Source organism: Meles meles, chromosome 3 (assembly GCF_922984935.1).
Source record: "Meles meles chromosome 3, mMelMel3.1 paternal haplotype, whole genome shotgun sequence".
NCBI classification, from domain to species: Eukaryota; Metazoa; Chordata; class Mammalia; order Carnivora; family Mustelidae; genus Meles; species Meles meles.
In genome coordinates this window covers 180,371,574-180,514,656 of record NC_060068.1, presented here as the reverse complement: position 1 = coordinate 180,514,656, position 143,083 = coordinate 180,371,574, and the positions used below count along the sequence as shown (strand labels likewise).

Genomic DNA, 143,083 nt, shown 5'->3' with positions numbered 1-143,083 from the left:
GTAGATGGGATTAAGATCCAAAACAAACTGACTCCAAGACAGGAGATTCTGCTGGGTGAGCCTGACCTTATCAGGTGAGCCAATAAAAGGGACGGAGCTCTTCCTGAAGCAGAGGACATGAAGGAAGCGTGGGGGGATCAACACGAGGGAGATTCCCTGTTGCTGCCTCAGGAGATGAGGGATCCCACGGCCAGGACAGCGCATGGCCCCTAGGACCTGGAGTCCTCAGTCCTACAACCCTGAGGAAATGAATTCTGCCAACAGCCCACATGAGCTGGAAGCTGAATCTCCCCCTGAGTCTCCAGAAAGGAAGGAAGCGCAGCCAACCCTGATTTCACCGCGTGAGCCCCTAAGCAGAGGACCCAGCGTGCTGTGCTGGATTTCTGACCCGGAGGACTGCAAGCTAACACGTGGGTATTGCTCTATGCCGTTCAGTTCTGTCCCTTTACACAGCAAAGGAAAACGAACAAAATCTGCTGTGCAGTCAACAGATGCCGGTTCTTGTGTGGGCGCCGCTGTCCCACGGCCACGGGACATCAGCCTTCTGGGCAAAGAGGGACGATAAATCGTATCCTGCACTCCTCACTGGGGAGTGGGGAGGGCTGCCAAGAACACGTACGGAGCTCACTCGGGAAAACGGAAACCGCCACCAAAGATAGAGTGGATCGTGTTCTTTTGCCCACGATTACCATTAATTATAGCTGTTTTCTTTTGCTCTGCTGGTGACATTTTGTCTTTTTCAGCTTTGCTTGAAAAATAATAGTATCTGTGAAATGGTGCTCGCCAGGCTGCCGAGTACAGCCAGCCTAGTGTTGACTGAGATCTCGGAGAAAGATGCCAAGGTCTAATAACCGTCACAGTCCTGGAGAGTCCAAGGATATGAACAGATTAAAGGTCCTGAGAAGTCCTGCTGCAGAGAGCCTTGCTCCACATGGTGTAACAGAGCATTTTCTAACTCTCCTTTTCTCCAAGAACTTTTCTCCAGCCACTCTGATAAATGTCATGGACCTGGAGGAGCCCTGTTTGAGAAAGCTGCTTCAGAGGTTAATAAAAACGAACAAGCAAGCAAATGCATAGAGGACTGCTGACTCCTCCTTGCAAACCCCCTGATCATGCCGTGTCACGAGCACAGAAGCGTCTGAGTGCTCTCATACCCAGATGCCGTCCCTCAGCCGATTTCTGCACATCCCGCTACGATCCTGGGCCGAAACCTTCCCAGACACACAGGCATGGGAAAAGCATGCCTGGTAAGAACATTAAGACAAATGACACGGCCTTTCCCTCCACACCGGGAAATTCCATGCCCTCCCAGGGTTCACGGAGAAGTGAAAATACCGCTTTAATAGGAGAATGGTTGGTTGGATAGGAGAATGCAGAACCCCGTCCATAATAAAAAAACAGAACACCTTTTTACGTATCTAAATTCTATACAAAGAGTCCCTCTACCATTTGCAAATAAAACTGGGGCATTTGGAATGAGACCTGCTCTGGCAGAAGAAGTGTGTGATGTATCAGTCCTGAGTTACATGCTGCGGCCCGGGGCCAAGACGGCAGGCGGGTCGAGAGAGTAGAACAAGCCGTCCAGGAACAGATCTTCGCACAGGGACTTTGCATCTGAACGATCGGACTTGAAAACATGAATAATTCAACAGAGCCAGGAAAACTGGCTCACTCTTGGGGGGAAAAATCGTCGTATCTAACTCTCATCATTTAGAAAGGGGCTTCGTGCGGAACACAAACCTAAGTATAAAATAATAATTTCTAAATATATCAGAGGGAAGTACAGGTGAAGACTTAATTCCGGGGCTAAGAAAGGGCTTCTCCACCTAAAATCTCCGGCGGGAACCCATGAAGGCAGATCCGGGGGAGCTGCACTCTGTATCAATTTCTCTATTCAAGGGAAATTTGGAAAAAAAGAGTTCTACTATTTCTAAGAGACAAAGGATGCATAGATAATCAGGTTGCGAGTATAGGAGGAAAAGTGGGACTCTCTACAAGGAAAGTTGACAAAGGACACGCAGGCAGAATGCATCAGAGAGGAAGTGTCCCATGATGTGTGAGGAATTCTGGAGCTCACAGCAGTGAGGGAGAGGGAGTGAGTACGGGAGGTGCCTGTCCCGTGGTGATGGGCACCGAGGGAAAGGAATGTCCCTCTCCCCTGCTGGTGGCTGGGGCGGGGAGCCTTGCAATCAGAGGAAGAGGAACACTTGCACAATGTCAGGAAGGTGATGCTAAGAGAGAAAAAGATCAAAACGCAGAAATAGGCAAGAGGATGCCTCTGTCTTTGCAAGGACACACGGGGTGTGTGTAAAGCTCCCAGGAGCCGTCTGAGTCATCGGGAGTAGCCATGTTTGCTTTGACTTGTCCTTTGCACTGATTAGCGTGTTTCAGGCCCCTTGAGAGTCTGCGCTGACACAAGGAGGTCTGAGCGCCATGCAGACGACCCGTGTTCTGGAGCCTCGCAGAGAACACTGTCCATAGTTAGACCTTCCGTGTGCCTGTGATTGAACAACTCCCTGCAGACTTTTCACCACGCTTTTGGGCACCTTCTCTGTGCTTCCTCCCAAACCAGCCTCCTCAGCCACGGGGTGTCTCACTGAACAAGACAAAGAATTCTTTGATGTAGGCTCCCTAGATATGTGACCGACACGGTGCTTTTAACTTTTTGAAAATGACACTTGGATCAAAATTTGGAAAAAAATGGGCCAGAGTTCCCCATGATTGCTTCTTCTCTACAATGGTAATTCAGCCCCTAGGGTGGTTCCCTCCGGTGTGCTTGAATGGAAGCAGAAAGAGGGCTGTAAAGAGATTCGGCAGCTTTGTGCAATGATCGTCAAAGCAAAAAACAAAATAAAACAACTTATGCTCTTTCTAAAAAATAAACAAAATCTTAAAGAAAAAAAAAATTTAGGGGCGCCTGGGTGGCTCAGTGGTTTAAGCCACTGCCTTCGGCTCAGATCATGATCTCAGGGTCCTGGGATCGAGTCCCGCATCGGGCTCTCTGCTCGGCAGGGAGCCTGCTTCCCTCTCACTCTCTCTGCTTGCCTCTCTGTCTACTTGTGATCTCTCTCTGTCAAATAAATAAATAAAATCTTAAAAAAAAAAAAAGAAAAGAAAAAAAAATTTAAATGGGGGTTCCTGGGTGGCTCATCAGTTAAGGGTCTGACTCTTGCTTTCAGCTCAGGTCATGGTCCCAGGGTCATGGGATTGAGCCTCGCATTGGGCTCCATGCTCAGCACTGTCTGCTTCTCCCTCTTTCTCTGCTCCTCCTTCTCCCCTAAAAAATAAATAAAATCTTCATTTTTAAAATTCTTTATAATTTTCTATTATGTTAGTCACCATATAGTACACCATTAGGTTTTGATGTCGTGTTCCATGATTCATTGTTTGTGTATAACACCCAGTGGTCTGTGTAATACGTGCCCTCCTTAATACCCATCACTGGGCTCAAAAAAATTAAAACAAGCAAAAAACCATAGACATCTGTGGTTCTCAAACTTGGGTGATTCTGCTCGTGGGGGACATTCAGCCACGGATAGAGATAGCTGTGATGGTCCCACTGGAAAGGGTTGCTCCCAGCGTCCAGGGGACAGAGGTCAAGGATGCTTCCTGATGCTGGGCATGGGACCACCCACCACACATGGTGATCCAGGCCCGAGAGCCCCGAGTGCACTCTGTCCAAAGTCCTCAGCTGTAGGGACGAGGTCGAGTGGATGAAGTGGGATGTTTTGCAACCATCAGGAAAAACTTTTCATGCTTAGAGCTCTGCATTAAGTGAAAAAATGATTCTAAAATTATATTTGTGACAGTCACATGGCTAAAAAATATAAATATATTAATAGAATATACGCATATTTAAAGAATATTATTTCACATTTTTATAGAATGTATTTTTTAGACCTCTATAGAAAGTATGAAAGAAATATATATATATAATATACACACATATAATAGTATTTATTCTTCTATACATTTTCCATTTTCTCTCTCTCTCTCTCTCTCTACTTGAGCTTTCTTCTAAGGTGTGTTGATGCCTGGGGTCCCGCCATCAAGAGGTCTTATCTCTAAGGGAAGACACCGTTAAATCTGTAATAATGCGTGTGTGGGTGATGGCCCACCATCTCTTATCAGCTGGGCGCCCTCCCTATGTAACACCTGATTGGATCAGCTGGCCTGCCCATCACTCAGCACTGCCCTGAGGGGCAGACAGGTGTGGCCATGAGCTAGGACGGGCCCTCTGCGTGGCTCCCAAAAAGGGTCCAGCTCTGAGCAGCACGGGAAGAGATGAGGCTGTTCTGCTGCCTTCTGGAGGCCAGCCCTGTGTGTGCACTCACTGCATCGGCCCGACAGCAGAAGGCATGAAGAGGTGGGAGACACAGGACCGTCTCTCCCAGATCTGGCCTCCAGCCCTGGCTCTGCCTCTGATCCAGGCTCCTCATTTGCAGAACGAGTGCCTCGACCCGGCTGGCTCCAGGGTGTTCTCAGTGCTCTGATGCTGAGTTCTTCATCTTGTGTCCGTCCTCCGGTTTCGCAATGAGCGAATGGTTTACGTCCTCACTGCTGACAGGCCTGTTGAAATCATCCCCTCGGCTTGACAGCTTTCTCCTGTTACTTTCGAATGATTGCAGACACCAAGGCGGAGAACTGAGGTAAACCTCTGTCCAAGTGCTGGGCCCCAAAGGTCCCAAAGAAATGTCTTCCTACAAAGAATTCTCAAGGTCTGGGATGTGAGCGTAGCAATCCAGAGGGCCCGCCAGCCGTCCGGCTCCCTGGGGAAGCAGGCAGTGGAGGAGGCTGGATCTCGCGCATTTTCCAGTTTGGGGTTGGTTCTGATCGATCATTCGGTAACCTAATTTTCCTTTTATTCCTTCAGGCCCAATAAATCTTTTCCCACTCTGCAGCACTTAAAATTTTTGCCTCATCGGCTAGTGAGTGTGAACGTCTACCCCGGATTGCTGCGGGACTGAAAACGTGCGGAGTTCGCGAGGTGCGTTGCAACCAGCGGCCGGTCACTCTTCATTTCCATCGGTTGCGCTACGAGGAGGCGTGATGGAGGGAGAAAGGACCATCTCTGCCTGTAAACACCCTCCCGCCCAGGAGCATCGCCTGCTTCACGTTCTCGTGGAAGGATTGAGACCAGGCGTTCTTAGCTGGGCACCACGGATGTGTGAGGTGGGACAATGCTGTGTGTTGTGCATTTTCCTCGGCATCCCCAGGCTCCAACTCCTCGATGCCAGGAACCCTCCCACCACCCAAACAGTGTGATAATCGGAAATTCAAAAATGTCATCGCCCGGGGCTCTACTGACCCAGTTGGCCAAAGTCCTCCACTAGCAGGTGGAGAAGGAGCTCCAGAAGCTTCTCTGCCCAGTGAAGATGGACGTGTCCTCTCTGTGCCCTGCAGGGGTTGGCTCCCGACTGTATTTGTGAAGAGTCCTTAGTCACACTGAGCGGTAAGTCATGACCGAAGGAAGCCATGACACTCACGTGTCATAAGGGACTCTCGCTTCATGGTAGAAATAGTAATAACTAGGAATGATTTTATTTCCTCCTTTGGATTTATTCATGTCATCTACATTTTCTGTATTCATTCCTTTTGTAATTTTTTAGTGCTTAAGAAACAGAAAGGTTCACATAGCTATTTAATACACTCTTAGGTGATGTGGTAGACATCCATGAGGGGACCCTCCCCAGTGACTGATGTCTTGTATAGTCCCCACCCCTTGAAAATGAGTGCGGTTTGTGAGTTACTTTGGATGAAGGAACATGGCAGAGGTGATCAGCGGTCACAGCCGTGGTTATAGGTTGTATAAGACTTTGAGGAAGAGAGACCCTCCTTTGCTGCCTTTGAGGAAGTGAGCTGCCATTTTGCGAGGACACCTGTGAGAAGGCCATGTGACTGAGAGTCCTCCAAGAGCTGAGAGTGGTCTCCAAGTGACAGCCAGCCACAAGATGGGGACTTCTGTTCTGTAAGCCCAGCCAACCACCTGAGACAGCTTGGAAGCTGATCTTTCCCCACTTGGGCCTCTGATGAGACCCTGCCCCTGCCAAGGCCTGCCTACAGTCTGAAGAGACCCAAACCAGAGAACCCAGCTGGGCCTCGCCCAGATATCTGACCAGCACAGAGTAGGAGATGATGAACGCGTGTTGTTTTAAGTCGCTAAATCTGTGGCTATTTATTATGCAGCAATAGATTAAAAAAGTGTGGGACGCTTCCTTTTCCTTTGAAAACACATGAGCCAAAAAACACCCATAAGTATTCCAGCTGTCTCTAGATAGAGGGAATAGTGAGCCCTTAATTACCCCGTTCCGATGGATCAAACCTACGAATACATTGGAAGAGAAGCGCGGCCTCCGGGTGCCGGCAGACTCCTGGCACCCTCAGTGACGCTCGCGCCCCGCTGAGGTTAAACAGTGTCTCAGAGCACTAGCGTCACAGAAGGCCACTCTGTGGGCACGGTTGTGCAGAACAAGATGAAGACCCCTGTGAAATCAGTCTGGACACAGGCAAAGAGCCCTGTCAAACCACATACACGACTAAATGCCCCTCTGCCCTGGCGAATGGGAGTGGCTGTGGCTTTTAAATCAGAGAACATTAGCCTCTCTGCTCTTCCCACCTTCTAGCGGAGAGTTATTGTGACATGCAGTCCCAGAAGCATGGGAGCTGATTCCTCGAAATCCCTCTCTGTCCTGCCTCCCTCCCAATAGTATGTGTGTGTGCATGTGTGTGTGTGTGCATGTGTGTGTGCGTGTGTGTGTGTGTGCATGTATGTGTGTAGACACCCAACCCTCTATCGATTTATCCATCTATCACTCTGTCTGTCTATCCCTCTCTCCATCATCTCCTCTTGGTTCTGTTTTTCTGGAGGCCCCTATATTACTCAGACTTCCAGGACCACAGGTGGGACAGCTGAATTACTTCTCCATCACCATCAGCTGAGGGTCCACACCTGGCCCCCTCCCTTGCTCGCTTCTTCGGGAGCCTTCCACTCGGTGCCAACCCAGACCATCTCTTCTATCACTGGGCTACACGTCCAGGGAAAATCAGTTGTGGAATACCAAGACAAACTGAAGGACATCGTTCTGTGGCCACTACCACTCTGTAACTAACTCGGAAGCTGAATAAAAACCACGCCAGAGCCTCGCAGTGTTTGGAATCGTCTGTGCCTTTGCTTTCTTTCACGAACCGAGCATCTTAAGGGCTGGACATCTGGAACGACAGAGAAAGTAGAACACCATTCAGTGATCCACGGTCAGCGAATAATTACAGCGGCTCTGCTGGCCGTTGTGTCCCAGAGCTGGAACGCACAGACGTCTTGCCTGCAGGCAGCTTTGCGGATGTAACAGGACACGTGGTTTTAGATAGAGATACACCAGAGGCGGTATTGACTGTCTGACACTGACCTAGGTCCTTTATAGGAACTGACTCCGTGAACCCTGTACAAGCCCCCGGAGACAGGTTCTAGCTCTAACGCCCTTTAAATGTGAGAAAACTGAGTGTGTTCATTCGTTTCCTGCCACTGCTGTGATGAATAACCACAACTCAGTGGCTCAAAACAGCACAAATTTATCCCCTTACAGCCTGGAGGGCACAAGCCCACAAGCAGGCTAACAGCGAGGGGGCAGCGGGATGGGCTCCTTTGGGACGCGCTAGAAACTTTCTTTTCCTGCCTTTTTCAGCCTCAGACCACCTGCACTCCCCACTCCCGGCCCCTCCCGCTGTCTTCACAGCACCTGACTCTGTTCTCAGCCCTTCACACTGCAGCTCCTCTTTGCCGGGACGACCCGGTAGTGTTAGATTTGTCTACAAGGGGGTTGGAAAAAATTACACATTTATGAAGTTTCTAATGTTTGGTTCGAGGCCAGTCCTCCAAATGGAAGTGGGTTCAGATAACGACCGGTTAAGATCCATGACACAATCTTGTTGGCCCTTGAACAACATGGGTTTGACCCATATAAGTTCACTTATACGTGGATTTTTTTCAATAAATATGATAGGGGCACCTGGGTGGCTCAGTCGGTTAAGCATCTGACTTTAGCTCAGGTCATGATCCAGGGGTCCTGGGATCGAGCTCGTCCTTGGGCTTCCTCCTCGGCGGGAGCCTGCTTCTCCCTCTCCCTCTGCCCCTCTTCTTACTTGTGCTCTCTCTCTCTCCCAAAAATAAAATCTTTAAAAATAAATAAGTACAATAGAGTGTTTTAAATGTATTTTCTCTTCCTTAACCTTTTTTTCTCTGGCTAACTTTATTGTAATAACACAGCACAGAATACCTGGAACACACAAAATACGTGTCAGTTCACCCCTTTATGTTACCGGCAAGGCTTCCAGTCAACAGCGGGCTACGAGTAGCAAGGCTTTGCAGGAGTCCGAGTTATACAGGGGATTTCCGCCTGTGCGGGGCGTCGGCAGCCTGACCCCTGTGCTGTCCAAGTGTTGCCTGCAATTTAGGAGAAACAGACTGAGAGAACCTTGAGAGCATATCGCCATGCACTGTTGTTCGTTGTAAGTTGAGGGGCCTGGCACCCGTTTAAATTAATATTGGGGAAGTCCCTGAAATTAGCAATAAACTTATTTGCAAGTTTTATCTTCCTGGGCAAGAGCTATCTGGAGTAGTGTGGTCAGATCGATTAAGACAGTGGGGTAGTTAATAGACGTTAGTGTTGACGGCCAGTGACGTGGTATGTATAGATGCTTTTGTTCTCAATACTCAGCCCACCAAAACCTCCTGAATCAAATTAAGCAGAGCACGCCTCTGGAGGCCCGTACTGCACAGAAAACCCTGAAGTTACCTGCGCACACTGAGCAAGTCCAATGGTGAGGATGGGAAGGAATCACCCGGGTAGTCACAAGGAAGGCAGCTGTCCGAGCAGAACATTTTCTCTGCATGGCTTCCGAAGCCCACACCCTGAATAACTTGCAAGGGTGAGTTCAGATGACAGAAAGTGTGGAGCTGAGACAGAAGGGGGACGAATTCTGTAAGGGGCAAGGGCATCTGCAGCAGCCTGGCCACAGACCTGTGCCGCCTGCCACCTAACCATGGAGGATGCTTTCTGCACCGGGGAGAAGGGGTGCCAGGGTCAAGTGTCGGGGAGAGTTCGAATGTCGACAAAGCGCGAGCCCTTCTCATCATGTAGAAGAACACAGGGAGCGTTTCTGCAGGCGTGTAGACCTGTTTGCAGGGAGATGGCAGCCCGGAGCAAAGGGGTGGAGAGAGATTTTCCGAGTACCAACTTACCACGAACATGATGTGTCCTCATAGCTCAGCATCTGCCACTTCCTAAGTTCCTCCTTGCTGACCAGGCACGTTACACATGCAACTGAGTCGCACAAAGACGTGTGCTGCTGCCCCATCTTACAGCGGTGCGAAGAAACCCTCCCCGAGGCTGTCTGGCGAGGCCACACGGTGAGCTGAACCTGAAACTCTTAGCTCCTGCACGATGCCGTACTGTCCCCTGGCATTTCCAGAAAGCCACGGTGACGCTTGCTGCCATACTCTCTGTACCGATAATATCCATGTTGGCATGAATCATCCTTCCCACTCCACGTGCGTGTTTCTTTCTGTCCCGTAGAAAAGAGGAGTCTCTTCCAAAGACCCCCTCTTCCTTAGGAGTCCGGGTTGTCATTCAAAACCCTTCTCCCCTACTCCCCAAAGACTGCAGTGTCTTAGGTGCCCGGATTCTGTTTCTGGGACTCAGGGAGCCCTGTGGCCCATCCTTTTGGATCCCGTCCTCTCCGCTGCAGCACAACCTCCTTCCCAGCTTCGTGCCACCATTCAATGCCCCTCCTGAGCTAACATCTCTTCCAAAGCCATCCCTCCGCCAGGAATGCCCTAGACCTCGTGGCTCTGTTCTTGACAAGATCCTTTCTTAGGGTCCCCCTCAAAATCCTGGGCTCGTCTCCTCCGGGAGGCATTCCTGGACATCCAGGAAGATTCCTCTCGGACCGTGCGGAACCTCTCTGTTTCTCTAGTGTTATGCTTGGGCTGAGCATCTCAGCTCGAGAGTCCCTAGCAGGCCAGGAGCACAGCGCCAGCACCTCCACAGCTGAGGTGTGCCCCACCTGAGCACACGCGCAGTCTGCACGGCTCAGGAGCAAACGCAGGGCAGACAGAGGTTCTAGCGTGAGCTCTGGGTGGTGCAGGAGCCGTTTACAGGAGGAAAGCGTGCGTCCTGCTCCGCTAACACATGGAGGCATCATAACCCCTGTGCAAAGTAGGAATTCCCCTTCCAGAAGAAGAGGAAAGACTCTCAGATAAGTGAATTAAAAACATAAACTCTGGCAGAAACAAGGATTTTTTGGTCTTCTTTGATAAATTAGTACCACTTGGGTTCAAAGACAATAGATCATGTTTGTCAAGTCTAAGATTTATTAAATTCCTTTTGCTTTCCCCAAATTTTAGATCTGTGACTTAAACATACTTCATAAAGCAAATTACGCTGTCCTCTCCATGTGGCTATTTATCAATGGGAAACAAGGTACTTCATAAACAACTCTGCGCTTTACAGGATTCCTGTTAAGTGAGTCAGTATACAGCCCCCGCTTGGGGGGCAGAAAATCTGAAACACGAGCAAAAAACACACACACACACACACACACACACACACACAAGAAACTTCCAAGTTAATGGTAGAAACAAGCTATTTACCACCAGCACCTAGATTTGGTCACACGAGATGTACTTTCTGTCTGTCCTTCTCAAGTGCCCACACCCCTTGCGTGGTGACAGGTTAAAGCCTGCTTATGAGCTGATCTGCCCTAAGCATTGTGGAGGACAGTGACACTACAGGGTTCCAAGGACCTGTGCCCTCCTCACTGACGCGTGCAGGGCTGCCCAAGAGGACCTCTCGACGTAAGGCAGTGCAGTATTTAGCACAGGGCTCAGACAGATGGGGTAGAGTGCTGTTCTGGGCTAGATGAGTTAGGGAGGCAGCCCCCCACCCCCATCCCACGGGACTGGGGCAGGAAGTCGAAGGCAGCAGCACTTGGATGAAGTTATGGGTGGGAGGGAGAGGTTTGGAACGAAAGGTGAGATCATCCAAGGCGTGACTGGGAGTCTGAGGGTTGATTTAATGTTCTAATTGATAACTAAGCTTCAAAGAACTTCCAGAAGGCCGGGGGAGGGCGAGAACGGGTGATGTTAACCTCCTTCTATGGCAGCAAGGCGTTCTCTTGTGGGTTACTTTAGTGACGCTTTTTAGGACAAGAGAGTAACTTTCTTTAAAAGAAAGAAAGAGAGAGAGAGAAAGAGAGAAAGAAACTCTTTGAGAGAACTAGCATGTAAAGTAGCAAGAGGGGCATGGAAGGAGTCGATGTGGCGCTGAGAGTCAGCAGACACACGGGCGCACACTTGGCTGTGATGAGAGGCAAGGCAGGGAAGCAGATGCGGGAACAAGGGAGCAGGCGAGTTACAGGCTGATGGCAAGAAATCATGAAGGTGAGCAGGGAACCGGCTTGGGCATGGGGCTCAGGAATACCCTACGCTCCTGCCTCCAGAGCCCCATCACATCAACAAGCAAGCAGCAGGAATCCTCAGCTATTTTGAACAGATTTAGTGCAGAAAACTGTGTGCTTCCATTAGGGTCAGAAGGAGTCGTCTGTACCCCAGGCTGCAAAGGAAGGCGAGGCAGGGTGAGGCCACTCCCAGAAGCTTCAGGAACATGCAGCCCTAGCTGCACCCAGACACCAGAAAGCTGTCCTGGCCGTGCAGCCGCTGAGGCCCAACACAAGGGGCTGCAGAAACCCAGCATCTCGGTCCTGCATGTGTCAGCCGTGATGGCCAAGGCGGCCTTGAGCTGGGTGCCCGTCCCCGGCCTGACAGCGTGCCTGTGACGGTGGCTCTTTCTTGGAAGCTAACGCACATGCAGAATGCAGCTAGAATGGGAGGACAGAAATTCAGTGTCAACAATGGACCTCCAGGTAGGCACTTCAGAAAGAGTCATGAATGGACCTTGGCTGCCCGTCTGCCAAAGCGCCCCGAATCAGAATCTGGACACACCAGCCAATGATCCTGCCCAACGTAACGGATTTGTCCTTCGTACAAATGAGAAGTGATTCTGTCTTCTCTGCACGATGGAAGAACGAAGCAGGCCTGTGCTTAAATGTCTTATTTTTTCCCATCATCAACCATAAAATGCCCCACTGGATAGAAAGTCTCTTCTCTAACAGAAATTCCAAATATAACAACAAATTCAGCAGGATACATCCAAGAGATATTTGGGGGTCATACTTCCCTATCCTTTTTTCAGTGAAGAACGTTATGCTGAGCCCTGTTTTTTTTTTGTTTTTTTTTTTTCATTCTAGTATAAGTTGAATGATGGACTTCGATTCTTGGAGCACCCGCCACAGATCTGGAATGTACTGTTCAAGCATAACACTGTTTTTCTTTATGGCAGGGTTTGAAGATGAGCCCAAAGGAAAAATTCTGGTCAAAAGATGCTTGGTATCATTTTGTGTAGAAATTCAAACAATTGCTAGACCCTTATTCTAAATGAAAGACACCCCTCCTCCACCTCTTGGCAATAATTTTCTGCCTGGATAAATTACAGAATGTACTATATTCTCATGATCTTAGAATAAAATCTTTCCAACTCACAATCTGAACCATCAATTTCAGAAATAAGGAAGTTCTGAGAATCGTGACTCCTTAAGACCAGTAGGAAATGCAAATCACTGCTTTTCAAAAACTTCATGACACTGCGGTCCAGGTGATTTTATTGTAGGCTTTTTCCCAGAAGAAAGGTCCACGGCCTCTTTAAAGTTACATATTTGCATGAATGGACACATCCTTGACTTTCTACCCAGTGCTGATTCTCCCTTCCCTAGTGGGGAGATGAAAGCCAGTATCCCACTCTATTTCCATATGACAGCCAAAACAAAAGGTTTTAATGCAAATCAGATCATTCCTTTCCATTTCTTAGAACTCCTTAATGGCTGCTTTGCGCACTTAAAATCTAAAACATTTCTACTCTGGCTTAGGAGACCCTGTGCCACGGGTCTGTGCCAGCTCAGCCCCTGGAGTAACTCGCTCGACTCCACACCCAGAGCTGATTTCTGATGCTTTGATGGGCTAAATTCACTCCTGACTTGGAGACTTTCTATTGTTATCCCCACTGCCTGCAACTTTTTGATCTTTTTTTTTTTAATAGACTTTATTTATTTTTTTTGTTTATTTACAGCATAACAGTGTTCATTGTTTTGGCATCACACCCAGTGCTCCATGCAGTACGTGCCCTCCCTATTACCCACCACCTGGTTCCTCAACCTCCCACCCCCCCCCACCCCCCTGCCGCCCCTTCATAACCCTCTGGTTGTTTTTCAGAGTCCATAGTCTCTCATGGTTCATCTCCCATTCAGGTTTTCCTCAACTCCCTCTCCTCTCCATCTCCCCATAATAGACTTTATTTTTTAGAGCAGTTTTACGTTCATAGCAAAATAGAGTAGAAGGTCCTGAGTCCCCACACGGCCCTGCCCCCGCACGGTGTGTAGCCTCTGTTGCTGTCAGCACTGGGCGGACAAACTATGGTGCGGACAAACCTATGCTGACACGTCGTCATCACTCAAGTCCATGGTTTGCCTTAGGGGTCACTCCTGGTGCTGGACAGTCCATGGATTTGAGCAAACGTACACTGACGTGTCTGTGTGATTATGGTACCATACAGAACAGTTTCACTGCCCTGAACGACCTCTCTGCACCACCCATTCATCCCTCCTCCCTCCCACAACCCCTGACAACCCAACTGTCTTACTGTCTTCATGGTTTCGCCTTTTCCAGAATGACACAGAGTTGGAATCCTACGACATGGAGCCTTGTCAGACTGGCTTCTGTCCATTAAGAATATGCATTTCAGGCTCCTTGGTGTCTTTTCATGGCTTCATAACTCATTTTGTTTTAGGCCTGAATCATATCCCACTGTCTGGATGGACCCCGAGTTATCTGTTACCTACTGAAGGACATCTTGCTTGCCTCCAAGTTTGGGGCATTTCTTTTTTAAAGATTTTGTTTGTGACAGAGAGAGACACAGCGAGAGAGGGAACACAAGCACGAGGGAGCTAGAGAGGGAAAAGCAGACCCCACTGAGCAGGGAGCCCAATATGGGGCTCGATCCAAGGACCCTGGGATCATGAGCTGAGCTGAAGGCAGATGGTTAATGACAAACACCCATGTTTTGGCCATTTTTAATAAAGCTGCTATAGACGTATGTGCAGGCCTTCGTGTGGCGAAAAGTTTTCAACTCATTCGGTTAAATACCAAAGTGTGTGACTGCTGGAGCTCTTGGTTCTGAATCTCACTAGCTTTCCACTTTTATTCAGATGGCCATCCATTTATTTATCTTCTCAGTGGTCCTTTCAGCGACTATTTGTCCACGACCCGGCACATGTGAGGCAGGATCTAGGAACTGGGGTGGGGTGGGGGAGGGAACTAGCTAAGGTTGGGCATCTCTTCCACAGAAGTGTGGGTTTCAGTGGAGGAAATCCCTCTGCGAATGGGTTATGGCAGATGCTACTGAGAGCTCAGCAGACAAAGGGCCAGGGAAAGGGACAGAGACTGCCCAAGCTCACTGCTTTGGGTAGATCTGTGGTCACGTGACCTTGCAACAGAGACAAGAACGGGGTAAGGACAAAGTCCAGCAGATTTTGGGCATTCTGTGAGAAGGAAGAGCAATACAAAGAGGCAGGGGGTGTCTGGTGACCCTCTCCAGCCCAGAGACCACCGGCCATGATGGGGTTACACGGGGAAGTGGGGTGGGAAGGAAGACAGGTCTTCCAGGAGGGCTGAGACTTTCCCCTCTCTTGGTCCACAGAGGATCCTACTCTGGTTTACGTCTGGAAGCGTCATCTGCATTAGTATGTGGGACAGACGTGGTGCAGAGGGTGGAGCTCTGGGGACCCCAGGTGCTTTGATGGCCCAGCTGGTGGGGAGCTGGACGAGGGGCGAGGAAGTCTCCCCAGCTCTGGACTCTGCACGTGCAGAATGTGCTGCCCTGCAATGCAGCGAGCAAGGGAATGTTCAGGATTCCTGCCACACATTGTGGGCGAGAGCGCACGGGCCCCTGAACACCTGCCTCTAGCGCCTAGGCCAGAGGCCCAGGCTGAAACTGGTCACTGAGTCCCATGGCTGGAGGAAACCGCCCAGGGTTGGGTAGGAGAGGGTAGAGGGAGTCAAGGGCTGAGCTCCGGAGCACTCCCTCATCAGGGCTGGAGATGCAGAAGGGCCAGAGGGATCATCGAGAGAGCTGGGAGGAAGCAGCCTGTGTCCGGGGGGTGGTGGTGGGGGGCGTCCAGCCAGAGGGTCGGAGGCCCTGAGCTCATGGGGTCAGGAGGAAGAGTGACAGGGCCGTGACAAAGGCTCCCGAGTCAGGCCGGACAGCAGCTCGAGGCCAAATGTGTGCCCACAGCTTGGGCACAGCCCACAGATTGGGACAGCCCAATTTGTCCCTTGGGGCCAGGGACAACTCTCCCAGGGCCTTCTGGGTCCCTGGAAAGGGTCTGTGTTTTACTCCGAGGAGGAGGTCCGACATTAGAAATGACACAAGACGAGTTCCATGGGCTTACCCTGTGCCCAAGCTCACAGACACGTCGCATTACATCCTCTTCCTCTCTCCTCCTTTTCCAGGCATAAATAAATAAATAAATAAGTCTCTCCCTTGACTCCACATTCCCCCTTCCAGCCACCAGAAAAACTTCAAAGGCAACTGCTAAGGTGGAGAGCAGTGTTTTTCTGCCCCCTGCCACCCGCCCCCCCGCAACAAGGACACGGGCAACATCAAGAGTGTCCATAATCTCGGCGGTCTTGGGCCAGGGCGCCCCTGACCTTGCGTCTAGTGGGAGGTGTGGAAGGACACAGCTGCACGGGGCACAGGACAGCCCCCGGCCCGACCCCTAGTTCCTGAGAGCCCCAGGAGACCCACCAGGAGCAGCCACCAACTCCAGACCCTGCTGGCAGAGCCCAGGGGAACAGCCTACGCCAAGCTCACAAATCCATGAAAGTATTTCCCTGCATGGGACTGAGGACACCAAGGGGCCGGCTTGTGTCAAGCCTCGAAGGGGGTTCCCCAGACCTCAATGTCATAATAAAAAGATGACGGTGAACCGCTGTTTAGTGTTGACTTCCGGGGAGATGTGTTAGTGAAACGGACAAGCAGGCAGCACTTCCGGGGGAGGGGGGTCCTGGCCCCGGATCGTTACCCTGGTCCCGGTGCGGCTGCTTCTCTGCGGCGGCTGTGACTCACATGGAAGAGAACAGGGGAGCCCATCTTAAAGGAGCACCACCGGCCTCAGTGCCCATTAGAGAGCCCTCCTGCAGACCCTACTACAAGGATCGGGGGGTCACATGTAACCTGTGGACAGGTGCCAGCAGACGGCCTGAAGGTCAGGGCAGTTCTTAGCGTGGATCTCTCGTGCCGTCTGCCTTGCTCCCATCACTGGGTACAGGAACCCACTCTCTCGGTCTTGAGGTGGTCATACTGGAAGGTTCTTTATAAGGCATCTGATCTGGAAATGTGCTGCTGGACTCCTAGGAGGAGAGACCCCTCACCTGGCCCCGGCTCCAACTCTGGCAGAAGACGCCGTTTCTTCTGGGAGTGAAATCTCTCCTTGAGAGGGCATATTGGAGGAAGCCCAGTGGCTGATTTGCTCCGGGAAAAGTGGGCATGAGGGGACAGTAGCTGTCTCTTGCTCTGACGGTCCTTCCTGAGTGTTGGTGATGCTCTGAGCTCTCTTCTCAGTGAGGCCCTGACTCCGGGGCTTTTGTGCTCATCTTTGCATCAACCAGTCTTAGCCAGAGTCCCACTGAGTCACAGTAACCAGAACCCCACCCTCAATATCTGACCCTCCTGAATCTAATCCACTGTTCCCCAGAGACATCTGGCCGTCTGGTCGGGCTGGCGCCTCCAGCAAAAATCCTGTGAGGTCAGTTTTGCCCGAAGCCCTAGCCCCCTGATGTTCGCTCTTAGAAATGTTCCATTCTTTCCATCATGAGCACTGGGTGTTATATACAACAGAGGAATCACTGAATTCTACCTCTGAAACTAAGAGCATACTCTATGTCCATTAATTGAATGTAAATAAAATTAAACTTAAAAGAAAAAGCATCATCTGCTTGAGCTTCTCCCTAGGTCACCCAGCAGCTATCCCAGAGCCCCCTGGAATCTTCAACCAGGGCCCAGGAGAGAGGAGTAACATACAGCATGGGCAGGAGGGGGTCCTGTGTAGTCAGAACTATGAAGGGCCTGGACAGTTAGAAAGGAGAAGCACGAGACCTGGAACCAGAGCTTGGTGATGTTGAGAAATCGGTCAATGCCCTTGGACTGGCCAGATGGCGGTGCCTAGAATGGGGAGCAGGGCTGTGGAGATCGGGGCAAAGCTCCCTTACAGTGCACTGATTCTGAAATCCAGTGTGGGTTGGCTGTGACTAGGAGGTGGGATCACGTGGGGGCTGGGAGCAGGTCGGGCTGGGAGGGGGCCACGGCCCAGGTGTGCCATGCTTTCTCACCAGGGAACTCTTGGTCTCACGCTTTGCTGCTGGCATCTTAAAAGCTTTCATAAGTTTTGAACGAAGGGCCTGGCTTTTTCATCTTGCACTGGGCCCCACAGATTGTGTAGTCAGGCTTGGTGCTGGAAGGAGCTAGAAGCTAGCTGGGTCTGCACCATAGGTGCTTTTCAGAAGCAAGCCTGGTGAGGTCGGTCCAGACAGACAGCGTGGCCGGGGACTGGGGGAGGACAAGCTGCATGACGGCAGCGATGTGCACCACGTCCCCTCGCTGAGGCTTCCCGTGCTCCTGCGACAGTCCCTGGCACTCGTTCTCATCCAGCAGCGTCTGCTGCATGATGAATGAGTGCTGGGGAAGACACGAGAAGGTGAATGAAACGTGGCCTCTGTGTCTGATCCTGGTGAGCACACAGGTGAGCAGGGAAGCAGGGCCACGTTACCACGTAATTGCACTACAAAGATCCTGCTGGAAAGACCCTAGTGGATCCCAGGTGGACCTTGGGGTATGCAGGAGGGCACCAGGTGGCAGTGGGGAGAGCCCCGGGGAGCCTGCATGTGGGGGGTGATGGGACACTCTGGCCAAGTCCAGACAAGAGCCAGGCAGGCCAAGACGGGACGCGGAGGCACTGGCGGCTGTGAGACCCCGAAGAGCCCCTGCGTCACCTCCTCCCAGTGACATGGGAGACAAGCCACTTCATGGCTCTGAGTCTCACTCTGTAAACTAACATCCCCACGCAGCGGCTGAGGGAGCGCACTTGTCCTCTCGCGGGTCAGGTGCTTGAGGCACCCACGCTCCTTTTGGTTCCAAGTCTGGGAAACACAAGCTGGGCAGGCGGCCGCTGCCCTTCTCCCATCCCGGGAGGACAGGGGACAAGGCGAGGCTTGCATCAAGTGTGGCCCCTTCACACCGTCACATTTACCTTCTTCCTGGGAGAAGCGGGGAATTGTTATGAAGCAAACGCAAGAGCCGTATGTGAGTGGCACGTGGGGTGAGATCCGGAGCAGGGGAGCAGGCCCGCCCCAGGAGATCTGCAGGACAGTGGGGTGCGTGTACGAAGCCGGGCACGAAGCAGATCCAGGGGAGCCTTGCTGGCCGTGGAGGGAGGTCCCAACCTTGTTTCTACAGCAGTGGAGGCGAAGCAGCGACTCCGGAGCCTGTCCACCTCTCGTCTCTTGGCTGTGTCGTCATGAGCTCCTGGATGCCACTCATGCTGGTGGCAAAGGGCTGAAGCTCGTTGTGAGGGGCTCCCAGGCCATCCAGGAGCTGGTGTTCTTGGAGGGTAGTGGCGGCTGTAGGCACGGGCAGGTGGACGGCTGGAGACACGGTCCCCACAGGGTCTGAGGATGCTCAGCTGTGCAGAGTGGAGAGGGGAAAAGGAGGAGCAGGAATGATATCAAGACAAGACAATAAAATGAGATGTGCGGGGGTGCCCAGATGGCACGGTTGGTTGAGCATCTGACTTCCGCTCAGGTCATCATCTCAGGGTCAAGGGATGGAGCCCCTGCATCAGACTCTGTGCTCAGTGTGAATCTCGCTTAAACTTCTCACTGCCTCTCCCTCTGTCCCTTCCCCCACCCCAAATAAATAGACGTGTCTTTAAAACAATGAGATCTGTAGAACAATACCGGGAGATACCCACAGGAGGTGTGCGGGCACGAGCCTTGAACTGGAGGTTGTACCACCTGGGATGCAGACTGCCACCACGCCGAGCGGGGGCCTAGAGTGGCGAGGTGTGCAGGCCATGGAGCTGGGCCTTGCCAGATGCTCGGTGCCCACGGCGAGGCGCAGCAAGGTGGGCGTGGGAAGGAGGCCACACAGCGCACACACCTGTAACGCACAGCCCTTGTGAAGCTGCTCCACTGATTTTTCAGTCAGCGTCCCTGTGACTGGCTCTCTAGGGCCTCTCTTACTCTAGACCACATCTAGGGCCTGGGGCCTCGCAGATGTCCTCCTGCAACACAAAGTTCAGTACGACTTACTGGCCCCTCATCTCCTGTCTTCACCTTGGAGCTTCTCCCATTTTGGAGGTCTCTGGTCTGGTCTCTGATGCCAGCAGGAGGGGTGGGGAAGAGAGAAGGCATTCAGGCTTTGCTCCAACATCCCCAGGCAGTGTGCAGCCCCTCCAGGGTGGGGCTGGGAGGAGAGGGGACCAGGAGACAAAGACACCCTCTCTCAGGGCTACTTTGCTGTGACTTGAGTTCACGACCTGCTCGGACCAGAGTGTGAGCCTGATGTACTTGCTGTTGGGGTGAGACCCTCCTTGTATTGGTGCAGGGACCTTCTGTGCTAGCTTAAGGCAACCTAGGGAAAAGGATGGGATGAGCAGAACAAGGATACTTGTAGGGCATGCCTGCCGGAGCTCAAATTCAGACATCCCAGCAGCTGTCCAAGCAACACGGACAGGACGTGGCACCTGATGGGAGGAAAATCGGGGCCCCTCCCCCTCCTCCCATCACTGTGAACAAAGAGCACTGCCGGTTAGCAGAATTTGTGGGACCCTAGTAGGCAAGGTGGACGCGAGGCCCTATGGTCCCATATCGCAAGGCAGGATACACAAGGGGAGCTTTGGGGTTGAGAGACAGTAGCTTTATCGCCGACTGTGTCCTGGGGTTCAAGTGTGCTCCCATGGGCAGACACTAAAGAGTGTGAAAGGGCCGCATAAGCTGGGCCCCTGCTGCTGACATTCAACCAGAACAGAGCTGCATGCCTGATGCAAGGAGGGCCTGGGAGTTCTTGAATGCCTTGAGAAACGGAAACAGACTTGGCTGAGCACCTGACACGATCCGCGACTGGTAGCTCACCTAGGAGGTGGCCGGAGCTGGCCCTTTCCAGCTGCACTGCAGGCCACATTCTCCACACCCAGTGCGGCTTTCCGCATTTTTCTTCCAGCTGCATGCTTCCACTCTGCCTTGGCCCTGGGCATCTAGAACACTGGCCGGGCATCTTACCTGCCTCCCGGCTGAGCTCTTGGGTCCCTGGACTGCTTCCACCCAGAGGCCCACAGTACCTAGTGCACAGAAAACCCTTCCTTTTGTCCCATGCCAAAGTGCCTCTTGCTCCCAATGCTCCCTGCCCCACTCCCCACAGCCTCGGGCATCTCCCACCACACTGGCCTTCCCAGTTCCCATGGAGTCAGGCCGGGGCACAGCACAGGTCTAGCTTGCAGTGGTTCACCCCACATTCCCTCTCTTGCCCTCTTCTTGGGGATGGTTGCGCTGCACCCTGACCACCAACCCGAACAGAATCTTCTCCCCCCTGCCCCTCTCTGAGACTGCCAGCAACTTCCCTCCTCCAAATCCCCGGAGCCACAGGAAGCGTCTTAGGAGACAAGCTGGTACAGCTGCCTGGTGCTCACAAGATACCCCACAAAGGGAGTGATCCCGTATTCCCCTGAAGAGAGTTAGACAACTGTGAGTCCTTTAAAACTGTGCTTTTTAGTAACAGTCATGTCGGTTCCGTGCTCTATTGCAAACAATGCTTGTCTTTGGAAATGGATTCTTCTGCTTCCTGAGTGAGCTTAAATTCCAGGAAGGACCCATCTTTCCCCCAGCTCTGTATCACTTCCAGGGTGGAAGCTGGGCTCTAAGCGAGGGTCCAGGGCCTCTGCTGCCCACGAGGAGAGATCACAGCCTAACCCAGGACTGCAAGAAACACTGGAGCAGAGGTAACTTAGGACCACGTGTGGGGGACAGTGAAGGTGCACAGGCACCCTGCAGAGTGCCTCCCCCTGGGATGCTGCAGAAGAGAGCCAAAAGAGAGCAGAAATCTGTTGGAAAGGGCCCTTTGTCTCTAGGACACAGGGAAAGACTGGCATCCTGTGGCCATGTGTTAGCATTACATCTCGGAGCGGAAAATGCATCGAACTTAATCGGATACTGTCACCAAATCATCAACTGTTAGAGCCGCCAAGGACTCCATAAAACACATCTAGGGATTTTTAAAGGAAATAATGTAACACGGCTTATTTTCATTATGGATAAGTGCATCAAATGAAAGTATGCTCTTCATAAAGCAAAATATAGGAACTTCCAGAGAACAAATCGCTTTTCATTTTGAGTTCATATGATGATAATCTATCAGCCACTTCAGTGGAAGCACATGTTAATAAGTAATGAGTGTAACTAGCCTTTTAATTATGTCACATTCTAATTTGGAGGAGTGACGGAGCATCTGGGAGTTCGTGAGGCAAGGACTGTGACTTTTAGAGTCCGATTCTCTGAACAGTGGACTGGACTCCACAGCCACAAGGAAGCCCCCACATCAGAAGCCAGATTCTAGACATCCCTCCAGGGCTGGTGACTCTGACACAAAAACGCAACATTTTTCTTGGAAATTTGATACGAAAAATGATTTAAAAAAAAAAAAAAGAGCAAAACCCCAAAACGAAAACCAAAACCACCCACTATTTTTTTTTTTGTAAGCTAAAGACTCATTTGTTTTCCCAAGTGGATCATGCCATCAGGAGCTTGTTATGAACAATACTTTGCATAGCAGATCTCGTGGATTTGGTCCTGTTCCGGTCACCTTTCACTTACATGACAGCTAATGCTCTGTAAGGGAATACCAGCTCAAATAGGCCACTCACTTGAGAATTTATAGCCAGGTTTGTGGTTCTAAATTCACTGTTCACGGCTCTCTGCAGTGTGGACACTTGCTTGTTTCCATCACAATGACAAACAGGTGTGGCTCCTCATGTGGCAAAGAGGAAAAACCCAATTTTCAGGATTCCTCAATGAGTGGCGTATATCAATTCCCATTATTACCTACGACGTGTTTTTGCATAGCCTGGAAGGTAAGAATGAGTTTTACATTTTTTAAAAGATTCCAAGTCATCTCTACACCTAACCTGGGGCTCGAATTCACAACCCTGAGATCAAGAGTCACGTGCTCCACCGACAGAGTCAGGCAGGAGCCCACGTTTTATGTTTTTAGGTGGTTCTTTGCCAACCAAAAACTAATGACAAATATGAAGGGCGATCTGTAGTGCCCCCAAAGCCTAAAATGGTTACCATGTGGCCCTTTACAGAGAATTTACTGACGCTGCATTACACAAACAAGACTTTTGTTTCTTTCTCTAAATGCCTTAAGGACGGTTTGAGATAGGCAGAAGGAGAAACAAACGCACTTTCATTTCTGAACGAGTGCTCTTTCTTTTTTACCCTCAATTAGTTGCAGCAAATTTGGTCCGCTCTGACATTTACTAAACACCTATTGTGTACAGCACTTCACAAGGTTTAAAAGAAAAACGGAGAGGTCTTCGGAGACATGAAAGTCACTGTGATCCTATTCAAAATGTTTTGTTAGCCCAAAAAAAAAAAAAAAAAAAAAAGTGCAGAAAAGAAGGCAGGTGTCACTCCGGTTGGTGGAAGTAAAACATGGGAGCTGGAAGGATTACCTGGATTACGGGGCTGATTCTAGCTGGTGGGGCTGGGAGGAAAACGTTTCCGGCAAAAGGGAAGAAACAGGCAAAGACAAAGGCAGGAAGGCGTCAGGGAGAGTTCTCAGTGCCGGCGACAGGAGGTGCGCTGTGGGTGCGGGCGGACCGCCCAGAGGAAGGAAAGGCTGAAGGCTAAGCTGGTGTTCCCACTAAAGTAATCTGGAAACAAAACAAACCACAATGCTCACTTGGGAAACCTTAAATTAAAGGGAAAACCTATCTGTCTGGGATCCGAAGCCAGAAATGGAAAATCCTCAGGGCGCATACATGGTCTCCTCTCCCCTTTCTCTAATGGGCCCACGGCGGGGTTGGGGTGGGGGTCGGTCTCCCAAGGCATGTCTGCTTCGCGCTGGGCTGCTGCGCACTCCTTCCCCTTTAGGCCTGGCTTCTCTCTGCTCTTGGGTAAACAGACCCATCAAAGCAGCTCCTCTCGCAGGCGCCATCTGAGGCGTCAGGGACAAGAAGTGCAGCTGTCCGGTCTAGGATACCGGGCTCTTCACGCACAGCACGTGCCAGCCGCAGGTTCTGGGCAACAGGGCGGGGGTGGCTTGGGGCAGGAACCAGACGGCTTTCGTGGAAGGGCGGTTCCAGCTGCAAGTCCGTGCGGAGCGCTTTGGCAGGGGCTGGCGCGGTCCGCACGTCCACTCCACAACCGAGCGCTAAGAATTCGGACTCCATCGCCAGACGCCGGGAAGGCTCGGCACGTTTCTGCGCAAGGCAGCGACCCTGGAGAAGGGCATCCTGGTGGCGGGGGAGAAGGTGAAAGACCTCGTTCAAGATGAGGGTCGGAGCCCGACTGTACCCAGGAACCGCGGGGAGAGGGTTTTTAACTTTTTCCCTCTGAAGAGGCATGAACCCGGGATCTGGCGGTGGCTGGCCGCGGGCTGACCGGGCTTCGGGCCGCGCGCGGGCCTCCAAGCCGACGAACGGACGGCAGGGGGAGCGGGCAGGAAGGACGGCCCCGCAGAAGGACGGACCGCCTTCGCGAAGGCCGCGGCGAGGCGCTCAAGCGCACCCGGCACGGCCTCAGGATCGCTCGGGGGCGTCCGCCGCGCGGGCCGTCGGGAACCATAGTCCTCCAGCGCCTCGGGGTACCCGGCCGGACTCGCACAGAGCGGTTCCCTCCGGTTACAAATCCCACACCTGCCCGTCCGGGTGCGGGTCCTTCCAGTCTAGCAGGCGCCTGAGTGACGTCATCACGGGGGTCACCGCCCCCTCGCTGAAGGCTTTAGGTGTCTATGGAAAGTCTGTCCCACCTCAAGCCGGCAATAAGCGATTAACCCCCTACAGGGCACAAGGAGCGCCCCTCCGGTGCCTCTCATCGACCTGACTCTTCCTTCGTGGGCGCATCTCCCGTCGCCTCGGCCCGGTTCCCCTTCCCATTTTGCTCAGGCGGCACTGTGGTCAGCCCCATGCCGCGGCGAGGGGCGGGGCGACCTAGGGCGGGGCGGGGTCCTGGCTGAGCCGTGTCGCGTTCGGGGGCCGCGCCGGGTCGCGTTTCTCTCTAGTGCCCGAGGCGGCTCCGTTCGGGAGAGCCTTTCGCCAGCTCCACGGGGACCTCTGTGCACGGATGGACCCGCCCGGACCCGGCGGGAAGCGGCCTGGCAGGCGGCGGCCCCGGCGGCGTCAGCAGAGGGAGGACAGGGCCGAGGCCGCGGGTCCCTGAGGCGCGCGGGCCCACAGGGCCCGGCGTTGGCACCATGATGCCGGGCGAGACTCACTCGGCGGCGCCCGGGACGGCGGCGGACCTCTCGCGGTGTCAGGGCTGCGCCTCCCTGCAGCAGGTGCGGCGCCTTCCCGGGCCCAGGGCACGGAGGAGCTCAGCCGGCCGACGAGGGCGAGGGCGCGGGGCTGGGGGTCTGGGGGTCTGGCCGCGCAGGCTGCGCCCCCGCGCGCTGCTCCCGCTCCGCGGCGGAAGCTCCCCCTCCTCCCCTCCCCGCTCCCGTTTCTACTGCAGTTTGGGGAAACCGCCTCTCTTGCTTTGTTGAGGCTTGCAGCCCAGGACCCGTTTGCCGGGATGCGGGTGGGGGGGGGGGCGGAGTGAGCGAGTTCGGGAGGGCCCCTTCCTTCACTTACCCGGTCTCAGGGCTCCCCGGGGCTGACTTGGAGCTTGACGAGTGATGGGCGAAATGCAGAGGGAAGCTCCCTCTCGGAGGGATGAGATTTTCGATTGCTCTGGTTCACCCTGAGATATTTTTTGCCTGGAGACGCGACGTGCGGGTTGGCTGGGAGGGTCATCCGTCAGTTAAAGGGTTGCAGTACTGGAAGTTCCTAACAGCAGAAGGGCCTGTTCTCCACAGTGACAGAAGAGGAGTTACTAGTGTCTGACTCCAAGGCCTGTGAGGTAGTGGGAATTGTCCCAAGTACTCATTTCCGAGCAGATCCTCTTCGTTGTCCGATATCCAGAGTTTCTTAGCGTCTAGGGTCAGTGCCTTTAATGGCAAAGTAGGACACGCCCTCCCTCCTAGATTGAATTAAATTATCACCCTTTCTTCCTAGTGTTCTAGGCACCAGGGTCACAGTGGTGAACAAAATAGATGATCTGCTCTTAAAAGTAAGACACGTGTCCACGTCCGACTGTAGAGTATTTTAAATATTCCGAAAATAAAGGAGGAGTGGGAATGGTGGTCTTGTCTCTTGGCTGGGTTGGTGGGCAGGATGTTTTTGGGGAGGTGAGATGGGGAGATCTGGATGTTGAGCAGAAGAGATGTGGGAGGAACTTTCTCCATGGAGGGACTAACAGGCGGGAAGGATGTGAGGTGAGAAGGAGCAGGGTGCCTTTAAGAAGCGGACCAGCGTCTGGTTGACATGAGCTCGGTTCAGAGGGGAGAGTGGCTGTGGTGAGGAGACCAGAAAGGAATGTAGGCTACAGGCTATCAAGATAAGCTGCCCTTTTTTTTTTTTTTTTAAAGTGCATTATCTGTGTGCTGATCCCAGATGTTTTAAGTATACAGAACAGGGGACAGGAAGGGATCATGCACTGGCATTCTGGATGGAAGGGAAACAGTTAAATCTTTGTTTGAGTTGAGCAGCACTGTGTAGGCGTATATACCTGCATTTTTTCCCTCCTTAAAACCCCAGGAGCATGAGTGAAGTTCTCTTGCATCTTTAATAAATTGTATTTATTCTTTGTGCCAGTTTCATCCTGAAAGTATTTATAGGTCACATGCTGTGTTTTAGGCAATGTGATTGTAGCAGCAGGAAAAAAGGCAAACATTCTTGATCTCTTGGAGCTTCCATTCTAGGAGGTGGGAGGAGATAGATTAAGCAAGTTACATGAGAAGGTAATATGGTAGAGAAAAATTAAGCAAAGAGAGTGGAAAGGACAAATGGGCCAGGAAGGGGTACTGGCTGGTGGAATTTATGTGGGAAGTCCTTGGAAAGCCTTTCTGAGAAGGTTATATTTGAGCCAAGGTGGAGAGAGAAGCACCTCTGGACGTACTTGAGGAGAGCGCCCCATACAGTGGGAAGATCAGGTGTGGAGGCCTGCTGCGGGCGTGCTTGGTGTGCTTGGGAAGAGGAGGCGGCCACTCTAGCTGGGGTGGAGTGAATGTAGAGGTCTTGTCTGTTCTGGGCTGCTGTTACAAAAGGGCATAGACTGGTGGCTTCTTAGCAAGAGGAATTTATTCCTTAGAGTTCTGTTCACTGGGAAGTCCTAGATCAATGAGGCATGGGCAGATTGTGTGTCTGAGATGGCCTGATTCCGCTGTTTTCTTGCCCTGTCACCTGGTGGGTCATCTAATGGGAAAGCCGAGCTTTGTGAGGTCTTCTTTAAAGGGCACTAATTCCATTCATGGGGGCTCTGCTCTTATAACCTGATCACTTCCCAAAGGTGTCCCAACATACGAATTTGGGGAGGGGGGGGCACAAAAACAGGTATAGCAGTCAGGAAGTCCATCAGTAAAAGAAGGTTGGGTTTGTGTGGGCCCTTAGACACCATTGCAAGGATTTGTGCTTTTACTCTGAAAGGATAGTGAGTTGTTGGAGGCGCCTCTGCAGGAGAACAGCTGGCTTGAGTTACGCTTTTCAGTTGTGGATCTGGTCTCTCCAAAAGCCTGATTTGCCCATGGCAGCTCTCATCTTAGCTAAAGGTGGCACCTGGCCGGAAACTTTAGGCGTCTTCCTTGGTTCCTGTCTTTCTTTCACATCCTGACCACCTTCATGACTCACCCCCTCCTCACTGGTCGCTGCTGCTTCCAGTCCTGGAACCCAGTGTGCTCTCTGGCATAGAGGTTCTGGCTCCAGTCTCCTGAGGACACTTCCTCTTCCCCACTCGCCGCATTCCTCCTCGTGTTCTCAGAGCAGCAGTCTTTCAGTCCAGGGTCTGCACACCTGTTCCTCCAGGGGCCAGATCCTCAAGATGTAGGGCTTGTGGTCTGTTGATAGGTCCTCCACCCATTGTTCATAGGTCCTCCACCTGCTTGGACAGGGTGCAAGCAGAGCAGGCAGCAGTAGAGGGGTGGGCCTAGCTGGGCTCCAGGGGAACTGGATTTACAAAAGCAGGCCCTGCCTTTTCAGATCTCTTTCCTAGGTCAGAATACTTGCATTTGGGTTTTTGCCTGGAACATCTTTTTAGGGGAAGAGGATGATTCGTTACGTGTAGAGTCTCAAATGAAAAATTTTCAAAGGCAGGCTGAAAAAATAGGTTCGCGGCAGATCATTGAAGATCTTGAATGCTAACCACCTTTAAGTTTTATACTTATTTTTCCAGGGTTATGGAGTAGAGAAGGATTTTGCACATTACCACGGAGGAGCTGTGTTTTTGGGGAAAATAGCAGGCGGTGGTGTACAGGTTGGGTGGGAGGAGGTGCAGCTGGCTGCGGAACGGTATTTTCCAATGCGCACTGCTCATAACAGTCGCCTGGGTGTGAAGCTTCCCAGGAGTGGGAATAGGAAGCGAAAGGGTCTCAGTGTGGGACACTACCAAGGGGGGATGGATTTCAGATCTGGGGACGAAAAGATCCAGAGATTAAAACCAGAGTGACGGAGAGCTGTTAGAGGGAAGAGAAGTGGAAACCAAGACAGAAGAGGTGTTGGAAATGTGGGATTGAAGTTCTGGAATGAGGTCAGAGTTGGAATTTTCAGCTGCTTTCACATTTGCCGTTTGTGGGACACGGGCCCCCAGAGCATCTGATGGCCTGCTGAGAAGATCGAGCAGAGGCCTGGCTGGGTTGGCGCGGAGTTCCTTTGAGAATTTTTTAGGGGGAGAGATGGTGATAGGAGAACGGGTGAGCGTGTTCTGTCCTTTAGAGAGACTTTGAGAACCTTTGTGGCACATCATGAGACGAGGTGCCGTCCTCAGGAGTCGTTGAGGGGAAAGCTGGCTACTGACGGGAGATGGGCGTGAAGTGGTGAGAGAAGGAAGTAGGGAAACACGCACTTAGGAGATGAGGGTGGGAAAGTTTGAGAACGGAGCAGGTGTCAGTCAGGATACATCACCTTAGGAGAGGCTGCCAGGATCCCTCCTTGAGAGACACTTGCGTCAGAGAGCCTGGCGGGTGCCCTGCACGGAGAAGGTGGCTGGCTGGGTGGTTTCACAGGGGCACTTTGCACCTGACCGGAAATGGGCAGGCAGGCTGCAGGTGTCTCCCCGCTGGAGGTGGTCGTGGCCACACCGTGCTCGTTCTGAACCGCAGCGGGAAGCTGTCTCGTGGTGGGGCCGTCTTGTCTTCTTGCTGGAACTCTTTCTCCCTGTCGTCTTTGCAGCGGTGTTGACAAGTGGGTGCCATGTCTGTGACCTGGCGCGCCATTCGCAGGTTTGTGGGTTAACCGCCTGTTTGGCATCCTTTGTTTTGTAGTCCCTCGGTTCACCTCCTGTCTGTGGCCCCTGAGTGATGGTGATGGTTGGTCACGGAGCTCCAGTCCAGGGTCCCTACGGGTTGCTGGACGTGAGTAGTCACATCGGAGCAGCGTGGGTCCTTCCTGTGGGGGCCGTGTGCACTTACACACTTCTAAAGCTGAGTTTTAGAACTCAGAACTTGTGCCGCACAAGTTCCTCTGTTCTGGTGGAGGAGAGCCCCCTCTTCACGAGCATCGTTCACTGCAGAGCAAAACAGTTCAACGCTTGGGAATCCTGGTGAGAGAGCGCATGGTTATACTTTGGAGCTCATGCCACTACAGTAGATTCAGAATAGATGGTGTTCGGCTGCCCTTGGTGCAGATTTGAGCCTGTTATTTATATGAACTTGTGTTGGACGCCCAGTGATAATTGCCAGTGGTTTGAACTTCATCGTCTGGAACCTAAGTCATGATTTCTCTGAGATGCACTGATTTGTAAATGATTATATGACAAAGAAGGCTCACAGAATTGTAATTCATTCCGTGAGTAAACATTTCTTGGGCATCACTGGGTCTAGGATGCCATGCCTTGTTTTGGAATACGGTCATGAACAGAAGAGGCTTGGGGCTGCAGTTCTAGTCGGGGTGACGGATGGTGAGAAAGCGACCACAGAAGGAGTATATAAAATAAGTACCATGCTGGGGGGCATACAGGGGAGCCTGGGAGCACCTAGGAGGGGCAGGGGAAGGCTTCCTGGAGGAGGTGAATCTGAATTGAGGTCTGTGTAAAGGATGGTTCTTAGTTGAGTAAGAGAAAGAGATGGAAGGAACATGTTGTGGACAGAGGGCGCCTTGTGCAGAGACCGGGGTGGGAGAAGGTAGTTCGTGATGGAGGAGGCATGATGTGTGCGGTCAGGGCAGCCGAAGACTATGCATGTAAGACTGGGGCCTGCCTTCCCAGGAGGCAGAGCCTCTCACCTCATTTGGTGGAGAAGTTCCCTGAATGGAGTTGGGGGTGGGGGGGGGCTCACAACGTCCTGCCTTGTTCCAGTCCACTCTGTGCAGAGGATGTCCCATGGGGGTCCTTGAGCACCGCTTGGGAGATAGATACACTCAGCTGTGATGCAGGTCGGTGTAGACTTTACCTAAGAGCAGTGAATAACAAGTTAACAGGTAGGAGGAGGAAATGTCGCGTATCAGAGAGGATTCAAGCTGCACAGTGAGCCGGATCACCCCCAGCAGAGCACTTAATGGGATTGGTATGATTTTTAAAAATAATTTCTTTTGAAATAACTGAGAACTTACAAGGAAGTCACCAGAATAGTACCAAACACTCTGGTATTCTCTTCACCCCATTCACCAGGTGTTCAGATGTTTCCTCCTTGGCTGCGTCATCATTGATAGGCACACACACGCTTTCTTTGCCCCGCACGCCGCAGGGTGTGTTTCCCCACAATCTGAACGCTTTCCAACGGAATGAGCCTTCAGTCCTCCAGTCTGGACATGAACGTCAGGTGCTGCCGCTCCATCCCCTCCCCCTGGCCCTCCGGGTATTGCTTGTGGGCCCAGGAACCCCGCCTGCCTTGCTGGTTCTAGGTCTGGTTGGGGACATGTGTCGTAGAGCGCTGTCGTGTCTGTTCAGCCTCCTCCAGCTGAGACTTTCTCTGCCTTTCATGTGCCTGAAAGCTTAAAGAGCACATTCTCGTATTCTCCTTGGGAGGGTCTGGAGACTCTGTGGGAGGTCACACTGCAGGTATTCCCAAACCCACGCCCAGTTTCAGTGTCCTCCTGCTCACCAAGTGGCTTAATATAGTGAGAATGTACAAAGCTCCACTTGCCAGGAGAAAAGGCCATGGGGTGGGCCCTGCGGAAGCCCAGGGAAGGTGACTGGCCTCACTGAAGTTCTCCAGGAGTGCGCTGGGACATGGCACAGTGTCTCTTGGGCACGAGTTCCATATGCCTACCTAGAACTTACCCAAATTCCAGGCTCCCAGAAGGAAAGCAGGTTTCAGCATAAAGCACATCATGTAGTTAAGCCCAGGGAACCACTCTTAGCATTGGAAGAATGGTGGGAAACCTCTAGAAATCCAAGTTCTCAGACACCACCAGGGGCCCACCTTCCTAGCAGGCCTTTCCAGGGACAGTATCTCAGACCTGCTGGGTTAACTCTGCACGTACACCTTAGTGGTTGAGCGAGTGCTCTGGCCACCGGGTTAGTAGAGGCCAGAGATGTTACTGCACGGGGCACAGGACAGCCACCACAAATAAGAATCTTCTAGCCTATAATGTGAGTGTTGAGGTTGACTTTGGCAATGTGCTTGTCCTGTTATCACCTGTGTTTATCTGCTCCGTATCTGCACACTACTGACTCCTTTAGTATTGCCTTTTTCCCAGCCGTGCTGGCATCCCCGCTCCCCACCTCCGCCCCAGGAATCCTGGCTTGCCCCTTGACCAAGGTTATTCTGCTGCCCCCTCCTCGCCCTGTGTGCTCAGCCACTGTGTTGACTCCACTTCTCTGAGAAGGGAGGGAAGAGAAACATAGCCTGGATTTCTTTTCCCCAAGTGCTAAATGTTCACAGTGACATTCCAGAGGATGTTGTGTGGATAAAATTAAAAGAGTGTGCTTAAGAAAAGGAGCAAATGGGGAATGAAAAGTAATAGAACGTGCCGCTCTGGGAATTGTATTAGCTGTATAAAGGGCAGCTTGAGGGACCAAGCCAGAAGCCAGAGAAAGAAGAAAGATAGATGGTGGTTAGGGGAGAGGACTGGGAGGAAGCCTGAGCATTGGAGTAGGAGTTCCAGAAGAGCAAGACCACCGGGAGAGAAACAGCAGTCAGGGGAAGCACATCACTTTGAGCTCTCCCGGAGGGGTGCACCCTGCACCTCGCTGCCTCCCAGAGACTGGACGACGGTGGGGTGCAGGGTGTCCCCATAAATGCACACAGGCTGCTGAGACCCAGCCTCCTGCACGCCCACACTTCCGAGATACGTTAGAAATGGTTGCAACCATCGTAAAAAGCATTTGGACCAGAATGGAGAAAAACAAGAGCCTGTGTTGTTAGGGTGCCATGGTATCTGCCCGAATTTGAGCTCTGAGGAAAAAGTCAGGACCTGGAATTCTGTAGGAAGCTGAGACTTCGTCTGTGCTCCGTCTCCGGTTTTTCCTGTGTCATGTTTTGTGGTCTTAAATTCTTCTCTTTATCGAATATACATGAACACCGTTCAGAGAGGTAGCTAGATGTGCAAGACGTGTGAAGCCAGCCGTCAGTTCCCTGCTGACCTCTCCCCTTCCGCTTTGAACTGTACTGTGTGTTTTGTGATGAACTCTAGTATCGTGAAATAATAGCCTTCTATTGCTACTTCTTGTTTTTTAGTGTAGGGCATATTCAATTTCTGCCTTTGGAAGGTGCAGACTGAACTCCCCTTCCACTCTGTACCCCACCTGCCTGAGCATCCCTCCTGGAACCCCCCCACCCCCGTCGTCTTAGCCTGCATAGGGTTTTGCTTAAGTCATTACTCAGAGTGGATGTTATTATCACTACGTGTTATTCAGAGCTATACTCTGGAGTAAATTATGATTATTTTTCCTTTCCCGTGTGTTTTCTTGTTTCCCCTGATGAATGATGATATCCTCGATTCAATTTGCTCATCTCAAAAATGTTAAGGACATTTACCATATGCCAGGAACCGGGTTAAACCCTTTCTGTGGCTTATCCTGTCTACTCCCTAGAGCTGGCCCACTCTGCCCCTCCCAGCGTTTCAGTCCTCTTCTCTGTAGAATTGGAAAGGGTACTGAGGCAGGGGGAGGCTAAACAAACTTGCCCAAGGTTCACTCAGCCAGAAAGAGGTGGGACAGGAATTTGCATCCAGCTGCGTGTGACTCTAGAGTCCGGTTTCTGCACTGTTTCTTGCATAGTACTCACCATTACAGAACGGCATCTGGAGGCAAGGTGGAGAAGACGAGGCCAACTAACAGCTGGAAGAAGGATGGAAGCGGGGGCGGGGGGATCACTTGTACTTAAAAAATCGTAATTTAATTGCATGGCGAGTTTTACTTGGAATTCTCTGCCAGTTAGGTAGAAACATACTCTTTTTTTTTTTTTTTTCAGCATAACAGTGTTCATTGTTTATGCACCACACCCAGTGCTCCATGCAGTACGTGCCCTCCCTATTACCCACCACCTGGTTCCTCAACCTGCCACCCCCCACCCCTTTAAAACCCTCTGGTTGTTTTTCAGAGTCCATAGTCTCTCATGGTTCATCTCCCCTTCCAGTTTCCCTCAACTCCCTTCTACTCTCCATCTCCCCATGTCCACCGTGTTCTTTGTTATGCTCCACAAATAAGTGAAACCATATGATACTTGACTCTCTCTGCTTGACTTAGTTCGCTCAGCATAATCTCTTCCAGTCCCGTCCATGTTGCTACAAAAGTTGGGTGTTCATCCTTTCTGATGGAGGCATAATACTCCATTGTGTATATGGACCACATCTTCCTTATCCAGTCGTCCGTTGAAGGGTATCTTGGTTCTTTCCACAGTTTGGCGACCATGGCCATTGCTGCTATAAGCATTAGGGTACAGATGGCCCTTCTTTTCACTACATCTGTATCTTTGGGGTAAATACCCAGCAGTGTGATTGCAGGGTCATAGAGAAGCTCTATTCTTAATTTCTTGAGGAATCTCCACACTGTTCTCCAAAGTGGTTGCACCAACTTGCATTCCCACCAACAGTGTAAGAGGGTTCCCCTTTCTCCACATCCTCTCCAACACATGTTGTTTCCTGTCTTGCTAATTTTGGCCATTCTAACTGGTGTCAGGTGGTATCTCAATGTGGTTTTGATTTGAATCTCCCTGATGGCTAGTGATGATGAACATTTTTTCATGTGTCTGATAGCCATTTGTATGTCTTCATTGGAGAAGTGTCTGTTCATATCTTCTGCCCATTTTTTGATAGGATTATCTGTTTTGTGTGTGTTGAGTTTGAGGTGTTCTTTGTAGATCCTTGATATCAACCTTTAGTCTGTACTGTCATTTGCAAATATCTTCTCCCATTCTGTGGGTTGCCTTTTTGTTTTGTTGACTGTTTCCTTTGCTGTGCAGAAGCTTTTGATCTTGATGAAGTCCCAAAAGTTCATTTTTGTTTTTGTTTCCTTGGCCTTTGGAGACATATCTTGAAAGAGTTGCTGTGGCTGATATCAAAGAGGTTACTGCCTGTGTTCTCTAGGATTCTGATGGATTCCTGTCTCATGTTGAGGTCTTTTATCCATTTCAAGTTTATCTTTGTGTACGGTGTAAGAGAATGGTCGAGTTTCATTCTACATATCACTGTCCAGTTTTCCCAGCACCATTTATTGAAGAGACTGTCTTTTTTCCATTGTATATTTTTTCCTGTTTTGTCGAAGATTATTTCACCATAGAGTTGAGGGTCCATATCTGGGCTCTCCACTCTGTTCCACTGGTCAATGTGTCTGTTTTTATGCCAGTACCACGCTGTCTTGGTGATCACAGCTTTGTAGTAAAGCTTGAAATCGGGTAACATGATGCTGCCAGTTTTGAGAAACGTCCTCTTAATGCTTTCACGCCACCAGATATTCTAGCGCTTTCTTAACGGAAAAAATTCCCTCCTGAGCCTTTGTATCTGCTGTATTCTGGGGAGCAGCTCCCTTCTGGGATTCCCCTTACCTCTGTTTTGGTTGCTGCGTCATCTTGTCTGGGTTTACTTCCATGCTTTTGGTGGATCGTGTTTACATCCTTTAGTACCTCCCTAAGTAAGGATGTCTGGGAAGTAAATTTATAGGAATTCTGCAGATTTAAAAATGTCTGTTTCACCATCCCAATCGATTGGTAGCTTGTACAGGTTTTATCTTGGAATTCACTTTCTTCAAAATCTTGAAGACTTGTTTTCTAGGTCCTAGGTAGCTGTTGAAGGCCTAAGCCACTCTGATTCCAGATTCTTTGTATATGAGGGTTTGGTTTTATTTTTCTCTTGGGATTTCTGTAGGGTCTTTGCTTGTCTCTGATGCTTTGAAATTTGGTACTGGTGTTCCATGGTTTGGATGCTATTTCTGTTTATGTGCTGGGACCTTTCAGTTTGGAAACTTCTGGCTTCAGTCTGAGATTTCAAGAATATCACAATTTCTTTGACTGTCTTTTCTCTTACTTTCTGTTTGGAACTCATTGTTGGGCATGTGAGGACCTCACACCGATACACCAGTTTTCATTTGTCCTTGTTCTTTCTCACGTCTGTGTATTGCATTATTTGGAGGAACTTTATTTTTTATCATCAAATCTTCTGAGGCTTTTATTTTGCTTCCTTGTCTTTAATTTAGTTCGGTAGTTTTAGATATAATTCACATAAAATTCATCCTTTTTATGTGTACAATTCCGTGGGTTTTAGTGCAGTCACAGTTATGCAACTCTGTCACCGTTTTGTAATTGTAAGTCACGTTCTTCTCCATCCCCCTCACTGCGCCCCTGCCAGGAGCCCTCTTAGGCATTAGCAGTCATTCCCTGTCTCCCTTACTCCCAGTCCCTGGCAACCACTAATCTCCTTGTCTTTGGATGTGCCTGGTGTGGACAATTCATATGAATGGACTCGTGTGGCCTTTTGTGACCAGCCCCTTGCACGTAGCACAGCGTTTTCAAGGTTTATCCCTGTGGTCGCAGGGGTCAGTCATTAGTTTTCATTGCCGAGTAATCACGTGGTATGGCTGTGTGATATCTCATTTATTCATCATTTGATGCACCTTTAGCATATTTCTGCTTTTTGGCCAGTGTGGATAATGCTCTGAGTCACAGAGTTCACGTTGGGCATGGATGTGTGTTTTCGGTTCTCCTGGGCATGGTCCTTGGAGTGGAATTGCTGGATGACATGGTGAACTGTGTCAGACATTTGAAGAAATTGCCAGACTGCTGTGCTGCAGCCACTCTGTGTCAGCCTCGGGCACAGAATCCAAGGCCCGTTTCTCTGCGTCCTCACTGACGCTTGTCATCTGCCATTTTGGTTTTAGCCATCCTCGGGGGTGTGGCTATTTTTAATTTTTAAGAGCTTTTAAAAAAAATTTCTAGGAACTATGTATATCCCTTTCAAAAATATTGTTGCTTTGTGAATATAACATTTATCTCTAACCGTATTACTTTTTGAAGTTTTCTTCTCAGTTTTTGTTTACTCCAAGTTGCTTTGTCTTATTCGGGTCTCACTTTGGTGTTACAGGTTTTTCTCTGATACGTGGAAATCCATGATTGTTCCTGTTAAAACTGTTGGCTAATATGTTCACTGGAAATGCTGAGTGTGTGGGGCTTCTGGACTCTGAACTTTGTTGCAGAAGGTCTGGTGGGCCATTTATTGGAAGGATATCCCGTCAGTGCTGGTTAGATGTCCTCAGAGAAAGCACTTTCTTCTCGTGTCTAGAGGGCAAAGGGTTGGCTGCCACTATCTGGGAGCGTAATGGGGACAAGCAGGTGGTCAGGGTCAGGTTAGTGTGCACAGGGCTGCCTCGTCCCTTTGTTTTTGGCACAGTGGTCACAGTATCCCAGGCAGAGAATTCTTTAAACAGCAGACCTTTTGCTGGATGGTGGGGTGGCAGAGAGATGGGAATTTGCGGATTTAACGCTTCTAAGGAAGCTTGCCGCTAGTCCTGTTCATGCTGCCCCCTCCCTCCTGTCTCAGAGCACCCCAGCGTCACAGACTCTCCCCTCTTCCGACCTCTCCCACTTTCTTGAGCCTGTTAAGTCAGTATTCTTGAATCTGCTTTCCAGTTTCCATTTGTCTGTTATTCGGCTTTTATCTTTGTGGGTTTTGCCTTTGGGGAAAAAGTTTCTTGGCTTCAGTTTTAGCTGCCTTTTAGGGAGGGAGTCAGAGTGCCCAGAAATCTGTTATTACTATATAATGAAAGGATGTTTTTGAATGTGGAAAGCAAGATATACATTAAATACAAATATGGAATGGTGCACTCATTGTTCTTTTGACTTACGATGTTTAGAGTTTACTGTATAGAATATTAGAATGGTTAAAGATATGAAAACACAAAATAAGAGCACATAAGTAGTAGAATAACAGAGAAGAATCCTTTTATTTTAGCATCTTGGGTGCAATAGAATTTTCTAAATATATCAGGAAAACAAAACATTTTAAAAAGTGAAAGATTTGGCTCTGAATATATATATATATATATATATATATATATATATATGTATGTATTTAAGATTTTATTTATTTATTTTACAGGCAGAACATAATTAGGCAGAGAGGCAGGCAGAGAGAGAGAGGAAGGGAATATGGCTCCCCGCTGACCAGAGAGCCCGATGCAGGGCTTGATTCCAGGACCCTGGGGTCATGACCGGAGCCAAAGGCAGAGGCTTTAACCCACTGATCCACCCAGGTGCCCCTGAATATATATATTTTTTAAAATGTTATTTATTTATTTGAGAGCGAGCGTGCGGGAGAGAACAGGAGCAGGAGGAGGGGCAGAGGGAGAGGGAGAAGCAGGCTCTCCACGGAGCAGGAAGCCTGATGTGGATTCCACCCCAGGGCTCCGGAATCATGACCTGAGCCAAAGGCAGACTCTTTTTTTTTTTTTTTTTTTTTTAAAGATTTTATTTATTTATTTGACAGAGAGAGATCACAAGTAGGCAGAGAGGCAGGAAGAGAGAGAGGAGGAAGCAGGCTCCCTGTGGAGCAGAGAGCCCGATGCGGGGCTCGATCCCAGGACCCTGGGATCATGACCTGAGCCGAAGGCAGCGGCTTAATCCACTGAGCCACCCAGGCACCCCCAAAGGCAGACTCTTAAGGGACTGAGCCCACCAGGCATCCCTCAGCTCTGAATATTTAGAATTTCTGCATGCCTACCTTTGTGGTTGTATTTTAGTGATCAAGTGACAGACATTATGTGTATATTTGTAACATTTAATGAAATGTTGCTATTCAAATATCGCAGCTCATAGGAAAGTGCAGCCGGACCAGTGAGCAGAGTTAAGGTGCTATTAATAAGAGAGAAACTGAATGGCAAGAGATTTCTCAGTCACACTCCTAAAGAAATATAAGTGGAAAAATATGGCTCTAAGATTTTCATAGCTCATAACTATGCAGGAAGCCTATTTGGACTTGATCCTAAGGAAGTGAGTATCTCACAGGAATGGGCAGGGACAGTGATGGTATGCGGATGGTGGAGACAGAAGAACCCGAGTGGCCTTCAGTGGCGCGTCGGTCGACTGAGCACATGCAGGTGTCCTTTACGTACGCAGGACCACTTCTGAGAGGAGAGCCACAAGGAGGAATAGAGATTTTTAATTGCTGGTGGGAGTAAAAGAAGACAAAGTGTTTGTTTTTAAGATTTTGTTTATAAGAAAGCCTGTGCGCGCTTGCCCCGGGGTAAGGGGCGGGGAATGGAGAAAAAAGAAAGGGACCTGGAGACTCCGTGCTGAGCATCAGTGAGCATCAAGCCCCTGATCAGACCAAGCTGAAACCAGGAGTTGGTCAGACCGAGCTGAAACCAGGAGTTGGTCGGACCAAGCTGAAACCAGGAGTTGGTTGCCCAACGGACTGAGACACCTAAACACCCCAAACTTAGACTTCTTATTTACGTATTTCTGTGTGGACCTTTTTTACTTTAACTACTACGTTACATACCTGACTGCAAAGGAGATGCCCAGACTGCTAGTTAAGGGAAATATTTCTGTAATTCTGAAAACCATTTGGATTATCTAGAAAAAGATGCTTTAGGATAATCAGTAAAAACAAGTTCTTCTGAAGTATTTACTAAAGAAATACGAAGATATTAAGGGAAAAAGGGCCTTGAGAGAAAAAAAATAGGTTTTTAAATCTTAGTAACATTCCTAGCCGTGTTACTGATGATGTTTTCCTGTTGAACTGATAGCAGTAACTTAGAGCCAGATTTGTGCTTGGTCTCTAAAATATATACATCCCTTTAAAATGAATTTTTCATTGAATTTCCTCCCTACTTCAATTTTCTTATTCTTCCCATGGTATTTTTGGTTTTTTTTTTTAATGATTTATATGGCTTTTTGGTGTCTTAAATCCTTTCAGAGACAATGCAGACTGAGTTGTAGACTGATGATTACTGGTAATTGGTGAACTAAAAATAGTAAATACATACCAGATTCCCACTAAGAGCATACAGAGAGAGAGTCTGCACACCCCCTTACTGTCAGAGAGAGCGCTGTTCACCTAAAGCAAGATTCAGAGAGGTACAGCATGGGTTCAAGATCAGAGTAGGTCTGTGTTTCTCTGCAATGGAAATAATCCCTGTACGTATTTGTACGTTTATGTGAGAGTAAATATGTTCACGTTTTACAGTAAGTCACATGGTATGGAAAATATAATCATTCATATCACAGAAATAAGAGCTGACTGTAGTTTTTTTTTTCTTTCAGAATTTAAACGAGTATGTTGAAGCACTAATTACCTTGAAGCAGAAAATCATTAATACAGAGTGAGTATGTTTTCCTGTGTTTTGTTGCACTTTGTGAACCTGACAAACAAGCCAGAGCGGGTGGTGTATTAGGCCTTCAGTCTCTCACCTGAGCCCCTGGGCTGTGGGTCATGGTGGAACCCTGGTAGGCCTTGTCCACAGGCTGAAGCCTGTGTTGTTGATTCAGAGCCGTTTACAGCAGGCCTACAGGTCAGGAAGTGATTTTTCCTAGGGTGGCAATTTTTTTTAAAAATAATATTTATTTATTTATTTGACAGACGAGATCACAAGTAGGCAGAGAGGCAGGCAGAAAAAGAAGGAGGGGAAGCAGGCTCCCTGCTGAGCAGAGAGCCCCATGTGGGGCTCGATCCCAGGACTCTGGGACCATGACCTGAGCGGAAGGCAGAGGCTTTAACCCACTGAGCCACCCACGCGCCCCGGGTGGCAATTTTTTTAAAGCTGTTTTCTATCTTTAAAGCCTTCTTAGCTTTAGGACTGGAGCTCGGATTTCCTCACAGTATTTCATAGCCAAGGTAGGAGATTTATCATTGTTTTTAAAGTTCATATATCATTGCAGTGCTTTAAAAGAATTGAAGGTGGCGTATATGTGTGTACGTGTATACATATTTAATTAATTAAACATGTTTTGTTGCAGGAGGCCTAGGAAGAAAGGTGCCTGGCATATTTTGAAACATGATTTCAACAGTATTTTCTGGATCAGAAAAGTAACATAATTCTTTTCTTTGTTGCAGTAATTTATTAACAGAATATCAGAAGAAATGTGATGATATCCTTTTACTAGCTTTTTCCTTTGAATTTTTATTTACTTATTTGTAGTTTCTTAGAAGAACCGTGGGAATTGTCAGTTGAAGGTAGTGTTTACAGCCTCTAAAGAGGGAACCCTTCTGAGCAGCACAGTGAACAGGAGTCTTTACCTGTGAGCACATGATTGATGATGGTCTCTGTTTTAGAATATTCTGTTTTTGTCACTGATTTTCATTTTCTTCATGTCTCCTAACTTTTCAGTGGGTAGGTCTTTTTCATTTGTACTTGGGGCATGACAGGTTCTTCAGGCTTAGGAATAAAGTTAAGCTGAATAGTGTATTGCGAGAATTTCTCAGGGTTTTTGTAAAGCCTGCAGTGTAGGAATATTCGGAATAGTGGAAAAAAGGGCTTTTGTTAATTAGCTTTATGATTTGTAGAGAATGACTGTAGATAGATGGATAGATAGATTGGTCTCCATAATCACAGTGTGATTTTGTATTTACCAGACAAGTTTGGTGAGGATTTGTTCAGTAACCATTCAGTGCGCCTGTAGTGTAGTTGGCCTCTGGTGAGATATGTTATTGGTAGGGTGAAAATAGTGTGTGTAATTGACTTTTCTGCATTTCTTGGTGAAAACACCGTGAATGAAATCTCCCATGAAAATTAGCATGGATGTGTTTTCAGGGATTCACTGAAGTGCCGCTTCAGCCTAGGTCTTGGGACAGATGCTGCTCTTCAACTTTGGCAGGAACTCCAGGCCTGCTTTGATAGGGTTTCTGGCCTCCCAGAACTTCCACATGTTCACTGATTATGTGTTTGTGTTGGTACTGTCATGTCTGACTTGTCTGATTAGAGTAATAAAATCAAGGCATAAGACTTAGATTTTTTAGTACTGAATTTTTACATTAACAAATGTAGGTCAGTGAAAATTTGTCTTTCATTTGTTTAAATTCTCAGTCTGTTAAACTATAAACGTCTAGTATCACAAGAATAGTGTCTCTGATTATGAAACCTGTACAGAAACAGTTATTATAAATATTTTAATTAGCTAATAAATAGGAGATAGGTAGTCAATTAATTCCAATATCAGGAGAGTGTACTTTCATTATATTCTTTTTAGCATAAACTTTATGAGGTAATTACACATGTAATCTAGCAGGGAAATTGGTTTACTTTTAAAAATGTATAAAATTTTTAAATCGAAATTATTAAAATAGTTTATTAAAAATTGATAAACCTTGGAATTATGTTGGAATACCCATTTGGTGATATGGTAATCTTCTTCATCCTTGGGTACAAGTAAATATTGATTCTTTTTTTTTTTTTTTAAACACATTTGGTGTTTGCCCCAAATACGTATTTTTTGTACCATAGGTGTGCAGTAGTTTGCTCTTCCAACCCAAGGTGCTCATGGTGCCGGTTTAAATGGGTTTTTTATCCTTTTTTTTTAGAGATTTTATTGGAGAGAGAGAGAGCAGAGGGAGAGGGAGACTCTCAAGCAGACTCCCCACTGAGCAACGAGCCCCATGAGGGCTCCATCTCATGACCCTGAGATCATAGCCTGAGCCAAACCAAGAGTCAGATAGATGCTTAAGTGACGAAGCCACCCAGGCGCCCCTTGATTTCTTACCTTTTTGTGTAATTCTGACTGTTCTGTTAAGTTTATTATTTCCTTTTTCGGAAGGAGTGGATACATTTTATTTCATCAGGTATTTTTGAACTTCTCTTTTTTGCAAGGACTGGTAATTCAGGGTGAGTATAATCCCTAATCTGGAGAAGTGTATTTTCTGAGGCGTGTTGTTACAGAGACATGTTGTTACAGACATTGGCCCCCTCGGGGTGTATGCACAAAAACTTGTAGGGGGTGAAATTTAAAAGGATAATTGTTTTCACTGGCAGCATGAGATGGGAAATGAAGTTACCATATTGCATAAATTGTGAAAGTGAGAGATTATCTAGGTTTTATTGTTTCTTTTCTCGTTACTCATTGAGTATAGTGATATCTGGTTCTCCTTAGTACCTGACTCATGTTTGTTGGAATTATGCTCTGGACTATTTGAGAAAATTCAGGTTAGGCTTTTTGGGGATTTTGTTGTTTATAGGATCCAAGGTAGTGTTCATTTGTTGAATATTGCTTTGTGTTTATTCTCCAAACTCAGTGTTAATCATCGATGTAATTGAATGCCTTTTAATTTAGAGAAGTAGATATTTTGACTTTAGGTACATGTTATGGTAAGTAGAGTAATTTAGTAAAAAATTTTTAACACTGTGTTATAAATGGACCTTGGAATATTGTTTTCTAGGAATTGTGAACTTGCCTGATATATACATTGAACAGAGATTTTTACAGGTCATTTAAGTGAGTTTAATCTTCTGACAAGTATCAGATAAAACTAAGAGTTTTCTTTAACAAGTTTTACAGCTGCAGTTTGCAAGAAGGTAAGTACCTGTCTGCATGGTTGTTTGGGGGGTAGACATTTATAAGACTAGATTTATAAATAGTCAAAGCGCTGTATGGGATTAACCCATCATATAGAATGTTCTTAGATGGTCATAATAAAAGATTTTTTTTTTCCTAACTATTAAATTACCCACATGAATTCTTACCAAGGTCTTAACTTACAGCCTGGTATTTAACTTATTATTTTTACTGATGGCATGGCCATTGAAATGAAGCTTATTGTTGTCCACGTGAATTGGATTAATAATGTGGTTATCGTGTATTTTTTAAACAATTTAAAATGGAGTGAAAATTTAGCAGTGTTTCTGAATACATTCATCCCCTAGAAGAAGGCAAAACATTGTTATAAACCAGACCACAAATTGCCTGTCATTTAATTTGGATAAATGGGGATTGAGTTCAAGGTTGGAAAAACCTAATTATTATTAATATTACTTTCTGGCATATTGTTCTTTCATATATTGTCTATCTGACTGAGAATCTACTTCTCAAGTAGTTTATCATATACTTTTATTAGAAGCAGACTGTAACGTCAAAGAATAAAGAGCAGTGTGAAAATCATGTTGGTGTAAAAGAAAGGTATTAAAAAGAGAGATTCTTTTATTCCTTTTTTCTTCCAAGTTAGAAAAAAATAGAATTGCAGGAGTCGATGTATTTAATAAGTCGTTGTCGGTGCTCCTGTATAATAATGCTGACATCCTGTCTGTTTGTAGAGAGAATAGTACCCTGCACCACCAAGTGGAACAGATGCTTCAAAAAATTTCTCCTCTGCAGAAATGTCAGGAAGAGTTGGGGTCTTTGAAAGCAGAGCTGGAAGAGAAGAAGGTACCCAGAGGAATTTTCCTACAAAAGTTTATCTTCCACAAATTAACATCTGTTTATTCACTGTCATTGGTATGAGGGGGTATTTTATGTCTTAACAGAAGAAACAAGGGGTACTCGAGAATCACTGAGTGTATGCCTCTATTTAGAGAACATCGAACTTGTTAATTAATGGCTTGGTCCTCACAGTAATTACTAGCTCTCTGATGCTGTGTTAGTTGCTTATGTGGTCTTTGAGATTCTGCAGAGGAACCTTCAGGCTGGGAATTTTTAGGGCTCTGTGTGTCCTGTGTTGGTTGCCTTTTCACATTGGTCTTGCTGTAAGTGTGAAAGAATCTGCAAAAATTTAAACTCAAAGGTGGAGAGATCGTGTTCTCTGTTTCAAAATCAAGTTGCAGTAAAACAGTTATTTAAAATGCTGTAAGCTTGGGGGCAATACAAAAAAAATGCTATAAACTCGCTTGTTATAAATTTTGGTTTAGTCTTTTCAGGAGTCTTAGGAGAGAATTCATAGCTTTTACAGATAACATAATTCGAAGGCCAGTGAAGTTAGTTGGTTTTCATGAGACATATCCTATGTAAGCTGGAATGATGCCTGCCTCTCAGCCTGTTCAGTGAGCGCTCTTCATGGAGGAGTCTGGCTCTCAGTCATCGACAGGTGCTGTTTGTGTAATGCTGTGCACCGGGCTGAGGTCTTACGTACTTGAGCAGTGATTGGCTTTCCTCCTTCTGTAGAAAGTCTTCATTATATATGTAACTACTTGAAGAAGGTTAAACAGAAACAACCACAGTATTGAATTTTGTCTGCTTCCAATATATGACAATTTTGTCAGCTCTGTCTGAGGGGAAGCATGAACACTGGAGTGAGACCTCAGTGTGAAATGCTAATTGCTCACCCATTCTCTGTGACTTTGGAAAAATAAGTCAGCTTCTGGATCCTCAGACATCTCATCTAGAAAAGGGGGTTATAAAGTCCATGTGGCCTGTGGCCGTTAAAGACCTATCGCATGCACATTGTAGCAGGATACAGGGCTTGGCAACAGATTGTTGCCCGTCCCGTGGTGGCTGTCAGGAGGTGCCTGCTGGGTGTCGGTGGAACATCTTCCCCAGGGATCGTTAAATGTGATGATTTGCTTTATGTTTTTGTGTAGGAGTAATGATAGCTTATATTTGTTGAGCTCTAGAATTTCTTTAGATTTTGTTGAATTTTAACTGGTTGAGGAAAATAGTGGCTATTCAGTCTTAGGAAGATTTGCAGTTTCCTAAAATTAGTACATTTTAACTTGCGTAGCTTTGTTCGAAGAGACTGTTAAGCATCTGATTATCTCTATTAAAATGTTCAAAGAATATGCTTTGGTTTCCTGTCTAATATATGTACTCATTTGGTTAATTTTCTTACTGGTAAAAATGGTAATAATTTCACTTATCAAGGTCAAAGTTCAAAGTAAGTTCTCACCGATGGTCAGTGACTTTCAGATTGACAATAGCTATCTTTTTCTTAGAGTTCTCTCAAGTTGTACCAAGATACTCACCAGGAATACGCACGTGTAAAAGAAGAATGCTTGAAAACTGATGCTCAGTAAGTTTTAAAATGACTGTCGACATTTTTTTTCATGTCTGAAGATGGCTGGTTCGTAGATCGGTGCTCCCTCCTCTCTGTCTTTGGGTTTGGGCTGTTACTGTGAGCTTAAACTAGTAAGGCACTCAGCATTAGTCTAGAGGCCTGTCAAGTGGAAATTTGACCTCCCCTGAAGGATTATAAGGAGGATTGATAAATCTTGATATGTTAAAAAGCTGCACAAAGGAAGAACTCCACAGGAAGTGTTTGTATGTCTGTACACGTGCACGCACACACATCTGTGTGTTTTCCAGCATGATCGTCAGCTCCTTCCTCTGTACCGGGACTTTAACAGGTGTGCTGTGGAATGGGTGTCTTTGTTATCATTAATAAAAAGCTGTTTGAAAGCATCCAAGTGATGATAGTCACATGATTCACAGAGCTTGTGAGCTACACACACAGTAGTCTAATGTAGACGTGATGTCATGGTACCTCAGAGAGTTTCTCTTTGACCCCAAAATCTATCTGAAAACGGTGCAGCTCTCCAGCCTCATCTTGTCGTAAGATGGAATTGTGATCGCTACCACCACGCGTGCTCCCAAGAGTGACAGTGGCCAGGCTGGACTGGTTCTAGGAGGCCAGTGGGATGCATCAGCTTGGCCTGGACATGAGGCCATTGTGGCTCAGGGAGACTCCCAGATGTGGCATGACAGAAAGATACAGATTTCTAGAAATATTATAAACTAAATAGTGTACTCTTCTCTCTTAGTTTACTCTACCTTCAGAACAGTTGCTGACGATTTCAGTGGTTGATGCACAGTGCCCATCATGACCGACATTTCTTTGTTAAATTAATTTTATTAATTTAAAAAAATTTAATTAAAAAAATGTACCACAAATTGCGTGTGTATACTATATATACACCCACATATATATGTTAATATATATGTGTATATATGTAATATATAGATGTTTTCTTTTTTTTTCTAAAATTGCTTTCTCAGGAAGAAGAAACTAGAAGCCAAGGTGAAGAAGCTGGAAGGTAACTGGCACTGTTGTTATCTAGCTGATGGAAGCCACTGGTCTTCGCACAGATCATTGGTGACTGTATAGAGCTGTGGGACTTGATCGGCAGCCGGGTCATCATGTTTTTGAGGGCGCGCCGTGAATGACCAAGCCAAGAGCACCGTTAAGGAGAAGTTCGAATATTCCTTTCAGTTCCTGGATAGGAATATGGGAATGGCGTGTGGAAAATCTTTGAAATGTTGTGCACTCAAAATAATGGCAGTCCATATTTGTATCTTAAAAATCAGCAATCAGTAAAAGGATTTCATTTTGAAAGTTGAATATTGTGGTCAGACAAGAACTTTCTCATTTTTCTCATTTTTTCCTGAAATAAGTGGTTAATAGAAAGAAAAGGTTACTACTTTCGTACCAGGAGATTTGATGTTTTTAGGTAGTGATGACATGCTGCTGGTCCTCTACTCAGAGCATGGTTCATTTCTCATGTAGAGTGTGAAGGAAGAATGTCAGTTTAGCTGGCTTGGGGCATATAGGCAAGAACTTGCTGAAAATACTTCCGGTCTTGAATTTACCTAGATTGAGCCCAGGTTTTTGGGTTTAAACTGTACAGATACTTCGTTAACAATTTTTCCTCTGATTTGGTTTTTGCACAGCCACAATACGGCGGTAAATATGGCATCACTGTGTTCTTTTTGAGTATGGCTTTCTCTTGCTGGTGTGTGGAGATAAGTGTCTATCTAAGGAAGTGTTTTAAAGAGATCTGAGGTACCTTTGTGTTTCAGACTGTGTGCAACTTTCAGGACAGATTTCCTTTGAAGGGAAGTGCAGCCTTTACTTCTCATGTGACAAAAATATTTTTCCCTAGTGAGTGATGTGGCATAATAATCAGGTAAAGAAACAGTCAAGCTCAGTAGAGGAGTCAGGAAAGAATTGTTACTGTGGTGTTTTATGGCATTTTAGTTTTCATGGCAATTGTGTCTGAATGTACTGGGAAAAGTTAATACTGGTTAGATTCTTAATAATGTATTTGGACCATGTGCTTCAGAATCAAAAACCAGACTGAAGAATTTGCTGAAGATCCAGAGAAGAGCTAGAACAATACCTTAAAAGTAGATCTAGAACAAAGGTGTTAGCAGCTAGAACTATCAGCTTGTTGATGGGAACTCCAGGAAGAGGTAACAGCAGAAGAAGCGTGGAGAAGATAGTCCCACTGCCCCAGTACAGAGGATAGTATTGACTGTGTTCTGAGATGAAACCACAGCTCTAAAATCTCTAAACGCGAATCTTGCTTACTGCTGAAGAGCAAGAGGGAACAGCGCCCTCCTAGAAAGGTCATGTGTGTTGGGTTCTTGTCTGACCAGAAGGCTTGGGCTGGCTTGTGCTGGGATTGCAAAGGCGTCTTGGGGCCTCTGCCAAGTCAGTGGTTTTATGGTTAATAGTTTAAACAAACCGTGTTCCTTCATTTATCCCTGACTGAGGAAGTGCTGAAGGGACAGTAACTTTTTACAGAATTTGTTTCAGAGTTTTATGAAATGAGAAAAGCTCTTGGTAGATGATATTTTGAGTATTTTCTTAGTGGTAGCTGTGAAGTCGGTAAATTATTGCTGTGTCTCTTGTTCACTGTGTCTTTAAAGAGGCTGCTGTCAAGCAAACGCAGGACTTCAAGCAACTGAGGAATGAGAAGAAAATACTTGAAAAGGAATTTAAGAAGACACAGGTAATAGATAATAGTGTGCGCCCAGGTGACGTTTGTGGCCTCGGGGCTCCATAGCGTCCTTGTCATGCGGGAGTCAGGTACTGGGGTGGAAGCGAGCCCCCCCTTACATCGGGTATGCGATGCCTGCACTTCCTGCCCCTTTCAAACCCTGTCAGCGCTTTGTTTCCACAGGAACGGCTCGATGAATTTTCTAAACAGAAAAATGAAAAGGGTGAGTGTTCACGTACTGCTTGAAAATTCTGTTTTGATATGCAATATTCTTTATTAACTGTATTTTTCCCCATGATTTTAGAGTTGAGGCATATTGGAACACAAATTTCAAGTGATTCTTACGGAAGCATAGATAAAAGTGAGTATATTACAGATTCCTTATGAATTTCTCTGCCTTACTTCCGGTGGTCTGGGAGGTTGCTTGTTGCTCTTACCTGCAATTGCAGAATTTCTAGGGGTTAGCAGATGTTTGTGTTAGAGAAGTCATAACCCATTTTACATCTTTGTATGATCTGTGTATGTATTATATCACCTTGTTGTCTGGTCGAATAATCTGATGAATTAGAGTCAACAAGCAATAATTTTTGGGAAAGGGAAACCAGTCTGTGGTATAATTTCCATACTTTTCAATAAGTAAGGATAGTTTTTTTATTAGGTTACAGTTTGCCAGTTTAATTTATAAAATTTCTTGGGTGCCAAGTATATAAAAATTGTTAAGGTCAAGCAGGAAAACTGGAATCAAAGCCCTCCAGTGTATTTTTGGAGGGAAAGCCAAGTGTTCTAGGCGAAGTAAGACAGTAGTTGTGGAACGGGGAGTCACAGACGCTTCGGTCTTTGTTTTGTCATGCAGTGTGTTTGCTTGTAGGCGAGAAGATACAACACTGGGTGCTGAGAAGTTGAAGCGTTTGCTTTAATATTTCTCTTTATTAGTTGTGTGGTCCTTGGTCATTTACTTCTCTGCATTTCATTCTCCATTTTTAAAAAGGAGATACGGATTTCTGCTCTACCTGTCTTAACTTTCTTGGTGGAGATGAAATTCAAATGATAAATAAGGAAATAATGATATTTTTATGTGTTACTTTTCCTCTAAGTGGAGATTACTGAAACCACTTCCATTGTTTCTACAAGGATATAGCGTTTCTTTACAAGCCTCCTTTACCCTTTCTCTTCGTCCTGTCCTTTTGTTTTTAAGTCAGAACACAAGATCACCTTTTCTTGGGCTAAAGGCTTTAATAGTTAACACCTTTCAGTTGCCTGGGCCCTGGTTTGCTGTTTCCCACAGTCGCTGCTTCATAGGTCCACGTGCTTCAACCCTCTTTTCCTCGCCCCTCCATGTAGAAGGCTAGTCTTTGAGTTGTAAGTGCTGCCCAGGGAAGTGGAGGGCTCGCCAGGCTCCGTTCTCTCAGCCAGTGGTCAGTTGCTTTTGTCTTCTTCTCTTTTGGGCTGACAGGTTTGTTTTAGGATTTGACTGTTCTCAAGCCTTGCGATTTAAAACTGGACCCTCCCACTGTGTCCTCAGAATTGCGCTCTATCCCTGCATTCTGTTTTCACTGCCCTCATCAAGAGGGTGAGTGTTGTCTGCTGTGCATTTTACTTCTCCCAGGTAAATACACGAAGGCTTTAGGAATCTGTTAATTATTTACCTGTGGACATTGAGGGATTTAATTCCTAATTACTAAGTATATCTTTAATACTTTTCTCTCATATAGTTGACCCTTCACCAACGCTGGGTTGAACTGCATGCATCTCCCCTTCTGTGTGGGTATTTCCCTATAAATACAGTGCAGTACCGTGAATGTATTTTCTGTTTCTTACGGTTTTTTAACAGTTTTCTTTCTTCTAGCTTACTCATTGTAAAAATATAGTATATGATGCATATGGTGTATAAAATACATATTATTGCCTTTTACGTTATCAGGAAAGGTTCTGGTTCACACTGAGCTATTAGCAGTTAGGTTTTAGAGGAGTCAGAGTTACAGATGGATTTTCAATTCTGCAGGGGGTCAGCGCCTCTGACCTCCATGTTCAAGGCTCATCTGTACTTCTGAAAGAAATTCACAAGTGAGAAAGTATATTGGGTTGACTTCACTTCTTGAAAGGCCACCTGAGTGCCACATTGCCTCTCCTTCCTTCTACATCCATTAGAGATGTCAGAAAATAAAACAATACCAGAAAAACAAAAAACAACAACAAAAAACTCCTTTAGAGTGGAGGAAAATATAAAGCAGATGGTATCAGTTGGTGATGAAACCCAAAATTACAGCAAAATTAGCAGGCTTCCAAAAGCAAATTTGGTTGTAGAAGCCTTGCGTTTCTTAAGATCAGAGGTGCAGGGCGTGGGAGATTTGCCACGTAACGGATTCAGGTTGAAAAATACATGTGTAGCCTTCTGGTTTCAGAAACAGTTTCTGGCATTTATCCACACGTTGTGGCTTGAAGTTTAGTTCTGTGAAGTGTCATTTGCGACATCTGAGGCACTCTGAGTGTGTGTGGATATAAGAAAATCAGAAAATTGGGTAATTACACCTGCTTTGAAGGATAGCCACTCCTCTTCGCAGAAAACGAGATACTTACGTTCTCCGTATAAATCCTCATAACGGCTTCACTCTGCATCCCTTCCCTCCGAAGGCAGGGTCCCCTAGGTCCATGAAATGAGCACCTTCATGTATTGCCAGAGGAATGTAGGCTGAAGAAGTGCACGCTGGCTCTCAGAGATGGCCAGCCTCAGCTTTCTTCTAGAACTGAGAAGCAGCAGTCATGGGGAAGAAAGGTACCAAGGAAAAAACCCTGAGGAGATGGTATTAAATCATGAACGGGAGGGAAGAAAATATTAAAAATAGAGTTAGTGTCCCTTAGAGAATCTGTTGTTGCAGTGAAATTGAGCCAGTGGGAAAACAAGATCATACATGTCACAATGGTCACCTATCAGGACTCTCCAAGGGGAAGAGAGGAGGTCAGCAAGAAACGATTGAAGGACACATCGCAGAGCAGGACACACGTGCAGTATTTCTGTTAGAAAAGCCTGTCAGGTGTTGAGCACGACTTTTGTGTATGCTCTTTATTTCTGGCATGTTAGTAGGAAGTATTTTTAAAATCAAATGAAGTGGAAAGATTGAATGTAGGGAGATGGATAGAGAAATTTCGAGCAAATGCTGACTTGAAAGTAGTAACCAGGCAAAAAGTAATTCGAGCCTAGAAATGAGTTTACATGGATTGAAAGGAAATATCCAGGTTAGGTGCAATTCACCAAGGAGATGCTGGTGTCATAGACTAAGAATGTGAGACTCTGTGGTAAGATGCCTGGAAATGCAAGAGGGAATCGTCACCTGTTTCCGTGAGAGGCTTTAGTGTGCTTCTCAGATGCTGTCGTCTGTAAAAGCAGACAGAATGGGTGGAATTGGGTTTGTAATTTCAGGATTGATGATTTATATCTAACTCTTAAAACCACAAACTTGGGATTCTTTAAAATACTTTCAGACATATATGAAATCTGTTTGTTAGCAGAAATTCCAGCCTAATATGAGATACTATTACGATACTGAAATTTAATAAGATATTAATAAAAATCTCTCCCTCCTCCCGAGCCCCCCAAAACCCCACAACTTTGCACGTCTGTCTGGTAAGTGAGCATGCATTCACACAAACCACCTCCTTTTGGGTGGCAGAGAACATAAAAACTGAGATGAACAACCGTAGGGCAGTGGTAAAGTCTCAGATATTGTCAGTGTGGTATTCACTGGAATGAGTGATCTTATGTGATTATTTTAGAAAGTAAGAATGACAGGAAAGTAGGAAAATGTAACAAACTGAGGAAAATGGAAAGAAGGAGAAGTTGTTGATTTGGGCCCATTCGAACAAACAGCTGGATCTTTGCAGGCTGTTGAAACCGACAGTTTTTCGGCAAGTCTGATCAAGAAAAGAAGGAACAGAAACACAAAGGCCTCACGGCTGGGAAAGCTACGAAAAAGCCACAGTGAGAGAATTTCCAAATTCACACATTTATATTCCGATTGAATCTTGTTTGTAAAGTGGACCATTTTCAAGGGAAACATGCTCAGATTGACTTGGGATGGTTGTTGGAAACCTGAACGGAAAAATAATGCAAAAGAAATTTTTAAAAAATAGTTAAAGATCTAATACCATACAAGATCCAAAGGACTTACAAGTGAGTTCTGTAAAGGCTTCAGTGAGTAAAACTAATGTCTTTTTTGTTTTTTTGTGTGTCCGAGAACTTAGAAAAATATAGACTTCTTTCCCTGTCATGTCTTAGACTCAAATAGCCCTGTACCAGAACCAGCTAAGAGTGACCCACACACACACACACACACACACTAAGAGTGACCCGCACACTCACACACACGTGCTGTCAGTTGGGAATGCGGCTGCAAAAATACCAAATGAAATTTTGAGAACTCCATTCTCGGAGTAGTAGAATATACGGACTCATTATGATTTAAGGGTTTATCTCGGGAAGACCACTACCACTGGTTAAGAGAAAAATGATATGATCATCTTAATTCAGCATCCATTTCTCATAAAAAAAGAAATATTTGGTGAGGTAATGGTAGAAAACACATTTAGAAATTGAGAAAGGTGGAAACTGAAGAGCCTGGTCTTCACCGTCAGAAGCAGACACAGGTGCTTCTAGTTACCGCCATTCTTTATTATGCACTGCCCCCCCCCCCCCCCCCCCGAGCTATGCAGCAGAGCCCAGATCCCGCACGGAAGAGCGAGGGCTGTAAGTACCGATATGGACGAGGCAGACTTGTCTGTGGTTTCAAATGATGAGACTGTCTCGGTAGACTCAGTTGGCAAACAAGTACAGGAGTTTGGTGATACAGGCTTTGTGCACATCGAGTGCACTGTCCTCAGCCTATCGGAATCGGGACGGAATGAGAACCACCTGTTAAGGCAAGGAAGAGAAAAATCTAAAAGCAGTGTGCAAGGCCTCTGAGAAGAAGCCCGTAAAGCCATGGAAGAGTGGAAAGCCCAGAACACGGGAGTGAACATTGTTACTGGATCAGAGGCTCACGGCATGAAGACGGGAGGTTTCCCCAGATGTCTTTCTAAAGATCCAGTCTTACTCAAATCCCACTAAGGTTTTAGATGGGAAAGGGCAAGCAGATGGTAAATTTAGGCTTATCGGGGTAGAGTAATAGATGTTTGGAATAATCAGGTTTTTGAAAAGGAAAAACCTGAGTGAGGCTCACGGCCACCCAGATTGTAAAACACAGTTGTGACGGTCTCACTGCGAGCGTGGCATTCGTGTGACGTCAGACAGGTCAGCGGAGCAGACAAGTACAGAGACACGCGTGGACGCCTTAGATTTTGATACGGGCAGGATTGTAGGGGGTTGGTAGAAGGTGTGCGGTTCAACATAATGAGCTTTTCTCTTCACAGCTAAGTAATGAAGCCACAGTGTGGGCTTTTGTGGGAGGGAGTGTTTGTGTTTTCCTGCTTTATTGGGGATGGATAGTTCTGTTTTGTGAGATTAGAGGTAGTGAACGAGTGCTCAGAAGAGGCATAGCTCTGCTTAATAGCTTCCATAGGAATAGAAAAGTAACTTTTTCTCTTTTTTTTTAAGGTTCCTTGTTTGCTGCTTTGGGTATACGTAATAAGCAGGGATCCTGGTCAGGTCATTTAAGCAAAGGGGATTACAGTATTTGGAAGCAGGCTTTTGGGTAGGTTAAATCACAACGTAGATAAGTTACTTGATCACAAAATTTTCAAACTCGAGAATGGGTGTGCCTCATACACAGTGACAGTCAGAAGTTGATTGGGCTTCAGAGAGGTTGGAAATGGGAAACTTCTGAGCTTGCCTTGTTACTGTGTCCTCACCACTTACCCCGGCCCGCTCTTCTGGGGACAGCGCTCTTTGTGGAGTGATGCAGTTTGCCAGCTTAAGTAGGGCTGACCTACTTCAAAATATGTGGGTTCTTGCAGATATTTTGGGTTAAAAGGTTGGTCTTTCATCTTCTCCAGAACTGGATTAAAGATTTCAGTATTTTCAATAAATGCTTCAGGCCAATTTAAGAACTTAAGGGAAACTATAATAGAACTTGAGGAGGCCTGAAATTATCTAATACTTAAACTTTTTCTTAGTTGAATTTTTATTAGTGCGGTTGATCTTTTTATGCATATTTGGCCACAAGCTAGTCATACTTAAATTTTTATGAATATTTTTTGTTCTGGGAGTTTTTTTGGGAATGTATATACATATTAATGTTAAATTCACTGTAAAATCATAGTGTCACTTCTTAGGTACATGAATTTCATTAGGCTTGCTGTATTTAAAATGATCTGAATTCACAGATCATTGAGGATCTAAATCTGTAGAAATGTGTACCTTTCAACCTGAACCAGTGGTTCTTAACTATTAGAGGAATCCTAATCCCTTTGAAAATGTATAAAAATTCCAAGGCTTTCACTTCCCTTTTAAAAGCTTATGTTTCTCTGTGAGTCTGCTTGTTTGTGCGATAATCTCTTCCTTTCCACGTGTTTATACACACACGTTTTTGTCTTCCACTCTGTTAACCCCTTAAGACTATTAATGCTATTAATGAATCTTCTATTATCCACAAAGCCCCCAGGTTAGTTACAGCATGGCCAGTTTTTTTGTCTTTTGATTTTTGTCTTTCAAGATTTTTAAAGTAATCTCTACATCAGCGTGGGGCTTGAACTCACAACCTTAAGATCATGAATTGGACGCTCTACCCAGCATGGTCAGTTCTGATGAGTTTTCTGACACCCTCATGTCACCGAGGGGTGTTTTCTGCTATTGTTTGCAGTAAACGTAGAGCCAACATTTCTTACATCAGACTTTATATCTGTGCTTCTGTCCCTCATCTCTTACCACTTTCTGTAGAAAGTACCAAGAATGTGTATTTGGTCCACTCCTACAAATAGGTCATAAAGACTTTTACCAGCAAGTAGATTTGGTCTTATGAGTCTTGTGCCCTCCCATTCCCCTCACCCTTGGGGAAAAAACCAGCCTGTCTTCATCGTTCAGCTGGAGCGTTGCAGGCCTTCCCATCAGCAGCTTAGCTATTTATGCACAGTGGTTGGATTTGGGGAAGAAGTCTTGGTCACTAGCTGTTTCCCCAGCCCCTAAGAAATCCTGATTTCCCAGGAGTGTGTGTTGGCCTTTCGTAGATTGAGCCAAACGACATGTCTTTAATACTCTACTCTTTCGTGCAGGAAAAGTAAAGCTACTTCTGAAGGAGCTCTGGCTCTGCATAAACACAACACACAGACTACCTGGTGAAGGCAGCCGATGCATCACAGGTGAGAGAGACGCTTCCAGAAGTACATTTCATGCATGGAAGTAGAAATGTTTGCCGTGGGCATTGTATGCCTTCAGCCTTTGCTGCCTCCTGAATCTGACATTCAAAGAATGAGATAAATTGGAACGGGCACTTTCAGTTACAGAGCTCCTTCCCCTTCGGTGTGACTTCTCGTCTCAGTAAGTGCATTTGGCTTGTACTGTTCTAATGGTGGCTTTCATCAGAGGACGTGCGAGGAAGCTGGAAGAACACATAGTGGAGTGCGTGTGGCAGGAACATGCAAGGGCTGGGGAGGCATGGTGCTTTCTGAATCATTTCACAGTGTCCTCTGTCCAGTAGCAGCCTCATTGGATTTCCTTTTGTAATCAGTTCCTTTGGTTGAACTGTCTGTTGTACGTTCGCTGTCTCCTTTACTTTAGAATACTGGTGTTGTCCGATAAGCAGTGGCTTCCTTTCCTGCTGTCATATCAGATTAGTACTCTGCAGCGCTGTCCGCTGATTTTCAGGTTTGGCTTCATCCGTGGGCTATCTTGATCTGCAGGCAAAGCTGTGGAGGCCTTCTGCCACGTTCTCAGTTACACCCTGCTTAGGATTTAAGCTTTAGAAATAGGTATTAGTCATCCCAGAGTGGATGGGGAGAAGTTAGCTGTCATGCATAAGATTAAAGTCCTCCTTACCTAACTTTTTTTCCCCATTATACTGGTTTCTTATGATTCGCTGCTGTGAATTCACAGATTGCTGAGGATCTGAGTCTGTAGAGACGTGTACTCAGTTTTCTCTCTCAGGCTCCAGAAGGCAGAGTTCCCTCAGAACAGTGTTACCAGGCAAGTTGCTGATTCTCATTTGTGCTTGACTCCATGAGATTTTGTGAGATGGAGAGAAGCCTGTTGGATGGAGCGCTGTTCATCAGTTGGCACGTGCTGTGTGGTGGCTCTGGTGGTACGAGCAGGTGGCACCTGGGTCTCCCGAGCCAGCCTCCGAGGCTTACGGTCCAAGTCCTCCTCTGCTCGCGCAGAAGTAGCCCGGGCCTTTTCTCAGTCAGCTTCATCAGCTAATAGCCGTGTTTTATTCTACGCACTTGATTTTATGTTAAGATGTTATTAAAAGGGCTCCCCATTTACTCGTTTGTTTTTTTTTTTTTTAAAGATTTTATTATTTATTTGAAAGACAGAGATCACAAGTAGACAGAGAGGCAGGCAGAGAGAGAGAGGAAAGGAGGCTCCCTGCTGAGCAGAGAGCCCGATGCGGGGCTCGATCCCAGGATCATGACCTGAGCCGAAGGCAGAGGCTTAACCCACTGAGCCACCCAGGTGCCCCTGGTATTTTTTTTTAAAAGCAAACTATTTTGAGGGGTAACTGTATTCCTTAATGTTGACTTTTTAAGTAGAAAGGAAAACATGGTGTCTTTGAATCTTCAATCTTTTTTTTTTTTAAGATTTTAATTTATTTATTTGACAGAGAGCTCACAAGTAGGCAGAGAGAGGGGGAAAGCAGGCTCCCCGCTGAGCAGGGTGCCCTATTCGGGGCTTGATCCCAGGACCCTGAGACCATGACCTGAGCTGAAGGCAGAGGCTTAGCTCACTGAGCCACCCAGGTGCCCTAGAATCTTTTTATTTATTTTTTTGGTGCCCTGGAGTCTTCAATCTTAAAACATACTCTTTTTGTTTTTGTAATTTTTGTTTTTAAATGAGAAGGTTTACAAAAATAGTGCAGGGAATTCTCTTAGACTCCTCATCCACATTCCCCTAAATTTAACCCTTGGTGCAAGACGGTTAGCTAAGTGAAAGCTCACATGGATGTCTCTGGGCACGTGTTGGTCCCCGGAGCCCACCTTGCACCTAGCAGCCTTCTGCCTTTCGGCCCCCAGGTCCAGCGGTTCATCCGTGTCTCTTTGTCTCCTGTCTTCCCCACTTTCAGAGAGGAAGCATCATTTCATAGGAAACCTATCAGTTTTGTCTTGTGTGCTGTTTTCTCATATTAAGTGACGTTTGACTCTTTCCAATAAGAACTCCACAGTGGTGCCCTCGTGCTCTGCTCGGGACATTGTACCGGGGAGGGAATGGCGGGATAGATGACATGGGGTGACAGCGGAAGTGCTTGTTTAAGGTGGTGTCTGCCAGGCTTCTCCGGTGTTAAGGTACTGTGAATTACCTTGAGAGAGACACGTGGATGCTCTGCAGTTAGTCACTTTCTGTCCCACTTTGGCCGGCTGATTCTAGCGTCCACCGATGAAGCCTGCATTCCACGATTACTGCCTAGTATGATACTGATTTTTGTAATTCTCTGTTCCTTCCACATTCATTAATTGGAACAATTTATTCTCTGCTCTCTACTTCATAACTTTTGTTTATTTCATCGTTCATATTGTTCCAGCTTTGGTTATTGGGACTGTTTTCGGGTTGGCTCTGGGCCCTTGAGGCACACCCCAACTTGTTTCGAGAACTTCTTTCTGGCTCTGCAAGATGTTTCAGGCCCTGTTTGTGTTTCCCGCTCCCCAGCCCTATGGTTAGTCACTTCTCCAGGGAGCCTTGAGTCCTTATGTATAGCTTTCGAGTATGACAAATGGTTATCTGGTTATTTCCCAGGACACAAATATCTTCACTGATAATTAGCACCACTGCAGTTCATCAAAATCAAGACCCCCAGACCACTGACTTTTTGCAATAACTTTCCCATTGTACCGTGATGCAACATATGTATGTGACCTAGTTGAGTTTCTTCATTGTACAGATGGGGTTATTGGGTAGGCTCGCTCGTTGGCTGATTTTTTATTGTTTTTCAGACAGAGGAAATCGTGTTCCCTGTCAGTCTTTCTGCACAAAGATGTGTCTCCGAATGCTGCTGGTTGTGTGGAAAGATAGTTACTGAAATGGGGAGTGTGCCAACGAGGCCCATTCCCACCACCGCGATGCCTTTCCACCCGTGCGCCCTGAGGCCCATGGGCCACGGGGCATCACCTCCACCCGCCAGCCTTCTCCTTGTCCTGCTTGTTGTGAGGGAAGTGCACCTACGTGAAATGTGTTTAGGTCTTACAGAATGATTATTCAGTAGAAAGGGATTGGATGTCTTTTAAAAAATGCTTGTTTTTTGGGTTTCTTCAATAACGCAGGCATTTTGAATACTTAGGGTATTTTTTAAGTTTTCTTGAAGTCGCATTTGTTTGATACTTACTTTTTTTCTCCCACAGAGAAACCTGCCAAAGAAAACCCCGGGCCCACAGAGTCCAGGGACGATGCTGTGGCCCCTCCAGCAGGAGGCAGGCCGCTTCAAGCCGCAGCTGTGCAGACGTGCCTGGCCGAACTGTCCATGGAAATCGAGGGCGACTTCTCTGCATGTAGAAGTGTGGGGAGACACGGGCACCGTGGAGCCGCGCACTGCAATGACCACGTTGCTGACGAGGGCCGGCATCCTGAACTTGAGGTGCCAAGGACGGACGAGGACAGTACTGACTTCCCTGATCGTGATCGCTGTTTCGACGAAGACCTCCAGGCTGCAGCTGACTTCTTCAGACGTCCCCCTCCTCTGTTGTCTCCAGTGCCGTCACCCCCTCTGGTGTCCCTCCCACCCCTGAGCACGCCGCGTTCCTCACTGGCGCCTGTGAGTTTGCACTTGACATTTGTGTTCTCATGCGGGCACGTTGCCCACGCTGACACGTTGGCTGTATTCAGGGAGTGCTGCTCAGTGACATTCAAACCAGACTTTCTTGGGGCAGATGTGAGAATTGACTAGGTCATGCCCGTGCTCTTTAGAACAACAGGGAGCACCTGACTTGTTCACTTAAGGTTGCATTCTGTGTGCCTCTCTCGGCAACCTAATTCACATTCCCCTGTGGGAGGACTGTGTTCTAGTTGTTCTTCTCTCTGCTGCCTGGAGCCTAATGCAGCGAGCGCATTAAGGCATGGTCGCAGGCCTGGAGCTTTTCGGAGATGGGGAATCCATGTACGTAGCCCACATACACATTAACCTGTGCTTGCCAGACTCCTGCTTCCATTTGATGACTTCATCACCTTTTCCTGTGTTTGCAGAATGGTTTATTGTAAATTCTTAGGGAGTTAAGTCTTGATGAAGCAGATTTGTATGCCTTTTGGCTTAAGGAGCAGATAAATGCATTGCTTTGAGTCTCTCTTTCTTCAGGAAGCAGTGTACGTCTGTTCTGTCCCAGGGCCGCACTCGGCCTGGGAGCACGGATGTGACTTAGTCCGTGGTTGCCACTTGGCTGGATCTTGCGTGGCAGTTGGGCCACACAAGAGGGGAGGGAGCAGGTGATCGCACGCTGTGGTAGAGACTCCCGGGCTGGGGCACACCAGCTGGAGAGGACCCAGGCCAGAGGCTGTCTCCTGAGGGAGGCCAGGGAGGGCAGGGATGCTCCGGGAAGACAGGACCCAGCTGAGTGTTCAAGAGGGTGGGGTGCTTCAGGCGGAGGGCCTCTTTACACAGGGTCATGGGACTGAAGGTGAGCTTGTGCCAGAGAACGTTCCCGCCTACCAGGTCAGCAGAGGCCTCTGTGTCCTTAGGACTTTCCATTTTATCGTGAGGGCAGTAGGAAGTCCTTGGTGGATCCTGGGAAGTGGATTTAATGATAGACGTTTAGTTGCAAGTTTCCGTTTAGACTCTGTGTGATCGAGTAGGGAGTGGGGATAATCTGGACAGAGGTCCGAGCATAGGGGGATATCCCTGACCGAATCAGCAGCTTCCAGCGGTCTCGACATCTCATCCCCGCAGCAGCACTGGGGTCCAAGAGGTGGGGCTGGTTTGAGAAACGTTAGGTGATGAGCAGCGTTTGGTGAGGTTTTTAGTGTGGTGGTTGTGGAGGAGGCAGGGATGCTGCAAAATAGCAAAGGAAAGCAGCAGCCCATGCTGGGCGTGGGGAGCGGCGCCGTGGCAGGGTCAGCTGGGGCTGCAGGGGGGCTCGTGCACTGGGACATTAGAACCGTGAGCGTGGTGCGCAGGAGGCGGCCAGGCGGTGGAGGAACCAGCTCTCCTGCTGCGCCATGTGACGGGGGCAGTTCAGGCAAGACAGCAGGGGCTGCCCTGGGGTGTAGGGGGTTTCTGGAGCGGAGATGGGGAGAATGCTGTGTGGGAAGGCGCAGTGTCCACGTGCATACTGTTGAAAGAGGTAGAGCTCGTGCGCTTGGTAACAGCATCCCAGGCGCGAGGACTTGTCTGCAGGAGGTACTTCGAGGTCGCTCCCTGGAGTGGAGGCCAGTTCCGCAGTGCTGGAGCTGGATGCCTGCAGAGGAGTGACCTGGAAGCAGGGGGATGGAAGGCTGTGCAGCCAGAGTCGGACATGTTCTGTGCCAGGAAACGGGGAGGAAGAGCCGGAGAGTAAGAATGTTTGGCCCTTTAGAGGAGAGACTAATCCTGGCTGTGTCTGTTGTGGGAGGAGTGTGCGGTGGGAGTGTGGGGAGCTCGGGGAGACGGGTCCGGGAATGGGGGCAGCCGACTGCTCAAACCGCAGCTTCCGGACAGGGAGCTACCCTTTCCTTGGCTGTGTCTGAAAGGATTCTTCAGGAATGCATTTAACTGATAGTTATATGTAGTCGGTCCAATTAGTATTTCATAAGAATCACTTTTTAAGACATTTAGTTGTTAGGTATGTTTAGTCATTTTAGTTAACATTTAACTAATAAGAATAACTCATTCGTTTTTAAGGAAACCTACTTCGGAGAGTATACAGATTCCAGTGATAATGAATTGTCCCAACACAGAAATTCTGCTGAGTCTGTTTCAGAAGATGAGACGTCAGAATCACAGTATTTTGGTTCATCAAGAGAAAGTAAAGGAAGTGGTGGTACCTGGGAGGAGAAGCTCAAATCGCGTGAAGCCACCCAGGCTCTGACTACATTGGAAGTAAATGAAGTGACAGCTGTCGGGTTTGGGACATTCACAGCAACGCTGAGAGAGCCTTCAGCCACGTGCTCCGTAACTCGCGAGAAACCCTGGACGGTATCGTCTGAGTCCGCGAGTGACGAGAGAAGAGCCATTTTAGATGAGGCACAACGACAGAGAGAGGTTAGGGAGGTGGATAAGTCGGTGCAGACTGACTTTAGAAACATGTGTGTTGACACGTCGTCTGGCAGCCGGGCACAGGGCAGGGGAGCGGCCCTCTGGAAGTCTGACGTGTGTTCCTCTCCCCTCAGCAAGAGGCCATTCAGTGAACTCATGGAATCTGAAGGAAAAACCCTACTATCCAAAATGATAGGATCACCCAAATCCCAGTTTACTAAGTGGACACTAACTAATGCAGTCCCTCTTGAATCAGATCACCTGTCGATCTCTGACCACTTCCAGGGAATGTGTAGAGTATTGGGAAAGGAGCGAGATGTTCAAGGCTTCATTTCAGGAGCATCGCCTGAACCAGAGGATGATGCAGGTGACGCAGCGGGTGCCACAGGGCTCCGTGTTGATGCCAGCCTTTCTTCCTCTTCTACCTCGGGAGCGTCGTCCGTCTGCAGTGACTCCCCATCTTCCTCTGGGTTGAAGTATGCTCACGACCTACACATTCCTGCTACAGTCACCGCTGTGGAACTGCACCACTCAGAACAGAAGTTACAAGCTGAAACCTTGAACGTGCTAGATCTGCAGCCTGAGCCCCCAGAGTGTCCTGCCAGAGAGAACCATCTCGAGAATAGCTTGTGTGCTTTGAGCCCTGAGTTGGGAGCATCACATTTTAATAATCAGAGCAGCAGTGAGGTCGAGTCCACAGACGTTTCGAAAGGCATTCCCAAAGTCTGTTCACTTGCACAGTCAGTATTCATGAAAGCTGTGAAAGAGGCACAGTGCAGAAGCCAGGGTCCCAGGACTGAGCTCCCCTTGACTAAGGCAGATTCTGCGCCATTGCTAGAGTCTCCGCGTGGCTCGACCAAGGGTGGGTTTGGTTTTAAAAGCCCTTCATGGCACCATAGTGATGTGTTAAGGAGAGGCGGGGAAGAAAGGCTAAGGGCTAAGTCAGAACCCGAACAGAAGACTGACCATCAGGTCCAAAAGGCAGCAGCGTCCTTAGAAAGTAGACGGTCCACATCCAAGCCTGAACTTGCCTCGGAAACTAACCCCGTGGGGCTCAGGGCGGCTACGTCACTGCTGCCTAACCAAGTGTCCGTGATCACCAAGCAGGCCCGGCCCGACACGGTGCAGAGCACTAGACTGGAACCCTGGAACCAGCAGAGACCTGAGCCTCCCTTTGTGGCAGCACATGCTGGTCCTAGGGCTGTTCCCACATCCTCTGCAGCCAGACGTGGCGGAGAAAGAGAGGACACGGTGTGGGCTGCCCAGGGGGCGGCTGCTAATGAAGGGACCTCGCCACAAGTTTCTGCCTCATGGAGAAAATTAAATTTCGGTTTCCCAAGTGGTTCTTCACCAGTCGGAAGTTCTCATTGTTCCACAAATAGCAAACTGTCTTTCTCTCCTGAAAACATCCCTGTCCCAAACCAAGACGTCACAACCGAAGCCTCAGCACAGGAAGCAGTGCCGAAGCAAAGTCTGCTCCTTCATGTCGCGAGTCTGGACTCGTCTGGGCTGGGGGGGGACCGGCTCCGTCCCGCTCCAGAAGGGCCGGCGTCGAGAAGCTTCACTGTTGACAGAGTGCCCTGTGGGGGCACGGGCAGATCTGGTAGCCAGGCTCTGGCCATCCCGGAGGGCTCTCCCCGTGTCCGCCCGAACCTGCAAGAGTCCCCAGAGCTGCCGTCTCAGACTCCTGGCGGGCCTTCTCCTGAAGGTCCAGGCGCCACGGGGACGGCTCTCCCGTCGGCGAGTCTCAGAAAAGATGAAGAGACGCGTGCTGTCCCCGTGAGTGCCCTCGCTGGGCCTCTGTGTTGTTACACGGGCATTCGGGAGGCAGGAGGTGGTGACACAGAGGTGGAGGAGAGTGAGGCGCCTAGCTGCAGCGAGGGGGAGAGCGAGCCCGAAGCCGCGCTGGGGGACCGACAGCAAGGGGCCGCCCGCGCCTCCAGAAGAGGTTTAGGAGCCCTAGGAGCCGGCACAGCTGAGACCCGGCCTTCCGTCGAGGTGGGCTGTCTGACGTCCGCGCTGCAGGACTTCAACATCAGTACTCTCTCGGAGATCGACGGGCTGTCCACGGCAGAGGTCGTGATGTTTCTTGAAAGTTGTCAGTTAAGAGATTACAGTTCAGGGGACTCTGTTTCAGAATGTTCTAGCAAAGGCACCCTGCATAAAGAAATGAACAAAGACTTAAAGCCAGGTGAACTCTCAGGAGGAAAGTGCAGAAAGCAGCTCTGCGAAGAAGAAACCCTTGAAGCCTCCGAAGAATGGATTGAATCCGAGGAAGATGACGGTCCTCTGAAGAGCACGGGGCAGCTCACGCGGCGCTCCTTGGAGACGCTGTCCGAGGTGCTCACCAGGTTTGGACAGGAGCTTCAGGCCAGCTGTGAGGGCTCTCCTGGAAAAGACGCTGCTGACTTAGTGCTCTCAAATACACACGATGGCGTGACCGCTGAGCCTGTCAGAGAGCATGTCTCCCCTCAGGGGGCGAGTGGCTTCCCGCCACACCCTGCAGGTACATCCCCTCCAGTAGCCAGCATGACCGGCAAGGGCCGTTCTGCTAGCGGCTCATCGAGTAACGAAGTCACTCCAGGCAGTCCCGAGGGTGTTCCCGATGTCACCAGCCCGATCCGCTGTGGGGAAGAGTCCTCCCCCCAGCGCTCTGACTCGGTGGCGGGGCAGACCACAGAGGGCAGTGCCGAGGAGGGGGCAGAAACGACGTTTCAGTGCCAGATATCAACAGTGACCTCCGAAGTCATAAACGTGCTCATCAATAAGGATCAAAATCTCGTCATTGAAAAGGGGGACCACTGGACCATCATAAATGGGGTAGCTCTCATGCCCAGTGTGGACCAGGTCATCCTGTGTGACGCTCCCGAAGACATCCCTGTTTCCCCAGATGGAGGCGGCCTGGGAGCTGGCTTCATTTCCCTTACTTCCATGGAGACGTCCCCAGAGGCCGGTCACCCTGACCCTCCATTTCAGGAGCCCCAGTGCGGCAGCAACCTGTCGTGTGCCCAAGAGGAAATTTCCAGCAGTAGCCAGAGCACCAACTTTGATAAAAGTCGTTTGCGTAACAGGCCTGTCAAGCCTAGCGTAAGGATTAGTTCTGAAATCTATGATCAGAACTTTGAGTCTCAGACTGTTGCATCTGATCACACGTACTTTAACTCGAAACTAGAGCCATTCGGCAAAAATAAGAATCGATCAAAGATTTCAAACAAAGATCAGTCAAATAAGCCGGCAAAGGCTTTGGCATCAAGCCGAGTTGAAACTAATCAGAATGAAGGTTCTCAGTCATTGTCGGGGGAAAGAGAGAACACAAGAACTCAGAGAAATCAAACTCAGACCATTCTAGCCAATGCTGACACGTCAACTCCTACAGATTGTTCTGATACCCTGAGTAAAATCCGGCAGGAGGTGGGGCCCCCTTTGCCGCCCTTGCTTGCTCCTCTGGTCGCTACACCTCCACGGACTTCGCAGCCGGTTTCTCCGCTGCTAGCAACTTCCTCTCCCTCCTCACCTACCTCTCCTCTTGGCCAGATTTCTCCCTTGTGTGAACTCCCTGTGCCTCCTGTGATGTCTCCTCTGCCCGAAGAGCCGGGATGCCTCTCCCCCCCATGCACATCTCCATCCCCATCGGCTGCAGCGGCCGGCGAGAGGATATTGTCGTCACCCTTGCAGTTTTGCGCTGCCACCCCAAAGCATGCCCTCCCTGTGCCTGGCCGCCTCCCGCCGCTGGCATCTGCCCACACGGCTGTGGCCGGACCCCAGGAGAATTCCGTTAAAATCCTCGACACCATGTACCCAGAGCTGTCCGCCAGGGCCCGCACCCTCAACCTTCTCAAAGGGAACATTCAGCTCACCCGAGGTCCTCCTGCGGATCGGAAGAGCTTAGCGGCGCCTGTCGGTGCCATCACAGGCTTCAAGGCGATCACCTCAATGTCCACCGCCTTTGTCAAGACGGGGGGCAGCTCAGGGAGTGACTGTAGTCAGGAGAAGTCCAGAGACGGGGGGACTCGCCAGGAGGCAGGGGGCAAAAGGACGTTGTCTGCGTCTACACTGAGGAGCGCCAAAAGACTGCGGCTGGACAGCGGGTCCCCAGAACCAGAAAGTGGGGGCGCCACTACAGAAGGAGTCAGCAAGGCCCTCCGGAGGAGCCTCCCTCAAACTGAAGCTGTGGCGGCTGAGGAAGAAAGTTCTCTGACCGTCAGTGCGGTTTCACAGTTGCCTCCAAACCCAAAAGAAACTGTAGAGTCCCATGACAAAGCCATAGCTGATGCACTGAAGAAGATCGCAGAGTCGTCTTTTGATCTCTTACCTGTCATTCGAAGTCACGTGTATGTGGGAAATATCTCCAAAAAGCCTGTCATGAGAGATCAAGAGAAGGAAGTTGTTCATGAATTTAGCACAACCAAAAAGGTACGTGGGTGCTCTTCTGTAGGAGCTCTAGGAGCTGCGTGTCCTCAGGCTGTCTGCTCTCAGCAGAGGGGTACATGACCCTGCCCAGAAACTTGATTTCAGAGATAGACAGATAGCCATACAAACATTGGGAGGTATACTTTGTTTCTCGTCAGCATTTGGTATACTTGAGTTGAGAAAAGACACTGGCGATCTGATCATCTGTATTCATCAAATACCTTAAAATTTTGAAGAAGTAAAAGTGATTGTCAGGGCTACAGTTACATATTTCCCATCAGTTCCGGCACGATTAAAAGCTCAAAATGATTTGCTCCAGAGCATCACATTATTCTCCTGTGATGGAGCCTTTCTTTTCTGTGAACAGTACACACACATTTGAGAGTCTGAGCACCTTCCAGAAAGAGAGCAAGGGGTTCTCCTGTGCCTCCTTTAATATCTGTCACCGATGAAACAGGAACAGATCTTGGTTTCAAGATAGGAACAGTTCAAGTAGGAGCACTGTGCAGGTTCACACAACTGGTGTATTAGGACTTCTCTAGGGTTGTATTTTCCAAGTTCCCATGTCGACACCTTGTGTGGATTCTTTCCAGTGCCTCATGGATCGCGCTGTGTTGGTTATCTGGACATCCTGAGAGTCCTAGTGGTAACAATACGTATGTGTTTTTGTCGATTGCTTACTTTCAGCAAGTGTAGAAAATAATACATGTCACTTTGAAAAGGTAATTTATTTTCAAATGAACAAATGGATCAAATTATTCAATGCCCTTCTTAAGTAGAAAAATTGTTGCCCAGTATTTTTAGGACCGAAACAGGATAAATGTGTAGGGCACATCAGAATGCAGAAAACAGGATTGGGAGAAGCATGTAGAGTGAGTGTAATGCGCACACACAATTATTTTAGCCCAAACCAAGGAAGTATACTTGCTCGGCATGGCGGCAGGCAGACGAATGTGCTTGGACAGGGCCCCTGGCACCTGCAGGCAGCCTGCAGGTTTGGACCTCTTGCCCCCCACATCCAGCAGGGGGACGAGGGTGGGTCACCGGGCTGAGTAAAAGCAGGTGGCTTGCCACAGTGACCGCTCTTTTGTGCTGGCTGATAGAGTGCGAGACTTACGGCCCTACTTCAGTTTTGTAACTTTAGCTCTTTAGTAGACAGAAGCGATTCAAGTGTACATTACCTTTTCTTTTTCTCAAACCTAGCATTTAGCAGAGTGCTTGCTGCACTCCATTCTCTCAGAACTGAAAATTCAGAAGATCTCCATGGAGCGCAATTACATTCACGCCCTCTGCAGAGTGTATGTGGGCATCTGCCGGCAACTTGGGGACTTGGAAAGAGCTCGTTTGTTTTGCTACAGCCTACTTAAGGAAGGTACGTTTAGGTAGTGACATTTCTGTGTTGGAAGCCCGCTTCTGCCTTTTTACCTCATTGTTACGCTAGGATCTGTGTTTGCAGCTAAGTGTTTGCGGTGTATCTTTCAAAATAGCGTTAATGTTTGGGCATTTATCAGAGGCCATGAAGAGCCTTCGCTGTCCCACGCCCTGCCTGGTTTTCAGTGGGAGAATCTACGTGACATACATGTGCTTGTCAACACACACATTTCCACTGGTACATAATTCAGGGTCGCTTATCGCTGCGTGTCTGTCTCCGCCTGGTGTAGTTACTGAAGAGTCAGGCGCTGGCGACACGATCAGGGGGTGATTGTAAAGTCAGTGACAGACCGCAGGGCTGCATCCGAAGCTGGAGAAGACGGAACTCCTCTGGAGCAGGAAGAGGACCAGAGGGCGGGGAAGGAGGGCTCTCCTGGAGCCCCTTTTCCTTTCCTCTGCTTCCATCCCCACCAACGGGGCAGCTCAGGAGTCAGCCCTTGTAATAGGGCATCCTCAGTGGGAACATTTGTAAACAGAGAAATGATAAACAAACACAGCTTAATTTCCTATCAGAAAGTCTTATCTCGACAAGGGTTTTCATCCTTATTAGGGAGTTCACAGGGCTTGTGAAGGGGGGAATGGAATGTGCCCGTCGTGTGTACACCTGTGAGCGAGGCTGCCCTCTGTGGCCCTCTTCCTTCCTTTCTTTGCTCTTTCAGTCTTTGGTGGACTCAGCAGTAGCTCATGGGGTGCTCGCTAGGTGTTAGGGCCTGGACGGTGGCTGGAACCTGACGCAGACACGCCCGAATGGGGAGGCCTGTGTTTGCTGGTCACGTGGCCCCAGCGCACGCGCGGCTCCCTCAGTGGCGGGTACTAGCGAGGCGAGCAGCGTGGACTCTGCTGGGCCCCCGCTGAGGTTCTGTTCTTGTCAAACCCCGCCAGCCCCTTTCTCGTCAGGCTCGCGGGGAGCAGGTCTCTCCCTCAGAAGCTGCCCCCCCATGTTGTCGGGACTGCCATGGCCTTCATCCTGCAGGCTCCTGGCTTTTTCTTCATGGTGCTTACCCCCCTTGCCCTGTATTCCGAACCCTTTTGTTGGCTGTCTCCGCTTACCAGATTGGGTGCTCTGTCAGGGCAGGGATTCTGTCTTGTCCCTACTTAGCCCTACCCCTCAAGGATGCATCGTACGCAGCCGCTGAGTATCTGTTGCTTTAGGGGCTGTGCCATGGAGGGGGATTTGTGAGACTCTGAGGGGTCACAGAAGCTCTCCTTGTCACAGCGGCTTCTGAACTTGAGGTGTGAAGACACCAGCGAGTGCCTGTAAGAAACGTGAGGGAGGGCGCCCGAGGGCCTCAGTTGGTTAAACGTCTGCCTTCAGCTCAGGTCATGATCCCAGGGTCCTGGGATCAAGCCCCGCATCGGGCTTCCTGCTTGGTGGGAAGCCTGCTTCTCCCTCTCCCACTGCTTGTGTTCCCTCTCTGGCTGTGTCTCTCTGTCAAATAAATACAATCTTTAAAAAAAAAAAGTGAGGGAGAAGATGCCGGGCAGATGGAGCAGCATGTGGAGAGGGGTCCTGGGGTGGGAGGATTTTCCATCTCCGAAACAGCAGGTCAGAATAGACTATGGGCATCTGCCTTGACTTACTTGCTCTGGAAACGCAAGATGTGGCTTCCTGCCAGACGGTAAAAGTCTGTGTCGACTGGTTCAACCAAGTTGCAAAACACGGACAGTTTCTTATAAGATCGAAATCTTCATTTATCGTAGACGCAGAAATCCCACTCACAGGTCCTTATCTAACAGAAGGAGAGACGTACCTCCCCTGGCCTGGCACTCACAGACCCGCAGCATCTTCCGGGGCAGCCGCCCGGAGCTGGAGACAGTGTCTGTTAGCTGAAGGAAGGACGGGGGTGCGCGGTCTCAAGCAGCTCAGTACGACTTGGCCACACAAAGTGAGGGGCTGCTGAGGCCGTGGCAGCACAGTGGCCGCAGAAGCGTTCTGCCGAGTCAGGGAGCCGGACAGAAAAGAGTCCTGCTGTCCGAATGCACTGACGGACAGTGGGGGAAAGACAGCTAACTTGAGGTGTCGGTGAGCGGGCCGGGGTTGTCTGTGTCTGGGGCGAAGGGAGGCACCGGAAGGGTTCAGACCATGGGATTTGGGAGGATGGAAGTGTTCTGTGTGTTGATTGTGGTGGGGGTTATATGTACATGTTCATTCATCGGAATCCATCAGACTGTGCTTGAGAGTGTTTTATTGTATGTGAGCGGCATGTGGGTTAGGTGGGTTAAACAAACAAAGCCAACTGTGGGAAAGCATTCCCAGTAGAAGGTTATCATCCATGATGTATGAAAACATCTCTTCGTGTCAGAAGCCTTTTATGTGTCGCACAGGTGAGCTCTGTCTTCCCAGTGCATAAGAAAGAGCCTGAAATGACACTTCTCGGATGGGGAGGTTCTAGGGTTGCAGAGGTCTGAAGAGACAGGCCTGCCTTTGCTTCCTGTTTGGATTTGATGGCTCTTTTCGTAAGACAGTGCCGTAGATTTTCCAGGTATTATGTCTCAAATCTAGTTAAGGAAGGTTTGCCAAAGAGAAAGGGTTGGGAGAGAAAGAAGCAGATCTGCACGAAGCAGGGCCTCCTCGGGCACCCGCCTTAGTGGGAGGAGACCCTGCAAGGCACAAGTGAAATTATTAAAATAGGTTCTTGACTTGTAATTTATTCACTTGATTAGACATAAAGGTTTTTTTGTTTTGTTTCTCTCATAGATTTCCCAGAGTCGGACAAACTGACTTTGTTCATTGCAAATATGTGGCATGACGTATTTATGTCCCAGTCGGTGATTAACAAGGCGATGCAGCTGGTTGCCAGGCAGCGCGCTAAAGGAGAGGTCCGCAGCTGTTTGAGAGCCTTTCTCAACTGGGAAAAGGTAAGCTTTGTTCTTAATTTCTCAGTTGTCAGTTGCACACTTACTTGTAGCTCTCACGTGAACGTCCGTACTCAGTTTTGTGTTTCGTGTTGAATTAGTTCATAGGCATTTCAGGGACAGGACTCTTCCCTGCTGGATCCTTTAAAAGACCATTTTAGCCTAAGCTTATGCATTTAGTTCGGGAAATGTGCGTGAGGCACTTTGGGAAGGATTGGAGCTGTAGGTGTTTTGGTAATTTACTGGAAATTTTATTTCGTTCACTAATGTATGACTGATGATTACGTAGAATGTGTATGTGGGGGGGGTCACAGGAGCTGCATAGCACTGGCTTCTGTGGTGGGCACTTGGAGAGCTGAAGAATGGCATTGCAACTCCTTCCTGTTTCGACTTTTTAAAATCTAAATATTGTGTTCTTCTTTTTGGTTGATGGAATTTTTATTTGAATATTTTGTTCTTATGTGTTCTTTTCCTCTTTATGATTTTCCTTGGTAACTGAGTGCTAATATACCATCTAGATTGGTGTTCTTTCACGCTACAGCTGTGGTCTAGTGAGGATCTCTGGAGGTTGAACTGACAGTAGTAAACTAAGAAGCGATGTCGAATTCAGTGAGAGGTTGATCTCTGTTTTTTATTTTTTATTTACTTAGAGAAAGTGTGCACATGGGTTTGGGAGGAGTGGCAGAGGGAGAGAATCCATTTTTTTTTGTTGTTTTTCGTTTTTGTTAATTTTTTTTTTTTTTTTTTAAGAGAAAGAGTGCAGGAGGGGCACGGGAGAGAGGGAGAGAGAGAATCCCAAGCAGATTCCATGCTGAGCAGAGAACCCAATTCAGGGCTTGAGCTCATGAAACTGAGATCATGACCTGAGCCTAAATCAAGGGTTGGACTCTTAATTGAGCCACCCCGGCATCCCAACCTTGGTTTGTTTTTAAATGACCGTGTATTAATTTCCTCTTGAAGTTATCCTGGCTTATGTGTGTAGTGCAATTTTCTATGTCATTTTGCTTTCTATTTTTGTGCTTTTTGATATTAATATTCATTAGACTTTTTTTCTTTTTTCTCTCTTTTTTTTTTTTTTTTTTTTTTTTTTAAGAGCATGAGTGGGGGCAGAGGGAGAGGGAGAGAATTTTTTTTGCTTTTTCTAAAGAGAGAGCGAGAGCACAGGAGGGACACAGGAGAGAGGGAGAGAGAGCATGCTGAGCAGAGAGCCTGATGCCCGGCTCAAGCTCACAACCCGAAGATCCTAACCTGAGCTGAAATCAAGAGTCCCAGCACCCGGGGCGCCTGGGTGGCTCAGTGGGTTAAGCCGCTGCCTTCGGCTCAGGTCATGATCTCGGGGTCCTGGGATCGAGTCCCACATCTGGCTCTCTGCTCAGCAGGGAGCCTGCTTCCCTCTCTCTCTCTGCCTGCCTCTCTGCCTACTTGTGATCTGTGTCTGTCAAATAAATAAATAAAATCTTTAAAAAAAAAAAAAAAGAGTCCCAGCACCCAACTGGTTGAACCACCCAGGTGCCCCGACTTCTGTTTTCTTATAAGAAGTAGAGCAAAGGGCTATTGGTAAACAGAAGTTAAGGAACCATTAAAAAGCAAAACTGTAATCACCTTTCCAGCAACTCGTCTAGATAAATGAGTGGTCTTGGGAGACACCATCGGACTCAGGTCAGCAGCTTAGTCAGAAGAGCCCTTCTGCCTCCTGTCATCCACCTGCCTCAGTCATGCCTCCTCTTCGCCTGCCCAGGCTTGGTCCTCCTGCTTGTACACTGACGCCTCCTGGTGGCCTGGTCCAGGGGAAACCAGATGTGGTAGTTTGATGATGAAAGACGCTATAAAGAAAATAGAATTTCAATAAATGTGTTCTATATCATATCAAATAAAAATATAAAATCAGAGGTATAAGAAATGAGTAATACTTGAGATAAAAACACCATTATAAGACTTGCAGATTTTCTGTCATAGAATTCAACAGATCAGATAGACAAAAATGAGTAGAACAGTGGAATTCAATAATGCAACAAGTAAACTTGAAAGAATATATATTTCTTTGTATGTCTGGCACATTTATAAAACCAGTCATGAATTTGGCCACATGAAAACTTTAATTCCTAAAAAGTAAAGATTCTATACATAAAATTCTTTGGTAGTAATTCAGTGAAATTCTCCATAAGTAATTCAAAGATTCCATAAACACTACTTGGAAATTGGCATACATGGTCCTGGACAATCTGGGAATAAGCAGGAACTCAAAAGTAAGACGAATGTTTTAAAAGTCATTGAAAAGGAAAACGTTTCATACCAAAGACCTCTAGTTTTTATAAAGCTTATACTCGTTAAGGTAGTTTAAATGTTTTCATTATTAGATAATAGAATGGCTGATTGTCATCTTAGAAATTAAATATCCGAGATCCTAGAAGGGATCTAGAAAAAAAGGAAGAGTTTAAAAGGTAATAGTAACGAAGCAGAGAACAAAAAAACGTAGAAAAAAACCTCATTGCCTTTAAGAAATAGTAGCAAAACATAGAGCTCCCAGATCAGATTAATGAAAAAAGAGAAAATAGGAAATATTGAGGATTTCAAAAATGAGAAAGAAAACAGACTCCAGATGTGGGAGAAAGGTTGAGAAGAACAGAGAAGCTGAGGATGATTTCTTAGCAAAATAAAAATGACTAAACTTGGAACACTTGATAAATCAGTTGTTTTCAGTTGCCACAAAAGAAGTAGAAATGTTGATGCATAATTTACTGTATAAAAAGCATGTGTAGATTCCACTGAATTTTGCCTAGTCTTTTGAAGAGCCAAATAATTCCAGTCTTTTGCTAGTATGTTTTGCAAGTTTGTTTATTTTTTATTTATTGATTTTTTTTTTTTTTTTAATGTAGACTCCACACCCATTGTGGAGCCCACCACAGGGCTTGAACTCAGGACCCTGAGATCAAGACCTGAACTGAGATCAAGAGTCAGACATTTAACTGACTGAGCCACCTAGGCACCCCTTGTTTATTTTTAATAAGAGAACCCAATAAAAAACAGCATAAGAAAGAAAAATACTACAAATCCATTGCTAGGTATTTGTCCAAGAGTTGTCAAATTAATGTCCACACAAAGACAGGTTCTGTGCATGCTCATAGCATTTCACGGGTACCCTGGGCTGGATAGTGCAGCTGCCTCTTGGGGTGAGTGCGCAAGCAGACTGGTCCATCACATAAAGGATAACATTCAGCTACAGGAAGGAGTGTTCCGGCTCCCAGGACGTGGAGCATCAAACGTGCACAGGTGTGAAAGATGCCGGGTGAGGAGTCTGGTGCTGGCTGACTCGAGCTTATGAATTTTTGTAAAAAGACTGATACTGAAGGTCAGAGGATGATAGAATTGGAAGAACTTTTTCAAAGTTTAAAAAAGTTACAACTTCTCTGATTTGAGGTAAAATAAATTTGCATTTCTATTTGTATTGCAACTTAACTCCTTTCTGCCTGATTAGATTCTGCTTTCTTCCTGGAGGCTTTTTTTTTTTTATTAAAGATTTTTATTTATTTGACAGGCAAAGATCACAAGTAGGCAGAGAGACAGGCAGAGAGAGGAGGAAGCAGGCTCCCTGCTGAGCAGAGAGCCTGAAGCGGAGCTCGATCCCAGGACCCTGGGATCACGACCTGAACCGAAGGCAGAGGCTTTAACCCACTGAGCCACCCCGGCGCCCCTCTTTTTTTTTTTTTTTTTTTTTTTTTAATATTTTATTTATTTATTTTAGAAAGCACAAGGGTGTAAGCCTCTTCCCTGGGGCAGAGCCAGAGGGAGAGTCTGGAGCATGGAGCCCCCAGGCTCAACCTCAGGACCTTGAGATCATAACCAGAGCTAAAACCAAGAGTTGGTATGCGTAACCATCTGAGCCACCCAGGTGCCCTCTGCCTGGAGTTTTCTTATCTGACCTACCAATCTCTATGCTTACAATCATCTGAGGGCAAATATTACAGAACGACGATAAACATAGTTCCTATTCAAATACAACTTTCGAAAAGTGTCTTTTAAAATTAAATGATTATTCATCTAATGCTTGTGACCCTCGTGCTTATGTTATGACTGACATAAGATGTGTTATATTTGAAACTCTAAATTTGCTTTTTTCTTTTGCATTTGCTAGAATGCTCCTGTGGATGTGGGTTTCATGGTTTCTAAGCTGCTGTTGACCATACAGTTGTGTCCAAAAACGGAGTTTCAGTCCAGTGAAACATTTGGGGAAGACCTAAGTGACAACACGTGGGAGTACATATTTGCCATCGACCTGCTCTGCTGCCATCAGAAGTGGGTTTGGACGCACGATAACATTATAAGGTACAAGGCTGTTGCGCTGACTGGAAGTTGGGTTCTTGAATCGGAAGGTAGGCTGTGGAATGGTTGCTGAATTGTGGTTTGAATTGCTTTTGCTCTTGTAGGTTGCTGAAACGTTTACAAGCAACATTTGATTTGGGTAAAAATTGGTAAAACTCTCGTTAAAAGACACGTATTATTGTTACATCCCCATGCTTTGTTTTTGTGGTGGCTGTAACTTACTTTCCGTATATTCTGTTACTACTTTCTCTCTCCCAAGGAGTGGTGACCCCTGTGAAGGAGGGGTTTGGGTTCACTGGAACAGCCCCAGCTCGTAGAGCAGTGCCCAGAAAGGCAGCCCTCCATGACTGGTGTAGGGGAAAGTGTCCCGATCGGATGTTAACATTCAGATACTCTGGGAAACCCGTGTGAACAGACGTAGGAGGAACGCCGTGTTAGCAGCTCTTCTCACCTGGGTTTCGGGAGGGAGCTTCGTCTCAGGCATCTGTTTTATGTAATGAATCCGCGCTTCTCTGTGCGCGGAGAATTCTGGCAAATATGTACTCCCACTAGCCACACACTATCTCTGGAAGAGCAGGAGGCGGGAGCATGGAGAAAATCGTCACGCAGGTGATTGTTCCGTAGATCTAAATTTTCGTGGAGGCCCGATTGAGAAAGACTGACTTAAAGGAGTCTGTGGCATTACAGAGGATTCACAAAGGATTAATAGTCTCTATCCTGTAGGTACTTGAATGTGTTCTGTGGAAAACTGGGCTCTCGTTTCCTCCTTAACACTAGGGACAGATGATGTGTGTAAATGTCAAACGACAGGGAACTGAATGATGGTACTGCCACATTGAAATCATCGCCAAAAGTGGATGTTTAGATACTGACATGGGAGTAGTTCCCATGCTTTGCTGGCTAAGGGAGTGACGGTGTGGTGTGTCCCGTACTGTCTGTACAGAGATGTGCGTGCCTCCTCTGGGCCTCATCTCCTGACTCGGAGGAGCCCAGCAGGCCGGGTGACAAGTGAGTCCACCACAGGTGGTTCTGGGCAGCCCCGCTGGCGGTGAGGACAGAGTGCTGGAGAGCGGGATCTGAGCCTGACCAGCGCCACACCCAGAGCCTGGAGTGCTGTGGTCACGTCCACTGGGTTTATACTGCGCGCCTAGAGAAGTACAGCGAAAGAAAAGTCCAGAATTAGTTGAGTAATGGTATCTGAAAGCGTCTTAATTTGAGGTGCTTTTAATTTACCTTTTTTTCTGTGTGTTGGCATTTAACTTTTTAATACTGTAAATACCATATACGAAGTAAATACACTTTGGAAGGAAGAGGAAGCAAAGAGGAGCTGGCCTTTATTCAGTCAGTAGAGAGTTTGTGAGGTGTGGTTTGCTTGTTGCCTCTGAGCTCTGCGCTCCTCCGAGGACATGGTAGAGGCTTCTAGAACCAGGTGCCACATGCACGTCTGGAACGTCCCCAGTGGAAATCCAGACTCCCACCTCCTCCAGTTCTGTGACTTGGGGACTTTGTCTGGCGTCCCTACTCAAGGCCTTGTCGAAGCAGTGAAAACAGAATAAAGGTCCAAGCCTGTAGGTACTTGCAGCTTCTTTTAAGTCCGTGTGGGCCCAGGAATCTGAATGGTTGGAGAGTGAGTGAGCTGCCTGTGTCTGGTCTCTTTTTAATCTAAAGGTTACATCTTCAGAAGACCTTGTTCTGGGGCCCCAACTGGCTTAGTAGAGCATGCGACTCCTGATCGCACGGTTGTGAGTTTGAGCCCCGCATTGGGCATGGAGCCTACTTAAAAATAAGTAAATTAAAAAGAAAAGTCCTTCTTCTTTATCAATTGTCTATTTCTTATGGACCATTTTGAAGTTGTTAATATTTGAGTGATGGTGAGCATGCAAGCTTTTCACGTTTGTGTATGTATATATATGTGTGTGTATATATATATTCTGTTGTTTTTTAGTAAAGAGCTGTGGCCTGTAATGGATAAGTGGATAAAGTACAGAAAAGGACATGCGAACGTGGCATATACTCCTGATATTATTATAGCGTCGATACTGAGGCTGATCGGTGAGTTGTCTGTTTTAATAAAACGTTTTCTTGTTCCTGATCACATGTTAGTGGGGGAATGGGTGTCATAATGGTTGCTGACCCGAACCTCCCGTAATGACGGATTCCTGCCACCACCACACCAGATGCGTTCTCACTTCCTTCTCCTCGCTCAGACCCTTTCTTCATAAATTAATGTTTTCTCTGACTTTGTCAGAGATGAGGTCTGCATGTGGTCCACCGTGCGTGCGATGGAACGTGTGCTGCTCGGTCTGTGCTGCTCACACGCACACGTGCCCACCAGCACATGGAATTGCAGTGTGTGATGCTCGGGACTCGGTCGGTGTCTGTAACGTGCTGTCTCCCGCTCGTGAACCACATTCTTCTCTGCTGGCCCGGGCAGGGTCACATCATGCAACTCCATGACTAGGGACTAGCCTTGTTTTCCTCCAAGCCCATATACAAAAATCAGAATCGTGTTTAAACAGATTTTAAATGAGACATAGATTCTCTTCCATCTTGGGTAAGCAGGATCTCAGTGGGTTTTTGGTTCTGCTCCCTGTCGCCCACACTTTTTTATTTTTTATTTTTACTTATTTTTTCCTCCTTGCGTCATCTCTGACGAGTTGCTCTCCAGACCGTGTGGAGTTATCCCTGATGGGATCTGTTAATTTTTGGAAGGCTCTTCTTACTTTGTTTTTTGTTTTTTTTTTTTTTTAAGATTTTATTTATTTATTTGACAGAGATCACAAGTAGGCAGAGAGAGAGAGGAGGAAGCAGACTCCCTGCTGAGCAGAGAGCCTGATGCGGGGCTCGATCCCAGGACCCTGAGATCATGACCTGAGCCAAAGGCAGAGGCTTTAACCCACTGAGCCACCCAGGTGCCTGCTCTTCTTACTTTGAATGGACTTCTCCATCTGTAGCACATAGTCCTTGCCCCCGAGCCACACCGTCAAGGTTCATCTGATACCACTGTTGTAGCCCCTCAGATCCTAGAACGCACTCACCATGACTTTTAAGTATCTTTGGAGTTTAGTTAGTTAGAGCTTCAAGATAGTACCACTTGAAGTAAGGTTTGCGAATATTTAAGTTATCTAAGGAAGTCCCATAGCTAGATCTGTCTGTGACGTGTGCATAACGGCTAGTTAGGTTGCCGTCCCAGTAAATAGGTATTGCTGCTCTGTGCATACTTTACTGAAGAACGTGGTGCTAAGTGAATGTGCAAAATGGTCCAGGCAGCAGCCTGCCCTTAGGGAAGACATCTGCTTCCACTGGATAGAGCCAGAAGTACACCTGGGGGGAAATTACCAAAAAGAGAGCCTGTGGGCCAAGTGATTCCTGGAGATGGTAGGGGAATTCGAAGAGATGCCTGCAAAGACAGCTTGAGGTGTGGAAGTGGATGAACTGCTCCCTGGGGGACTGTCTCAAAACATAGTTTGCAGAGTCCCTTATTTCAGGAAGCCCCGAGGAACAATTTCAGCCCTAACCCGGAAGCAGTGAGGACAGAGCAGGCTAGGGATGGCACATTCTCAGCAGTGCACTGGCATCTGGACATCTCACTCTGCTTTCAATAGCGTCTTCTCTCCAGGATTCAAGAAAAATGTTCATACTTGGAAACGGCATTTTAAATTATAGCACCTATTTGAAAATGTTAAAAGTTGGGAGATGTTGTTAAATCCAAAAACAGATATATTGATCTAGATGAAGTATCTTTGGAATCTTGAAGAGAACATGATAAACTTTTTAAAGTCACACTTAGGAAATATGGTATGATTTTTGCTGTTGTTTGCAGAGGTGTTTGTTTACGTACACGTACTTGTTGGCCGTCACAGGAGAGGGGACGGGTGTGGGAGAGTGGAGGCTGCACTTCCGGTGACTTCCGCACAGTCCCTGTGCATCCGTGGCAGAGGGTCAGCCTCATGCATGAGTCTCCCCTACAGTTGGCTTTCAGCAGTCTTCCGCATTTGGCTGGGTGTCCAAATTGCCTGAAAAGCTTCTTAGAAAATGTGGGTGTGGACACTGACATAATTAAAGGCCTACGTAGTAAGTCGTATATTATGGGAATAATTGACAATACATAGTTAACAGGATTGTGGGATAAAATGTTAACATACAAATATCGAATGTGATCCAAAGGGTGGATAGCTAGGAGGTGGTGGTGGTGAAAGTGAGGGCAGAGGCAGGCCTGGGGAGCCCTCCTTAGTTCTGTAGACAGGAGAGGGCCGCTCGGACAGCCGGGCTGGCCATGGTTCCGCGGGCTGGGGCTGGCCAGTGCTGGCTCAGCTTTGCCTGCTCTGGCCGGCTGCCCACCGAAGCAATATTCCTGGGTGGTGGGGCGGGGTGTGGGTGGATGGCCGAGGGTGGGGGGCAGAGACAGGCGAGGCCTGCTGGCAGAGTTCTGAGGAGTCATGTCAGGGTCGGATGTGCGTGGGCCCGTCTGCATGCCTGTCAGACTTAGGAGTTGGAACTGTTTCTAAGAAGATAGTCCATTGGAGAACTTCCTGCAGTTTCTGAAGCTGACACTGAAGAATTTAGCAAGTAATTAAATTGCTAGGCTGGGATTTAATAATGACCAAAATCACTAATCATTCATAAAATAAAGGAGTTATGTTTATTCTTATTTCTAGATTGGCAAAACCCTAACTGGATTTTCACTCCATGGGAAATAAAAGACGCTTTCTGTCAGAGCAGTTCTGTGTTGTCTGATGCTGGATAGGGGTGTGAAGATTGCTCTTGGCGAGTGTAGGATTATTAGATCAGCGTCCGACATCTTCAACGATGACGTGTTAGCGCATTTTGTAGAGTGCATTGCTGTGGGTTCAGGGGGCCATGAGAAGTGGAAGAACCTACCTCAGTCAGGGCAGACATGAGGCTTGGAAAGGCTCAGCGCTTGTTTCTGGGGTCACACCGTGGGGAGGTGGCAGAGCAGGGACCGCAGTTTGTGCGCTGCCGGATCAAGTTGGGTGCAGGGCTATGTGGTACCTTTTCTGCCCCCAGAGAGCCTGTGGACTACTCATGGCCCATCTGGTCTTGACTGGATCCTAGAAGCTAGGAGGATGCCATTTCCCCCAGCAGGTTTTTGCGGGGCCAGCTGAAGTAACCGTTGTTGACTTGTGCCCAGTCTCTTCCCAGGCTTGTTCCCTTGTCTTTGAAATTAGCTCACTTTTCCCAGGGGATGTCTGTATCTGAACTCTTGAATGAAAACCCTGGTGGCTACCCAGGCACCTTCCCGGCTGGCCCCCAGCTGCCCTCCTCACACTTCCCTGGGTGCTGGGCAGTCCTATCTTAGACTTGGAGGTTAAGTCCACATTTCTTACTTGTTGTGTTTTAATGTGGCTGGGCCACCCTGGGCTCACATCCCTTCTGCAGGAGGACTCTTCTTCCCATGTGGTGAGCCAAGGTTTGTCCGCCATCTTTGTCACCGTGAATGCAAGTTTCCCCTAAGCCACCTACCTCTGAGTTATGACTTCCTCTTACCACCACCCTCATAGCTCCATTAATTTAAATCACTTAACAAAATCCAATTCATTAAGCATATTTAATTGAAAGAACAGAAGCCATTTTAATAGGTTCTCTATTACCTGAAGTTACACTCACATCCTATGGCGGGATGAGCCCACATCTGTGTTTGGCACACGCCCGTTCCCTGTCTCTACTGTCACTTACGGGTTGAACACCCCTGGCAGATTGTCTTGCAGGACAGGTCTGGGGGCATACCATTACCAGTCCGATCTGATGGGAAGCAGATAATTGAGTGATCAGTAAGTGAAATTCCTGATCCCTGAAGTACAATACTTTTCAGCCTCTGTGAAAGAGTTACCAGAAATTATCCAGATGTTTATAGTTTCATCCTGGATTTGAAATTTTCCAGGCATTCATCCATCAGTAGGCATTTATGGAGTGTTTGCTCTCTGTCATAGCATTTAGGGTGCATGTAACCAGCGCTAAGTTGGTTTTTCTCGGGGATAGTAAGTAATAAAGGTTTCTGTAGTGTCCTTGGCCTTAGTTTCTCCATATTAGAGAAGGATATGAAGCTGAGGGCCTGGGTTCACTTACAAACCTGAGAATGTGTGGTACTGAGAAAACGTGGATACAGAACCGTGAGATTGCAGGGTCCTGTCGTAAGAACCCAGGAAAAACGTGCATCCGGGTGTGTCCCAGAGTCCTCTCCCCATGAGACAGAGAATGGGGCCGCCGCTTTGAAGCAAGCTCGGGTCCCCAGATCCTGGGAATAAAGGAAGGACCGGGTGAGTGGGAACTAGCTCTTGATTGCGTTAGCCTTCAGTTGGCTTTCGCTGCCCCCAGTGAGAAACTCCGGAGCTTCGGTCACTCCAGGTCATATCTACCAGGTGTTACCATGTTCCAGATTGAAAATAACATGTAGCTATTCATTTAACATTAATAACAATAAACCATCCTTAACATAGACATTCTCCACGAGCAGTATTTGCCCAACAACAACGGTGAGGAGAACGGCGTTTATCCTGTCGCAGACCTCTTCACTGTCTGGTTCGTGGGCCTCTCTGCTCTGCACTCAGGCTCTTGCAGTACGTTGTTTTGGTTGAAGTGTGTGAAGAAAATCCAGTTTTGTATGGAGCTGGTAAAGGGAGAGGAGTATTTTAATAGCCTCTTCAGATCATTGTGGATGTTCTTCGACACCGCGTTGAACTTCCACAAGGGGGACCTCCAGGAAGGCCTGATGCAGCTTGAAGTCTAAACCTCCCCAGGGACTCTCCTGCTGAGCTGCCTGGGGCTCTCGAAGTGCATGGAGGAGGCCTTCTGCCCAGTCGGGATTCTGTGACTTGCTCCGCACACTTGGAAAATACTGATTTGCATAGGTCTTCCAAATATCGACAGTATCGAGAAAACAGGCATTGATATCATCACTGATCTCATCAGATTTTTGAAGCTGTCAAGCTCTGGGTGGCTGATGGAAGGTTTTCCAAAATTCTGGTTTTGCTTAAGAGCTCACATTTTATCTTGGACAACGGTGATAAATTTCCTTGCAGTGACTAGGTTCACTTTATTCGTTTTTGAGAAAGTGTCTATCTTGGTCTGAAGAGCTGGAGTCAGTCAGTCATTCTTTCAGGGAGATGTGGGTGTTGCATGGGGGAGCGTCCTGGTCCGCTACCCGTTCCAGCAGCTCCGAGGTCCTGGGCCCTGGCTTTCGGGCCGTCCGTCTGGGCTCAGCCCTGGGAAGGAGGCAGGTCACTCCTGAATGAAAGTGGTGGTGTTGTGAAAATTGTTTTGACCCTGAGGACTCGGGGGGTCTATGAACCACACTCAAGTGCCGCTGTGCTTCTCGGCTGGGTCAGAACACCCACATGTTGGACCGAAGCCAGGCCTGCTGGGCAACCACGCGGGGGTTCCTGCAACCTCACAGAAGTCCACCATTCCCCATTGAGCCTGCGGCAGCCAGTCTTTCTCCTAAGTTCCACTCCTTGTGATACCTTCGCTGAGACAGCCAGGTGCTGTCGTGTCCTGAGTGTGAGTGAGAGCGGGGGTGATTGGTCGCCTTGGTCCCCACTGCCCCCAGTAAGATACATGGCGCTCTGTGGGGTCCTGGTGCCTCACATTTTAACCTGCTTTCATGTAAGAAACATTTGAACTTCAGGATCCTTAACGTACACGGTGTTACCGGAAGGAAACCAAAATTTTAGAACTTCACGAGAAGTTCCCACTTCACCGAAGGTGGCTCGCATTTTGGTTTTTTGTGTCCTCCAGGTCGCTTGGGCCAACTGGGCTTGAAGGAGGGCTTCCCGTCCGCAGTGAAGAATATCAGCTCCGTTATCGGCATGTTCATACAGCATGCCCGGGACGAAGGTAAAACCTTTGTTTATTGAAGTGGTTTTTGAGTCCCTCGCGTTCCTCCCGTTAAACCGCATCTGCGCCTTTCCTGCGGGCGGGGCTCTGTGCCCCCCTCACGGCCACGCGGTTGCGGGGATCAGCACACGGCCGCTCGGCCTGCGCGCCCTGCGTGGGGGGGGGGGTTCTGGTGTGTGATTTGAATTACAATTTAACTAAAATTTAGCTGATTTTAATTAAATAACTTCGGAAAAGCCTTCTGCGAAATGAGAAGGCCCTCACAGTAGGCGCCTGGCCCCTGGCTGCTGTTCCCGTGGGGCGCCTTGGTGCACGGGGCGGGGCCGGGGCGGGCTGCCCCTCCCCGCAGGGCTGCGTTCCTCGTGTTCAGAGCCCGCGTGTAAACACTCCCACCGGAGAGCCAGTAGAGTCATCACTTTGACAAATGCTTTGGGATCCACACTTTATGGAGACTCTCGAATGGAGTGTGATCCTTCCAGAGCTGCCCGGGAAGCTTTGGCATGGGTCCCGCGTGGCTGGGAGCTTTTTGGCCGCGTGGCCTGTGCTGACTCTGCCAGTGCTGGGGGCCAGGCCAGCACTGGGGCCCGCACACTGCCCTTCTGCTCTTCTGTTTCTTTCCATCTGCAGATGTGTGCTTAACTCATTTTTCCATCACAGGACTTGTCTTTCGTACTTTTCATGCCGGCAGAGGGTGTCCTGTGTGTGAATAGTGATTCAGTGGGGGACAGCATGAACATTTTCAATAACAAGCATCTTCTTGTGTAATGACGGATATGAAAATTCCTTGCAGATATCCCGTGGGGCATCCAGCTGGCGGCTGTGTACGCGCTCTGTGATTTGAGCCCCAGCAATCCAGCGGAAATATCCAAGATCCTGGAGGCCTGGCGCCAAGAGACCGTGCACAGCGTGCCCTCCGCAGTGCTCAGCTGCCTGGAGGAAGTCAGCTCACTGTGCGCGGAGGAAGTCGGCTAAGCCGCCCCGCGCCCCGTGTCTAAAGAAGTGCCTTTACATATCTCGAGTACAAATAGATGAGTCAGCTCGCGGAGCACAAACTGAGGTTTCAAAAGGAAAGACATGGAAGAGAGAAAATGCCCAGAGGCTCTCCTCACTGTGGCGAGGAGACAGAAGCCAGCCAGCCGTGGCAGGGCTGCCTTTCCCTAAACCGCATACATTTCACTTAAGGCTGTTGTGATTCCATGACATGTGGGTTGTATTATTGTGTCTTGGTCAAACAACAAAAACTTGAACTTAGCCCTTTTTTGCTGCAGAAAGTGTCCTTTAGTCGCTTTTTAAAATTGAGTGGCATTTTATAATGAATTTAATATAAAAGCATTGATTTGGTTCCTAGGCTAATTTTGAACTTTGCGCTGAAATGAGTGACTCGGGAAAAACAAGCTGGGACAGAGCTGGCAGACTCCTCGGCTGTCTTAGCTGGAAACGGGCTACAAAATTGTTTCTCCAGGTGTAGTGCGCAACCGGTCGGAGGAGAACCCAAGAGAACCTTAGAGACCCGCTCTAGTGCATCTTCTTCCTGTCTCCGCAGGCCCTTCACGCTGTCACTGCATCAGGACAAGGAGGGCTGAAGAGTAGACGTTCACTTGCAGGCTTTGTGTCAGCGACCTGTACATAGACGATTCAGAGACGCGCAGGCAGGTCTCTGTGTGTGCCGTGTATATATGGACCGTGCTATAATGTGTTTCACATTTGATGATATTCCACTTTGGGAATTTTAGTATTTGTACATAGAAAATGGGTTTAATAACTCACCGTGGTTCTGATTTGTCTTATATTCATCATTTCTTAAAACTCTTGTATGTGTTTTTTATAATAAAAAATTAAAAGTAAGCCATGCACACGATTGTTCTGATCAGTGAAGAGTGACACTTGGCATTCCTTCTACTCTAACCAAAGACGGAACATTGTCCACTCTAACCAAAGATAAAACAGCCGTTCCAAATGGTAGAAATATGCTACATTGCCGTTGTCTCGCGGGTTTCTCCGAGATGCTCTTAGTGACATTGGAAACCAGATGATTACATACTGATTGGCCCTCATGATTGGGTTTCTTTACTCACAAGTACTGCTGCCCTTTAAAAATTACATTTGACGACTATTTTGCTACTCCTGCCCGTGTTTTTAAAGTAATTATGACAAACATAATTGAGATTTATAAGTAACTCTGCATTGCCCTTTGGAAGCTCTTTGTTGGCGTGTTGTTCTTCCTTCCAGTGTTTGCTGAGTATGTGCTCGTGCTAGGGGCCTCGCTGGGAGGAGCCAGCGAACAGACACCACGGGCCCTGTTGGCAAAGACCTGTGACCTGCTGGGAGAGAAAATCCTACCCCCGCCCCAGGGAGTGGGCAGTCAGAAATTGTAAGCGCAGTGAAGGAAGCGTGGAGGTGTGCACCGGAGCAGTAGGGCTGACTCCTCTCTCTCTGTGTATTGGGCAAGGAGGGTCCCTCTGAGGAGGCAGCAGGTGAGCTAGGGCCTGGGAGGAGGGAGCCAGCCCTGAGAGGAGACAAGTGACCGTCCTGGACCGGTGACTGGCTCTGAGAGGGAGGAGCCCATTGTATGCGGGAAGGAGGCTGGTATAGCCCGGACACGCTGTTTAAGGAGGCGAGCGTTTGGTCCGTCATAGAGGTGACTGCCGTCACGTGGACCTGGACAGCTCCAGGCTTGTTTGTGGTGGGATGGAGGTTTGAGTAGCGGTCTTCTATGCGATCACATTTTAATAGGGCTCTTCTGGGGCCAGAGGATGGGCGGAGGGCAAGAGAGGGCGTCAAGACCACTCAGGAAGTCTGGGGGGAGCCCGGGGTGGCCGTAGAAGATAAAGGGTACAAGGGTTTCAAATCTGTCTTGGAGGTAGGATCCCTGCTAAATTCATGCACTGGGGGCCAGGGGCCAGGTAGGAGTCGAGACTCCGAAGTTACTGGGTTAGGCACCAGGGGTTGGGGACAGGGGCACAGGTTTGGTGGTTGGAATCACAAATATTAAGTGTGCTTTCGGGATGTGGGAATCACGAGCATCATTTTTACAGGCAAAAGTGTGGAGGTAGAATAAATCAGGCAGAAGTTGAGTTGTGGGGAGACTATTGTCGTGGGGATACTATTTCAAATCTGTGTACCTGTGTGTGTGCACGACCTTGCCAACAAGTACCTCCTTGTGACTTGAAGTTGCATGTGCTGTGGTCCCTTGGCGGCTGTCTCCTGGCCACGGCTGAGAAGGCGGGGAGGCAGGCAGATGGCCACTTGCGCCGCAAGGTCAGGCAAGGTGATGAGTGCATTTTGCCTCTAGTGGGTGGCGGTTACCCTGGGGAGCATTTCCCAAAGGTAAGCACGTTAAGGCAAAGAGATGAGGTTTGCAGGTGGCTTGTGGGGGAATTTCTGGTGAATGGGTTGGTCATGGTTTTGTAACCTCAGTAGACTTATGTGTTTTTAATTGGCAGAGGATAGGGAGCCCCAGATTTTTTCCATTGGTTGCCGAGCTCTGGTCACCAGGCGTGTGGAGCTCACTTGTCAGTATCCGTTTGGTGTTGTGGCCTGTTGAACAGACCCGACCTCCCCTGGAGTGCCCTGGCACCCTCGGGCAATGAAACAGTTTTAAGCTACGGTTAGACTGAATTTCTGGTATCCAAGCCAAACACTGGGCTGTGGGTTTTATGATTTAAACAAACGTGTCAACAGGCGAGTAAATGGACATTTGAAGCTGGAGTAAGTAGAATGGGGAGGCCTTAGACTAGCGCTGGGTCTAGGGCGCCCAGGAAGCACAGAGGCTCTGCGTGGCCCAAGCTAAGCAGCCAGGACAAGCCTGGCCATCTGCACCACTGCTCCTGCGGTGACGCTCACATGGGGCCACACGCTCCCGGCTGGGCCGCTGGACGCAAAGGGCACAGGGGCCTGAGGAGCTGTCCCTGGGACAGTGCCAGTGAGGAGGGGCAGCGAGCAGTGTGGCCCATGATCTTAGCTCACTTCTGAGCCCTGTCCCCATGAACTTTCCTGAGAAGGTCCCAGCCTTTCATTCCAAGCCCAAAATCCACTGGCATGTGATACTTCAGGCTGTCACTTCTCTCTCAAGACAGGATGTGACCGTGGAACTCACAACTTGAATTTGGAGAGCGAGAGACTGCGTTTTGAGCTTGGGAATGGAAAGAGTTGCACCGTGGCCATTAGGGGGCGCTGCAGCCTCGCCCATGAACAGCACCGCCTGGACCACAGAGGGCACCTTAGCTGGGATGCCGCTCGCAGGTCACCCTCTCTGCGCCTGTCACCCAGGGACACCTACTTCTGCTCGCGTGCTGGGCCTCGAGTGGAGTGCGTTTTCCTGCCTGGGCGCATTCTCCGCAGCAGGGAACGGCAGGGATGCGTGGAGGGAGCATGGGAGACCCGTGGAGTTGGGGAGCACTCCTCCCCCTCCCCGCCAACTACAGAGGCCGATTTTGCCTGTTGGTTGGGCTCTTTTCTGGACATTCGTTAGTGATCTTAGAGCGGAATGCTTTGACAAAACGGGTCCGTGGTGGCGCTGTGGGCGGGAAGGCTGTGTGAGCGCTGCTGGTTAGCCAGGCGTGGGACGTCCGTCCACCCACACTGAGCATTCCCCATTCCTCCAGATAACATGCCTCACACGTCCTCTCGTGTCGCACGGTCTTGTCAGGAACCTCGTGTGCAGAGAGCCCAGAGATGTACGTCTAACCCTGCCTCGTGAAGACTGAAGAAGCCACACAGGCTTCAGTGTGGAATGTTCTAGAAACGGAAGTGCTTCAGAAGGAAGACACAGCCACTGACCTACAGCCTTCCTCCCTTTCATCCTTCTGTTTGCCTGGCACTTTCTCCGAGAAATTCAGTGCGCGGTTTTCAGACCGTTCGTGTTCCTGCCTCGGGAATCCTGAGGAGGGACCTACGTGTACGGCGCCACGTTTTGTCTTTATGTGCAGGGGTCATTTGTGTGAGGTCCAGAGGGGTCCCTGAGCTGAGCCAGTGTGTTCGTGCCGTGTGGACGAAGATGGAGCTGTGAGTGACATGCCCGCGGGAGGGGGCGCACTCCAGCTGTGGGGAAGCGACGCGTCGCGTTCTGTGGAGGACTTCAGGGGTTTGCGAACAACGCTACAACCAGGGCTTCCTGGCACACATGCCCCCGCCCGTCAGTGCCCACACTTGGAGCCTTGCCTCCTCCAGGTGGACCTCTGACTCGCCTACTGGACCAGAAAGCTGGTCCTGCCCAGCCCATCCAGGGGCTCTGTGCCCAGGGAGGGGACCCTGGGGGGCGCCAGGCAGGCCAGTCCCCAGATCCCTGGTTCTCGGAGGGCATGGCCTCCCCCCACACCCGCCGAGTGCCAGAGTGGTCAGTCCGGGTTGTCCGTAACGGTCCTGCAGGCCAGGTGCACACCTCCAGCAGGGGGTCCCTGAGAGCTGCCTCTGCCCTCCCGGCCACTCTCAGCTGACCCCCCTTGTCCCCTCCTCATTCATTGTGGGGGAAACAGGAGAGGAAGAGGAGGGGAGCCTGTTACTCTCTTCCCGCCATCTAGAACCATCGTTCTTTGTTTTAAATTGTTTGCGTAGTCTTTAAGAGTGTTAATTTTTTTCTTAACAAGCAGTCATTAATTGGCTGCTCCGGGACAATCTGGCCCTAACTCAAGAGTGTGCAGCTGACAGAGAAGGAAAGCCAGGGATGGAGTATGTAAGCCCTGAGCTCAGCGCGCCTTTGTATTCGTCGGAGCTGCTCCGCTCGATTGTCCTGTTTGTCTGTAAATATGTATTATGGTAGACCGATCTTAATCATCTAATTGTGATACGGTGTATTTTTTATTTAATTTCCATGTTGATTTTGTACTGTGTGCCTGTCATAAATTAAAAATGAAAGCAGGTCACACACTGGCCCATCAGTCTCCCTCCGGCCCCGTCCCTCCGGCCCTGCTTTCTGGGCTGGTAGCTCCACGACAGGGCTCCCGGGCTTCCTTCCACATCCACAGGTGGTGTCCTGAGGCCAGCATCGGGCCGCATGCCCTTCTCCTCCCTGTCTGCAGCAGACCCCAGAGGTCACCAACAGCCGAGCTGCAGATTCTCCTGCCCATGGGGAACAGGGTCTTCTGGGGAAGCTGTCCCTTTGGTGGAAGGCACGGGGACGGGCGGGCCTGGGCTGACCAAGAGAGCAGAACCAGGTGAGCTGTTGGAAGTGGCACTCTCTGAAGCTGAAGGTGCCGGGGGGTCAGGTCTGGAGGGCTGTCCCTTTGCTCCAGCCTTGGGATTCGGGGTGCAGGAGCTCCCACTGGGGCTGGGTGAGGAGCACTGCTGCGGCCCGCTGGCGGAAGGGGAGGGCTGGTGAGCAGGGGCGTGTGGCGGTCTGAACCCAGCTTTCACCCAGACGGCTCATGCACCTGAACCCCTGTCTCGGGTGGGTGACTTCCGTGATCGCCTGATGTCCAAGCCAGCCCCAGTCAGATTCTTGCAAACAACCTAAAAAATAGCGAACCCCGAAATGAAGGAAACATTCTGACTTCTGAGGAATGGTATTTAGGTGTTTGTGACAGTCCTCCAAAAATGAACACCTAGTCATGTTTTGGGAGTTGGAATCTAGAGGCAAGGAGTATGTTGTTCGATGAGGAGTTATCCAAGTCAGCATCTGTTGACACCTGCTTTGTTCCGTGCTGTGTTTAGGCCCCTCAGTCGTGTGGACTAATGGAAGGGGACAAGAGGTCAGTGCACCGTTGCCAGAATGGCTGAGGCCTCACCTGTCAGGCTGCCTGGTCCGTGCACCTCCCCACATGTCCCCCGGGAGCCTGGGAACCACCTCGACCTGCCCATCAATCAGTAGCAGAGATAATCCGGGACTCGTTTTCTTTTAATCATGAACAGTCCTGTTGGCCAATGTTTGGACGACCCGAATCTGACCCGCAGAAACGCCCTTGGCAGGAAGACTTGGTGAGTGCTGAGTGTGCCAACGCAGGCAGAAAGCTCTCCTGACCCGTATCTTTGTAGCTTTTTAACACTGCTTCTCCGTTTGGGAAAAAATGAGTTTGTGGAGAAAGAGTGTAGAGTCTTTTTAAAAAAAAAAAAAGGCATTTAGCCTACAGGGGTTTCTTGTGTTCCACAGAACCCCTGCCAGCCCCCATAGCTGCCCTGCGCAGAGCAGGGGGCGCCCCTATCAGGGATTCAAATGTTCTTGTGATTTCGTCTGGAGCATCTGCAAGCACATCACCCCGGGGATATGAGGGAGAAGAGGGAAAGAGACACCCCACATGGGGAAGACCTGCCTCTTGCAGAGTGTTTACTAATTCTGGAGGCTTATGAGTGTGGAAACTTCTAGAAAGGCAGATTTGGGGTCCTTCATGGTGGCAGCAAGTGCTCAAGAGTCCTGTCTCTTCTGGAGAAATCCAGGGAGAGACCAATTGAGAAAACCAAACAGGACCCTGGCCTCCACCTTCAAATGCAAAAGAGGTGCTTTATGAAAGGGAGGAGTCCCTGTGCAGGGCAGTCTCCAGCCTGAGTCCCCAGGGACAGTCCCTGGGGAGCCCTCTTGCAGTGAAGCAGGGGTGAGACCCAGGCCCAGGGGCTGTGCAGGCCGCCTCTCCTCTGTCTACACCCAAGGGCCAGCCTTTGTTTGCAGATGGGAGATCTGTGTGTTCCTTGCACTGGAATGGAAAGTAGTTTTGAGAGCGTTCACTGCTGACCTTTCCGAATTTGTATTTTTAAGGGGCCCAACACAGGCTCTGACACAGGCTCGGGGCATGGTGGCGGTCGTCCAGAGTAATGTCTTTGGATGTCTTTGTTCGTAAAGCCGGTTTGTCTAGTGAGGAAATGGGTTCTCTGGATTCTGGTGCAACTGTGAGATATCTATAACTTTGATTTCTAAATAGAAACACTGGCACTGAAAAAAACGAATTAAGATAAATACAAGTGGGAACTGTCTGCTCACGTGGCTTTATTTTTGGTTTTCTTCAGCTGCCCACCCCCATTTTCTCAATGCACCTGAGACAAGGGAGAGGTTCTGGTACACGGTTTGTTTTTACATGTGGCCCTTTACCCGGCAATTCCTTTTCACTCACGTTCCACAGCTTGGCCAAGTGGGGAGAAAGGAGAGGGAGAAGAAAAATCTTGGAGTAAGAAGACTCTCCTGCCCAGGATTTCAAGACCATCTGGTGCAGGCGGCGTCTGTGACAAGCCGGTGCCGGGCCTGCTGGGAGGGGGCGCTCTGCACCTGGTCAGCAGCCTGCAGAGCCCCTCAGGCCGGCCCAGCCGCAGGGTCCCAGGCTCAGAAGGGCATAGACCAAAAAGGACCTCATGCATATTGCAGGTGAGCCCAGATGTGTCCCCCAGGTGTGTTCTGGGGGATGACCTACCACGGAAGCACAGACAGGGGCTGGTGGTGGCGGGGCTCCTGAAGTGCCGGGAAAAGGGCTTTAAGCAAGAGGCTTTGGAGACCAAGCTCTTCCCCATTAACCCAATCCCAAGGCGGCTTCCCTGGAACCTTTGGGCTGGAAGCAGGGCCAGGGATGCATTCTGTTTCTCAGGTGGAGTGGAGGGGACAATGTCTCTAGTCTTTGGTGACTTGCCGAGGCTCCTGGCATCCTTGGGATGGGTCTTCTGTCTTGGTGCAGCCATGACTGATGCACACTCGAAGTCATATCCTTCTAAGAGTCGCCCAAGAGATTTTGGTGGGGCTCAAAACTGTTCTATAGAAAGCACGGTCTCCCCCAAAAATGTCCATTCAGATCTTGAGACTCTGAGCTCAGGAGACGTCACTTCTCATTAGCACAGCCCACTAAAGCTCTGATAGCCTTCTGCCCAGGTCCTGGTGGACCGGTGATTGCAGCTAGTAATCTTTCACCATTGGAATGGAGTTGTTTTGATGGCTTTCTTTTACCTTTATTGTTTTCTTGTTGATTCTGATTTTTGGGGGGTGGGGTGGGAGATTTGCTTTAAATGTTCAAGTTTATATCCAAATATCACAATATTCTTTGTTAACTATTGAAGTAATTAAGTGCCAATAATTTCAATTGATTAAACTTTTAAATTTTTTGCTTGGTAGGGAGTTTTTCAAGGCAAGCTACTTTTATTAAAACAGAGGAATATTATACATCTCTTTCTTCCTTCAAGGCCACTTAAAACTCAGCTACGGCCATCACTGTAGCTGCTCCCAGAGCTGAGGGCAGGCAGGCTAGGACACCTTGACATTAGTGACGATACGGACTGGTAAGGAGCACTAGGCAGAATTGCAGGAACTTAGTGCTGGTTCGTGAAGTGTCCTTGTCCATGGATAAGGTGTTTCCTGCATCCCAGATCCTGGGTTTCACCAGGTGGACTGAGCAAAGCATAGCATAAGGTGTCAGAAAGGTCGGACTTGGTTTATGGTCATTCCCATTTTCTCTCTCTCTCTCTCTTTTTAAATTTTAAGGATTTTATTTATTCATTTGACAGAGACACAATGAGAGAGGGAACACAAGCGGAGTGAGTGGGAGAGGGAGAAGCAAGCTTCCGCCAAGCAGGGAGCCCAATGCAGGGCTTGATCCCAAGGACCCTGGGGTCATGACCTGAGCAAAAGGCAGACGCCCAACAACTGAGCCACCCAGGTGACCCTCCCATTGTCTCTTGATGTCTCTTGGAAGAAGGGAGCTGCGGATGTGCCCCAACCAAAAAAGCAGGATGGCCTCTGCACCACACGAGGCAGGCGAATGTCAGCTCCATTGCCCCAAGACCCGGCCATGGGCAGGCAGAGATGGCGTCCAAGCCGAATCTCTGTGGCTCCAGTCTAGAACCTGCCTTTCCTTCCTTCCTTCCTTCCTTCCTTCCTTCCTTAGATTTCATTTAACCTCCTGAGAGCGAGAGAGAGCACAAGCAATGGGAGCAGCAGAGGGAGAGGGAAAAGCAGGCTTCCCGCTGAGCAGAGAGCCCAATGCAGGACTCGATCCCAGGACCCTGAGATTATGACCTGAGCCGAAGTCAGAAGCTTAACCGGCTGATACCCCCAGGTGCCCCAAGAACCTGCTCTTTCTAATGCCCGGCCCACTGTCTGCCCCCAGCTGGTGCCCACATGTAAAGTGTTTCTTCTCTGCAGGACGGGGAAGCAGTGCATATTAAGAATTCCACGATTGCTTCCACTGTTACCCTGGACTGGCCCACAGCATGTCTGTGTAGTTCCAGATTTGGTTATGTACTTCCTTTTACTGAGTTTGCACAGACTTACTCCACCTTTCACTCCAGAAAATCTCTAAGAGCAGTTAACACCAGACAATTTCTAGTCATCATTTAGAAGTGTGTATTTCTGCCCAATGATTAATTTAAAATTAGAAATGATTATTTTGCATTTTTCAAAAATCATAAGGGCTTGATTGAAATTTAATTTGACTAAAAGTAAGTTTGTGGTGATACATTTACTTTTAAACCTACCTTTAAACTAATATAAAAGTCACTTTAACCCAATATTTTAAAAATCCAAATGGGCTAGTGGCCTGCGAAAGAAGCAGGCTTTCCCTTTCAGAAGCTCTGTAAGGTGGGCATCTGGATGAGTGTGTAGCTGCCTTATCTGACAAGTATACATAATTACCCACACTTAGCCAAATCCTGACGTGTGCTTTAAAAATACGGCTCCCAGGGTGCCTGCGAGGCTCAGTTGGCTAAGCATCTGACTCTTGGTTTCAGCTCAGGTCTTGATCTCAGGGTTGTAAGTTCGAGGCCTCAATGGACTCCATGATGGGTGTGGAATCTGCTTAAAATTCTCTTCCTCTCTCTGCCCCTCCCCACTCTCTCTATAATGAATAAATGCATGAATGCATGAATGAATGAATGAATGAAATGGCTCCTGAGTGCCCCTGGAAACCACAAACTTGCACACTACTTGTCAGGTGAGCCCAGTAGAAGTGAAAGATAAAGAGGGAATCATGCAGAATTGCAGACAAGGAGCGCAACTAAAAAATGCTGAATAAAACATGAAAACCTAGTGCATAGTTGAGGTGGCAGAAAATCAGAAACTCTCCTGAAGGTGAGAGGACAAAGAAGCTGAAATCCACAAAGGGAGGGATCAGAATCTGCCTGGGTGAGGAAGGGATGGATTCAACCAGTCTCACACAGCAAACAGGTTGAGGTTTGCAGGCTGCAGAAAAGGGTAAAGATGTCAAGAGCTAGAGCCAGAACAGCAGGAGATCCACCAGTGACAACCAGCCATGTCCCATGAAGCCAGGACACAGCTAGAGATGAAACTCTGGGTCAAGCCAAGAAAAAAAATCCCACAGAAGGATAAGGTAGGGATGGAATCCCCGGTTCATCCTAGCTACGGCTGGAATAAGGAAAACACACACACACACACACACACACACACACACACACACACACACACACACCAGCATCTTGCATGATAATTTCTACCCCAAATCCTGCACTCAGTTGAACATGGGCAGGAATGTACACCACTTGTATGGCCCCCATCCCTCCAGATTCATTCACAGCAATCCCAATTTAGTTATTTGGGAACTTAAAGCACCTGAGTTAAATGTAAATCCTTATAGAGGAAAGATATTGTTAAGCCCAGTCTTTAAAGAATTTCCATAGGTAAATTTCCAAGGAACACGAATTCTTACTCATACCCATGAAATCACTTAACAGATGAGAATATAAATCCCATCCCATGAATGGGAACTTCCAGAAATAACAAAGTAGGTTTTGAATCAGATTTATGGAGTTTGTGTATGTCTTATTTATCAGATTTAGGCTACATGCAATAATGGTATTTCATATCTTAAAGAAATTGGATGAGAAAGGAAGTATAACAGGAAAATAAGACATTATGGAGACTCATCAGTCAACAGATGTGAAGAACAAAATAGAATGTCTAAAAACAGATACAGACACACACATGTATATATTTCAAAATACAAAGCTAGAAGGCAGGATATAAGCAGATTAATTACAAATGATGAGATATTGGTTTAAGATGGCTCTGTACATAATTACAGAAGACAACTCAAACAAAAATGGTAGAAAACAGAAGGTAAGAGACTCAGATGTTTCCCAAGAGTCTCTTGCTCTCAGTAACCCAAACAAGATGTATACCCTGCAAAATCCTAGTCTTTCTAAACCAATCATAGAGCTTAGGATATTTAAAAAAAAAAAAAAATCCCATCAGGAACTAAACTCCAGAAAATGGCAAGGTTTTCAGAGGTGAAAAGAGACCTATATCTACTCTCGTTCCTGGTATAGATATAAGAAAAAGGATTCTGCCCTAGGTGGAGATAAGGAGAAGTGGACATGAATTTTAACAGTCTTTTAACAGCCACACAAGGCTAACAGATTAGAATTCTGAGGACCCCCCAGTCACAGAGCAAGTCTTTCCCACATGCCTTAATCAAGTGTTCAGGATCAGAGCTGGACAGAAAGCTGGAGAATGTTCCCTGACAATCATGGCACCTCCTCCAAGTCCAAGACAACCACCCACCAAGGAGGGGAGAAGCAGAGCATGAGAACAGATATAAGTGAATCAGAGGCACTCTGGATGCACAGCTGCGGAGGGCTGGGCATGAGCAAGAGAGCTGGGGGAGTGTCCATGAATGTTCTGCATGTGCGATGGGAGAGCTGAAAGAACCGATCCACCCACTCCAGGCAGAATCTCTGCATATACCCCAAGGCCTGTGCATGCCCCAGAGAGCAAAGAGAGCACCCTGACGATGTACAGACCTATTGCTTGACCTACAAATCAGAAAGATCTCATGGTGTGGAAACTGGTGTTTTGGGTAAATGAAGACATTTGGGAAATCTTGCTGCTTCCCAGACCCCAAGCACTGCAGAATAGAAAATCCTAAGCCCAGTCTCAAAATAATTGAAGGTAGTGGTGAATTAACTAAACTTGCCAAGAAGCTCAGAGGTAGCTTAACTGTAAAACAAACCATTTACTTGGTTGCTCCAAGCCAGTGACCTAAACCAGAAGGGAAGTGCCTAAAGGGGAATATTACTTCGGTCTCTACTGTTCTCATATATAATAATCAAGAAAAGAAATGGTAAATAGAAGTAGACCCATAAGTGGCCTAGATGTTGGAATTATTTGACAAAAGCTTTAAAATAACTAGAAATATGCTAAATGGTCTACTAGGAAAAGTATACAATAGCTATGAAAAGATGGTGAATTTTAGCAGACACATAGAAACTATAAAAACAAATGCAGTAGAAATAAGAAATAGTAAATCAGAAATAAATATTTTATTGGGTTTAGTAACAGAGTGACTCAGCAGAGGAAATAATCAGTAAACTTGAGGACAGGTTACCTGGAAGTATCCAAACTAAAATATAAAGAGGGAAAAAAAAATATATATATATATATAGAAACAGATGAGATAAGAGTGCTTTAATTTGTGGGATAATATCAAATGGTCCAGCAAGTGTGTAAATGAAATCTAAGGAGAAAAGAGAATAATAAAGAATAAGTAATTAATGAAATATTTGCTCTTAATGGTCTAAAATTGATGAAAGACATCAACCAACAATTCCAAAATCACCAGAAAAAGCCAATCAGGAAAAATACAGAGGATACACACACACACAATCAACCCAGAATTCTATATCCTGAAAAATAGGCTTAAAAAATGAAGCTAAAGCAATCTCAAATTGTTACATCCTGTAATTTCATTCATGAAATGGCAACATTACAGAAACAGGACACAGATTAGTGGTTTCCAGGGGTCACTGTTACGGGATAGAGAGTGTGAGGTGTTACTAAAGAGAACACCATAGTAGATTGGATGGACATTCTGTATCTTGACTGAACCAGTATCAATATCCTGACTGTGGTAGTGTAGGCAGCTTTGGTAAGATGTTATCATTGAAGGAAATTAAGTAAAGTGTACATGGGATCTCTCTGTTTCTTAAAATTGCATGTGAAGCAAATATTCTCTCCAAAAAAAAAAAAAAAAACTTAAAAATGGGAGCAAAATAAATACATTTTGAGAAGATAAAACTAAGAGTATTTCTCTCTATTAAATTTCCCTAAGAAAGAAATATGTCAACTCCAATTCCAAATCTGTAGGAAGCAATGAAGAGCACCAGAAGATGTACGTATTTGTATAAATATAGGAAACGTTTTAAGTGTGCATGTGTGTTCCAAGTAGAGGGAGGAAGAAATCAGGGGAAGTGAATCATCTGGAGACTGCCAGTCTGTGTGCACTGTGCTAAACAATGGAGGGATGGGAAGAAAACACTCTTTTGATGGCAAGGAGACAGACAAGGATAAACAAGTGTGGTTGGTAGGTCTGAGTGGCACTCGAGAGAAGCTGAACAGACAAGAAGGGCAGGCAGACCTCAATGGACCATCTAATGCCCCCAGGTATATGAAAGCCAGTTGTCAACATCTTTGCTAATTGCCAAATTGATGAAAGAGTATATTAATTTCTCTATATTAATACGTTGTAATTCAATTTTTTAAAATGTGCTTTGCATAAGATCCTTTTTTTTTTTTTTTTTTTTGAGAGAGAGAGAGCACAGAGGGATAGGGAGAAGGAGAGAGGGAGAGAGAGACTCCCAAGCAGGCTCCACACTCAGTACAGAGCTTGAAGAGGGGCTAGATCTAACCATCCTGAGATCATGACCTGAGCCAAAATCAAGAGTCAGATGCTCAACTGACTGAGCCACCCAGATGCCCCTGCATAAGATACATTAAAAAAAAAAACAAAAAACCTCAATCACAAATTCACTCCAAACAAAATCCTATTTGAGATAGACCAAAATGTAAAGGCTCAAACAAGAAAAAAGAAAAACATAGAAGACCATATTTGTGAGCTTAGGATAAACTAAGATTTCTTACAAGACAAAAAGTGTGCTCATAAAATTTAAAAACTGGTAAATTAAACTTCATAAAGTTAAAAAAAAGACAGTCACTTCAATAAATGGTGCTGGGAAAATTGGAGAGCTATATGTAGAAGAATGAAACTCGACCATTCTCTTACACCGTACACAAAGATAAACTCGAAATGGATAAAAGACCTCAACGTGAGACAGGAATCCATCAGAATCCTAGAGGAGAACACAGGCAGTAACCTCTTCGATATCAGCCACAGCAGCTTCTTTCAAGATATGTCTCCAAAGGCAAAGGAAACAAAAGCGAAAATGAACTTTTGGGACATCTTCAAGATCATAAGCTTCTGCACAGCAAAGGAAATAGTCAACAATACAAAAAGGCAACCCACGGAATGGGAGAAGATATTTGCAAATGACAGTGCCTACAAAGAGCTGATATCCAGGATCTATAAAGAACTTCTCAAACTCAACACACACAAAACAGATAATCATGTCAAAAATGGGCAGAAGACATGAACAGACACTTCTCCAATGAAGACATACAAATGGCTATCAGACATGAAAAAATGTTCATCATCACTAGCCATCAGAGAGATTAAAATTAAAACCATTTGAGAGATCAAATTAAAATTAAAAACTGAGATACCACCTTATACCACTTAGAATGGCCAAAATTAGCAAGATAGGAAACAACATGTGTTGGCGAGGATGTGGAGAAAGGGGAACCCTCTTACACTGTTGGTGGGAATACAAGTTGGTGCAGCCAATTTGGAGAACAGTGTAGAAATTCCTTAAGAAATTAAAAATAGAGTTTCCCTATGACCCTGTAATTGCACTACGGGGTATTTACCCCAAAGATACAGATATAGTGAAAAGAAGGGCCATCTGTACCCCAATGTTCATAGCAGCAATGGCCACGGTTGCCAAACTGTGGAAAGAACCAAGATGCCCTTCAACGGACGAATGGATAAGGAAGATGTGGTCCATATACACTATGGACTATGATGCCTTCATCAGAAAGGATGAATATCCAACTTTTGTGTCAACATGGACAGGACTGGAAGAGATGATACTGAGTGAAATAAGTCAAGAAGAGAGAGTCAATTTTCATATGGTTTCGCTTATTTGTGGAGCATAGCAAATAACATGGAGGACAGGGAGATGGAGAGGAGAAGGGAGTTGAGGGAAATTGGAGGGAGAGATGAAGCATGAGAGACTATGGACTCTGAAAAACAATCTGAGGGTTTTGAAGGGGTGGGGTTAGGAGGTTGGGGGAGCCTGGTGGTGGGTATTACAGAGGGCATGTATTACATGGAGCACTGGGTGTGGCGCATAAACAATGAATTCTGTTACACTGAAAAATTAAATTTAAAAAATCACCCCAAAAAATTTAAAAAAAAGTTCTTCATTGAAAAACACTATCAATAAACTAAACTAAACTAAAAAAAATAAACAAGCAAGTCACAGACTGTGAGGATATGTTCACAAGCAAAGTGTTTGTATCTAGAATATATAAAGACCTCCTGAATTCAATAATAAGGCAACACAGTGTCAAAGTGTTAAAGGCAAATAGTCACTTCACACACACACACACACACACACACACACACACACGATTAATAAGCACATGAAAAAGTATTAAGCTTTATTAATCATCAAGAAAATTGGACATTAGAAACCCAATGCAATATTGGCTGCAATATGATATGATTTTATTAATGATATACACGCTGTGCCAGAATGTCTAAATGCACAGGGTTGACCACAGCAGAGATTGGAAGAGATAAAGGACACCAGGACTCTCACATGTTTTTGGCAGGAATATAACCACTTTGTCAAACTGTCAGTTCCTATGACATGGTAATCCCACTCTTAGGTATTTGTCCAAAATAAACATGTGTGTCCAAGGAAAGCCCTTAATAGGATATTTATAGTAGTTGCACCTGAATTATTGATCCACAAAATGGATAAGCCATGCTTTGTTCACACAGTTGAATATTAATCAGCAATGAGAAGAAATGAACTACACATATACACAGTATGTGTAAGTCTCAAAAATAATAGGCAGAGTAAAAAAACAAACACAAAAATATACAACCTGTGCAATTCCATAGATACAAATTTCTAGAATAAGCAAAAGAGACCTGTGGTGGTGGAAATCAGATCAGTGCTTGCCTCAAAGACTGAGGAATTGTCTGGGGAAGGAGCAAGACAACTTTCTGCTCAGGGAAGTGCTGTGTGCCTCAGTGGATGTTCACAGCACCTCGTGGAATAATTCACTTGACATCTGAGCATTTCAGTGTGTGTAAAATCCATTAAAAATGGTTTTTCCTGGTGTGAAATTGGGTACTTTTGCTACCCCTAAGGCTGAGAGAGCAAAGCTGAAATGTGCAGTGGACTTCAGGGAGATTTCTTGGGGGAAGAAAGGAGCAGATCTTGAGAACAACCCTAGAAGAGCTGCCTCTACCTGCCCTCCCCCAAGCCCTCCACCCTCCCTGGTTTTCTATCCCCTCAGCTCTCTTTGCTTCCTCATGTAGGGCTGATGGACTCAGCAGCATGTGTGTTCTCTGGGGAAGGATGACTGTTCTTGCCCTGTGGAAGTTCTAGAGGGAAGAAAATCCATGCCAGCTAGGATGGTTAGCTCTATACTGTACAGCTTGGCTGGGCTCTGGCGCTCAGATGTTTGGTCCAACAGATGTTGCTGTGAAGGAACTTTCCAAATGTGATTAACATCTACCATAGATATATAGGTTTTTTTTTTTAAGATTTTATTTATTTATTTGACAGACAGAGATCACAAGTAGGCAGAGAGTCAGGTAGAGAGAGAAGGGGAAACAGGCTCCTCGCTGAGCAGAGAGCCCGATGCAGGACTCGATTCTAGGACCCTGAGATCATGACCTGAGCCGAAGGCAGAGGCTTCACCCACTCAGCCACGCAGGCATCCCGATATGTAGGTTTAGATATGTATATAGGTAGACAGAATCTCTCTGTATCTATTCACATAAATAGCTGTATAGATGTATAGAGATAGCATATCTAGATATGTCTGAAACTAATATATATCTGTCGTCTATTTCTCATCTACCTACAGTGCATTAGTCAGGGTTCTCCAGAGACACAGAACTACAGATTCCTAATATATGTCTTATTGGTCCTTTGTCTCTAAAGAACCTGGACTGATACAATATAAATAGGTAGATAGGTAGAATTATAGAGAGAATCTCTTTATGTATCTATAGATTTATAAAGATCTATCTATCTACCTATCATCTATCCATCCTTCCATGATATCAGCGTTCTCCAGAGACAGGAAAATGACGTATTCCTTACGAATATATGTCCTATTGGCCTGTGTCTCTGGAGAACCCATTGGTCTGTGCCTCTGGAGAACCCACGCTAACACACTAGAACAGCATCCCATTTTGGAGGAAGCAGGTCACCTGGTGTAAAAAGCAAATTATTTGGAAGGAAACGTTCTTGAAGTGCTTGACAAGGGGTCTGCAGGCTGGCATTTTTGGAGACGAGGCATTCATATTTCTGAATCCAGATTCCCTAAAACAGTATGCATAATTGCTTGTCACAAACTCCTTCACGATGCATCTGTTAATTATTTCCTCAGTGAAAAGCAGGGGTTGGCTGAAAACTGGTTGAACTGTAATCTCTCCATCTCGGGGCTGCAAGGGTTTCAGTCACCATGTGCTCCTTTCTGCTGAGAGCAGTGGCATTGTGGGTTACCCTCGGGTGAGTACACCGGGTAGGAGAATGTCTGTTCTCACATTCATCATAGGATTAAGTGCTTAACAGTGCCTGGAACCGTGGAGTGCATGGGTATGGGAGCTGTGTCGACCCTGCCTGCACCCTGTCACCCAGGTCCACACCAACACAAGGCATGCAGGCAGTCCCACTCACCCTCACGGCCTCTCCCCGCCTCCCCTCCCCTTAGGGTGTATGAGGCCCTTTGCTTCTAATCCCGGAGCAGCAGCTCCTTTCCATAGCCCCACCACTGCCCCTTGAGAACCACACCATATTCTGTCTCACATGGGGCGCACAGGTGGACTGCAGAATCCCATGAGGGGGCCCAGCTGCAGCCTGTGACCCTCACTGTATCCCATGGTGCAGGGTGTCATCAGCACAGAGTTGAAGAAGACAGTTGCCTCCAAACTGAGATAGGCCACCAATTCCAGAGCAGAAGGAAGGTAAAGCCTGGGGGCTTAGAAAGAAGCAGTTCAGCAGTACCTGATCTCCCAGTTCCTCTTGGGGACATGAAATCACTCAGCTTCAGACCATGATGGACTCTACCTCGCCGTTCTCCGGATAGGTACATGCACTCCTATCCCTGGCGCCCCAGCTCCTCTCCTTTCTCTCCTCCTTTCAGGTGAGGCCAGGAAGCCTGTTCATCCCCTAGCGCCCCTCACCTTGGAGATGACACACAGGAAGTCTTTAGTCTCCTTCCAGGCTTGAATCAGTCCCCTGCTGGTTGTGAGGATGCTAATTCCACTGCCTTGACAGGACACCTGCCTCCACTCACCTGCCACTCAGGCTATTTGGTGGGCCTATAGGGAAACGAGCATTATTTGCCCCTTACTTCTCCAGCCTCTTCTTCTCACACACCACTGTGCACTGTGAACATCCAGCTGGATACACTTCTGTCCCCCATGGCTTTGCTCATGTTACCTGTATCTGGGATTTCCTTCCCTTCAGACTCTGGGACAAGTACCACGCTGCTCAACAACTGAAGCGTCACCCCCTGCAGCCTTCCTGAGGAGGCTGCCTCCCTGTGCCTCTGCTGCCCAGACTCTGCCCTTTGCCCTTCGGTCTGGCACAAAGACCCTTGTCTGCTTCCTTCTTCTATCTGCTGCTCTCCCACGGGTCCTGGGGCTAGGCTTGTGCCTAAAAGCTGCACAAGAACATAGAAAGTAGCTGGCATCAATTTCTCCAGTTATCTGGAAATAGCATACCATGCCGGCTTCCCATGAGTGATAAAAAATTTCCTCTATGGCTGAAAGGAAAGATGTGAGAGGAGAGGCTCAGTGTGCAACCCTTGTGCTGTGCACGGGCAGATAATATGGAGAAAGAACCCGAGGGGCTCTGAACTCAAGCATAACTCGATTCCAATTGTTGACTTCTAATTCATCTGTTTCCCTGGAATCAAAGAGTTATTTGCAAAATCATTAAGTCAAAAGAACCAAATATAATAAAATTGAATAACTTTTTGGTACTACAACAAGAATCAATATGCTGGGAGTAGTTTCAGCAATAACACAGCTTCCGGGAATACATATTTATTAATATGGGTACTTGTGCATGTTTAAGGATTGTGCAGAGTAATTTAGTGGCAACCTTTCTACAGTCCATTCATTTTTCTTTCTCTGAGATTCAATTCCCAATGTTGTAGCAGTGCTTATAGGAGATGTCATGGGGATGGTTGTCTCCAGAGCTAGAAACACAGGTCTGGGCATGATCATGTTACAAAATAATGTTGAACTAAAGAAATCTGGTGTTCTATCATAATGGTAAACACAGATGGAGGGGAAGGGAAGTCATCACCTACTAACCACTCCTGGCTTTCCAGATCCCATATGGTGGTAAAGAAAGTGCTGTCATAGGGCTAGAACGGCAAGTGTGGAGCCCTGGGGAGCCCCTGACCTCAAAATTTGACCTTGACCAAATCTCTGCAAATCTCTCTGCCTCACTTTCCTCCTCCATGAAGCAGGACTGCCCCCACAGGTTGTTTGAGGACTGAGAATCCTGTATGTAGGAAGTTTAGCACCATATCAAGAGGCGGCTAATGCACGAGAAATGATGGCTTCTTCATGTTTGATTCCATTCTCACAGCAAGCCTTCCAGTCTCTATTTTAAAAAACGAAATACTTGAGACCAAACCTTCATTCTCCAGAAAGCAGAGCCTGGGGAAAGGATTACGTGCTGCTGAATTACGTGTGTGAGTGAGGGAGGAATGTGAGGCACCAGGCACCCGGGGTGCTGTTTTCATCTGCTCAGACTGCCATGACAAATGACCACAGGCTGGACCGCTTAAATGACACGTATTCATTTCTTATCAATCTGGAGACCAAGGTGCTGGGAAACTCAGGGAGGTCTGCGCCAAGTCTGCAGATGGCTATCTTCTTGCTGCATCCTTGCATGTCAGAGAGAACACAGAAGAAGTGGTCCCTCTAGGGACCTCTCTTATGAGGACACAAATCCCATCATGCCATTTCCACCTTTATTACCTTGTGGAGACCTAGTTACCTCTTGAGGAGCCCATCTCCACATGCCATCTCACTGGGGGTTAGGCTTCAGCATATGAACTTGGGGGAACACATTCAGTTCACAGCAGGTGGGAAGTGGAACCAGGGAGAGGCCCGGTCAGGTAGGTGTGCACAGGTGAACCAGCTCTGCAGGATGGCTCCAGGCAAAACCACCACAAGGAGGAGGAAAGAGGAGAAAGTTGGGGTCCTTTTTATCCTGACTCATACTGGCAAACATCTCCCAAGTTGATGAGACTGCATGTCCCCAGGGCAACTGCTGGGGTGCAGATCCCTTGTGTTGGTATCTTGACCAGTTGGGGACGTGGTGGTGGTGCCAGAGGTGGGAACAGGCCAGTGGTGATGGTGTTGGAGATGTGCCATGCTCTGGGCAGTCCGCTGGGGGCTCCAGGAGGATCTGGAGGTGCCTTGTGGCTCAGGCAAAGTCAAATGCTCAGGTGTTTGGAGAGGTGGCAGCAGGAGGCTCGAGGAAGGCAGGTGATGAATGAGAAGGATGCGGAGAAACCGTGGGGTTAGTCCCAGAAACTCAGCAGTGAGTGGTCAGGGGACCAGTCTGTTTGGTGCTGGCCCGCTCCCCTCTCCGTGCCCATTCAGTGCAAGCAGCTGGGGCTCTTCCTCGAGGCTCTAGCCTGGGCTGCTGGACCTGTCCTCCCTCCTGCACAGAGCAGAAGTGCTGGGAGTTTAGAGGTGACTGCTGACTGTGTCCCTGGGTGTGGGCGCCTGGCACTGGCTGCCTTTTTGGAGAAGGCAGAGCTCATGCCCAGAGCTCCCCGTGGGGTCAGCCGAACTGCGCTTGAAGGACGCTGCTGACATCACCCGTCGCTTGGCTTCCTTCCTGTCCTTGTCCAGCTTTGACCCTGGCAGTTTTCCACATGGCCTTCCTCCCTATCACATGCACATCCCTCCTTGTCTAGGTCTGCTTTTCAGGACCCCAACTGGACACATCACCAAAGGCTGCCCAGCTCCAAACAGGGGACTCTGGATTGAACCCACTCTGCTGCCCTGCCCTTTGTCCTGCTGCCCCTTCCATATGTGGTCCCATTTCTGGTCCTACAAGTGAAAGTCTGCTGAGCTGCTGGGAGAGACGCGCTGACTGGCCCCTCGAAGGACCAGCTGGGGGCCTGGCGCCAGTCAGCACCTCCCAGAGCTCCCATCAAACAGCATTCAAAGCCACCGTGTTGTTTTCCTTCTTTTCAAAGGCCCACCAAGGCAACCAGTGCTTCCCCAACAACGAATGCTCTCTCCCTGAGCAGAAAGCTAGTTGCAGGACACCAGTAATCTCTGCAAAAAGCTCCGGACCGAGAGAGATGACTTTGTGTTCCATTAGGAGTGCCCATGTAAACCAGAGAGTTCTCCAGAAAATGCTGTAGAAGGTCGTCCTCAGACCCCCTGGGACCTTAGGAGTTCTTTTATTCATCACGGGCCTGTGTTAGGTTCCCCGTGAGAGCTACAAGCGGTAGAACCCATAGGGGCACCTGATCCTTGTAATGGAGAAGAGGGTGGGGCTGCAGGACCCAGTGGGCTTTCAGGCAGAGGCCAGAGTCCGTGCTGAGGCTGGAGTACACTAGGGCTCAGGCCTTGCTCTAAGGACCCAGGTGTGGCTAGGATCTCACGGCCCAGGTGTGGCTAGGATCTCACGGCCCAGGTGTGGCTAGGATCTCACGGCCCAGGTGTGGCTAGGATCTCATGGCCCAGGTGTGGTGGGAGTCTGGAGTCCCAGGTGTGGTGGAGGGCTCACGGCTCAAGTACATGGGGGAACACAGACTTGAAAGCACAGTCTTTGGTGCTAGTATGATTTCTGCCCCCTTCACTGGTTGTCCGTATGGAGGCAAGCGGTTGGACCCACCCAGGACCAGAGTTTTGAAAAGTGGAGACATTAATAGTTTTTTCGTTTAGTTTAGTTTAATGTTGTGTTGTTTTTGTCAAATTGTGCTAATGAAATGGGATAATACACGGGAAATTACCATACATACCATAGGTCAGTATACAAATATAAGTGATCTTTGGTCATGGACCATCCACACACACCTGATCTATAAAGAGAGCTCACATTATAAACTAGAATATTTAATTTACCCATTTCCTGGCCATGCAGAAAACCAACTGTGATTATTTTGTATACAGGAGATGTCTGTGCCTAGCAGGTGAATGTGATCTGGGGGAAGATGCATTTCTTTCCGCAAGTCCTGAAGTCCCGAATTACCCGGGCGCTGTACGCCAGCACCAAGCAGAGCCTGGACGAAGGAGACTGTGCTATTGTTCTCCTGTTGAGGAGGCTTAATTGGCGGTTTATTTCGTATTGTTCTTGGAAAACAGGGTGGCTACGGCCTCAGCTACAATGGTATGAGGCATCTTAAGCAGGTATTTATTTCCGTAACGTGCTACTGCCAAACCCAGCTCCCGTCGACCAGATGTGTTTTTTTTAATCACAAACCCTTGGTTTTCGGGAAAAAAATAGGACAGCGTAGCATGCTGACCGTGAAACAGTGGGATTTCAAGAAATACCCTCCTTAGGATGCCACTGTGAATGATCTCATAAACTGCTTCATTCTAGGAGCTACACTTATCTGAAAGGAGACGAGCTGTTAGCTGGAAAACAAGTATTTGAATCAAATTTTCGGCCAAAGGCACTTCCATTCCAAATTGTTATTTTTTTCTTGTAATTTTTTCCCTAATGCTATTTGTCTAAACCTTATGTTCTAACATCTAGCTGCCCTCCGAGGAAACAAGGGGGTAATAAACAGGGAGGGAATTCTATTCTAGTGACACCAGGGGTCAGCACTTTTCCCCCTCCTTCTCTTAATAACCCTTGTCTGGGTGTCTCCAATGCCTGGTCTGCTCCGCAGAGCCCGCAATCCTGAAAACCCCCCTGACACGGAGTCTCCTCCAGCATGCCCCGACACTCAGCCCCAGCGGCTTTCATGGAACCTCAGAATCCTACCAGACACATGATGGCCCCAGCTGCTTAGCGCTCTCTGTTTTTGTCTCTCTCCCTTTCTGTGCACAGAGGTCTAGCCAGGCCTCTGAGTATTCCTCCTGCTGCATTTCTCCCTCTCGCCTTCTCGAGCTCCCTCAGGTTTGACAGCTAGGATTTTTGTTTGTTTGTTTCGTTTTCTCGCTTCTAAATCCTGCTTCATCTGGTTTTCCGCCCACACGGCAATGTGCCTATTGTTCTGGCGGCTTGTGCTGTTCCAGGTCTACGTGTTTGGGAGAGGAATTAATCAGTGCATGTGATGCTTCAGATTAATATTTTTCTTAATTTTAAAACTTAATTTAGCTGGTGAGGGTACAGCCATACGGACATGCTCATATATTATTGGTGTCATTCTAAATCGTTATAACTCTTTGAAAATAAATCTGACAGTATGCCTCCAGAGCCTTAAGTCATTAATCCTCTTTAACCTAGTAATTGGACTTCTGAAAATCTGTCTTATAAAACCAACCCCACACTCAAGCACAAAATCACACACAAAGCTGTTCATGATAGCATCACCCCTCGGTGCATCCAATGGAAAAGAATCTAAACGAAATATTGGGATGGTTTTAGAAATGGAAATAAGGGCACCCGAGTGACTCCACTGGTTAAGCGACTGACTTTTGATTTCAGCTCAGGTCATGTTCTCAGGGTCATGAGGTTGTGCCCCGAGCTGGGTACCACACTTGGTGCGGAGTCTGCCTGAGCTTCTCTCTCTGCCCCTCTTCCTGCTCTCGTGCGCTTTCTCTCCCCTCTTGAAAATAAGTAAATAAGTAAGCACGTAAATAAATAAATAAATAAATAAATAAAATCTTTAAAAATGGAAGTAAATGCACCAAAATATGACCGTGAGAAATATAGTGAAAACTGGGTAAGTCGTAAGATGGAAAAGTGTCCTAAGGACGGACAGAGACCGTGAGCTCAGGAAAGAGAAGGACTGTGATGTGGACACCGCGCACGTGGCAGTGATGTGGCCAGAACCTCGGTGGGTGCGGTAGCTACGAGTGCTGTGTAACAAAGAACCCGAAGCTTAGCGGCCTGAAGCAGCAGTCATTCATCATGTTCACGGATCCCGCGGGTCTGGAATCTCGACAGAGTGCAGACGGTCTGGGGTCTCATCTGGGAGGCTCGAATGGCTGGGGGGACCTGAGTTTGGGACTGGACGCCTCCGGCAGCTTCTTCACTGAAACATCTGGTGCCTGGGCTGGGGTGGCTTGAAGGCTGGGCTCTGCCAGGACGGTGAGCAGAGAGCCTGCACGGTGGCTCTCCCCGAGGCCACGTGGAGGCTGCCTGACTTCTGTGACCTTCCTCCCAAAGTCAGGCGGTGTTGCTTCACCGTATCGACTGACGGAAGCAGTCACAGGCTTGCCTGACTGGAGGGGAAGGTCTGAGGGGAGACGACGGCACAGAGATGCCGCTCTGGAGGCCTGCCCGTGGACCAGAAACTTCAGAAGTTAGTCATGCAGCTCTGTGGTCTCTCCCCACGTGTCTGGTGCAAATGTGTTCAGCCTTCAGAGTGGAGCTCACAACACAAAGGGGCTTTAGTGTCGAAACACCAGACACTAGGGGTTCTCATATCTTGCTTCCAGGAGAGCTACAAAATAAAGTAATAATAGTCCATGTTGAATAGTCTAAAGATATTTCTATTTAAGGTGAAGGAATCACACCAAATTCTTGGTTTCTATGATTCATTTATAGATGCTGTTTCCCCTTTTATTAACTTTGAAGATCTGTAAGCAGAAATTAAAAGCCGTGCCATAAGTCCTGAGATAAATTGGTGTATTGCTGGAAGCTTATTATATACAATCCTACAAAGGTTCCTGGACATAAACATGAATAATTAGCAGCCTGGTTTGTTCATATCCATCTAAGGATTCCAGGAGGAAAAAAAAAAAAGTAAGAGAGGACTAAATCCACAGAATTGAAAGAAATACTTCTCTCCCTCTTTCCTTCCTGAATTTGAAAGTAAATTTAAAATATTTATAAAAATAAAAAAATAAAATATTTATAAAAATGAAATTCATGCTCCTTTAGTCATCATTCTGAATGCTTATTTCCAAATCTCCTGATTTGATGACCTCCCTGGTATTTTCCCTGTATCTCTCCAATATCATGTATCATAGTCATTATAGTCATTTGTACACTTATCTAATCCATATTAGATTATATTCTAGTACATTCTATGCATTTTACATATGGTCCAATTAAATATTTATTTTAGTGACTTGAACTGAGGTTTTCCTGCCTTGTTTTTGGGTATTCACAATGACTAGCAGCCAAAGTCTTAAATCCTAAAGGCATCTTTTGTATTTTCTGATCTGTTTGGAGCATTAACCATTTGTGGTCTTCCATCAGTAATATGAAAAAGGACTATATTCATGATCATTCATAATTTTTATATTTTAATTATGTTTTGTAATAAATTCTGAATACATGTTTAATTTGTTGGCATGATTGGGCAGGGGATGCCTGGCGACTCAACTGATTGAGCATCTGGCTCTCGATTTCTGCTCAGGTCACCATCTCAGGGTTGTGAGATCAAGCCCCCTGTGGGGCTACCTGCTTGGCAGGGAGTCTGCTTCTCCCTCTTCCTTTGCCCCTCCCTCACAAGTGCTCTCTCTCTCACCTCTTGCTCTCTTTCAAATAATAAATAAATCTTTAAAAAAATGAAAGGATAGACTCATTTGCTATTTACAGAATGTTTCTTGTGTTCTTTGAGACCGATGTTGTGAATATCTTTGCCTGATCCATCTTTTTTTTCCCCCCGATGTGATGCCTGGTTATCAGGCACCTGCTCTCATCCTTACGACTATGGGAAAGTAGACCAGAAATGGGAGCAACAGTCAGTAAGGAGCTGGGGGTAATGTGGTCAAATCCTGGGACATTCCATCTACTTTCTTACTTGTAAATAGGATTTATGATACTTGCCTTACCTATATCATGAGGTTGCTTTAGAAACAAGAGAAAAAATCATGGTACACCCTAACACACCATAGCAAGTCTGGAGTAATTGTCATTGCACACACATTTCACATTTCAGTGGGAGAAGTGGCAAATACAGAAACACCTATGCACTGTAAGCCTGACACTTAGTGTCCTTTGTCATCGACCTTGATTCAGCCTCTGTTTCTCAACACGGTGGTCATTGGTAAGCTTTGGCACAGGAGATGAAGGTTTTTAGGGAGTATGTTTTCTAAATGACTTAAAATAGTGATAAGGCAAGGAGTGTGTGAGCTCTTCTCCCCTCCTTTCCCACCTGCATCTGTGAGGATATCTTTGCCCATTTGTACAGGGGCAGCTCCCCCAACCCCATCTCTACTCTGTACAGTGAACTCCCCTTCTGTGCCTCCTTGCCCAGCCCTCATGCCTCAGGCTTTGAGATGGAGTCCCAAGTGTAACAAGGCCCAGAGTCTGGGGGATACACAAAGGCAGACTGTGAGCAAGGCTTCAGCTCACACTAATTACTGGCTCTCATCCTGCATGCTGTGTCTGGAGAAGAAATGGATAATAAATCAGGCTGTGTAGGATAGACTTGCCTGATGCTATTTTCTCTGATCTGTCATTTTGCTTCTTAATTAGAGTGCTTTATTCCCCTGAAAATATATTTATTAAGTTTGAGGTTAGGTTGTCCATCCTGAAACCCTGTATCCTGCCCCAACTGCTACTTGGAAACTTATAACCCACATGTTTTAATGAGACGTGGACAGTTTCTAAGAACACAACATGATGAAACCCAAGAGAGATTTGCTAATTTCATTAAAAAAAAAGAACCCTTTAAGCCCTTCCTGACACAAAAGGCAGGGGTAAAAAAAAGCTTCATTAAGGAGGTTACTTGAATGAATGTGCTTAATGCACTATATGAAGTCATTTGTGTTTGTACCCGTGGGGACAGCCCAGTGAACTGTGTCTTTCTAGGACTCTGCCATGCTGATGGACTATGAAGCTAAAAGGACCTTTGTGAACCTGCTATAAGCAACTAAGAAAAGACTTCTATTTCTGGTGATGGAAGTCTAGATAATGCAGACCAACCTTTTCATCCAAAACGGTAAGAAAACTGAACACAATAGAAAGGAAAGAGACCAGTCTGCTTGTGGCCACTTTAAGGCCACAGGATTTGAGGTCCAGGACCCTGGAAGGATCATGAGTGTTGAAAAACCCTAAGGTCAGGTGCCACTCTACCCTGAAGATGCTGTAGTAACCAAACATCTGAGGGTCTGCTGAGCTCTCAATAGTCTCTTGGGCCTGGGAGGACAGAAACAGGATCTCAGACACCTTCCTGAAGAAGTCCTTGGAATTATTCCAGACTTTCAGGTGAGAATCTCACAGGATTGTATGTAAGAGTAGGACTAAGCCAGAAACCATTTAGGTCTTCTGAAGGAGACCCACTGCACATTCACCCAACCCGGGCCACTAGGCCAAAGTGAGAGGTAGCCTTCCCCACAGAATGCTAGTGAAATGGAAACAAGCAGGGTGAGACAGATCAGCCAGATAGCAGGAACCAAACCACGGGGACCCAGATACTGGAACCAGCAGATACGGACTTAAAATAATTGTGATGAATACGTTCAAGAATCAAAAGTCAGGTTTTGCCCGAGAACCAGAGGCAGGAGAAGGAAAATGCCCAGACTGAACCACAGAAAGAGTAAGTGATGGAAGATACGAAGAAGACAGAGCAGCGTACTGAAAAGGGTGAATGTTCATAGAATCGACAGCCCAAACGTGAGAAAACAGAGAATGGATCAGAGATATCTTCAAAGACGTGATGGCTGAGAATTTCCCAAATGTCCTCCTGATGAAGGATATTGACTCACAGATACAAGAAGCTCATTGATGATTATCACTTTGTGATGTTTGTTTAGCTGTACACACCTGCACTCATTTTCTTATATTTAATTTAAAAAACTGCAAACAAAGCACTTTGGAAAAGACAGAGAAAACCCACAGAAAGCAGTGCAGTTGGAAGTGGTGTGACTGATACAGTGGCCGAGGGAACCCCATGCCTATGACACACAGCATAATATCCATACAGAATACACCATCCTTTATCGAGCAGTAAGTTTCTACTGTGGTAGAAAGGCCAGTGTGTCTCAGGTCTACAGGATCTGGATTTGAATCCCAAATCAATATCTCTCCAGCTCAGTGATCTCAGGCAAGTTACTCACCCATTTCCTCAAATTAAAGAAGGAATAAGACTTCACAGGGTGGTTGAAATGAGTGGCCTTGCTTGTTTCTCTGCACCTCTTGTGGTTGGTGGAGCTCCAGTTCTCCATTAGGGCAGGTGGGTTCTCTTCCCCTGCTTGCTTTCCAAGCCTTAATGCCTCTTCCCTTCTCTACTGTCACTTCATTCTCCTGATTTTAAATGTTATATGTGCATTCTTGGTTCCCAATTTGTCCCTCCAGCCATGACCCATGTATTGACTCTAGACTTTCAGCTCTAAGTGGTTGGCTATTCAGTGGGTCCAAAGGGTGTCCTAGATGTGACATGTTCAGATGTAATCCCTCAGTGTGCCCTTACAACCTGCTCCCTGCTGTCTGTATCACGGAACCCAGCAGCTCCATCCTTCCCACTATGAGGGCCCAGGGAACTCAGAGTACTTGCCACTGATTTCTCATACCCTCCACGTCCCCGTCCCTCGGCAAATCTTGAGAGTTGTGTCCTCGACATATATCCCGAGGATAGCTAGACTTCCCCAGGACTGCCCGGCTCCCCTGTCCCTGAAGGAAGGGGAGCGACCAGAGGCTGGGCATGGTGCTATCTGGTGTGGGAGGGACTGTCCCAGGCAGGGGAAAGAGCAGAGGCAAATGTCTTGAGGCTCAGATGGAGCTGGCAAATTTGAGGACTAACGGGGAGGCCAGCATGGAGGGGTCAGAGTTTGGGGGAGACCAGGGTGTGCGTGGCCCTGCGTCTCCTGCACGTGGTTTGCATTTGTTTGTCTCCAAACCAACTTTGGTCTTGATGGAAATTTTATAGTCAAAAGACTAAGAGAGCCATAAGCTTCCTAGTTATAAAATCATCCAGTCTCTTTGTATCATGTAGAAGGAAACTGAGGTCCAGTCAGGTGAACTAGAGGCTCATTCTGGTGATGGTCCAGGGTTTTTCTTCAGAGTCAAAGTGGGCATTGTGATGTGCTGGTCCTGGGGAGGCCGATGGCCTGCTCAGTGACACCAGCCTGGAGGCCGTGTCCACCCATTTGAACCACAGGTGTATGGCATCCTGGAGTAACAAAACCATACAGCCACTGACATGAGGGTCTGCAGTCAGTCTGGCTGCCAGAGAGCAAGCAGCCCCAGCTCTGGTCCCCTGCCTCCATCTGGCCATCCCCTGCATCTGAGCCCAGCTACTGGTGCAGGTCTGGCTGCCTCAGAGAGAGTGGGCAGCCCTTGCTGGAGAGGCAAGGGGTCTGTAGCTGAAACAGAAGCTCTCCTAGTGGCTGGGCCAGATGCAGACATGGGAGCATCCAGAGCTGTCCATTGCCTGGGGAGGCAGGCACAGAGGCGTTGGTGTTGTGGCTAACAGTGCAGGGCCAAAGGCTGTGGGCTTCAGACCTCAGCCCTGCCCTTTATTCACTCATGGGAGCCTGAGCAGGTCAATTCGCCTCCATCCCAGCTTCCTTATCAGATCAGAATCCCGCCTCCAGACTCTAGTGAGGTCTTCGAACGTAGTGCAGGCACGTGCTCAGGCCCTTACAAAGCTGTCCTGCCATCACAAGCCCTTCATAACTGGTGGCTACTTTTAGGTATTATTATTATGTGTCCGGTCTTGTTTCTCTCTTCTGTTGTTCTTTAGGGAATTCCCTATGCACTGGAAACACCGATGATACAGACAAGGAGAAGCTGAAGGCAGAAGCCTTCCCTTACAGAGCACAGAGGGCCTTCCGTGGCCTAACCTGGTCTGCAGTTTCTGACCCCACCCCCCAGGGGGCCAAGCCCAGTTCCCAAATGAGTAGCTCTGTGGGGGCAGGGACCCTTTCCCCTGGCCACACACGTTCTGGCTGGGCAGGCAAAGTCAGGACACACAGGCTCCGGGACAGCTCTCACCAAGAGAGGCCCTGGCTAGCGTCAGCATGTCCCCACCAGAAAGGGTTGGACCCTTTCCTCCAAGACTCACCCCATCAAAGGAGGAGACCCAGGCAGGGACCCTCGTTTGGGTGGGGGTGGGGGGCAGGGAAGTGCTGATGCCCAGGCAGGGTAGGGCCTGGGTAAGCAGGCCAGAGCACAGCATTGGTTGTGTGCAGGGATGGGGCTTTGCACTCTGGGGTCCAGCGGCAGCCAGGGTGGGACCCTGTGCACGCAGAACACGGTTCAGAAACATGGCCTTACACAGCCCTGCAGGGCTGGATGCAGACCAGACGCTGTGAGGCAAGGAGTGGTGCTAGGAGAGAGGGCTGGCTGGCCCCCGTGTCAGCTGTCCCCATGCTGTCCGCTGCCTCGTGTCCCCCAGGAAGAGAGGTCCACGTCCTACCCCCAGTACACAGTGAATGTACTTCTTTTTGGAAGTGGGGTCTTTGCTGCTGGAACCCAGTTCAGATGAGGTCGTGCAGGTGTAGGTGAGACCCTGCTCCTTTGACTGATGTTCCTGTAAGGGGAGAGACAGAGACATGCAGGGAGGATGGCGTGATGACAGAGGCAGAGATCAGTGTGACGCAGCAGAAAGCCAAGGAGCACCAAGGGGGGCGGCGATGCTAGAAACCAGGGAGAGCCTCAGGGACCCTGCCGACACCCAACTGCACACGTGAGGTCCCCGGAACTGTGGGAGAGTAACACTGTGTGGGTTTAAGCCGGTTTCCAGCATTGCAGGAAACGAACACCCTTGGTGGATGGGAGAAAACAGGCCTACGGTGTCGAAGGGCGTGGAGAAAGCCTTGCAGACAGAGGGCAAGGCCTTGCTAGGTCTGAGCTGAGTGGAAAGGGCAGGGAGGGGGAGAGATGGGGACGGTAGGGAGGGGAGAGATGGGGACGGCAGGGAGGGACGGGCACGGAAGCAACAGCAGATGCAGAGGCAGCCTGAAACCTTTAATGAAACATTCCAGAATCTCTGCTAAAGACCGTTGACTGGGGCATGAAAGCCACCCCAGGCGTTTGGAAGTGCCGGTTAGATCACTGAGGGAAGCGTCTTCTGCCAGCCTGCTCGGAAATGAACAGGACGGGTCACACTCAGAGGCGCGGCAGCCACGTCGTGGCCCACGGTGGAGGACAGAGCACGTGTTAGGACATCGAGCGCTGCCGGAGTCACTCAAGGGAAGCGATTCCTAACAACTCCAGCGGTTTCTTCCTTTGACAGATTTCAGAAGGCTCCCGAATGGTCAGTGTGTAGGGGCCCCTGGAAGGCACTGTTCTGTGGACAATGTTCTCCAGACACCAAGGGACGCGGGATGAGTTTCCTCCAGCTGCTGTGACAAGTACCACAGGCCTGATGGCGTCAAACTGCACGAATGTATTCTGTTCATTTCCAGAGGCCAGAGTTTTGAAACCCAGGTGTTAGCAGGCTCTGTGCCCCTGAACGCTCAAAGGGAGGATATTTCTCTGCCTCTTCCAGCTTCTGGTGGTTGCCCTTAATCCTCAGTGTTCCTGGGCTGGTAGACATGTCACTTTATTCTCCTGTCATCACATGGCCTCTTCCCTGTGCATCTCTGTGGCTCTGTTTTCTTTTTATCAGGACACCAGTCACGGGGTTAAATCCCAGCCCAATCCAGAATGACCTCATTATAACTAATGGCACCTCTGCAAAAACCTTATTTTTAAATGAGGTCACATCATGAGGTTCAGGGTAGACGTGGATTTTGGGGAGACACTCTCCTACCCAGTACACACTTCATAAGTACATACACACTTCTCTCCTCAAGCTCGGACACCAAGTCCTAGCGCCTCATCTGGCTGGGCTGACATTCTTTTCATCATTAAAACCTCCTTGAGGCATCAGTGGGTTTGGTGGTGAGAGTCACGCGAGAATAGTGAAACAACCCAAGAAATGGAAAAATTGTATCTGCACTCACACAAACCAGTTTTTTAAAAAATAAAGAACATTTAGAAATGTTATTATTATTATTTTTTTCTAGTCAGGTTGGGTGAAGAAATCGCATTAGAAACCCAGTGACAAGATACATTTTCCTTTTTTTTTTAAGATTTTATTTATTTATTTGACAGAGAGAGATCACAAGTAGGCAGAGAGGCAGGCAGAGAGAGAGAGGGAAGCAGGCTCCCCGCTGAGCAGAAAGCCTGATGCAGGGCTCGATCCCAGGACCCTGAGATCATGACCTGAGCCCAAGGCAGAGGCTTAACTCACTGAGCCACCCAGGCGCCCCAAAGATACATTTTCTTTTCACCACCACGGTGAAGCCTCTAGGAGTGAACATTTATGCAGAAGCTGTTCCTTAGCTCCAGCACCAGACAGATGCCTCTACCGTGTTCAGCTGGAAACTGTGCGGCTCCTGTCCACTCAGCCAGCACGCCTGTCCCTTCACGTCTCTCCCTGGGAGCACACACGGAGGCTGAGGTGTCCTTTATTGCATTTCAGCACGATGACCCACACGCCCCACTAGCTGTGGTTGTTGTGTAGTGGACGCTGGGTGACGTGCGGCCTCACCGTTCACTGTGGGTGTGATGTGTCTCCTGACAGTACGTACGTGTGCAGCTATCACCCTGGAGAGTCTGGGTTCTGCTGATGTGTTCATCCTTTGCAACCTCATATCTCAGTCCTTGTCTTGACTTGTCGTGTTTATATTGCAAAATCGAATTGCTTCTTAGCAGCTGGAGGCTTGGTGGCCTTGAACTTCATTTTCCCCCAGCATGTGGCCTTTGAGCTGGTGACACGGCATGGTTCCTGTGTCACAGCCGGCTTACTTTTTACCCTTTTCTTTTCTTTTCTGTTTCAGAAAGGTAGAACTATTCAAGTATTTCCTTGTGAAATTAGGAATATATAGATTGCTTTTCAAGAGCATTCATTTTTCAAAGGAATGTAAGATTAAGGTGCACATATCTGCAGTCTGTAAAAGGCCTTGAGGATACATCTTTTCAATAAAGAGATTGTCTTTTTATTTGCTTTGATTAAAAACAGCAGCATTCCCTGCTGCCAAAGAACTCACCTGGGCTTCATCTCATCACTATAAATAAGCAGAACAGGCATGCATCACAATGAGCTCTATTCAAAACATCAAGGCGAAAGTCTCCAAAAAGGCTCCCCATGGCCATGAGTCAGTCGTGCTTTCAAGATCACAGGCAGCCAATTTCTCACTATCTTTATTCTTAGCCATCTGGTCATACCACTTCCTGGGACTGGGGTCCTCCTGCTCGGTGTCCACTGAGCTCAAAGCCGTGTGTCCCGGCTTGTCTGTGGTGTGCCTGGTTCACATAGTGCATGGCTGGCTGTTGACGTGCATCCCTGCCATTTTCATGCGATCCGTGGGGAGCACGCCACTTTGCCAGTGCCTCTGATGCGGGCATGGCTGGGTGCACTTCATTCCAGAGGTCTGAGGTGGAGCACTCACGAGTGTGGGAGGTTGGAAAAGCAAAGAGGGAAGAAGTAATATACCAGTTCCAGAATAATGAGATAGTAATGATGATGATAGATAATGATGGTGCTGATGATGGTGTTGATGATGATGGTGATGATGGTGATGATGGTGGTGATGATGATGGTGATGACGGTGTTGATGGTGATGGTGATGGAATTAATGGTGATGGTGATGATGATGATGATGGTGATAATGATGATGGTGGTGATGGTGATGATGATGGTGATGATGGTGGTGATGGTGATGATGATGAATATGGTGGTGATGATGGTGTGGATGTCGATGAGGACAAGGATGGGAGAGATGATGATGACAATAATGATGACGGTGATTCTATTGTTTGTAGAACTTACTCTGTTTCAGGTGCTTACCTCTAATTAAATCTAATTTAACCCTAGGATTTAGTCACTATAATGAGCCTGGTTAGACGATTTGGAAACTCTCCTTAATGGAGTTTTATTCCTCTTGTTTGGGACAGTTTTTTGGAAAAGTTATAATATGGACTAACAGAAGGGCCCTCTCATGGAGCTATCCTCACATATGTTGTGTTGAAATCAGGATGCCATCCATCCCTGTCTGATGGCCCCATGAAGTGAGACGTTGAAACTGAGGCAGAGTGCGCAGAGGAAGGTGGGAGAAGATGAAGGGAGAGGAATAGGCCAGTCTCCACCGGGAATATCACTGCGCTTTACACCTTCCACGGTCAGATGGACTCTCTCAGAGTTCCCACGGAAGGTGTGGGGTAAGGCGCAATGTCATTGCTGCTCATGATTTTGCTCTTTCCTGAACTGGACAGAGCTGCTTCTGACAGACCAGAGTGAAAGAGGCAAAAGCTCAGGGCAGTGATTCCGGACTAGATACCAGCAGAACCAACCTTACATACTTATTCTCAAAGCTTAGAACTCCAAGATGTGTTGGGGCTGTTTACATTGCCTCTCTGAGGACCCTCTCACTCTCTCAATATCTCAGAAATTCATCATGTGGGATGGTTCTCGGGGAGAATTTGACCATCAGATTCATTATGAGGTCTTTGTTTTTCTGGGGTTCATCCACTCCCAACCCCATGGGATTTCTGACTATATGACCACCTACATTTCACTTAAAATCTATATTATGAGTAAGGTCATAAAACTATAATGTTTCATTTTACTTTTAAAAATGATAAATACTCCGTATCTTTCTTGTTAAGAGATCTGACAAAACAATGTAATTTAATGGTTGCACTGGATCTCAGCTATATTTGTAGTGATTTCAAAGCCCATGTTCTTTTGTCTACTTCCTGGGCCCCACCTTTATAGTATTGCAGTTAATACATCATTATCCGACGCCATCATCACAGTTCAATGCAACCCTTCTGTGGCAGAGGTCAAGAGACAGAGTCCAACTATATGAGGGACCTGGGGTCTTCTTACCAGGTACTAGTTTCTGGGCCAGTTACACACCTACTCTATGATCAATGCTTGGCAGTTCCTTGGTGAATGACTTCCTTGTTATCTGGAAGATATGTTTTTCTTTCTAAGATTGCCTTTTTTTATTAAACTGGTTAAGATTTGTTCCATTCTCCACTCTCATTATCTTCATCATTATGTACTCTTTTTAAGCCAGTGATTACCCTCGAGAAAGCAATAGGCACTCTGACCTACCAATAGTTTCCAGCCACAATAGGAAAGATAGGATGCCTGACTCTGTGTAGCCTCGTCTCACTGCTTGTGTTATTGTCATTTACTTTGTGTAATTTTTGCACTTGATGTGGACACTTCTATGTAGATTTGCTTGCATGTTTGAAGTTTACCCTTCTCGTTCTTGTCTCAGGTCTTACCTGGACTCATTCTCTTCTGCTGCGAGGACTTCCTTCAGCCTTTCCTTCAGAGTGGTCTTGATGATGATGGATTCTGTCCATTTTTGCCTCAACATCTTTTAATTTTACATTCATTCTTAAGATACTTTTTTCCTAGAATCTTAATTTAAATTCTTGGTTTTGTTGCTGCTGTTTGAAGTCAGAAATTGGTTCTCTCCTGCCTTCTGTCATTTCCAGAAAACAGTCAGCTGTAACTCTTACTGACACCACTCTGCAAATCACTCATCTTTTTTCTCTGCCCGATTTCTCACTTGTTTTTCTGCATTTTCCGATGTTGTGTGTAAGTGGGGGGGGGGGTTGTAATTACCCCATTTGGGTTTGTGGAGCTGATTGAATGTGTGGCTTTAGTTCTTTCATTAGTTTTGGAAAATTATCATAATTTCCTCTGCTTCTTTATTTTTCTCTTTGTGTCTGGGTTTTCAGTTGCAGGTAAAAGAGACCTTCTTGCCACATCCCTGGTTCTCCTGTGTTCTTTCTGTCATCTTCATCATGTTATCTGGGTAATTCCTACTGACCAACCTGTCAGCTTGCTAATTCTGTTTTCAGCTCTTCATAATTTTCTATTAAATTCATTTAACATGGTGTCATTATATTTTTTGGTTCTTGAAGAGCTGCTTGGGCTTTTATAAATATTTTATAGCTCTCTACAAAAATAGTTTCTAGTTCTGTGCAAAAATTCTCAGCCTGTCCTTTATTTCCTTAAACACATTGAGCCTTGTTACTTTCTGCCTGTGTCTGATGATGCCATAGTTGGGATTACTTGAGGTTTCTCTGTATTTTAGAGAAGATGATTTTTTTTAATATTTTATTTATTTATTTGACAGAGAGAGATCACAAGTAGATAGAGAGGCAGGCAGAGAGAGAGAGAGAGGGAAGCAGGCTCCCTGCTGAGCAGAGAGCCCGATGTGGGACTCGATCCCAGGACCCTGAGATCATGACCTGAGCCGAAGGCAGCAGCTTAACCCACTGAGCCACCCAGGCGCCCCTCTCTGTATTTTAAATAATGTTTTCTTATCTCCTCATGCATGATAATTTTTGACTGGGTGCAGACATTGTATTTGAAAACTTGCAGAAATAATTTGAGGCTCAGTGTGATGCTCTCTTCCTACACAGAGGACCCTAACTAGGCAAGGGGATTCAAAGTTGGGGTTACCTTGGCTTTTAGGGACAGGTGTGGATCAATGCTTGACTATTGTCTATTTTTGAAAGTCAGCTTATTTCTAGTTTACATTTTATTCCTAGTTTTTCTTTTTAAAATTAATTTATTTTTATTTTAGAGAGAGTATGTAAGTAGGGAGAGGGGCAGAGGAAGATGGAGGGAATCTCAGGCAGACTCCCCACTGAGCATGGAGCCCAACTTGGGGCTCAATCCCAGGATCCTGAGATCATGATCTGAGCCAAAATCAAGAGTCAGATGCTTAACAGGCTGTGTTCCCAAGGTGCTCCCCTTTATTCTTAGGTTTTAACTCTTTGATGCCTAGATATTTATAGAGCTGCCCTCTGTGCCTGGAGTACCCTGAGATCCAGTTTTTTCTCTGTCCTTGGGAGTCTCTCAAAGGCTCTGATCATCACTTTGTATTCTGCTGCTCATTTCAGCAAGGGAAGAAGCTTCTGGGGTAAATGTCCCGAAATGTTAGACTCACCTGTTTTATTTTTCTCTCAAACCTTAGTTCTATAATTTCTTTTTATTGCTGTATTAGTTTTATGACAACTTTAAATATATTTCAACAATATTTTCTCAGATTTTATGGTTGTTCTCATTGGGAAGGATTAGTCTGGTATTAGTAGAGCTGAACTCATCTGTACAGTAGTATCTTAATCATTTACTAGGTGAATCTATTTCATAGAAATTTTGTGTATAATACATGGGAAAGCAATTAAACCTTCCTGCCAATCTTCTTCTATGCAGCTATGATCATGCTAAAAAAGACAGCTCTCATGACAGTGTGGAAATATTTTTGCTTTAGAATGTTCAAGACACTCAGATACCCTGCCAACCTGATTGTGTTTTCTGCTATTAACTGCCCTGTGAAATCAGCATGGAGACGGTCATCCCCTTACACCTGGCCCTGGACCAACTGGCTGCATCTTCCACGTCCTCACCTGCCTAGAAACTCTGCGGAGACTTGGCTCCTGCCAATTCCCCTTCTGCCTTGAAGCTCAGATATTTTTACTGCTCAGGTATCCTTATGGCCTTCATGTGAGTCTGCCTTTGTTATCCTGCACATGGTAGACAGTGATTTGAAACCCTTTCTGGCTCGCTCTCACAGCCCTGCTTTGTTGAGCCACAGTTGTGTGCCTCCGAGAGCTCCCTTCTGGGTCTCACGCACACCTCTTCACGTTGCTCTGTGATTTCCATGCTTCCGTGCTCACCGGACAGGCTGGGAAACAAGCCCAAAGAGATTACATCAGTTGTCCAAGGTCACGCAGGGAGTCTAGAAAGGAGCCAAGGTGTGAACTCAGATCAGACTGAGTCTGAAACCTGTGCCCTGGGTCTTGCACTACACCACTCTGTTAAAGCACCCTGCAGAAACTGAATCACCTCAATTTCCAGAAAGGACAACTTAGGTCCATCGAGGTATTTATTCTTAGGAATGAAGAATGTGTAATGCTTTTGACTTTGATTTTATTTCATAGGATTTTAGCCCAGAAAACTCCAGTATATGACTGCCTGCGGGTCGACAATTAGCTCATTCCATGGACATTCTTTACTGCTAACTGTTCCTCTGTATATGTGTGAATGTGCAATTGGCAATTTAATGTTGCCACAGCTTGACTGTGCCATACCAGTGTTTGGTCAAGGGCCAGTCTAGATGCCCCTATTAAGGTACTTTTTTAGAAGTAATTAGCATTTGAATAGTAAAATTTATCTAAAGCAAATTTTCTTACTTCACATGGGTGGGCCTCATCCAATCAGGTGAAGGCTTTAGAAGGAAAGACTGAAGTTCACTAAGAAGGAATGCAGTCTGCAGAAGGCCTTCTGACTTGAGCTGCAGTGTGAACCGTTCCCTGCATCTCCAGCCCACAGTGTTCCCTGAAGATTTCAGGCCAGCTACGTCTCACAATTATATGAGCCAATTCCTTAAAATAAATCTCTCTTTCTCTCTCTATACATATTCTATGATTCTGTTTCTCTGGAGAAGCTGACTAATACAGCATATATGAAAAAACATTTTATTTGTAAGTAGTTTACTGAGTTAATCCTAAGCCTCCATAGACATCCTCACATTTAATAGGGTTCATGTTCCGAGGAAAAGTTCTGTAAGTGGAATGTGGTTTCATCTAGAAACAGTGTTCTCAGGACCTGATAATGAACTCGACCACAGCCTGATATTGTTTGAAACAGATGGAAATACTCAAGGGACAACCATGGGCTGTGGTTTGCCGGCCTCTGGTCTGTCACCTGGTCAACGCTGTCCGGTGCACAGACGCTGTGGACGTGTGAGCGCTGGGTCACCGGCGGCATGTGCGGGAGGGCATTAGCATCTACCCAACACGGTGCTTCCAGCTGAGAACCAGAGGCTTTTATCCATGTAAGCCTTCCACAGAACACATTTTTTTTTTTTTTTCCATTAGTGGAGGCGTCTTTCAGCTTTGCGTAGGATTTCTAGAACATGGAGGAACCTCAGGAGGTTCCAAGTGTCTTTGTTTTCAAGGTGGTTTGTCTTTCAGATGCTCAGTATGGATTCTGCAGGCCGTCGTCTCACTCTGTGGGCTCAAGGATGGGGGCTAAGAACTTTCTCATCTGGACACCAGGGAGGCTGTCATCCCAGAGCGGAGAGATGCTGGGCTTTGAGTTATAGAAAGTGAAGCAAAACGAGCCAGGCCACGCAGGAGACAAGACTGACGGGGCTGGAATGACCAGGAGGATGGAGCAAACCCTTGGTCCCTGCCACATCGTCTGGAAAAGTCTTCTTCAAGTTTGGGTGGAGAAGGAGCCGCACCAGGCACACCAGTAAGGTTGCTTTTGAGCAACTACGATGCAGAGTGTTTACCTTAGTTCCGCTATGGTTGGTCTCTGGAGTCAAGGAAGGAAGATGAGCGGAAGAACGAAGGCATTTCACTCTTCGAGTGTGGAAAGAAGCAGCACGCATCTACCCCCACTTTTCATCCGATTCTGATTGACCTAACCTGGTGTCATGGTGGCTTTTCTCAGCAGGACGAGATGGGTCACCGCACACACTGGGCTCATGCGCTCGCATTGTTCTCAGTGACAAAAGAGGCTCCGCGTGGACGTGTGCACACCACTGTGCAGAGCAGATTCGCTTTAAAGGCATCAGCATTCCTGAGAGAGAGAATGAGCGCAAGCCCAGCTCTGGTGGGGAGGCCTCTCTCCAGCTATCTCCAGGGTCCGATTTTGTCTGACTTTGCTCTCTACAGCCGGCACGCTCTGATGTGAGCTGCAGACTTGTTTTCCATAGCAGGGATGATGGTGACAAATCTTTCTGGTCACAAGTCACTCATTCGGGAGGCGTGGAGAGCACACGGGAAATCATGGGGGAGCACCCAAGATGCACATGCTCCGTTTTGAAGGAGGGATTTGTCTGTTGTCAGGAGAGCTTCAGATTTCTGTTGAATGGTGACACAAGGAACAAAGCAGTCACTCACGTTGGGCTCCAGGACAACTTCAGTGAGGCCCGTGGACAGGACTGGCCCACAGGCATGGATCGGTCAGGGACCAGCAGAAGATAAAATCTGAGTGAGATGGTTCAGGAGACCTTGACAAGAGGTTTGTTCTCAGACATGTGGGCTTCTCTGAAGGAAAGAATGAGGGAAAATTACCATTACTCCCAGACCCGGAGGGTCGGGGTGGCGAAGCGTCCCTCCTTCACCACACTCCAGTCAGGGCTCTCTGAGCCCTCTTCCCTGACTTCTGGACTTCTCTGTCCATCTCTGCATCACACAATTTTAGCAAAAGTCCCGCTAAGTTGGTTTAGCCCGAATCGCCCACCCTGCACAGTAGGGTTACCCCCATATCTGGTCTGGTACCTCACCGCACTGTCCTGGTGACGTTGGACCCCTGGCCTCGCTTCACCGAGAGTCCTGACAGGCCAGGTGAGCCGGAATCCCTCCTCGCCTATAAACTCCCACATTTCCTTCTCACATTCAGGGTTGAGCCCGACCTCCCTCTCCTACTGCAAACCCTTCCTGGAGCTCTTGGAAGAGTCCCTCTGAACAGAGTCTGTCTTGCCATCTTACCAAGTGTCATGAATAATTTTTCCCTTTAATAAAAAGGAGGAAAGGATTTTATCTGAACTCAGCAGGAGTGGGAGCGGTGAAGAAGGGACCCCAGTCACTGCAAGAAACATGGTCTGGAACAGGAAATGGAGGAAACACAGCGTCCCTTTCCTTGCCTCTCGTCTCCTGCTGGTGCCTCCTCAGGCCTAGACTGAAGGGAAGCCTGCTTACCAGGGAGCCCTGCTGCAACAGCCCAACGGGCCTGCTGGGGAAGCTGGTGGGCAGCCGGCAGCACGAGCCCAGTAGGCTGGACTGTGGCACGCTTGGCCTTTTGTCCTGCCTCTCTGCAACCCAGTGAGTCCAAACTCGGCACGGTATGTGGGCGTGGGCTGGTTTGTTGTGTCAGTCTCTGCACAGAAAGAAATCTCTGCAGGCTTTAAAGCATGGATGCCTCTGGTCATGTCCATTGTACGGAGCATGGCCAGAACCGTGGTGAACCCATGTTGTCAGACAGTTCAGAATTACTGAGTCTGAGAAAGAAGGCAGATGGAGGACCAAGACCCCAGGGCTGCTTCTCATTGGTCCCTTTGCCCAGTTCTTTGTGTAGTGACTGGCAGATAGGGAGGGAGCATATTCGAGCTTTTCAAATGCATGCAGGAATGAATGAATCCCATTCAAGGCATAATGATTTAGAAGAAACCACAGCACAGAGTTAGAACATGACTCTCTTTACGTTAATTCACAGCAGAGTAAGGGCATGAGTCCAGGAGCCCCGATACTGGAACTTCCCTCTCCTTGTCCCCATCTCCATGGGATCCAGGCTCGTTGGGTTTCCCCAGGGACTGGTGCTTGGATGTTGGGGGCACCACCGTCATACCCTGATGTACGGCAGTGGAAAAGAAAACGAGGAGTGAGTTGCGTATTCTGGATTAATCCACGTTTGTCTTTCTCTGTGACATTTGCTCCTTGTAGTCCCGCAGCACAGGGACCCGGAGAGGGTCAAGAAGGGATATATGCCCGTGGTGGGAACACGTGCTTCTTAGAATAACAGCAGACAGGACCCGGAGTGTGTAAGCCCGAGTATGTGTGTGCACCTGGATGTGATCGTGTTGGGAGCTGTTAGGGGTTGAATTGTGCCCCTCCCCCGAATTCATATGTTGACATTGGAACCCCTAGTACCTCAGAATGTGACCTTATTGAAAACTGGAGTCCTCGCGGCTGTATTTCGTTGAGATGAGGTCATCCTGGAGTCGGTGGGCTCCTGACCCAACACGACAGGCGTCCTTATAAAAAGTGGGGCGAGGAATTCGAACACAGGCATGCACACAGGGAAGATGAAGGCAGAGGCTGGGGTGATGCGTTCCCAAGCCAACAAAGCCGAAGATGGCCCACGAGCCAGAAGTCAGGGGACAGGTAGGAAACAGATCCTTCCTGAGACGTCAGAAGGTACCAACCCTCTTGGCCGTTGGATCCTGCTCTTCTGGCCGCCAGCACTGGGAGAAAACATGTTTCTGTTGTTTATGCTGCCTGGTCCGTGGGGCTTCGCGTGGCAGCCGTAGCCGACTCTGTCGTCGGTGTCCATCTTCGTGTGTGCGTGTGTATGCGTGTCAGTGTGTCACACACGCACCGGACGCATCTTCCAAGTGGATAAAAGAACCCGTAAATGCTCCGACCTGCACCCAAAGTCCCTGCTGGCCTTCCTTTCCCCGTCCTCAGCGGGAGGAGCAGCCTGGGGGCTGTGTCCACCCCAACTCCCTTCCCTTCTGGTCTCGGCTCTGCAGGTGTCCTCCCATCACAGAGGGGGGCCCTGCGGGAGGTGACGCCCCCTCAGCCGGGGCCCAGGCTCGGGCACCGACGCTGTCCAGTCCTCTGACCTGGAAGAGCTGCTCTGACCCCGATTCCAGCACCCAGCTGCGTGTTTGATCCCAGCCTTAAAGATAGACCAGGCTGCCAAGGAGGACGTCAAGGAGATAGTGAGGGGTTTCGGGTCCGTGTGAACGCAGGCAGGAGGGTGTGTGCAGTGTGAATGCCCCCGGCTGTGCTCTCTGGGCACACGGGACTGTGCCTTTCACACAGCAAGCCGTCGGCCTGTGTGTATGCGACAGTCTTCTCGCGGAAGCGGCCGGGTGCAGACGCGGCCCTCTGTGTCCCCTCCCCGAGTGTTTTTAGACAAGCATGAGGCACACACCTGAGGATCCTAAAGAGATTTAGGATTTTTGAAACTTTATATTTTAGTCAGTTTGTTTTTCTTTTCAGTTCCATTAAGGCCTTCTGCTGCTGTTTGAATATTTAAAGCAAAACCCATGTTAACATTTTAAACAATCTTAAGATGGAAACTGTTTTTTCCTAATGGTTGGATTGCTTCCAGTTGGCTATGGTAATTTTTAAGCCCTCCTCCAAGCCAGAGAAAAGAACCCAGACTCTTGTTAAAAACAAGACAACAACCCCAAAATAGAGCTGCTTATGCTCAGCTCCACGTCCCCAAACCGAGGACCACCTGACTCCGAGTTCGGGCTCTCCCAGAAATGGAAGCTGAAGTGAGTCAGTCAGATGCCCTCTTTTCTGCAGGACGTAGCTGATCCGTCTGACATGACACACCCTGTCGGGGCCAAGACCCTGCCCCAAGCTGGCACTTTGACATACTGATTATTTATTTTGAATTAAAAGATACTTAATAACAGCCAGTGCAGGGCACCTGGGTGGCTCAGGGGGCTAAGCCTCTGCCTTTGGCTCAGGTCATGATTCAGGGTCCTGGGATCGAGTCCCGTGTCGGGCTCTCTGCTCAGCAGGGAGCCTGCTTCCTCCTCTCTCTCTGCCTGCCTCTTTGCCTACTTGTGATCTCTTTTTCTGTCAAATAAAGAAATAAGATGTTTAAAAAGAAGAAGAAGAAGAAGAAGAAGAAGAAGAAGAAGAAGAAGAAGAGCCAGTGCAAAAAGAATACTCTAACCCTCAATCTTTCTCGAGAAAGCAGGAAAAAAAGTCCGTGTGAAGGAAACCAGGACATAAAGGGAGACCCTTTCCATCAGAGATATGGAACTTGGAGTCCAGAAGGCCGTACAAACACCCCTTGTGGAAGGAGCCGAGATCCCTTCAGCAGACGAGTGGATAAAGCAGATGTGGTCCATAGACACAGTGGAACATGACTCAGCCATCAGAAAGGATGAACACGCACCGTTTGAATCAATGTGGATGGAACTGGAGGGATGACGCTGAGTGAAGGAAGTCCAGCAGAGAAAGACAATGATCATATGGTGTCACTCACATATGGAGCATAAGGAATAGCACGGAGGACCATATGGGAAGGGAGAGAAAATGGAATGTCAAGAAATCAGAGATGGAGACAAACCATGAGAGACTTTGGACTCCGGGAACCAAACTGAGGGTTACAGAAGGAAGGGGCTGGGGGATGGTGTTACCGGGGGATGGGTATTAAGGAGGGCACGTGTGGTGATGAGCACTGGGTGTTATACGAAACTGATGAATCATTGAACATTATACCAAAAACTAATGATGTACTATACAGTGGCTAACTGAATTTAAATTAAAAAAGAAGAAAACAAAAACACCTCTTGTTACTTTTTACTAAGAGTAAAAACCCAAATTCTCTTTAGAATTCCTTACTAATTGAAGCTCCCAAAGTTAAGTTAGTTTTGCCTTAACAATTTCTCACAGATTTATTGTCTGTCTAAAAAGTATAAAAACCATCTGCCTTGGTCATTTCTTTGAGTCTCAGCTTCATTATTGGGTCTCTGAGTGCACATAATAAAACTATGTGTCTTGGGACACCTGGGTAACTCAGTGGGTTAAACCCTCTGCCTTCAGCTCAGGTCATGATCTCAGGGTCCTGGGATCGAGCCCCGCATCAGGCTCTCTGCTCAGCGGGGACCCTGCTTCCTCCCTCTCTCTCTGCCTGCCTCTCTGCCTACTTGTGATCTCTGTCTCTCAAATAAATTAATTAATTAAAAAAAAAAAAAAACTATGTGTCTTTTTCTTTCTCCTGATAATCTCTGTCATGTCAATCTAATTACTAGACCAGCTGGAAGAATTCTGGAGAGCAGAGGGATTTTTCTCCCTTTTCTACAACTCCTTCGAGCCCCCAAAGGAAATTGACCTTGCAATAACCAACCTGGGTTTTGTTTGTTTGTTTGTTTGGCTTTTTTGTAGTATAACTTCTTTGTTTATGCTTCACTCAGCATATAAAAATATTTATTTATTTATTTTTTACAGGACCTTGGAACTCCTTTTTAGCTGGCTAGATAGGGTGTTGCTGATTTGAAGGTATTTCTGTTCAAATACGTTCTTAAAAATTTTAATAGGCCTCAGTTAATCTTCTAACACTGTCAAATGCCAAAAACACATTCACGGCAGTTGAGGGATACCAGTGAGGAAGAAGAAGTACGTCCGATGTCTGACTGTCCGGACACACCTGTCTCCTTTGCAAAGAATGTCCTGCTTGAAGTGGGTTCCACGTTTCTCTGGTGACTAACCTTGTGATTTTGATTGTGGGATTGTTACGTTGCTGGAACATCCTGGAAGCCGGAAGTCTACCTCTCCTGGCAATATCAGAAAAGAAAGGAGGTGCTGGCGTGTGTAGACCAAGTCAGGTCCAACCACGGGATGACGGGAGACTGAGCTCAAGGTGGGGCCTGCAGGCAGGTGGGGGAAACGAAGCTGACCTTCAGGGCTCCACCGCCTCCCTTCGGGAATTCCTCCCCGTCCGTCCCACTTTCTTCGGTTGAAAACTGCCTCCGTCTTGTCTTCTGCCTGTGCCAGCTCTCGGGGTCTCCAGCCTGACCCGGCTTTGGCAGGAAGCACAATGCGGTTTAGGCAACTCAGGTGCTGGCCCTCTGTCCCATATGCTTTTTTCTCTGAAGGTCCTGTCGACTCAACGGGTGATATCTCATGGCACTCTGTCTCCTCCCGGGAGCCCCTGCAGACAAGGCTTCGACGCCGGGGTGGGGCTCTCATTGAAGACAGGTGGGGACAGGGCTGGGAGGGAGGCCCCGGGGTCCCAGCGCACCGGCCCTCACCTTTGGAGAAGGTCGGATGACCGAGATTACACTCAGTTCTGAGTCACAGTGAAAGAAGCCGCATGGAGCAATGAGAAATGGAAAAGACAGACCAGCAAGCGGGGCCAGTGATCCGGGGCCGACTTAGGTTTGTTGACATGTGTTCCTTGATCCTGTCCCAGAACTGGGAAGACCGGCCCCAAGACTGGACGGTGTAATTGGCCATCCACAAACACCTGGCATTGGGGTCATCTTTCGCTGTTTGTTTGGCTTTATTTTTCACAAGTCGATAGATTCTGTATGGTGTTTCTACTTAACGTCCTTCCCATTCAAGAGAACTCATTTCATCGGATTTTCCCAAGGGAAGGGCCCCAGAACATGTTTTATTTTTTGAAATTGGGATAAACTCGTATAATATAAAATCCACCATTCGACAACTTCAAAGTCGACATTTTAGTGGCTTTTAGTTCGCGGCCGGTGCATGGAACCGTCACCTCTACGTCGTTGAGGAATATTTTCATCACCCCAAAGGGAAACCATAACCCATTAGTGCTCACTGCCCATTGCCTGCTCACCCGTCCTCGGGCATCGCTGATCTCTTTCCGTCTCATCTGCTTTGCACACTCTGGACATTTCATATCAGTTGAATCGTAAAACACACGGCCTCGGCGTCTGGTTTCATTCACGTAGTGTCCCATTTCCAAGGTTCATTCACACGGCAGGGTGCGTCAGAGCTTTCTTCCTCTCTATCCCAAGAGAGAGGGACAGACTTTTCTTGCTCAGCCATCCGTCGCTGATGAATATTTGGGCGGGATCCACATTTTGGCTTTTTTTACATGTGTATTTTTTTAGTGGACTTTTTCTTTATTGTTTTCACCGCAGTTTAAAAACACACAGAACCCATTCTTCTTGCAGACGCACGCTAGACTCCACCGTCCCTCCGGACTCGTGTCTGGGGTTAAAAAGGGGCCTTTGTTCTGTTAGGATCCCGCTGCCAGTCAGGACAGGATAAGGCATCCGGAAGGTGGCTGACCTCTACAAAGCAGTGCAGCAAGGGAGGCAAGGAGGAATGTCGACCTCCAGAGCCCTCGGCCAAAAGACGGATGGCAGGTTCTGCCAAAGTTAGTTCTCTCAGGCATGTCCCTGCCCCGGGCATTCACGCATTCTGGAACTCTCCCCACCCAGATGACTGCGTGATGAAGGCCTACCTTCTCTGCCAGGGGCACCGGGAGCAGGAAGACAATGCTTCAGTTGGAGAGGGCACGATCACACGCCCCCTACACGTGCCCCTGTTCAGACGTGTGACTATTGTAACCCTGTACTCGGGAGAAAGAAGACGGACCCCAGGATCTGAGCATGGACGGTTCTGACCTCCGAGGTGGCAGGGAGAGCTCTGATTTAGTCATGGCTCTCAGCTAGTCTTGTTTCTCCACGTCCGCTCTATGGACATTTTGGCCTGGATTATCGTCCTGGGCCGTCCTGCGCGTCGGAGGGTGGGGAGCCAGTCCCTGCCCCCCACCAGCAGAGCTCAGAGAACCACTCCACCTCCGCCCAGGCATGGCCATCAGAAACATCTCCGGACACTCCACAAGTCCCCTGAGAGGTATGTGTGGGAGGTCCCCCATGCTTGAGAACCGCTGGGTGAGATAAAAAAACAGACTTCCTTGTTCTTTTCTTTTTTTTAAAAAGATTTTATTTATTCATTTGACAGACAGAGATCACAAGTAGGCAGAGAGGCAGGCAGAGAGAGAGGGGGAAGCAGGCTCCCCGCTGAGCAGAGAGCCTGATGCGGGGCTCGATCCCAGGACCCTGAGATCATGACCTGAGCTGAAGGCAGAGGCTTAACCCACTGAGCCACCTGGGCTCCCCATAAACAGACTTCTTATTCCCAAAACCTCTTGCCTGGGTCTTAGAGGGAAGGAGGGGTAGAAAAAGCAGCCAGAAATGACAGGTGGAAGGCGTTCTCTGGAGAGAGGAAGCCACGCCCGGTAGGATGCGTGTTTGTGTTTGTTTAGATTCAGAGGGTTTTCTGATCTGGGGACACTTTTTAACACGGTGGCTGATTACGGGCTCAGGGCTCATTACTCCCAGATTGCCTGTCTGTCTCTGCTCATTAGAAGAGACTTCCTTTGAAGTCTGTTTCTGGTTTTTGCTCTCTTTGAACAGAATAGTGAATGAGGTCTCAGGGATTAACGGCTACTAAAAGCCACTCTGTTCTGATCTTTCTCCAAGGAAAACAAATCACCGTGTTTTCGGAAAGCAAGGCCCTAAAATGAAAGCACTCGCAGTGGCGGGTGGGCCCCGTCGGAGAGTTCCAGTGGAGATCCTTTGGTAGACTTTCCTGTCCTTTTCTCATGCACCTTTGGAAGGAAAGTGTCGGATAGGTACATACGGTGTACCAGCAGACTCCCTTGACCCAAAGTGTCATGGAGCTGATCAGAGTCTCAGATGGGAGTTCCCTCTGCCTCAGGAACCCTCATACCCCCAACCCTGCACCGTGGTGGTTCCCACGTTGAAGTTGTCCAGGACCCTGGCAAGGTCATCTGTGGGTCTCTGTCCTTCCTTAGCTCTGTCTGGACGTTTCTTTTCACCTGCCGTGGACTGCTCTCCTTTCGGCTTGGCTTCTACGCTCTCCACGGCAGGAGCTGTGCGGGTGGTGGCTGCGTCCTCAAACCCTCCTCCTGGTCCGCGCTCTGCTTCTCTTCCTCCGCCCCGAGCGATCCTTCCAGGTTTGTTTCAACCTTGCCCCCACTCTGAGTCATTCTGCTAAATCCCTTCTGCTCTATTTTAAATCAGGGCTCTTAAATGTGTTCTTCTTTGTGCTTTTGTCATTTTGGCATTAGCTGATAACGCTCACAGGAGTCGGGAGACCAGGGACAGCTAATGTCTGGCGCTAATGAGCTCTGTGACCTTGCTCAGGCCACGGGGGTCTCCCCTCACTGCCTCTTCTGGAAAAGAAGGCTGCTGCGTTCTGCCCCAGAGGTGTAGTTAGGAGATGATGAGATGCATTTTGTGAACCTATAAACGGAAAGCCGTGTCTATATTTACCTTGTTTCCATCGCAGCCCACGCCTCTCTCCTGCTGTCTAGCACATTCCCCTTACCCCACTTACTCCTGCTGCTTTTCTCTCTTTCCTTATTTCCAATTTCTCGGTTGTTCTGTGTACTCGTCTGTAAAGAGCCTGGAAATACATGCGAACCCCAGAACATCTGCCCTCTGAAAGGTCGCTGGTCCTGACGGCCCCCCTAGAAACCATGTCTCCCCGGCAGACGTGCCCACTCGCCTCAAGCAGATTGTCCTCTTCTGGATGGAAAGCTTCCCTTCAGAGACGGCTGCTAGCTCGTCCTCACCTCTGTCCCCAGCAGGACCCTCGGGCCAGGAGCGCACTAAGATCCACAGCTCCTCCCTCGCCGTCCCCTCCCCTTCCCATTTGTCCCTTTTAGGGAAACAGATGCAAGGAGAGAGAGACAGGGAGAAGGAGAAAGGAGAGATTTGATCCTGTACAGACCGGGGAGGGCAGCATCTAGCCAGGACGCGCCACCGGGACTCCTTCGTCTGTGGGATCGGCGTGGCCGTGGCCACAGTGGCTTCCTGGAGTGCGGGAGAGAAGACAGCGTCAGCAGGAAGGGGCAGGCCTGTCTGCGGGGAGGTCGTGCAGGTGCAGAGGGCAGAGGCGGCCCAGGGGCAGGGAGGCTGGTTTCCTGCTCAGCCCGGCCGTGGTCACTCTCTTCTTTGTGGTAGTTCGTGACTGAACGATGTGCTAGCTTGCTGGCACTTTTCCCTTCGGTGCCTTAGTGCTCACGAGAGGGGAGTTGAGAGTTTGCAGTTGGTGAAGGGTCGCTGGGGAGGCCGCTGTACAGGCTGCCCCCAGCTGCGGCGGGACCCTGACACCTGCACAGGCAGAGCACAGGGACTCGAGCGTCTCCCCTGCTCCCGTGCCCTTCAGCATCCCCTGCTGTGAGTTCACTGGCAGAGGACTTGTGCGTCTCAGCGAACCTTGCAGTCTGTGTGGCTTTGACGAGGGGATTTTCAGAATCCTGTTTTCTCAGGGGCGCGGAGAGTGGGGACCATCTCCGGGGTTGAAGGAGCCACTTTTTCTCTCTGTCATGTCATGCCTGCCTGTGGGCTCCGGAGGGCTCTGTTTTCCAGCGTCCCTCTTGAGACTAATTAATAACTTACGCTGACTCGTTTCCGCCATCAGTGACTCGTCCGTCAGCTCTGCTCAAAAGGCAGTTCCTGGAGCTGATCGTGCTCGATAGGGACGTAAGGACCCGTCGTTTCACTGTGCCCAGCGGATTCACAAGGGCCCAGTGTCCTTGCTGGGCCATCGCATTAAGAATGGGGCTTTCAGGCTTTTGCAAGGGAACTGACTCTTTTAATCTCTGGAATAAGGAAATACGAAGGGAGTGCTACATTTTCCAATAGGCAGTTCCTTCTAAAACTAAAAAGAAGAAGAGTTGATATAGAACACAGCTGGAAGTAGAAGAAAAAAGGGGTCAATTATCCTTGGGGTCTGACTGGGGCGAAGAGAAAGCAGGACATAGGGACGGTGCGGGCAGCTTCAGTCCAGAGAGAGAGGACAAGCTAGCAGAGCTTCTCTGGCAGGGAATTCAGCAACACCTACTCAAACTCTGGGAATTTTGCAAAATCTCGGGCGCGGTGATCCTACTTCGAGGAAGTTATTCCGAGGAATAATTACAGGTTATCTCATTTATGAAACCACAAGCATATTTATTATGTTGCTCTTGATAAGAAAGGAATGTGAACAACTTACACAGAAAAGGTTGACTGATGACATAATAGGAGAATATTTATCGTTCTCTTATGGTAGAACTTATTTTATTTATTAAGTAAAGCCAAAAAGTTTAAAAAGCAGCATACACAGCTACAGTAATAAAAATGACATCAATGTTGACATATAGGCCAATGGAATAAAAATGAGAGTGCAGAATAAACCCATACATTCATGGTCAATTCATTTTCAACAAAGGTGTCAAGGCCGTTCTATAGTCATCTCCTTCTGGGAGAAAGGATCTTCTCTTGGAGAGGTGGGATGACCCAATTTCCACATGCAAAACAGTGAATTTAGACTCCTCACTATACCATATACAGGTAGTAACACAAAATGGATCAATGATCTAAATATAAGAGCTTTAAATCATAAAATTTATAGAAGAAAACCTAGGGATACATCTTCATGACTTCGGGTTTAGCAATGGATTGATTCTTGGTTATGACACCAAAAGCATGAACAACAACAACAACAACAACAAAAATTGGACTTCATCAAAATAAAAATCTCTGTGCATCAAAGGACATTATGGGGAAGTAGAAAGGCAACATAGAGTCTGGAAAAAATGGTTATAAATAACACATTGATCATTGATATATACTTCAAAATATGCAAAGAGCACTTAGAATTCAACAACATAAAGACAAACAATGTAATGAAGAAAGTGGACAAAGAATGCAAATACATATTTTTCCAAAGATGACATACAAATGGCCAACAAGCATATGAAGAAATTCATCATTAGTTATCAGTGAAATGAAAATGAAAACCATGAGATACCATGACATGCCCTCCCATGTGTCTATAGTAGTTGTAAAAAAAGAAAAAAAAAGGCAAACAACAACAAAAAAGGGCAAATAATATGCATTGGTGGGGTGTGGAGAAATTGGAGCCCATGTACATTGTCAGTGGGGAGAAAATGGTTGGGCCCCTGTCGAAACAGTTTAGCAGTTCCTCAAAAAAGTTACACACAGAATTATCCCATGACCTCCCCCCTTCCACGCATAGGTATGGACTCAAAAAGTTGAAATCAGCTACTCAACAAGTGCATGTCTCTAGCTTCCGGTAAGAGTCAGAAGGTGGGAACAGCCCAAATGTCCATCACTGATGACTGGAGAAAGGGTAGTACACCGCACAACGGGATCCAATTCCTCCTTAAAATGGAACGTGGTACTGTTCCACTCTATGAAGTGGATGAATGTTCGAAAGCGTTGTGTCAGCAGCAGGCAGACAGATGCAAAAGGTCACATCTTGGATGATTCCATGTATAAGAAGTGTCCGGAATATACAGATCCACGGAGACAGAAGGCAGATGAGCTGTCAGAAGGTTCAGGGCAGCAAGGAGGCTTAATGAGGAGTGGATGTTCCTTTGGCGGATGAAGACGTTCCAGAACTGGATGGAGGCAGTGGCTATACAACAAGGGAAGTATTAAGTGCCGCCAAGTTCTTCACAGGAAAATGGCTATTTAGGTATTACGTGAATTTCACCTCGATAAATTATTTTTCTAAAATGCAATCTGTGCAATATTGTATTTTTGTCAGAGGTTGGCAAGGATGTGGAGAAAGGGGAACGCTTTTACACTGTTGGTGGGAATGGAAGCTGGTGCAGCCACTCTGGAAAACAGTGTGGAGATTCCTCAAAAAGTTAAAACTAGAGCTACCCTATGACCCAGAAATTGCACTACTGGGTATTTACCCCAAAGATGCAGACGTACTGAAAAGAAGGGGCACATGCACCCCAATGTTCATAGCAGCAATGTCCACAGTCGCCAAACTGCTATTGAGATGTCCTTCAGCAGATGAATGGATAAGGAAGATGTGGTCCATATATACAATGGGGTATTATACTGCCATCAGAAAGGATGAATACCCGACTTTTAGATCGGCATGGATGGGACTGGAGGGGATTATTCTAAGTGAAGTAAACAAAGCAGAGAAAGACAATTTTCATATGGTTCCACTCATATGTAGAGCATAAGGAATAGCACGGAGGACCGCAGGGGAAGGGAGGGAAATCTGAAGGGGGAGAAATCAGGGAGGGAGATGAACCATGAGAGACTGTGGACCCCAGAAAATAAACTGAAGGTTTCAGAGGGGTGATGGGTATTAAGGAGGGCACGTGTGGTGATGAGCACTGGGTGTTACATGCAATCAATGAATCATGGAACACTACAGCAGAAACTAATGATCCACTATACAGCGGCTAGCTGAACATAATTAAAAAAATAAAATAGAAGTGTGTGAGGTACACACATATGGGGGAAACGTCTGCTTGACGTGTTGTTCATAAAAGCACCAACAGTGTTTCCTCGGGGAGGTGCTGTTCTGCCCGAGTGTTCGCGTCCGAGAGACCACCAAAGAGCCAAGCACCGATGCAATCACACGAGGGTTTATTTGACAAGCTGAAGCTTGGGCCCAAGTATACCTGACACAGCGGAGTAGGGACTTGGACCCCGAACCAGATTACAGTCAGAGTTTTTAAAGGCAGAGGAGGGGTGGACTCGGCGGTGGGTGAGGACAAAGGGGATTAGGGATGGCGTCAGTCTCTAAGGAATTTTGGAAGCAAGGTCTCCAGGACTTTGAGGGACTCACTATTGTTGGGAGAAAGGTTATTTATTACTACTAATAAAAACCTTCTTGTGAGACCCTTTAGATGTATATCAGTGGGCCATATACTTGGGAATGATTCTCAACACTATATTGGAGGTTTAGAGACAAAGGAATTGTTAAAATAGACTTACAGGATCCTGGTCGCACCTGTTGGGGTAGGGGGTTGGTCACGCTAGGATTGTCCTTTAGCAAAATCTCAAGGTGAGGGCAGTTGAGTCCCCAGGGGAGCGCCACTCTGTCTGTTTCAAGGGCTTGTCAATACGTGAGGAATTTTAATGATTTTCTTCTGCCTCTGTTCCCCACATCAGCTAAACTTGAAGGGATGGCCTTAACTTTCTCGGCCTCCACAGTGGGATTACAGGTCGAGAAGCAAACGGGCAGCCCAGGGCTGGGGCCAGATCTAGAAGAGTCTGGAGTGGTCTGGTCACTTCTTGGCTTTGTGATCAGGCAGGTTATTCCCCTCTGCCTCAAAGCTGTAAGTTTTGCATGAAATGACACATTTAGACCCTCCATGGGGAGGAGGTGTCATGGGAGGGGGGCACGTTCAAGGATGAAGTTCTTGGGCGCAGACCCAGCACACACACACGCGCAGCCTTCCGCCTGACGGGCCCGTCTGACTTCACTCCAGCATACTGTCCCCGAGAGAGGCCGCTGTGCCGACCCTTTCCTGGGCAAGGAGAAATGGTCTGAGAAAAGCCAGCTGTGACAACTTTCGGGGCACTCGGTTCAGGGAGCCGCAGAGGAACAGGATGCGGTTCAGCTGCGGATGGGCACTTTAGAGCTGTTTTTGAAAGGGTGGCTGGACTGTGTAGAGTTGAACGCAGTCTCAGTAAACAGCCAGAGACATGAAGGCAAGGGAGGTGATGGGTTTACCATTGCTCTCTGGCATCCCTGCAGGGGACAGGGATGAGAGGAAATGTCCCTGGGATAGTCAGGAATTCCTCAGCAGCAGGGGGTCTGGCCAAGTGCCATTTGGTTTTTCACTCCCTCCTTGGGCCAGGATGTCTCCTCCAGCAGCGGGCCTCACTTTCTGATTATCGGTGCTTTCACTGGAGTGCGTACGTTTGCGTTCAGTGAAACGGAGACACCTGGAGGAGGTGTGCGGCAGACTGGGGGGCGGGGGGGGGGGCGCGGTTCACTGCAAGGGGTCCCGCGGCGCTGAGCCAGAGGGCCTCTGCTCGCTCACCGAGCTTCAGTTATGTGCATGTTCCTTCTTTTTCCTACCACCCAGACTAACACTTCACCAAGGCTTGCAGGATTGTAGAGACGTGCATCCTTAATTTCCGGCACCTCTCTGTGAAACGGTGGGCGGACGTGCTCTCGGGCTATGCTGGTGGGCCACCAATGCTTTGTGTGGTGAGCGACTGGGCCTCTCTACGTTGCTGTGGGGTTCCCACAGGGGCATCACATCCTTTCAGAGCTGTGAGAGCACAGGGGACACCCCGCATGAAGGCGTGCTGGGCTGTCAGGTGGCCGTCTTGGCCCATGCTGGGTCCTCCTGGTGGCGACAGCCCTCATTCCCTTCCCTGCTCTGAGCCTTAGCTCCTTGCTCTGGTCCCTCGTCAGCTGCCCTCTGTAGAGGTGATCACAGCCAGGGCACCTCCCACGGGAAGTACCCACTCCCTCATGCTGTGCCCTCACCCCAGCCTCATGGAGTCCGAATTCCTCAGTGGGCTCTCCAAAGCCATCGCAATTTGTCTCCATCCTCACTTCCAGACATACGTCTTTTATTCACAATGTCCTGGATCAGATGCTTGTCTGTGGTCACTTCTGGCTTGTTCCTTCTTCTCAGCCCTTACTACCTGGAGCTGCCTCTGGAAGAAGCTTCTAGCCTTCCACCCATCCACACGACTGAACCCTACACCCCAACTGCATTTCAACTCTGTCCTTGGCTAGATGCCTCATGGCCCATCGACCTGACAGCAGCTGCTGCTGCTCCTGGGGCCACATCATGTCTCCTCCCCATGAGCTCCCAGGGACCCACCGCTCTCTGCCTGCCGCCCACTCCCCAGCTGAGCCCGGGAAGGCTGCCAGGCAGTGAGCAGGAAAGAAGAATGACAATATAACTTTCAAAGGCGGGGAGGCAGAGCAGGACTGCCACTTCCTGTCAGGACGCCAGCTCTGTGGGAGCCTCAAACCATGCCTCAAAAGCCAAGTGGCACCTTTTCTCCTTACTAACCCTCAAAGTTGGGTTCTAAAAGAGAAGAAGACACCCCTCAGTTGTATAAAACACACCGGGGTCACTCTGGTGCTTTTTTTCTCCCTTTTTTTCTTACACAAGATTTATTTTTAGGACTGTGGTTTTACTATCCGGGGCTCTTGCTTCTTTGTAGGCTTCACACAACCACCGTGAGAGGGCCTTGCTGGAAGAAGCCAGACGGGCCACCGCGGGGTTCTGGGCACCTGGCGAAGTGCCAAGACAGGCCCGCTGCTGGGGTCCACAGTCAGGGTGGGTTAGAAGCCAGGGCATTTACAGTTATAGCTGCTGAACAAAGCACATTCTCTCACTCGGTCTTGGCCACTGTGTCTTTGAAAGGACCTAGGGGAAGGCCAGATTAATTCAGATCCTCAGACTCCCCCAGGAGGTGGGGGCTCCAGGCTCACCCACAACTCCAAGGACCTGTGGTCAGCTACCCCGCATGAAGGTCTGTGTGCCCTCTGCCCACACCGCATCCTCCAACTCAGGCTCCCTCTCTGGGGGTGAGGTCTAGCTGGGGGCCCCAAGCCAGGGAGATTGCTGGATGGAGCTCCTGGCTGTGAGGTTGGGGAATTCTATGTCCCTGAGTCTCTTTTCTGGGTCCTGGAAGGGGTGGCTCCTAGCGGGCACCGCCGCCTTAAGAACTCCTGCTCGTCGATATGAACTCATTGCAGAACAAAACAGGGAAAAGCACGGACCCTGAGCAAAGGCGGACCGTGTAAGGTTAGGGGGCGTTTGGAGTCGAAATGGCCGTGATCCTTGAGCTCCTCCAGCTTTGACAGCCACCTTGAGAATCTCCGCAGCACGTCTTGGTGGAAATCCCGGAGCTGGCCCGAAGCTGACAGCAGCAAGCAGGGGCCACTCGGTCCCCGAGTCTTTCTGAGCTTCTGCATTTCTTGCCAGAATGTGCTTTGGTTCAGTTTAGCTCAGTAGAAAAATTACTTGCCCCATTGGAATTTTGAACGGTGATTCATTCTGGTGGAAGCGCTTATAATTAAAAACAGTCACAACAAAACCAGGCGTCAGAACATATGAGTCCTGGACAGTCACGAGCCCAGGAGGCTCCCACGTAATGACAGCAGATGTGAGAGCAAATTACATTTACGGCTCACTTGTGCCCCTTTCCAGGGGCGAGCTCTCAAAATCGGTTGGTTTTATGCCAATGATGATAAAGTGTGGAATGCCTTTCTTGAAAATGAATATGCATATTTAAGTGTCATTAGAATGTCAAGAACACATAGGTGTGAACAGACTCCCTAGCGTGGAAGGCACAGGGACGCCAAGGAGTGACGGGTGCACAGACGGCAGAGTGTCAAGGTCAGCTCACGTGGGAACCTCAGAGCTGCGGTGCCCCGACAGGGTTCGGATGAGGGATGAAGAGCTCCTTTCCGTGCCACGCAGCCTGTGCTGCTCTCCCAGCCGAGGCTGGGGAGACACCCTGGGGTCGGGGTGACTCCAGGGCTCTGGAGTGGGGGCAAAAGTTCTGCGTGCCTTTCCCTGGGCTGAGTGCATCACTGTCCAGTGGGGCTTTGGGTCAGCGCTGGGTGCTGGTCGCACCAGCGCTCAGTGTCTGCGGCTCATAGACCAGCGAAGGTGTCTATGCATTAAAAAAAGAACAGTCTGCAAATCCTTCCACTGGCCTAGTCCCAAGTGAGGTGGTGTCTGGGACGTTCCTGCTGTGGTGCATCCCAGAGGGGAAATACTTCCTGTGAGGAGCTCCAAGCAGGGGGCCCTGGAACATGAAGGTCACCAGCAGCAGCCACGGCCGGGCCGGAGCACCGGCAGCGGGAGAGCTGGAGCCCCTGCACAGGGCCGCCTGGGGATATCTCCCGGCTGGGGGAGCCCGGCCAGCTTCTCCCCTTCTCCTCCCACACTCACTGGGTCCTGTATCCTGCTGCTTTGTCCACATTCGTCCTCCAAGTGGAATTCAGAGGCCCCAGTCCTGAGGGTGTCTTGTTGCTGCAGAACTGCCCCCGGGGAAAAGAGAAGAGCCCCTCAAGGCGGGGCAGGGGGCCACTGTTGAGAGGGAAGAGGGGCCCACCAGGCCAGCCTGGGGTCCAGCAGCAGCCGCCGGTTGCTCTGACAGGGTGGGGTGACCTCACCGTGGCTCTCCGTCCTCCCCCTCCTCTGAACCTCCTCCCTATGGCCGCGTGCTGACAACGCCCAGCCAGGGTCCTTGCTCACCTCCTGTCTTTCAGACACAGTGTCCTGGAGGTACCTGGGCATGGGTGATGCCCGGATCTGAGCTGCTGCCTGGGCTGTTGCTCGAACCCCCACTGCAACCAGGCCTGAGCCCTGGGTCGCAGATGGGCCTGACCGGGCTGACCTGGGATGACCGAGCGTTAGTACAGACGATGCCAGAGACGAAGGGGCCTTCAGTCCTCGCCGGCTCTGCATCCTGGAACGAGATGGTCCCCCCGTCCTGGGTTTCCATCCTCAGTCTGTGGACAGGCAGCAGGGAGGGGCTGACTTCTCATCCCTCCCAGGGTCATGCCGTCTCCCTCGTAGGGGCCCCCATTGCCCTCTGTGTCCAAGCCCCCAGGGTGGCAGGGTGACCCCAGGGACTCCCCAGGACCTGTTCACAGTGGCAGCCGTGCTCCAGCGATGGGCAAGGTGGCTGCAGAAACAGCTCCCACCTGTTCTGGGAAGCTCAGTGCTGCAGGAGAAGCCAGATATAGGCGCAACCCAAGGGCTCCGAGGTCCTTTGCTGCGGCCACTGGAACGGCGCTTACGGACGGGCGGCCTGGAACAGCAGCTCTTCATCGCCTGCTCCTGGAGGCTGGGCGTCCTGCTTCGGCGTGTGGGCAGGTGGGCTCCTTGAAAGGCTGGGAGCCGGAGTCCGCCGGGCCTCGCCCTTGGTTCCGGGCTCTGCTGGCCTAGCCACACTGTCCTTTGGCCGATAGACGCATCCCTGATCTCTGACTCGTGTTCACAACGTGTTCTTCCCGAGCGTGTGTCTCTGTGTCCAAAAGCCCCCTTTTCATAGGGTCACAAGCCTCACCAGATGAGGGGTCCTCCATTCTGCACTACAGGCTCCTCTCAGTTTTCCTGCACCTGAAAAGACCTTGTTTCCAAATAAGGTCACATTCTGAGGGCCTGGCGGTTGGGACCTCATGAACTTTGCAGACCAGGCTGTGCAACACACCAGTGCAAGTTCGACCCAGACAGGGTGAGCCTGGCTCGGAGGGCCTCACGTTCCCAGCGCTCAAGACACCCTAACCCTGCTGGAGAGAACCAGCCTCGCTCTTAGTTTCCATGGCATTGAGGCCCAAAGCAGACGAGGTTTCTGGCAGTGAAGTAAGTGCAATTTTTAAGGAGCCATTCCAAGGATTTGGGCCCTTGCTGTTGTCTACAAATACAGTAGCCAGCCATCCTGCAGATGGTCGAGTGAGTCCGTAGCTTCTTGATTCAGATTAAAGGGAAGGTTACGAAGCTGGAGTTCCCGCATGGGTCTCCACAGGAATGGAGGAGCTCCTGTTTGCTGGACACAGCCCGGACCAACCTGGCAGTGGCCTCGGCTGCGGGAAGAGGGGTGGAGTGGGCAGGATGGACCACGGCTGTGGCTCTTCTGTCAACAGCGGATGCTTAGAACTCACAGGAGGGAAGAGGTTTTCAGTCACCGCTGGTAATAATTTTCATGTTTAATAATTTGCTATTGTTCCCCCATAGAAAGTGGTAAATGCCAAAACTCTTGAGTCTCGGACTTTACCTTTAATGAGATTTAGTCGTATTTTTCAGTCAGGCAGAGACAGGACGGAGCAGCAGGACACCGGGGCCCCTCAGAGAGAGGGACAGAGGGTGGGTTTGTGAGGAGGTCTGCCAGCGTTGGGCTGACACTCGGAGCTCCCTCCCGAGGAGTGTCCTGCCTTGGCAGGCGGACAGCTGTGGCCTCCTGTCCTGCGTCAGCTGCTAGAGTCAGTCAGCTTCGCTCGCATTAGTTATTACCTTCCCACGGAGTCCGGAGCACAGTGGATTTCTTTCCTTAAATCTTTACAGAAGGTATAATAGATTATGCCTTTAATTCATGTTCTGCGAACGTTTCCTGAGCACCTGCTACATGGCGCGCGCCTTCCTGAGGACGGACGACGCCGGCATGGGAGTGAGCCAAGCAGGTGAACTCCAGTGTACTGGGAAGAGTGGCGGAGTGTGATTTATAGGAAGGTCAGCAGGTGGTAGACGGGAAGGGGAACCCGGCCCTCACGGGGAGGGGGAGTGGGGTGGTGTCGGGAAGGGTGGCAGTGCCAAGCTTGGGTTTTCAGGGGAACAAGAGGAGACAGAGCATCCCACCAAGAGTACTAACAGCATCCAAAGCAGAGAGAGAAAGGGGTGCTCTGGACCTCTGTCCCCTGGATGCAATTTAACTCCACCCCAGTGCGTGTTCCTGGTTGACCAAGGGGGTCAGGTTCCAGCACACCCCCTGGGGTCGGAGGCCACGATCTTCCCGATCATCCCGGAAGTGCTGTGCAGCTTTGACCGCGTCTCCTTCATAAGGAGATCTGCAAGTGATCACTGTCTCTGTCTTTGGAAATGTTGCCCTATCTTGCCCATTGTTAATATGAATTTCATTCAAGCCACACGTGGCTCTGTATCAAGCATCCTGAGATGCTAGGAGCCTCCCCCCGCCACCGTGAGTGTTCCCACCTGCGGGTGGTGTGGTTCGCGCTTTCTGCTGGTGACAAAGTTGACGTGTCCATGCCTTCTTCTAAGACATTCTCAGCAGGGTGGCTTGGGAGAAAAGCAGGTGACCATGCTCTCTCTGGGTGTTGGGCTTTTGTGGAATTGGTAGGTCTTGAGTTCATCTTCTAGTGAGAGAGTGAAAGATCCACGGCTTCCTACGGCTGCCTCTCCCCGGCATGGACTCCCCCCGATGAGGGTGACTTTTCAGGCACCTTGCAGAGAAGATTAACTGCCAAGGTAATAAAGGCAACTGCATTTAATCATTTTCCTAATTAATGCATTTATTGCAGTTCCTTGCTGCTTTTCGAGCTGAATGTAATGCGTGAGAAGGAAGTGAGTATCACAGGGATCCTCGGCATTTTCACCTAAAGGTTAATTAACTGGGTGTGATCTGGGAGACGATGCCCAGTGCACGCTGCCAGGGGGAGTCGTGAGGAAGGCACTGAGCACAAGCCCGGCCTGCACGCAGAGCAAGGTCACAGGAAGTCAGAACTTCGTCTGATGGGCTGTTGTCTCTGAAAGGATGTTAATGTGGATATTGATCGAATTCAGTGGCGAGCACATTATTCTTGGAAGCTTCTAGTAAACGAGGAATGAAAGAAAAGGGTTGCTGAG

General features: G+C 48.2%; 1 protein-coding gene across 2 annotated transcripts; it reads left to right on the top strand.

The window, feature by feature from the left end:
* Window positions 1–24,407: 24,407 nt before the first annotated feature.
* ICE1 (interactor of little elongation complex ELL subunit 1) lies at window positions 24,408–83,780 on the top strand. 2 transcript variants are annotated; one of them, XM_045999462.1, is made up of 19 exons: window positions 24,408–24,710; window positions 39,096–39,154; window positions 39,886–39,920; window positions 42,319–42,337; window positions 43,073–43,184; window positions 44,684–44,760; window positions 45,744–45,781; window positions 47,397–47,479; window positions 47,651–47,690; window positions 47,772–47,828; window positions 54,668–54,754; window positions 57,941–58,350; window positions 60,406–65,172; window positions 66,373–66,541; window positions 69,299–69,459; window positions 73,589–73,779; window positions 75,722–75,828; window positions 81,532–81,630; window positions 82,421–83,780. In XM_045999462.1, the coding sequence occupies exons 1-19, from the start codon at window positions 24,627–24,629 to the stop codon at window positions 82,600–82,602; spliced, it is 6,777 nt and encodes a 2,258-aa protein (XP_045855418.1). In that variant the 5' UTR covers window positions 24,408–24,626; the 3' UTR covers window positions 82,603–83,780. The 2 variants fall into 2 exon arrangements, with proteins under 2 accessions (XP_045855418.1, XP_045855417.1); XM_045999461.1 differs by having other exon boundaries at window positions 43,073–43,253.
* Window positions 83,781–143,083: the final 59,303 nt, after the last annotated feature.

Coding starts and splice junctions, on each gene's coding strand:
- ICE1 (XM_045999461.1), top strand. CDS start 24,627: ATGATGCCGGGCGAGACTCACTCGGCGGCGCCCGGGACGGCGGCGGAC. Junction 69,460..73,588: donor CCTTTCTCAACTGGGAAAAG/GTAAGCTTTGTT, acceptor TGCATTTGCTAG/AATGCTCCTGTGGATGTGGG. Junction 81,631..82,420: donor ACAGCATGCCCGGGACGAAG/GTAAAACCTTTG, acceptor AATTCCTTGCAG/ATATCCCGTGGGGCATCCAG.